The sequence below is a fragment of the Sesamum indicum genome, linkage group LG2 (assembly GCF_026168435.1).
Source record: "Sesamum indicum cultivar Baizhima isolate 11 linkage group LG2, ASM2616843v1, whole genome shotgun sequence".
NCBI classification, from domain to species: Eukaryota; Viridiplantae; Streptophyta; class Magnoliopsida; order Lamiales; family Pedaliaceae; genus Sesamum; species Sesamum indicum.
The window spans coordinates 811,731-948,005 of record NC_142658.1 but is presented as its reverse complement, the minus strand read 5'-3'; the positions used below and the strand labels follow the sequence as shown (position 1 = coordinate 948,005).

The window sequence follows — 136,275 nt, the reverse complement described above, 5'->3', positions numbered from 1 at the left end:
AAGTTGTAATTTTAGTCCACTAACTTAGGGGTGTTAGCTTTTTTATTGATTTACAAGATTAAAATTGAAATTTAATTGAGTCATGTACAAACCACATGCAATTTCAGTCAAATTGGCAAGATAATGAAAATTATCAAAATTTTAAAATTGTATGACTAAATTACGAAAATAAATTCGTATAGGGCAAAAAATGCCACCCTCCTTAAGATATAGGACTAAAATGTAATTTTTCTTTACGAAAAAATATATTGCATTTATTTTATAATTAGTTCAGGTATAATAAATTTAATTTAAATTAGAATTTTTCAGTATTAAGTGTTAATTTAGGTGTCAAATTGTAATTATTTTAATTAAGAAATCCAAGAAAAGTAGAAAACAATAAAAGCGCATCTGTGTTAAAAACTTGAAACAAGAGTTGAACAACTCTGTACGCCTACGGCATGCCAATTTGACTCCTATTTCACTCCCATTATTCCTCTCTCGCTCTCTCCTACCTACGGAGAGAGAAACACTGACACACGCTCAATTTTATAAATAATCTCGATTTCTAGGGTTTTTGATGTTTCACATTTACGCCAAAATTATTTCTTTCCTGATCTCTTTATGATATATATAATTGCGCCATAATCCCAACCCAATAATTGATGAAAAATTCCTCCGTTTTCGATCCCATTAACAGAAGTTCCTAATTCCCTCGCAATTTTACTTTTTTCTTTTTCCTTTTTGGCTGGTGTTTTCTTGGATTTTCTACGCCCATCGATTGCCCCACACCGCAATGCTTTTAATTTTTTAATAGCAGGATCAGCCAAGCGCGCGACAATCTTGTATCCCCCTTTTATTCTGGGTGTAATGAAGGTTGAGATCCTACGCTGCTGATAGCTTCCCAGCAATTTCTTGCAATCTTTGTCCACGTTAGCAGCATCGACATCGACGTCGCTTTTCATGGCGGCGCCCCGGATTCTGGTGGTGGAAACTGGTGGTGGCCGGCTCCTGGATAAGGATGAGGAGAAGAATGCCGAGTCTCCCACGGGAAAGAAATATAAGGCGGAGAAATTTCCGCTCTCACGCTGGGAATTCGTGGCGGCTTTTGGTGTATTTTTGGTGTTCTCAACCGGGTTATTCTGCATTTACCTTACCATGCCTGCGGCCGAATACCAGATGCTCAAGCTTCCTCGCAATCTCGCGGATCTTCGCTTGCTCAAGTAAGAGTTGCTTTCTCTCTTCTTCCTTTTTATTAGTTTTCAAGAATTTAATTTATTTTGTAGCTTTTTGTAAGTAATGCGAGACAAGGATATGTGCTGGCAGATTCAGTGGTTGATAGTATGATATTTGATTTTAGTCAAATTGCTATTATTGGGTTGTGAATTTGTATTTCAGAAGTGCGTTAGACTTAATTTCATAGTTGTAATAGTTTTAATATTTAGAAGGATATATTTCTGAGGTTAAAGTGGTTATGTGCGGTATATTATACGCTGAGAATGGCCGGGTTAGAAATTTGGGTTTTTCTTATTCTTATCATATGCTAAGCTTTTATTTTACTGAGGAGTAGCTGAAATATGTTAAGTGGTCAGCTTGAAACTTAGCAGAAAACTAGCAGAGCCCATGCATGTAGATGTATTTGGTTCTAAATGAGGGTGCAAGACATATCAACTGGATGAGTTCTTTCTTTTTCTTGATGCACTATAAGGATGAGTGGGACTTAACACAAAGTAAGAGAACAAAAAATAAAAAAGGTACACCTATGTTATATGAACTATGAACTGTAATATCCCTTGCCCAGATTTTTCAAAACTTTGGTGGTACCTTTCTTGTGGAAGAATGAAAATACAGATTCCCTAAAGATCCAACTCTCTAGCTTCTACTTCAGTTGTATGTACAGTTTCACCATTTGACCAAATAACTACACTTTGAATGAGCATGATTTTGATCTTTCTTTTTATGTCAAGATATGGCCTTGCCTTTTACACCTCAGCTGTGGATTCCCTTCCTCTGAGGCTCAGGAAATTTTTTTTTCCTGTGTCCATCAAATTGTCTGCTGTTAGAGTTTGACAAGGAATTTTAAGTTCTATAATATTTCCTCCCTTTCCTGAAATGTTCCAGAGATCATCTTGCAAGCTATGCTGAAGTGTACCCAGCAAAGTTCATTCTAGGGTATTGTTCAACATACATATTCATGCAGACATTTATGATACCTGGGACAATTTTCATGTCCTTACTAGCTGGAGCTCTTTTTGGAGTTGTCAGAGGCCTTCTTTTGGTTGTCTTTAATGCCACTGCTGGTGCATCATCCTGCTACTTTCTGTCTAAGCTGATTGGCAGACCCATTGTTAACTGGTTGTGGCCCGAAAAGTTGAGATTTTTTCAAGCAGAGGTATCTTGATTTTACTTTTTCCTTACTTTGAAGCTGCTGTATTCACATCTTAGCCATTCTCTGATTTTGCATCTTGTGAATGTTTCTGTTTTGATGTCAGATAGCAAAGCGGAGGGACAAGTTGCTCAACTACATGCTCTTTCTGAGAGTTACACCGACATTGCCAAACCTTTTTATCAATTTGGCTTCACCAATTGTGGATATCCCGTTTCATATTTTCTTTTTGGCAACTGTTATTGGGCTCATTCCAGCTGCTTACATCACTGTCAGAGTGAGCTTCTCCCCCTTTTGTTCTAGAGTTCGTTAATCATATATCTCCTTCTACTTCTTTATGGCTGTAAGCATTAAAGAATGCTATTCAAAAGATGTAGATTAGGTAGGTCATTGTGATCAGACTTGTTCCAGTAGTACAGTTTATTTATTTATTAACTTTTTTTTTTATAATTATTCCAGTTGAATGTGGGAAAACTACTATATCTCTTACATGGAACTTATCTATTTCAGGAATATGAAATTTTGACACATTATGGATATAATTTAACTTAGCAAATAATGGATTATCTAGCTTCTTCTCCATCTTTTTTCCAGTTTGTACTGTTGTCTATCCTTATGCACTTCACATAGTCTCTAACACTGCTGCTGCTTTTTATTGCTCAGGCTGGACTTGCTCTTGGTGATCTCAAGTCAGTCAAAGATCTGTATGATTTTAAGACGTTGGCATTGCTTTTCCTCATTGGGTCTGTTTTATTATTTCCGACCCTTTTGAAGAGGAAGCGAGTATATGAATAGAGCTGTTTATGCATTTCCGCCCATCTCTGTGGAGAAGGGAGTGGGCATACAATGATTTTCTAATTTGATGAAGTATAAGAAACAGGAGCCGATTCTGCGTTGTTTGGGGTACATGTGTAGTGGGAAAGCCTGCTGTTATTCCTTCAGGATATTGCAGTTCCCGACCTGGTTCATCTAGATTACATGGCAGAAACTGTGAATTTATAGTATTAAAAGTTAAGGAACAGGATACTATATAGACGTTTGTTCAAATATCAGCCGTATAGCTGAAATCCATTATGCCCGTAGAATTAGGATCTTGATGTAGGACACAGTGAGGGCTTACAGCAAACAGGTTCTGTGTCCATATGCTACCGCCGTCAGTATCAATTTATATGTACTTGTCCGGGCAGAAACTACACATTTTTCCCCCCAACTTAATGAAACTAGATTCTGAGTTGCATATTCATGTTTTCTGTCTGGGTGGAACAAAAAGGGAACACCCAGGATTTCCCACTCATCGGATTCATATCTTTTTTCTTGTTCTATTTGAGGCTTACCTTGTCTTGAATCTCATGTACCTGTCCAGCAGTGTTCTTAGTCACACCTATTATAGAATACTATACCATAACTGAATTTTAGAACCAGGATACTTGGAGACACATACAATTTACTGTTCATAGTTGGCGTTTGAAAGAGCTGAGTGTAGGGAATAAAAGAAAGATGAGGAATATCAGAAATACATACTACATTCACGAAACACATCGGACAGAAAATCAGAGATGGTCTGTGAAAACAAACGCAATTATTATGGTCAGCCGATGCTTGAAGCAACTGTATTATAGCCAAGAATATAATGTGACAACAGGATTTGAGAATCAAATGTTGACTACAAAGCCCTCCTTCTAACTGGCTTTTTACACAAAATTTAAATTGACCACAAGGCCTCACAGAGCCTACAACATAATCTTCTCAAAAAACTAGTGCGATGTTACAAAATCAGGCATAAACAAATTTTGAAAATGACAATGACGGCTGGGGTGGAATATAACAGTATAACTACTCAAGGGTGACAGCAGGTGAGTCTTGGTACCCTGTGATACTTGTTATTCTTATCCTTGTAATAGGCTGCATAAGTAAAAATACAATGGTAAGTACCCAAAAATTGCATGAAAAGTACTAAAACATGTCAGAATTCATTTTTTTTTCTTTGGCATTATGAATATGTGGATCAGAAACTTAACTTTAAATGACGTTAGTTTGCAACACAGTCTAATTGGGATTTTTAAGTAAGCTATAATCTATTATACCTGTCTGTGCCCAATATTTCTTCTGTAGTTCTTCTTTTTCTTGTACTTGAAGACAATGACCTTCTTATCCAATGTCTATAAGGAAAAATCACAGATAAGGTGATGGCAATAAATTGAAAATATATACAAGAGAATAGTCTGAAACAGAATCATACTTGCTCTTCGACAATGGCATGGACTGTGGCGTTTGGCACAATTGGTTTTCCAATGTATGTGCTTGTTTTTGTTCCCACCAGCAAAACTTTATTTAAGGTTATCTGCATGGAATCACATTTTCGTACAATTATCACTGATATTCTTAAAACATATAGTCAGGAAAAAAGATTAGACCAATTAACAGTAAGTATGAAGGTTGTAATCAAGTCTGCAGAGGGAAGGTAAAGGCAACAACCGAAAGTAAGCGCAGTTATTCATATACAGAAAACATTTCTGGAGCAATGCTACAAAGAGGAAAATTCCATGATTATAATTATCTAACATGATACACATGCTTAGTCTCATATTTACATTCTATACATGACCCATAGCACATCTGAACTGATCAGATTGACGGCATTCATAACCCAGTGCATAAATGCTTCTTACATTTTTTTAAGAAAAGGGGTAACACTTACCTTGTCGTTTACATTTGCACCCTTAAGCCTCTGCGTGTAGATGAAACGTCCAGGGAACACAATGTATTGCCTAGATCCAACCTAAGCAATTAAACACGAGAAGAAGTCTTAAGTCAACTTCTAGATTCAAAATATAATCATGTATGCAGTTAAATGACAATCAGGACAATTATATGAACAACTTGCAATATCAGTAGGAAAAAGGATACTTTTAGCAACGGAGACTAGCAACACAATATCCGGGCATCAGCAATAGTTCAGTCGTCCAGGGCTAAGAAACAGACCAACAAACTTCTTACACATCAACAACGATGTGAAAGCTGTTCAGGCATTTGATATTTCTTCATCAAACTTTCTCCAAAAAGAATAATCTAAAAAATTAAAGAAAAAGAAGCTAAACCGAAGAAAGAATTTCAAAGAATCTTAACCTAGGTAGTGTTTGGCATCAAAGAATTGAAGTCTTGGAAAGTGAACTTGCAAATCTTCAAAGTTGAATAGATTTTCATCAATTCCAATTGCAAGATGCCCAACTTTATGCATCCATAAACTTACAAGTCTTCATTTTGAAACCTACGATAGGCTGGGAAGACGACGTTGCCTAAACGAAGGATCACTAAATTACAAAAGTAACCATTTGAAAGATGTAAAAATACAAACTAAAAATGAAATGCACAACTAAACAACTATTAAAGGGAAGACATATGAATAAAACTCGACGTCTTTTGGCCCTTGACAGACGAAAATCCCATGAAAAGATAAAACTAAAAGCCAATACTCTTCTATGCCGATAACAAGAAAAAACTAATATTTACATCTTGACGCCTCTGAACCCTTCCGAATTGCACATATAAGGAGCAGAATTTCTGCATACACAGACAAATTCATGTGCATTCCAAAGAAAGATAAAGGGAAATATTTAAAAAAAAAAACACACACACACACACACAAACTACGCCATCATAAATAGCTATAGAATCCCCTCCAACGCAGAAATTCCAATAAATACCAAACGATAAGTAAAGACACTCGCACACGCACACACTACTCACCATCACAACAGCAAAAACTTCCTCACGCTTTGGCTCCGTTGTTTCAACAGCGGGCTCAGCTTCCGTGGCTGCATTATCAGCTTCTGGTTCGCTTAAAGAAACTTCAGCTACTGTATCAGTTGATTTTGGAGCAAAAGATAATGCGGGATGTGTGCGCGAGGTGAGCGTCAGAGACGAGAGAGGGTGGGAGAGAAAAGAAAGATTGATTCTTGAATGAGAAAAGGGTGTTGGAGTCTGATTGCGATGTTGAAGCTTTGGAGTGAGAGAAGAACAGAGTGAGAGGGCAGCTGCCATTGTTGAGTTTGAGAATTGAGCTTTCTGTGCTTTCTGGATGTCTCGTTATCCTATCCATTGCTCTACGACCTAAATGACATTTTTGCCCTCGTCGTGAGAATAGGCCGGATCCAAGAAGGCTAAAAATGATGCCCGGGTCCAGATCCAAATCCACTACACATATACTTGAATAAGGTGTGTTATTCGTTGTGTAACTTGTGTTTGATTGAGTTGGCGTTACCTCGTCTCAGTGACGTAAGGTCTTGAGTTCAAAATCAAGTTCCACACCCCAACCCCAACCCCAACCCCAACCCCGTTGTAATAAAAGAAAAAAACAGGTATGTTATATCTTATATATGCACTATTATTACATCAAAATTGTGGAATTTTGATCATTAGTTTTTTAGGTTTAGTTACACTTAGGCTTCCCCAAAAAGGTGAATTTATACTTTTTTTCAAAAAAAAATTAAAATTACATTTATACCCCATTCGAAAATTCACAGATTAAATATGATCCACTCTCATCATGGTATGAACCTTAGTCCATATATATATTACATTTATCTTCTTACAAGGACAATCATATACATTAGAATATTAAAAAGAGGGGCAAAATTAAAAATTATGTAACTATTTTTGTTGATGTCAGCATTTTTAGTCCAAATTTTAATGGAAGGGGATCATATGTAAATAAAGAATTTTTGGAAGGGGTGTAAGTATAATTTCACATTTTTGGAGGGGGTCTAAGCATAATTAACCATTTTTTTTTTATGTATGATAATTGTAAGAAAATGATAATACTCATAGCAAGAGTTTCTTGTTTGTATAATTACTATGGTTGTAATGAGTCATCCCAAAACAACAGGAATTGTCCTAATAAGTGTACATATAAACATATGTAAGTGACTTGAGATGATTCTTCTTCCTCCACTACTACAATTACATGGAACATTAGTAGTCAGTGGACTTTGTGTACTGAGGATAAACTGTACTAGGAAACATTTGCACAATGCCAAATTGGTTCAAGATCATTACAGGTCAGAAAAACATATACAGGAGATGTTTGTCTCCATTTTTACTCCCCCTCCTTGGGTTTACCTTGGAGCGCATCTGCTAAGTTGAAATTCAAATTGCCTCTCATGGTTCTGGAGCCAATCCCAGGATTACCCTTCCTCATCATTGCAGCAAATTCTCCGTAGTCTATACGCCCGTCCTGCGTAGAATTTGAGTCCAACTTTCAAGACTATTGTGATTTTTTTCAGTTGATGATACTTTGCAATGACCTACTGAAAACTTACGTTGTCTGTGTCGATTTCTCTAATGATTTCTTCTAGTTGGACGTCTCCAAGGCCGAACTCTTTGCATGCCTGTTGAAGCTCATCAATAGTGATGTAACCGCTGCCATCTTTGTCGAAGAAGGAGAAAGCAGCATGAAGATTTTCCTCCCTTTCCATCTTGTTCAAATGTAAGGTTGCAGCCAGGAACTCTCCGTAGTCTATAGTCCCGTTGTTGTCGATATCAGCCTGAAAGAGAATAAATGCAGCCATGCAAGTGAGATTGATCCTGTCATTTGATATAGATTGTAACTTCGGCTTTTCATTACTAAACAAGAAATATACCGCCTCCATTAAGGCCTTGATATCGGATTCCATTAGTTCAGAGCCCACTCTTCTCAAACCGTGTTTTAATTCATCAAAAGTTATTGTCCCGCTGTTGTCTGTATCAAGCATTTTGAACAACTGTCTCAGTCCACCGATCTCTTCTTCTGAAAGTCTTTCTGCTATAACCTGCATGCACATTGTTTACAAGAATGCTGCTTCATGTCTGTGTCACAAGATGCACAAATGATCTTTAAAATGGATATACAATGTAAGAACAACTTTCTTCTTGTTTGCATATTTACATAAAGAACAACAATGAATAGGAAATTTGATGATTATTTCATGAACCAATCTAACTAGTACAACCAAATCAGAAATATAGATCAGATGGAAACATACACGGAGAGCCATCTTCTTCAGTTTGTTCATCGCAGAAAATTGCTTTAGCCGCGTCAATACTGCAGATCCCAAAGGTTTGTCTGGTGCAACTGTGTCATCCACGATCCAAGGATGGCCTATTACAAACCCAATTTTCGGTATGATGAATAACAGGACTATGAAGTAATTAACAAGGATAGACAAGGCCCAAAAGTTGATACTGTCTTAATTCAAGATGATCCAAGTGTATGACTTACAGAGGACTTGATGGGCAGTAATTCGACTTCTGGGGTCTCTAGTAAGCATCTTTCTTACAAGGTCCTTTGCACTTTCTGAAATGTGAGGCCATGGTTCAGATTCAAAGTCTATCTTGCCTTTCAAGATTTGTCTGAAGATTCCGTTATCCGTTTCTGCAAGTTGAGAATTTGGGTGAAGGAAGTATTGACAACAGAGGAAAAAAGATGAAACTATTTGCAAGTCTGGAGCAAGGTAAGGCTTACCGGCCCAGAAAGGTGGAACGCCACATAATAATATGTAGAGAATAACACCGGCACTCCACACATCTGCTTCAGGTCCATAGTATTTGTGCAACACTTCAGGTGCAACATAATAAGGACTTCCAACGACATCAGAAAGATATTGCCCTGTAGACATCAACCGTCCAAGCACTTTCATGATTTTATCTTAATCAATATATGTAAATCAACAATCTACCGTTGATAGATCTCAAAGCTATCATTATAGCTTCACAATCAGGCTCCATTTTCTATCTTTCTTTCCCCCATTATGTACATTAATGTGAATACAAACTCTATTGGTAATTGACCACATTAGCCACTTTAGTTTCTGTGTCCCATTTGCGCTATACTAAATCATCACCCCCATTGCCCAGAAATTGATCAGAGATCAAGTCAGCAAATTCTTGGCCACATCATAGAAAGAAACAGATCCCATCTCTGACCTCTCTGAAGCCACACCGTTTCCAACAACTAATACCAAATCATATTGCAAAATCAGCCAAAAAGAGAAATAAAATGGATCAGACATACCAGGCTTATAGAAAACGGACAAGCCAAAATCTGTGGCCTTAAGCTTGGCATCCTCATCAGGAGTGTCAAAAAGGAAATTTTCTGGCTTGAGATCTCTGTGCATGACCCCTAGAGAATGGCAAGCCTCCACCACACCAACAATGGTTTTCATTAGCTGAGCAGCCTTTCTCTCACTGTAATGCCCTTTCTTGACAATCCTGTCGAAAAGTTCACCCCCACCACACAACTCCATCACCAAATGCACAAACATAGTGTCCTCATAAGTCCCTTTGATCCTGACCACACTCGAGTGCTCCGACAAGTGGTGCATTATCTGGATCTCCCTCCAAACATCGTCATAATCTTCCTTACATAAAAGCTTGCGCTTTGGGATGGATTTGCATGCGTATTCTTTTCCGGTACCCTTTTCTATACAATGGAAGGTTGTGCCAAACTGTCCTTGGCCTAGTTTCCTTCCCACACTGTAATGATCTCTGAGCCTTGGTGTTTGATATGGAAGGACTGTTGATGAAATCTTGGAGGATGATCCGGCAGATTGTTTCTTCATCTTTTTTGTCTGTTTTTCTTTCCTCTTTTGCTTCTTGAATTTGGATTGGAGAAATTAGGAAGAAAAATCTCAATATTGGTTGTGCTTCTCCATTTATGATGAGAGTTTCTTCTTCCCTTTTTCTTGTTCTTTTTTGGGGTGGAGGGTAGGAAAGTATAACTAACATTTGGTTTTGGGTCAACAGAAATTGGCGGGGTTTGTGGTGTCCCTGCACTTTGGGCTTTGAATGGAAAGTTGTGTGCTGTCGCCCAACTCTTTTTGCTTATTCGACAAAATATAGAAAATTTATGCACGCCATTCATCTAACTTTAATATTCTCTCATTAAAAAGACTTTAGATAATAATTGAAAGAAATAAAATTATTCTGGGACCGATGATTCATGCTCTACTAGGATTTTCAATTCATGGACCCTGTCAACATATCGTTCATCATGCATCCGTAGGAGCCTGCATGTTTTTTCTGTTTAAATGCCATTTTCTTCGCACCTCTCTTAGTTGCTAGACAGGATTGAAGTTTTACGTCTATAGTTGTCACCATCGAGCATTCATGTACTCTTTTCTTTCCTTTCTCATGTTTTGCGACACATTCTTGACATTGTATGCAATGATTGCATCTTAATGTCTGAACGAATCTCAAGATCAATCACTGTCCATTTATTACTTGGCTTTCATCCTGCACTAATTGACTCTAATTAATTGTCCAACTTCTCAGCGTTCTTTGTACGTACAAAGAATAATTAACATCCCTGAGTTGTATTAGTTCAACCAAGATCAATTTTCCAGTGCCTGCTGACAAAATGAAATGGACTGATTTATCATGGAAGTAGAATGCTGAAGGCTTCTGCCCTATCTTTCCACATTCAGCTCAATCATGCCAATTTTGGGAGTTTCAATTCAAGCAGAGTTGCCAACCCCACAAAATTTAATAGTTTAGCTTTCTGAAGAACCATCCTTAAAACACATCCAAAAGACTTTATCTGTATCACATCAAGCACTATATATCGTACAACAGTCATTCAATAATGTTGTGCATGTATATTATGTACTACAGCTCCCTTAAAAGCAACCCCGTTTTTAACTAAAAAACGAAAATCAAAATTTCTAACCATCCAAACCCAGTTCAGACCTATCCCTCGAACCAACTCCCATCCCAATTAATGATCTTCATCAATATTATCAGCAAAACCATCAAAATTCCGAATGAGTCCCATCAAGACCCACAGTTTCAAGAATCATCACATTTAGCCAATTCAGTCCTGAAAAGGTCTGGGCTACCAGATCATTAATCTTCTCTTCTACACAGAATTGCAGATGATTGGAACTTCTTTGATAGGTTCAGGGAGCAAATTTCCCACAGGTTGTACTTACAATATTGTCAGTCACAATAATGTCGACTTCAACATCTGTTGTAGCTATGCTGTCCACAAGCTGTGCATCTTATGCAACATACCAAAATCAGAGGACTTCAAAGACATCTTGTAAAGCTCAGATAGTTTTTTAGCATCAGCAAATTTACTAGGCGGAGTTTTCTGAGGGTTTATAGGGATTTTGTTTGTCTTTGTCGAACGTGTCGCCACCAACATAGTCTTAAGAAGCATTTGCAGCTGGCTCCAAAATTTAGCACAAACCTCAGGATTTTCATCAGTAAGTGATGTATGTTCAGATACATGGCATCCTTCAAGCAGGCGAGTTAAGGCTGATTCAAGCAACTGGCACACAAAACAGCCAATCAGTAGAGATACAGAATAAAAGATTCACTTCTTAAACTGAATTACATAGAGAATTGTGCAAAGATACACATTGCAAGACCACATCTTATCAATGAGATAACACAAACAACTTAAAAGTTCTGTTTTTTATGCCTACAGTAAAAGTATTAGGAGTCTCACTTTCTCGGCATCTTAAGTGAAAAAGACAAAATTTCATCAAAAGAATGCATCCAAAACATGTTATTTTTTTTAATGATGATAACTTATTACTGATGATCTTGTGTTTTGATAATATCTAATGCCAAAATAGTTCTTATGTTACTGCTTCCTGATTATAATAGTACTATGATGAACAGAGGTTCAGAACAAAAGACATGGGGAACCCAAAACATACCGAACTAGAGTGTAGGTAACTTGATAGGCTAAGTGACAAAGCTGATCTGTCAATAACAATAGTCAAGTACATTATGGGGTGTGTTTTTGGGCCGTAGAACTCCATGGATTTCTGCCAGTTCCTTTCTGCCAGGGATACATACTGCTTTACCTTTTGACTCAAATTGTTTTCACCTTTAACCACATTGTTTTTCTTTTGATCGGACTCCAAAAACCTTAAGCAGCAATCCCTTTGATAGCAAGCAAGTTGAAAATGAGCATATGCAGCCTCTTGCTTGCGCAATTCACCTAGTGACTCATATAGAGCCAAAGCCTCCCGTATAGCATCATTTGCTGATATTTCATGCTTTCTCTGATCAATCTGGGTTTCAGAGGGTCTAGAACTAGAGCAGTCTTCCAGGACACCTTTTTCATAAACCTCAGCAACAGTATTTTCTCTAGCTAATAGCATGCCGAGTTTCAGATATGTATGAGCAAGCTGCGTGTTCACTTCATTCCTCAGACTGCCGGATACAGAAGCAGCTTTTTCACCAAGTGCAGTTAGCTCTGTTTTTGCAGCTCCATAGTACCTGAGTGCTTCACTGTATTGACTCTTGGCAGTCTCAAGTGCATGCAAATATGCATTTTGGAATATGGCATGTTTCTTGAGACTTTCAATCTTCAATACCATATCTTCTGCTAATGCACGCCGTCCATGGCCCAAATTACAGTTGATCAGAATGACATTAGTATGGTCCTCTACTTGTCTAAATGCATCAATTGCCTTTGCAAAAGCAGCTTCAGCTTTGCCCAAATCCTTAAGTTCCAGCCTATTTCTTCCTAATTCATTGCACACCCATCCTTTCTTTTTAAGTACAGATTGTAGGTCTGCTGAACTGGCAGGAAGTCCACCCATAGCTTTTCGAGCTTCTTCATAACAGCTCAGAGCAACAGAGAGAGTATGATCTGCATCTCCAGGAACAGAGCTCCTCAAGTATTTAAATATACCACCCCCTTTGGAAGTAGTTACAGAAAGAGCATTTTCCTTCCCTGCATCATACGTCTCTTTACAATCAGATACCTCAGAACTTCCAGCTGCTAAATTCTTCTGCTGAATAGCTTCTGAAATCCCATAAGCTTCACCCCTAATGTCATTCTTGTGGTGCTTCATGCTTTCAGCTCCATAAGCACTTTGGAGATCAACCTTCTGAGAGACATCAGTATCATTGTCACCAGCCAGTGCATAGAGGTTGTTTCGGCCATATGATTTTTTACTCTGCTTTCTAATATAACCTGATGAGTGTGCATCCCTGGAGCTGCTGCTAGCACTACTGCCGCTGCTGGCCCTGTCGCTCCGGCAGCTGCAATTTATTAGAGAACAAGAACTGCAGTTCTGATTAAATTGCTCCATCTTCTTCTTCAGCCTTTCAACCTCCTTCAATACTTCAGATGACATTTTCAAGTCCTTGATGCATTCTTTCCCCTCTCTTTGCCTTGAGACCTCTCGACCCTTCATCAAGTAGAACTCGACAAATATGTCTCCTACCAGGGTCCAAGCTTTAGGCCAGAAGAGGTAATTAGAAGAAAGCCCGTCAAAAGTGAACATATCATCATCTATAGCAGACTTTGCCTTTTGACTTCTATCATTAATGTCCACCTGGGCTAATGAGCTAGAAACCATGGAGGAAATGAATCTTGTGTCTTGGGGCATTGATCCGTAGACCAAACATGCCAACTCTACAACCTTCAACGCTTGATACAGCTGCCCGTCTTCCTTATAAGCTTGGCCAAGGGCCAAATACGATTCTCCAAGCAATAGGACAAGTTTCCATAATTTGTCATCAAGTTTTGATGTTGGAAGCCACTGCCGAATATCACAAACTTCAATACAGTCAGTGTCTCCACAGGCACAGACAGAGAAATCCGCTGGCGAATGTTGATCATCCTCAACTTCACTTTCATGGTTGACCTCTGCTCTGGTGGTCTGTAGTTTCCGTGTCCATCTCAGAGACTTGATGGCTTGAGAGACATGATGTATTGCAGCCAGTTTAGAGGATAGTGGATCAGCAACAGTCTGAACCACATTATCTGAACTTTTCTGCAAATTACATACCAAAAAGTTATTATCACCAACTCTAGGCAGATTCTCAGTTTCCAATACCCTATCTGATACTTCCGGCATTCCAGGTGAAGATATGGTCCGGCTAAATGACATCTCAGCAGAATTTTCTTGTTCAAAATTTTCAAGAGGTGCTGCATTTTCAAGTTGTTTGATTGTGGTAACAGGGGGGTAAAGGATATCTTGAACACTTGGTGCAGACAACCCACTTATAAACTCAGAGGATTCTTCTTCAGCATCAGAAATAGTAACTTCCGACTCTACTGGAAGCACTGAAGATGTCAACTCTAACTCTTCATCATATGTCAACAGGAGCCTTGCGAATTGTTCATGAGCAAGTGCACGAACCACCTGTTCACCGGAAGCACATGGTCATGATTCTTTTCATGCCCAATCTGATGAATAACCAAATACAAGACAAACTTCACTTGGTTATAATTTCAAAAGGAAACATACTAGATGATCTGGCTCATCAAGAAGACTAAGACATTTCTGGAAAAACCTTGCGCACCTCGCCCTGTTATTAGGCGACTGCAACAGAAAGGAAAAAGAAAAATTAACAAACAGCACATGGCGGAACATAAGACCAGTAATCATACATTTGTAACATACCATTGAGAGTGAAAGCCTATGTGCAATACGGTACAACAGAGTTCCCAGGGAGAGTATGGACTCGCTTCTCCCTCTGTAAATCAAAGATGGCAAAGAGCCAGAACTGTCATGACAACTATCAGCAGTGTGGTTTTTAGGAATGACGGAAAGATCAAACAGTTGGATGACATCTTCTCCAGCACTTTTATATAGCTACAGTAGATAAAGCATCAAAATTAGACAAATCTACAACAAAGCAAGAAGTTCAGAGCTAACATTCAACCAAAAAACAGTACCCAGTAAGCACCAGGGTCTTGCTTGCAGTTCTCCTGAAGGAACCTCATAACAGAAAGACCATTTTGTTGGACAACATGGGGATGAAAAGCAGGAGTTCCATCATCAGATATGCCCTTTAACAGAAAAATATCATCAGTTTTCAGAAGCTCATAACCTTGTACAACACCATCCTGATGATAGCAGATGGCCAATTCTGGAACACTAGCCATGAAGTTATCCAACCAAGCTTCCAGCCACGTAAGTGGAGTGACCTGCAAATGACTTTGTATAAGTATACAGATGCCAGAAATAGTCCCAATAGAAATAGACAACGAAAAGAAAGAGTTTGTGAGTAAGAAGACATCAATAACTTTTAACAATAACCACCTTCCTTGAGACATCCCACAAATGCAAGCTCACAGCGACATACTTTTCGTTGCTAAATATGAGTAAATCACTACCGAGGAGCATACGAAAATTGTGAAACTGCCAAAACAGCACTCTTAGAAAACCATCATCACCAACTTTTCTGTATTTTTCAGATTCTTGCACCTGGCACCTTGGCTTTTCTTTAACTTCTGAGACCTTCTTGACAGTTTCACGGCCTTTATGTCTCTTATTCTTCTTGTTCCCCCAAACAAGATTTTCCTTTCCAGCCTGTGGGAACTCTTGTTGATGGGTGTACCCTTCCCCTTGAGCAATGCCTTCACGCCTGTAGGATGCATGCCCTTGCATCGGTTGGTCTGAGGACTCAAGTGACCCTTCTCTTGACATGCATACATCCGGATAAACAGATGATTTAAACTGCTCAGCTGACGAAGTATTGTGACTTGGCGGGCAATCACAAGCCTCCATTCTTACCGAATGCATAGCAAAATTCAAAAACAAGGACTGATCTACACATTTTGGCTGACGGTTTTGTCTACGAATAAGTTTTTCTCCCTCTTCAATATCAGGCCTGTCAAACAACATTTGAGAACTAAAACATTCAAAAGATAGAAAACTGCAATATGCCTAGATTCCTACCCACTATTCAGGATAAGCGTCTGTCCAACACGGTGAACTGCAACTGACACTCGCGCCTTGGAGTATGGTATCTTAAATATTTGTTTTAAAACGTCAGCTGGAGCAATTACATCTATCTCGTCTTCATAGTCTACTAAACCAGATACAGCAAGTGCTTCTCCTTTCCTTGCAAGGCTTGACATGAAATGGCCACCTTGCCATTGTGAATCTGCCAGCATTAGCAAAGATGTAACATTGAAGAAAACTGCTTGTTCGGGGTTGGCCAAATGCATACAGCAAATGTTAATCTTCTAGTGTAGCATAACCTAAAAATCTCTTAAGGTTGCACAAGTCCTTCAAACATCACCCCACCACAACCCTCCAAAAAGAAACGTGACATACTGAGCCAGTCTTTGGCAAGTCTTATAGAATTTTGAGCATTTCTAAATCATGTGAAATTGGAGAATGTCCAGAATGCAGGCAACAGATTTGCTGCATATCCCTTTCCATCAGCAATGGGATCTTTAGTTGACAGACCAGAAACTATTATATATGCAGTTATTTTGTCATACCAGTGAAAGAGACTGAAGCCATGACATCATAAAGCCAGGAGAATACGCAAATATCATAGATGATAACATAACTACTAGACAGGTCAGAGCTCATTAAAACACTAAAACATGGAGAAACTATGTTAAAATCATCCCCCAGGTGCACATCATGGGAAACATAAGAATTTTCTATTTCATCACGTACATGATATAAAATGTTTTCAAATAAAAGGTACAATGCACCAGAGCAAAAATGATATAGCGTCCCTATCGGCCTATCCAAATACAGAATTTACACACATCAACCATTTAAGACAATTTTTTCTTTAGCCCTTTACTCCAGCATCTTTTTTGAATTTCTATACAGCAAGCCCACTTGCATATGTCATGTACTTTGCATTTTCTGGAGGAAAGCAAGCTCTTAACGAAATTCTGGAAGTGGATACAGTCATTACCTCTGCTTGTGCTCGACTGGGTAGCTGCAATTGGTAGTACTTTTTCTGGTATACTTGAGGGTAGAGGAAGCGCATTCAGATCCGTTTCTGTCGGGATCATCCGATACCTTGGAGCTCCTTCCCTATATTATCCAAATTTTAGATAAATAATACAACAAACTAATAAATAACAGACATGTACAGCAGGATTCACAAATCGTGCAATATCAATACATTCTAAATTGTGCCAAACAAATAACAGACTTAAATCAGATATTCTACAACGGAAAGCCCAAGCATTTCAAATATTAGCCTGCACTTGATCATGAGTGAAATTTCTCAAGCAAACAGGTCATAAGCAAAAACATAAATACCAAATTACCAAACCCTATTTTTCAGCAAGTATCATCACTTGTCGCCCATGAAGCAGACATAAGAGATGACAAATGTACACCCTACCACAGCATTGTCAAAGCAATAACCAACGCCCATGAAATTATAAAGTACAGTCCTATACCCCCTCTACCACTACAATTACAAAATATATCAAGTCCTACAAGTAAAAAAAAAGAAAAGAAAAAAGGTCCTACAAAAAATTACCAAGTAGAGAATTAATCAGTTTGCTTACACATTCCTGCCTAATTAAAACGGAGAAACTTATCTTTTAGTCAAACGACGAGACGGTTCACTAATTGAATTTCGGTATCAGTTTCACAATAATACAACTCCCTTCCGATTATCACAAAGTAGGAAGTAACCAAATTGCTTATGCAACATTCCACACCACTACCCAAACATGCATGAATTTACATACGTATGGGAAGAAGGAACGAGAGCAGCGGAGGCAAAATCATGGAAAGCTTCATCCGCGGTTACGGGTATGGATCCGCAAAGAAAGCCCACGGGCTTGGGACTGGTGATTTCCAGTCTCCCTACGCACTGTAACTCCCGCGAGCCCGATCCTTGTTTCTCCATTTTTTACTGAAATACTCTGAATTACCCGATTGCTCAAGCTAGGGTTTTCTCCTGCGTCCTTTCCCGTTTTCTCCGGTGATGATGACGATTGAATTTCTTCCTCAAACGAAGTCGAATTTCTGCAGCGAGTGTTTTTCTTTTCTAGACAATTCTGGTGCGTAGATTATAAAGGAAACTACATCCGGTTTTTTATTCTCAGGTTCGTGCAGTGTGAACTGGTGTCTCAGATGGGCTAGCGACGCCCATTATTGGGCCCAAAAGAATTATATTTGGGACTAATTATGGGCTTCAATAAAAAGAAAAATTAAAATGGGCCTACAAATACTACAGCCCAGAAAATATATAAATGAAAAAAAAAAAAGAAAAGAGAAAATGAAAACGGAAAACCTCTCTCCCCCTCTCTGTCTCTATATAGCCAGCAATCGCTCCTTCAGTTTCTCAACTGACCTCTGTCTTTACAGTACTGCTAGTTATCATCAAAAGGTAAATTTTCAATTTTTTTTTTGGAAATTCATTGCAATGATTTTGACTATTACTGTTATTATCTACTTTTTCAGCTCTTTTCTAGGTCCAGCAAAATTTATTGTTATTTTCCAAAACGTTTTCTGCTGATTTTGCAGCTACTGTTTTATGTTTTCTCCAATTCCATGGCATACGGCATGCATGCAAATGTCTCTTGCAGTCTCCTCTTGTGCGGATGCATAATTGCGATATTGGCTGTTTGTTACTTTGTTTGTGTATCTCGTTCATATATTTGTTAATTGTTTGTTCTGGAATTGATAGTTTAACTGCTTTTTTGTATCCTTGATATTGTGAGACTGAATTTATTTTATTTATTTTTAACCCAGATGCTTTCTTGTTTGTCAATTAATTAAATAGCTGGAGGATAGCAGCGATTAGGGCTAAATGCAAGTTGCTGTTAGGTGGGAAATTGTATACTGATGGTAGGCTTGGTTGCAATTATGATGATCTTTAATCTTGAAGGACAATGAGTAGGCAATGGATTATTATTTCTATGCTTAGTATTTGGATGTTCAGATTTCTAAGTACCATTCTTTATTTTGTCTTTGCTTTGGTAAAAGAAGATTATAAAAGCAAGATCATGAAGTCCTTGGATTGTTCTGTTTCATAACTAATTTAGTTAGCACAAAAATGTATTTCTCAAATCAATACAAAGTTTGAATTATTCTGTTGGTTTAAGATAGAAAATTTGGATTATGTATTTGCAACAACCTTTATTCTAGAATTCCGCCTTCTGTAAGAGGCACTAGGCTTAAAGCATATGTTTCTTGATGGAGGCGGGGCTAATTGAGGCATCTGATAAGGACTTTTTGTCATCTTCATGTTTCTAGGTGATGTGATGTGTATGTGTAGTAGCCCTGGTTTCCACTAACATTACTTTGGATCTTTGGAGTGAGCATAGGTAAGACAACAAGTTGTTACAATTTTCACTTGGTCAAAATGCTAGAAATGGAACTTGAAAAGAAAAAAGCATGGGGCCATGTGGCGATCATGTGATGAAGATCTTATGTTGCTTGGGTTCTTCCTTAACACCAGTTTCCCTTAGTTGATGGTAACTGCTTTGTCAATTCGAATGTGCTTCTATTACGATTCTGGACATATCCTGGCCATGTTCATTTGCATTTGTGAGAAACTTAATGATACTTGAGCCGCTCTGAGAATTGCATTGGGTCGTGTAGCCAATTCGTGTGTGCTGATGACTTATTGTTTAATTGTATTCTGTTATGGTTGGAAATATTGCTTCCATTATTCTTGCTTATTCAGATGCTTTCAAAACTTGTTATGCTATTGTAGGTCTGTTCTTCATAGCTCATGGGAAGACAGTAGTTGCTTCCAATGTATTCGAAAAGATCAGTCGAAGGGGATGGGTCTGACTCAAGGCCAGTTCGTACAAGTGATAGGCTCAGGAGTAGGCCAAAGTTCTATAATCGCCCATACTTGTATTACACTCCTACTATCATACGGTCTAAGAGGAAAAAGACCAAAACAAGGACTGCAGCTGCGCAAATAGCAAAGATGTTGCGGGAAAAGAGATCATCAAAAGCTAATGTATGGAAAGTTGTCATTTCTTCTGTCGTGTAATTATGATTTTCATGGATTTTGTTGTTTGGTGTAAATGTTGATGTCAAGATCTAGTTTTCTTGCTGTAATTCATATGATACCATCATATGGGTTATTACTGGAATGAAGCCTTTCAAATTGAAGTAACAGATTCATTTTTCTAATTGACTATATATAGTTACTTAACTGCAGAAAATATGCATAATTTGTTACTATGGACTTGTTTGCAGTCAGTGGCAACCAATCTTAGGCGCTCTACTAGGAAGAGGAGGGTTCCTATTAATCTTGAAGAATACACCGACAGTTCCGGAACAGAGGATAACGACTTAATGGTGGGGCTTATTTACAATTAATAACGCACTGTTTGTATAAGTCCATCGGGTTTAGCTGGCTTGAGCTGCTTTTAATCTTCAATCTTTCAATATTGGATAGGCTGTTTTCATGGTTTCTTTAGTCTAAAGGATATGCAACTTTGTTTCAGATTCCTAGGTACAGAAGGTCTAGGAACAGAGTAAACAATAACAGTGCAAGCCAAGATGAGTTGACACCCCGTCGCGAAGGGCTAAGACCTCGCCGGGAAGGGCTTCGACCTCGACGTTCACGAGCAGGTTCTAGAGAAGGTTTAAGTATAGAATCTGACGAGGAACAAAGTACATCTGATGAGAAAGGGGCAAATGACGAGCCAGAAAATGGGAAAGACATGGAGGATAATGATGCTGATGATGGAGAGGGTGAAGATGAGGGTGCTGGTGAGGATGATGCTGGGGAGGATGATGGTGAAGAGGGAGAGGAAGATGGTGATGATGAAGAAGGTGAAGAGCAAGAGGGTAGACGGCGGTATGATCTTCGCAACCGTGCTGATGTCCGCAGGATCTCTATCGAGCAAAGTAAACAAATGCCAAGATCTCCCCGTAGAATACTTCATCAAGGAATGGGAACGAAAGTAGGCAGGGATGGGAGGAGGGGTGGGTCGCGAGTTCATAAACGTCACCGCATGACACGAGCTGAAGACTCTGATGATTCCCTTCTAGTAGATGAACTTGATCAAGGTCCGCCAATCCCTTGGGGGAGAGGTGGCAGCAGGACTGGGCCACCTTGGCTACTTGGGGGACTAGACATGCAAGGGACAACCTCATGGGGTTTAAATATTGCTGCCTCCGGTTGGGGTCATCAAAATGATGCTCTCTCTAATTTGACTTCTGGCATCCAAACTGCTGGTCCAAGTTCCAAAGGTGGGGCTGATATTCAGCCTGTTCAAATTGATGAGACTGTAAGTTTTGATGATATAGGTGGTCTGTCTGAGTACATTGATGCTTTGAAGGAAATGGTGTTCTTCCCACTGTTATATCCAGACTTTTTTGCTAGCTACAACATTACCCCACCTAGAGGAGTCTTATTATGTGGTCCTCCTGGCACAGGGAAAACATTGATTGCTAGAGCATTGGCATGTGCTGCTTCAAAGGCTGGGCAGAAAGTCAGCTTTTATATGCGAAAGGGTGCCGATGTGCTAAGCAAATGGGTAGGCGAAGCTGAAAGACAATTGAAATTGTTATTTGAAGAAGCTCAAAAGAACCAGCCTTCTATAATCTTCTTTGATGAAATAGATGGGCTTGCTCCTGTTAGGTCTAGCAAGCAAGAGCAAATTCATAATTCAATTGTATCAACTTTACTTGCCTTAATGGATGGTCTTGATTCTCGTGGACAAGTAGTCTTGATTGGAGCAACCAACAGAGTTGATGCCATTGATGGAGCCTTGAGGCGTCCTGGGAGATTTGATCGTGAGTTCAACTTTCCCTTGCCTGGCTGTGAAGCACGTGCTGAAATTCTAGATATACATACTCGTAAGTGGAAGCAACCTCCTTCAAAGGAGCTAAAGTTGGAGCTTGCAGCTAGTTGCGTGGGATATTGTGGAGCTGATTTAAAGGCTCTATGCACTGAAGCTGCTATACGTGCTTTTCGCGAAAGGTATCCTCAAGTTTACACTAGTGATGACAAATTTTTAATAGATGTTGATGCTGTGACGGTGGAAAAGTACCACTTTGTCGAGGCTATGTCCACAATCACTCCAGCTGCTCACAGAGGCTCCATTGTGAACTCTAGGCCATTGTCACCTGTTGTTTCACCATGCCTACAAAGACACCTGCAAACAGCAATGAATATTATTTCTGACATCTTCCCTGCTCAAACAGTTTCATCAGAGGTCACCAAGCTTTCGATGCTTTGCTATGGATCCGCTATTTCTCTTGTCTATCGGCCTAGGCTTTTGCTCCACGGTGATGATGGTGTCGGACTGGTAAAAATATCCTAACCTTTTTTTGCATTAACCACTATAAAGCTCTCACATGACTAAGTATACTTACTGCTTTAGTTTTTTAGGACCATATTGGGCCAGCTGTTTTACATGAACTGGAGAAATTTCCTGTTCACTCTCTCGCACTACCATCTTTACTTTCTGATCCTGGTGCCAAAACACCAGAGGAGGCATTGGTGCACGTCTTTAGTGAAGCCAGGAGAACAACACCGTCAGTCCTGTATTTGCCTCAATTCAACCTTTGGTGGGAGAGCGTGAGTGCATGTTTATTTATGTTTTAGAGATTATTTGGAGCACCTTCATTTCTTTTACCAGGTCATTATTGCTCAGTTTTCTGCTACAATAAATGATATGAAACATTTATGCACTTTCAGGCTCACGATCAACTTAGGGCTGTACTGCAGACACTGTTGGAAGAATTACCATCAGACTTGCCTATATTACTATTGGGAACATCCACCACTCCACTCGCTGAGATATGTGATAGTCCATTCTCAATATTCTCTGACCGCAATGTGTATGTGTCTTCAAAATCTCTTTTTTCTATTGCTAACACCTCGATATTTTGATGATTCTGCTTAACTTGCTGCTGCATCAAGTTAATTGCCAGTGCATATTCAATTGTTTTATTCTTTAAAGTTTTGCCTTTCGTTTCAGTATATATGTTAATTGCCGTGGTTTGAATCAGTTTTCACTTAACTCGACAAAGCTAGGAACCTTATTTAGTTGGGAGAATCGATATTGTTTCATAATGTTCATTCGGGGTTGGAGTTAGTTATGTATGATTCGCTTCTGATGATGAATATTTTTAACTTCTTTGATGTCTTGGGATCTCTTCTATATTTCTTGCTGATGCTACTAAAGTTACTTTTGCTATTTACACTAAAATGTTAGCTCACATCTTGAATCTTACTCTTCTCCCCATTTCCAATCTCCACTCTCCTATAAACTTAGGAATACGGATTGTTTTGCTTAGTAGCATAGTGTTTCCATGATTGCAAGAATGCCAATTAAAACTGACATGGATCAGAAAGTTTTATTTGCCTATTGCTGCAACAGTATAAATTAGAAAATGCAAAATCTGTTTGATAAATTACCATTAAATAACAGACTCCTATAAGATAGTAAAATATATTTCAGGCAACTATGTGCATTGAAGGTTCCTCCTTCACAGCTCTAGCCATATCTTAATGAAAGAGAGGCCTCTGGTGTAACTGAGAAAAGTATAGCTGATTGCCTCTGGTAATCTATTCTAGGGCTTGTGATCTTGATTCATTTCATCTGCTTCAACCAGCGGAAAATATAGTTGTCTTCTTGACTTTTTATTTCTAGAATTGGTTGCATTTTTATTATCTGTGGTGCTAGCATATGAAAATGGTGGTTTCCTTTTTTTGAGGCAATTTTCATGTCTATGTGTGCTGTCACTGGATTTGAATTTGTAATTGTGTTTCTCTTTCCTGTATTTTTTTTATTTCTTTTGTGACAACAATCACTTTTTCTGGCACTGCTGTTTTAATGAAGATACAGTATGCTATAATTGCTATTGTTTTTTTTGACAGTTTTCATTTGATCTCACCATCAACCGAAGATAGATCTTTGTTTTTTGATCGTTTGATAGAAGCAGCATTGTCTGTACAATCTGAACGTCTGGTCAAGGATTCAGCTTGTAAGGGCCTTCCTGAACTTCCAAAAGCACCAAAAGTGGCTACATCACCGAAGGCCTCTGAGTTAAGGGCCAAAGCTGAAGCTCAGGGTCATGCTCTTCGCCGACTGCGCATGTGCCTTCGGGATGTTTGTAACCGGTGATGTAGCTGATTATTTGCTGTTTTTTTCTTGTCAAATTCATATATACCACATTCTTCTTCCAATGCTGCCACCTGGTATTCTTGTGTAACAGTTGGCTGATGTAAACCTTTTGCTAGTTTGATCATAAATGTTACTATTCTATGGACTCCCATATAGATATCAAAACACCTTATTGATATTGATATATTTTATATTACCTATGTTTTACCTCTATAATGACTAAAATTTATAGTTCGGAGAAGTCGAGCACCCTAAGATCTCTTTCCAAATTTGAGTCGCGTATTGATTTTTGTACTTTATCTTTTAGTTTATTCACTCTGTCAGTGAATTATGATATCAGATTAGATATTGCCACCATCAAGTTATTATGTACCACATAAATGAGAAATTGAAAGATTGCCCTCATCTTGTTATTGACGAACCACAAAAGGAAGATGCAAGAATATCGAGTTTGTTTTATGTTCTTGTAAATACAAGGATGGTATCCTTGTCACTATTATTTTTGTATATTTGCCTTTATTAATGCTTTCTGCTCTTGTATGAGTTAATATATACAGGATGCCTTATGCCTAAGCCATTTTACTTGACACCTGATTGATGAGTGTTTTAGTTGAGTAATGTATTCAAACATTAGATGGACGAATCAGTACTTTCTTTTACATCCGATTCAGTTCCTGCATCAGATGAGAAGGGACATTGAAAAGAACCAAAAAGGAAAATATTAAAAAGACCTCTCTCTCCCTCTCCCTCTCCCTCTCTCTCATGTCTTCCTTAGTTTGTAGAATTATGCTGTCAAGTCCTGGGCTAAGATTGTTATTTTCACATGTTACAGTTGGTTGGATCAATATGCTTTAATAGGGGCCATTTCATATTATCTCATAAATTTCTGATTCATTTCTCTTTGATTCTTTACGGCAGGATGCTCTACGATAAACGTTTCAGTGCCTTTCATTATCCAGTCATGGATGAAGACGCACCAAACTATCATGCAATAATCCAGAATCCTATGGACATTGCTACTTTACTGCAGCGAGTTGACAGTGGAAAGTATATCACATGTAAATCATTCCTCGAGGATTTCGATCTCATTCTAACTAATGCCAAGGTTTGTGTTCAACTTAGGTTGGTGACTAAAGTTGCAAATATGATCAATCCCTTGCATGTTGAATTGGAATAGAAACATTGACAATGTACAGCAGGAGGTGGTTACTCTACTATTTTGAGATAATGGTTAATGCATCAAGATGTTCTATACAAGGGGTTTAAATGCCCTTACTCTGTCTACGAGTAAAAATCGTTGTACTAGCTTTAGTGATCTACTAACTGAAGTTCAACTTAGGCTTTCTGTAGCCATTGATACAAAAGATGAACTTAAAAAGTATGCCAGGGGTGCCACTGAGATTTGAAATCACATAAAAGTGGATCTTGTTTAGGGGCAAGGCCAGGCATCTCTGGTATGATGCTAATGGTCATGAACATTAACAGAAGGCTGATTGATTTGACTTCATCAGATGTTTACTATTGCACATTGTTTGTGAATTCTGTATGAGGAGCTCTTGTACTGTTTCTGCAGTAACTATAAGTGCTTATCTAAACATCATTTCACTGATTGCAATTTAGAAATATAACGGGGATGATTACAATGGAGCAAGAATCGTTAGTAGAGCTTATGAACTTCGAGATGCTGTAAGTTCATGCACCAGTTACGGCTTTACTTTTCTAACTGGAGGCTGCACTAGCTTCATTTGATGTAAGGAGGATTTCACTTTTTTCAGGTGCATGGTATGCTATCCCAGATGGATCCCTCCTTGATTGCGTTTTGTGACAAAATAGCAGATGAAGGAGGTCCTGTCTCCTTGTCTGTTGATATAGGTGGGTCTGCAGTGTCGCAAGCTCCTGTTATCCAGATGATGTCTATGACTAGGGCTAGTGCCCGACTCCGTAATGTCCAGCCTGAAGTTAATCTAGATCAAAGCTATGAAGCAATCAAAAGGCAGAAGAAACATGTCGATGCTTCTCAAACAGGTATCATTTTCTTTACAGTAGTTGTTATCTGCACTCCAAATAAGCCACTGAAACTCCACCATTCACTGTGTACTGCTGAGTAAGAACAGTGGATGTGGTGTGGTGTTTTCTGGGGTGCGAATATTGATTCCTATCTTTTTGTTTGGTTTGTGTAGTTATGGCTAGCTATAACCATTTAGATATCAAGATCTCTCTGTTTTCATCATTTAAAAATCACAATTCAGTGTCTGATAAGAATGGGCTTTGCAATTCATCATTTAAAATCACAATTCGGTGTCTGATAAGAATGGGCTTTGCAACGACTAGAAACTCTAGGTGCTGGAGGCCCCCTTGCCCTTCCCTTCTATTTGAACAATGGGTGGCTGCAGGTGGGACAGCCCACTAGTCCACCCCTACCTTGTTAAATAAAAAGGAAATGGAAACATGAGAAATACAAAAGTGGAGACGCTGCTTATTCATGTTTTGCATGCATGTTCTTGCAGTTTCACTCTGAAAACACTTTAGCTTGATAACTAGCCTTTTGGTTATTTAATTGAGTGCCGTAATTAATAAACTACATATACATCATAGGATCAATATTTGTTATGGGTCATGTAATCAACTACTAGTTATATTTTACGCATATGTGTCGAACTTTTTTTACCTGGAATAGTGTTTAATTGCATTTCTTGGGAATGGCATATTACTTGGGACCTTGTTTGCACATCAGTTTTGGTGGCAGAAGAGGGATCAGAGCATGATATAGTTCCGCCTAATCCATCTGAAGATGCTGAAGTGAATAGTACAGATGAGCAAATTCCAGAAACTCCAGCAACCAACAGCAACCAGACTGAAAATCCTGATTGTACGCAGGATGTTACCATGACTGATGGAGAGCTTTCCAGTCAAGTTGAGTTCATCAAGCAGCTTCTTTTGGAGCATTCAAAAGACTATGGCGTTCCACAGCTTGAAAGACTGTATGCACGTGTAATGAAGGGCGTTTTTGAAACAAAAAGCAAGGCTAAGATCGAAGATCTTAAAGCTTCAATTTTGAGTTTCTTGTTTGAATTTGCCAAGGATCGGTCCAAGTTCTGATTACATTCTTCTAGATTCAAAATACAATTTTCCAACATGATGGGGTTCGAGTATATCACTTATTAAAGTGTCAAAGATCAAGCTCTCTCTCTCTCTCTCTCTATCTATCTAATTTTGTAAGTTCATTTATTGGTAAGTCCAGCATACGGTTTAGGTTCTTGAGCATAAGGTTTGACGTCTTGACTAACAGTAAAAATTTAAGCCAGAAGAAATTCAAGCTGCTCGAGGCTAAGTTACAATCTACCTCAATTATGAAGAGAAGAAAACATAGATTTTGCAGTGTATTTACTTGATTAACATTAAAGGGCTATAGCTTCCCAGTTTAGCCCCATAACATTGAGAAGAGTCACTCTCGTACAATTCTCTATAGCTCCTGATCCAGACTAATACTTCTCCTAAATTCCTTCATACAGTTAGCTCGAAGCCCACAGGCAAACTCAGTGATATTAAACTTCACTCTCCAAAGCTCTTTCAGCAGACTCAGTGATTCCTCCTCCTTACCGTCATCTGATGTTACATTAGGATTCTTCTAACATAGGGAACCTTCTCTCAAGCTCTAATCCGCCTAAGGGCGATATAGGCCAGCAATCTGTATCCTGCAAACATGATCAACATTATGCCCACACTCATTGCTGGGTGGATTTGACCACGAATATCTTCATCAATGAATTTGCAGGTGGCCCTATCCCGTCCTCCACCCGAGCAACCAAGCAACGAAGAAATACCTTCCCCTTCTCCGTATTGGACATCAATGAGAAGCCTGTAGCTGTAAAATGTGGTAGAAACATACTTTATCCATGACATGAAAGACGGTACCTTGTGCACATAGTAGCCTCCTGTCAAAACAAACGCCAGCATTGTGACAGTTACCACAGTAGATGCCTGCTTGGCATCCATGATCAAAGCACCAAGGGCGAGGCCAAGCCCTTGAGAAACAAGGACGTAACCAAGCACGACAATCAGTGTGAGGACAAAAGCAGAGAGTTCTGGTTTAAGCCCTGTCATCCAATATGTTATCGACAAGAACAATGTCGGGAGGACAAGTTCCATCGGCAGGTCTCCCGTGATTCGTGCCATGAAGTAGGACGACAGCGTGTACATACCAGACGCCCTTTCCTTCATGAAAATGGCTCGTTCTTGAGGAAAGGTGAATACCGCATTAAAAGAGGGAAAGACTCCCCAGAAGATGGAGATAAAGAAAAGAAGGCCAAGGCGGTCCTGCACATCTCGATACTCTGAATGCCACCACATGAAACCGGCTAGTAATGAGGCTGCTATAACTTGAAAAACCCTCAAGGAGTTGAACGTCTCGTGCTTTTTCTCTTTGAGGTTTCTTTGGATCAGAATGCTGAATTGATTGAACCAAGTGGAAAAACAACTGGTGCAGGTGTAATCTTTTGTAATAGGATCTCCAGCAACCGTCCTATCTCTTGCCACCAGAGTTGGGGTCTCCATGCAAGCTGCTTTCACCTTTGGTGCCAATAAATTATTGTAAGACGATACAAGGGCTTGCCTCACATTCGGCCTCTCTCTCTCACTTGAACCGTCAAGCTGGCATACCCCTGCAATCACAAACACGGATTCAGCACACTACAAATCATATTTCCCAGTCTACATGATCTAACAGAGGTCCTAGAATAACATGTGTTTATGCATTGGCTCCGACAGTCCGGTTGTCATAAACTTTACATCAGTTAGAAACTTAAGTCTTTGTGTCAATTAAACTATTTCTACCACTAAGGTTCAGCCATGACAGGAGCAGATCATCAGTTTTAGCTGCTTCTTCCTATAATGTAAGTGCAGAAGTTAATGCAACAGATATTAATCTATACCACTGTGTTCTTACGTAATTAGCAAGATATTCAAGAATTATTAATGATACTCGATAGTAACAGAGGCTAGCTAATTAGAGCTGTTCCATGTTGGTGGTGAGGTGGGAGTCCACTCAACATAATGCTGCTGCTAATGGATTTGGGCCACCATCTCCACTTCCTTTAGTTTCAAAGTTTATTAATTTAACCACGAATAGATTATCTAGTGGGACGGAGACTTCATCTGAGGAGCACACTAACACGTGGTGTTCTTACCGGATTAAGGTACAAAGAGAGTTTCATTTGATTAAAGAAAGAGGTGGGGAGACACTTTCCAGATCAGAGGTTGTAATAAAATAACTCGAACAAAGAGATCAGCACATGGTTGTTTTTCTCGTAATAATTTTACCAGAGAAACTGCTGTGAGGATTCAGATATCTACGTTGTTCAGAAACTTTGTCTGAATCGGGCATATACCAGAGTTTTAGAAACAACCCCTCACAGCATATCGAAAACAGGAAAGACCTCTGATTATTAGGATCAAGTTATGAAAGTAAATATGTCAGATGTCTATGCAGAAACAAGATTCAACACATGTGTTTGTGTGTGTGTGTAGTGTTGAGGGGCTTGTGGAGCCATGCAGGACAAATCATATTGATATTCTTACAGAAAGGAATCATATTTCCACCACCTTGTTCGAGTTAGATGGTATCCGACGCAAGCAATGTTGTCATACTTTCCACATGATCATAATTGCTCCAACGAGAAATTAACAGAAGGGATCCTACTTAGTTTTTTGTTCTATGCTCTAAACAGAACAACCTTAAACAATTAACAAAATATTAACAAGTCAAAAAGCTCTGCCACAGTGCTTAATTTATCATTCTTTAAGCAATAAGCTTAGTGACATGTCCCACTAATCTATTCTTGACAACTAAAACTAGACAAAGGACAAAAAATTAAAGTCTAAGAAAATCCTCCTTGTCGAAGCCACATTATCCATCCTTATGCTCTTCTACACCAAGTTATGACCTAAATTTTCACTATCGATGGTTGGGAAGCATTTCAGGTGCTCGAATTTGAAGATTTTACCCGAATCATGCTATTAGCACAAACTCAATGCACAATTACGACTTTTCTACATACCACTTATGTTGTTAAACGGGTCACTACCTCGTTTTCCACTACATTCATGCTCCTAAGTAAATCTTACAATCTTGAAAGACGGGACCGATGTTTTGCTTATAGACATACCAAGTCATGATAAGTATAGGATTTCTTATCTCATTCTGAGGAGAAGAATGGGACATGGATTGGATTTGAAAATCTCTACACCATCCACTCATTCATTGTGAAGTGATGTTGTGTGTATATGTGCCAATCCAAAAATTTAAAAGATTATTGAGGTGGGACGGGGCAGCCACACCTAGTGCAGCCACTCCACTCCACTTCAAGACATCATGTATATACATGTATATATAGACAAGCTCATGTGTGTGTGTGTGTGTGCTAGCTAGTCAAGAATTATGAAATGGTGTTCTGAAGGAGAGCCATAACATGTCACTGTCTGAATCCTTTCACTATGATGATCAGTCAACAAAATCAACCCATATTGTCAACTTTATGTCCCCATAGATCATCTCATCAAATAATTGAATCCATCACATTAAAGTTGGCATTTCAATAATGCACATCTACTTTATTGAAATGGCAGATCGAGTACTGTATGGATTATGAAAAGATGGCGAATATTAGCCCAATAACAAGAATAAAATTATCATTTTAAACTTTTAAGCTAGGACAAATTTGGTGAGTATTTTAGCATAAGAATCCAAGAACGAGAAGATATAACGGGCCCGTTGGGAACGAACGTTGTTGGAGAATAGCGTAAGAACTTGTTAAGACGGTTTGTTGGCTATGTGTTATTATATTGATTCCAACAAGAATTAAGATCCAACATTTTAATGTCTTCTAGCTCACTACTTTTGCTTAAAAAACTCGGAACGAATCTAAGTACGACACCAAATCCCACCTCAACAAACTCAAAAACGAGAATAATACTACTTTTGTTTCTTGGAATTTTCCTGAGTGACGCTCTTACAAAACTAGGAGAAGGATATTACATGTTATATCCTATGCACATAAGAAATTTTAAGAATCTCAACCAATAATATAAATGGAACAATGATCTAAATATGGGATTAAATTCCTATTCCAACATGACTGTCTCAATCATCAAGTGTTAACCTCTCAAACCTCACCTAATTTCCGACAATTTGGTCGTAGCAGCAATATATATACATCAAGATCATCACACTATAGGAAAAAGTGGACACCATGAACATGGCTAATGAGGAAAAAAGTGAAAAGCAAAGCCAACTCCACCGAGGCTCAAAAGATAGGGGACACGTGGTGTCGAGCCCGAAAATAAAAATTCCCCCTTTTCGACGTACGACTCAACAGTTCGTATTATTTTATTTTTAATAAACAAAAAAAGTCTCTACCTTTCCATCTCACCAGAATTATAAAGAAATCAACCCTCTTCCAATCGACATCTATTTCCACATTGTGGTGCACTACAACATTGTGACCTCAAAAAACATAGAGATATATACAGATGGATTTCAGTACCATTCCTTGTTAGTCTTTACATTTTTGGTAGCGTAATTCATGCAATCACCTATAGTACAAATTAAATTTGAGGCTGCAATGATGTCCGGGATCGTTGTCACAACCACCTCTCACTATTGTCGTTGCACAAGTTGTTTTGCAACGACAGATTTGGTCTACCTTGAAATTTCTGGCTATGTCAACTAGTGTCGACTCTTGGACAGTATAAAAAGACCCATTTTAATGAAGGTGGCCCATTATAATGCCGACAATGACAGTATAAAAAGACCATGTTATGGTACAAAAGGTGAGACTAATTAATTCCTGTTGCTCTAAAGAGCCTGGTGTGACCTCTCTTACACCATGGTCCATACGTGCCTTGTCTACTCTTTAACTTATACTACAAACATCATCTAAACATCATTAAATGCATACTACTTCACTTCAAGCAGCTACCAAAATATCCCAGGAAAACATAAAATTTAAGATAAATTATAATGACCTCCCTTGAAATTTAGCATAATTACGAATACAACTCGTTGTTTGAAAAATTACCACTATCTCCTGATTATTTTAACGGCTCGTCTAACAATTATTGGTTAACTGACCAAAATGCCCTTGTGGATCAAAAACTATAATTTTTATTTATTTTTTAATTTTTTATAGACTGAGTGGATAATTTTTTATAATTTATAAAATTTTTCCATTCATTCTATTCGATTTTTTATAAATTTTAAATTTTTTTAAAAAAAATAAAAAGATACAATAAAAGCAGAGCTGACATTACATACATCTATTCAAGAATTACGTAATTTTATCAAACAATAAGAGAATATTCGTAATTAATTATTGCAAACCTTATAGAAAGTGGTTGTAATTTACCCTAAAATTTATGTTAAATAATTCATTAAATATATGTTTCGACGTGATGGGAAGACGAGGGCGTCGAATGCAAGGTCAAGAATCAGAAGAGCTGCAAATTTGAATTATTTTCTGCTTATCGCCGTGAATTAGTTAGGGGACCAGGAGTGAAATTGGGACGGATTTTGTGCCAAGATAGACACAAAAGATCGGTCTCATTCTGTCATTAATTTTGCATAATTTTTCCTAGTACCCAGACATATTTAAGCAAAATGCATATACGAATAGGTGTAGAAAGAGCAGACAAGATAACATACATGGTAAGATAAGGACAACATACCGTTAGCGAGATCAAGCAAGAAATCAGCAGGATTCATGGGAAAGCTGGGCGAGAACCCCACGCTCTCAAAGTACCCCATCGCCTCACACCCTTTGCCGAAGTATATGCATCTCCCTTCCGACAGCACCAGCAGTCCATCGAACATCTGGTAAACACGGCTCGATGGCTGGTGCACCGACGTCACCACCGTCTTCCCCTTCGCCGCCAGTCCCCCAAGCGTCGCCACCAGTCTGTACGCCGCCGTGGCGTCCAGCCCCGAAGTGGGCTCGTCCAAGATCAACAAACTCGGGTCTACTAACATCTCATGTGCTATGCTCACTCTTTTTCTCTCGCCGCCGGAGACCCCACGTATGAAACTGTTCCCGATGATTGTGTCTTTGCATTTGGACAAACCCAGTTCAGATATCACCGACTCTGCGACGGCGATCTTGTCGTTTTTGGCCATGGAACTTGGGAGCCTGAGCAGTGAACAGAAGACCAGGGTTTCTTGGACTGTCAGATGCGGGTACAAGACATCATCTTGTGCGACAAAACCGGTTCTTTTCAGGACATGTTTTGTTAGTTTCCGGTTGTTGAAGAGGACTGTTCCGGTCAGGCCATGCCCATGGTGAAGTCGACCAGCAAGCGCGTTAAGCAGAGTTGATTTGCCGCTGCCGGAAGGCCCCAAGATGGCTAGGATTTGCCCCGGCGCCGCCATGCCAGTGATGCCATTCAAAATCGTCCGTTCTTGATGGCGGTGAACAGCCGACGCCGGATTCTCAACGTCCGACGATGGCGTCGGGCTGCCGCCAAACATGTTTCTTATGGTGCTGGTTCTTGACTTGGCAGTAGTGTCATGCAACTTGACTCTGTAAGAAACATCCAAGAACTGCACAAAACACAAAGAAAAACAAGAATTCAGGCAAGTCAAACAGGTAGTCGACAAAACCAAGGAATATTAAAACCATTTGACCAGTTTTGAATCATGTGTTTGTAGTCTTTGATCAAGTTCTTGGATACTAGCTATAATTTTGAACTCAGCAACGTTAGCAGTAGTTGTACAATGTTAATGATAAGTAGTACCTTGAGGGTGATTGGAGAAGAAGAAGAAGAAGAGTGAAAGTTGAGATCCCTAGGTAAGTAGTGTTTGGAGCATTCATGTCCTCCATTGGGAGAGGCTTCTGCTGCTTCACCAGACACCAGCATTGTGTTCTTGTCTTTTTCTCACTTTTTCTTTTTTTCTTTTTCCCCCCTCTCTAATCCAAACAAAGGGTGAAGGATAGGATTGCAATTGGCAAATGAGCAAAAAGGTAAACAGTTGAAAAAGTATGTATTGGATGTCAATTTTGGGGAAAAGGAGAGAGAAATTTTAACAGTGCGAAAACTATAGAGAGAATTGTAATTGTAATTGCAAAGAAACAAAGTGAGAGAGGAAGCAGTTGCTCCCACCTCTATTTATTTGGTTTTCAGCCCCCAATGCGTGCCACGTCAAACTGAACCACACGTGCTACGTGGCACTAAACCCACAAAGCCACCTGTCTCTCCCCTTTTTCTTACAGGATTCTTTCTTCATCCGTCCACATTCAACAATGCATGATTGCCGCCGTTGCTATTATTAATTATACCTTTTAAACTAAATTTAGCTGTCTTCTCGTTCCTAGTTTGAAGTTAGAAATAAGGGTTTTGTTGGAAAAATTTTAATTCAGATTGAATTTGATTTAATTTAAATTAATTATATAATAAATATACTATATTTATTGTGTAATTAGTATATATAATTATTAAAATTTAATTCAGATAAAAAATATCCATTTTGCAAAAAGAAAATAGAGAAATTAAGGGTAGAGGCCAACAGCCACTAATTCTATGGGGAAAGATCAGAAACATTAATTGAATGACATGATCATCATACATATATTCACTGTACTCAACCTAGTAGTGGGTAGTGGGAATAGATACAGAACTCTCTCTCTCTCTCTCTCTCTATGCATATGGGTTTAATTGTGTACATGAATGTCCATATGTGAGTTATGTTGTACAGTGTTAGGTTGGTGAAATGGGGGATAACCCAAAAATGGTCACCAACAAATAAATTCACTCTTTATATTAGAAGGATTTTTTATTTTTTTTTTAAATTTCTATTACATGTTGGTATTACTTAGGTGCATACTAATATTATATTTATATATGTGTAATGTATGTGGGTTTATTTTTAAATTATATCTAATGCAATTGTATTCTAGACATGTCATTTGGTGAATATTTTTCGGGATTTCGAATATATAAATTTTATAGTACCACAAAATTCATAATCTATAATAATTTAAGAGTGAGAGATTTATAATTATTAGACCCTACTGATCATCATCGACTCTCCTAATTACAGTCAATTGTAGAAGAATGAAATTAAGGTCCGACTGGAAATTGGAGGAGGGTGGCGGTGGGTAGGTGGGTAGGGTTTCTGTTGTGGGCTTGACTGTGACGTAATCAGGGTCGGGGGGGGGGGGGGGGTTATGTATATGTATATATATTGATCATGAAGAAGTACTGATCATACTTGATTGGTTTAATTTGTTAATGAAGATTAATGATATTGTGGGGTGGGTGGTACGTACGTACATTGATTCTGAGTAACCATCCTCTTTAATTTTTTAGTATTGGTTAGTCGGTTTATTAATCACATCACTCCATCCCTTCCAAATCAAAAACAATTCAAACATCATATATATATATATATATATATATATCAAATTACTTAAACTCGATTTAGGTGAACCTAGTCGATACTGGCTCCTCTCTCTAAACTATATATGAATTTCATAACAAATTTATTAAACATGTCGTGTAATAAATTTAAATTTGATCAAATTCAATTTGATTTAGAATTTGCGGTGCGGATATATATATATGATGAGGATAATTACCAAAAGATCAAATTACCCTTCCATTTTAAAGAAATTTACAATAAAGGGTAGGATCCGCATGAAGACACAGGTCGGGCGGTCCGATTGACCCACCCACTCTAATAATCGTCGGATCACCTGACACTCGAACCACCAGATGATGCCACGTGGCAAGATCTTAAGCGGTACCGTACACTATAAAAACCAGCATTTATGAACATTTATAGGCAAGTGGATTTATCACATTTCTTGATCTCACTCACTCTCTGTTGATCGCTTTCGACCCCATTTTTCTAACTTAAGCATCGAAGGTTCTTAGCTGGGGGCTACCCAGCAAGCCTAACGTGTATTCTGTTCTTAGAATCCACTCGTAGAAAACTCAAAAAAAAAATTCAGACCCGATCTCAGGGTAACAGGTCCAGCAACCCGACCCCAAATTGTGCAACCTACATCAATATAGATGAATAGATATTATTATGAGAGTGAGGGAAATAGCAGGGAGGGTGAGGAGTGTTTGGCAGATTGTATAACGAATTCAATGTATGTGGATAGTAGAAGATGAATGGAGGAAGCGGCTTTTCCGTTGCTTTTTAAGGAGAGGGGTTCAGAAATTCATGACTTACTCACTGCCTATTACTATTTATAAACGTACGTGCCGTTTAAGCTATTTTTAGCTGCCCTTCAACTCTATATTTTATACACTAGTCATCGTGGTACGTTCTTTCCCTTTATATATAACTAGCACTTCATGCACGCATGTGATGTGTGAACAAATAAAAAATTTTATAATAAAAATATTATAGTAAATAATACTGACACCTTTTGAAATTACGTCCAAAAATATACAATACTCTATTCTTTTTTGCAAAAATTACAACTACAACCTTAGAGATTATAGTTGTAGTCGCAACTACACAACCTATTCAAATGCAAAACTTATACAAACACTCCCTAAAAGATATTACACTAACACCCTTCAAAGATCGTAGCTATCATTTTATAAAAGATAGGGGATGTTTGTGTAAATTAGCCTAACCTCAAAGGGTATTAATGTAATTCACCTAAAATGTTAATATGCATTAATTGTGTTTAAATTATATATGTGTTTTGGTGTGTGTGTATATATATATATATATATAACATCAAGTGAAACGACAAAAAGTGTGAGTTGAGAAAAAAGAAATAAGTTTGTAAGAAGAAAAAATAACGGTAAGGTGAGAGAATGGGTGAGAGAAATATGGAGTAGCGGGTTGAAAGAAAAACATGAATTAAGGGATAAATTACTATTCTAATCCAATTTTGTCATAAGACAAAAAATGAATTTAGGGGCAAATTTGGGTAGGTATTTAAAAATTGGTACGACAATATAAGGTTATCTTTTATAAAAGTATATATAGATAAATAATATTTCATATTTTAAAATATATTATGAATGAGAGACAATATTATAAAGTGGCACATCACATTTTTTTGAAAAAATAAACAAAAAAGAAAGCAAGCGACAAAAAAAAGAAAAGAAAATAAATTTAGGGGTATTATCGGCATAACAATAAAATTGGAGTCGCGGCGCCACAATCGCCGTTTGTAATAGAAAAAATGCATTTTTTTTATATATAGTATAGATTCTAGACAATTATAAAAAGAAAATTTTGTTGTCGTACCAACTTTTAAATATTCAAATCTACTATTTAACTCATTTCTTTCCTTCAATAAAATTTGGTCATAATAATAATATCAATATTTTTTGTATGAATTTACTAAAATACCTCTCGAACTTTCTCAAGCCACTATCCCATAATTGATAACCAACTTATCAATAAAAATATTAATTATTTATAAATTTAAATACTTTAATTTACGTACACATCGAGTATGCTGTGGATTGCTAGTATACATTACATGATATTATTTAACCTACTACCAAAATCAATTTTGTTCCATAAAAGAACAAATCACTAGTCGTATAATTAATTTATTTTTATATATGTGATTGCCAATTTTATTTTTATTTTTTTGGTCGTATTTTCAATAAAATGAAATTGATCTATATATAGGTATATTTATAAGTTTGAAAACGACCCTAATTAATATCATAAGTTTAGTAAGATGTCTATTTATTTAATTTTTTTTTATAAAAAAGGTAACAATCTAGAATAAGTAAACTACCCCCTTGATGAATATCTATTAATTCAATTACATGGTGTTTTGGTGAGTTTATATAATTTTTAAAATCTCTTAAAATATGTTTGAAAGCTTATAAAAAAAACTATAAAGTGTTTCAAAAGTTATTGAGGACAAAAAAGGCAAAAAGAAAATGTATATCTATATTAATATAAAAATATAAAATAAAATAAAAAAGCCTTCCACACTCGCAAATTGCGGTAAAAGGCACAGCCGCATAAATTTTGTGAAGCTAGAAATGCCCTTCAGGCTTCAACTAGTAAGATAACTAATTTATTCAACTATACAAAATTAATAATTTTTATTTTTTTTTGCTTTATATATTCTACTCTATTTAAGATATAAAAAATTATTTATTATATGTACACAAAAACAACGTGTCACAATGACTAGTACTCTAAAAATAAAGGGAAAAGTATTATTTTTGTCCGTTAAGTATGCCTAATTTTAATTTTAGTCCGATAACTATGTCCATTTTTATTTAGGTCCAGTAACTTACGAAATGGCTTACTTTTAGTCATTTGGTAGATTTTCGGACAATTTTATCCCTATGCAACATTTGAAAGACAGTTTTAGTTCATATGCACTCATAGGGGTAAAATTGTCCGAAAATATGCCAGGGGACTAAAAGTAAGCAATTTCGTAAGTTATTGGATCTAAATAAAAATAGACATAATTATTGGACTAAAATTAAAATTAAACATACTTAACGGACTAAAATAATACTTTTCCCAAAAATAAATTATTTGAAACTTACAAACTCTTCCAAAAAAAAAAAAAAGTAGGAAAAAATGCGTCGCCGTTGAGGGGTTTTTTTGATGTAATAAGTTAACCTCAATGTGTGTTTTGTCTATATTTTTTTCCCCACTGAAAAGGTGTCGATATAAATTAAGTCATCTTATTTATCATTATTCACATCTTATAAACTCAGCCATCTTATTTTATTCAAATATTTCTTAATAAATACTAAAAAAATCTTAAAATGTATATGAATTCATATAAGACTTTTTAAATAATTTGACTATTTTTGGAGTGAATTAATTTTAATAATCCTTAGAAATTGAAATTTGAATTACCAAATATTATATAAACCAATGACTGAAAAATCTATTAAAAAGGAAAAGGAAAGAGTAAATTTGAGACCCTCAACAGTACTGAAAAAAAAATGAAAAGGTGATGGAAAAAGTGACCCCAAAAAGAAATGCTTCCCACTTTATTAATCAAAAAAAGGTATATATAAATTAATTTATTATATATGGGTGTGAATAAATAAAGCAAATAATTGTGAAACATGAATCATGGACATGTCATTTCCACAGTGGGTGAGAGGCAAAAAGGTCAGGACGCGTGTCGCTTAAGCGAGGCCGATAGCGTCAGATGTTAACATGCTTCCCACCCGAAATATCGTGTTCCACTTGCTTTTGTTTTTCTTTCTTTAATTAGTTAAGGAGGTGCAGCCTTTCTCCGCGAAAACGGATCCACACTCGCACTTCTCAGCGCGTGCATTTTTCATTATGGGGCTGCTTCGTTTTCGATCTCCCATTGGACGGCCGTCCTTAATTTACTCCTTCCAGAAACGGAAATTCGTAGCCGCCCTCTGTTTTCTTTCTTTTTTTTTTTTAACAAAAAAAAAAACACAATAAAATTATATTAAAATTGACATAATTATGGATTTTTTTTATTATTTAAAAAATAATTAATATACTTAATTAAATTATGTAGTCTAACTGAGCCTTGAAATTTTACATTTTGTTTGAAAAATTACAATAGCCCCCTCATTTTAATAATCGTTTAACAATCAGTTTAATACATTATTTTTTATTAAATATTTATTTAATTTTATGGTAAACTGACTATAATGCGCTTGTAGATTATGAATCATAATTTTACTTACTTTTTGAAAATTTTTCATCCATCTCGTTCGATTAATTTTTAATTTTTTAAAAAAATAAGAAAAAGTTGATGGCTTCAGACCTTCATCCAAAAATCATATAATTTTATCAAAACATTAAAGGATGTTTGTAAGGGGGTATTCGTAATTATGTTAAATATTAGGAGAGCATATGAAACTTTCTTAAAAAAGCATTCTTGAATTATTTTATCCGAGAAGATAATTAAAATAAATATTTTTTAGTATATATTATTTTGTAATTATTGATACATTTTTATGAAGTCATGATTCTAAGAAGGTGATCTAATTTACAACTATTTTCCACGGACTAAGCTAAGTCAAATTCAAATATGCCTATAAATGGTAATATATAATTTAAAATATTTGATAAGTAATATTTAATCACATATTCCATCATCAAAACACATCTTAGCTAGCAATAATCTGAATCACCCATTTGTTTGGAGCAATAATTATCCCTAACCATAATTATTATACATTGATGTTTGACCCAATAAAAAATACTAATACTTGTCAAAATTGGTGGGCTCTTCACCATTTTCCTTTTTAGCACTTTTACATGGTGTGGAGTTTTGAACCGAAAATTTTAACTCGGTTCGGGATTGATTAAATTTAAATCAGTTATATGATAAATATTAAAGTATTCATAATAAGCGTAATATATTATAATGTAATTGATTTGGTTTGATTAAATTTGAGTGGGTAAGAATTTTTTATTTTGAAATTAATTAATAGGTTAGGTTGAATTACATCATATATTTTTTAGAAAGAAGGGGGGGGGGCGAAATACCCAAAATGCAATGATTAATTCCAATATATAAAGGGTGAAAAAATAAAAAAATAAAAATTGGTGGAATGTTTTTGCCCCCACTATAAAATATGGGTTGTGTACTATACAAAAAATTGTGACATGCGTTATGATTAATCTCACAATGAATGATAGAAATTCAATGTTGTCGGATTTTTGTCATTTTTTAACTCATTAGGCTTAATTTAGCTGCGGAACTGGAGGGTTGTGGGTTCAAAATGTATTAATACATAGTATTTTTTTTATTTTAATAATAATAATTAATTAATTTTTATTATAATTGTGGATTAATTATAAACATTTAATTAGGAATGCTACAGCCGGGCTTGGGTGTGTTAGGAAATGGATCGGGTTAAGATGGATAACAGGTGGAATATGAAGGCGATAAAAGACACACGAATTTGTTAACCCAGTTTGGATATAAATCCTACGTCTGGGGGCGATACCAAGCCAGGAGAAAACACTCAAAGAGGAGGAAAATTGAGGAGTACAACACACACACACTTGTATGCAAGTCTTCACCACACGTGAAAGACAACACTCACCCTCGTCTCAACTCTTTCTTTTCTCTCTACTCTATTCTACTTTGCTCTATAAAACAATGCTAATAAGAGTAGTATATATAGCCATGACTTATCCTTTTTCCAACTCAACTTGGGATTTCTAAGTTGAATCAGGTTATCCTTTTCTTCTTCAAATCAATCTTCACAACTTAACAATCTCCCACTTGAAGATTGATTAGCTTTTCTCCACTTCTTTCTTGGTACCGCCGGGTTTGTCCACTCTAGTCATCAAGGCCAGTCGAAGCCGTACACAGCTTCAACTTCTCCATCGCAACCGCCTTGGTCAACATGTCCGCAGGATTCTTTTCTCCTTGGATCTTCTCCAGCTGCAGTGCCTTCTTCTCCAGAAGTTGTCGGATGAAATGGTACTTGATCTCGATGTGTTTTGTCCGCGAATGGAACGCGGGATTCTTTGCCAGATGGATCGCACTCTGGCTATCGCTATGAAGAATCACATCTGCCTGAGGTTTCCCTAATTCACCCAAGAAGTGTTGCAGCCAAATGAGCTCCTTAGCCGCCTCAGTAACTGCCACGTACTCAGCTTCCGTCGTGGACAGTGTGACAACTTTCTGCAACTTTGAGACCCAGGATACGGCTGTACCGCCATATGTGAACACGTACCCTGTAGTGCTCCTCCTTTTATCATAGTCACTTCCTGCAAAATCAGCGTCAACAAACCCAAACAAGGTAAGCTTGCCCTTACCAAACACCAATGCTCGGTCCTTAGTACCCCTTAGGTACCTAAGAATCCATTTCACAGCTTCCCAGTGCATCACTCCTGGATTGCTCATAAAACGGCTAACTACTCCCACTGCATGTGCTATATCCGGTCGAGTACAAATCATAGCATACATCAGGCTCCCAATTGCTGAGGCATACGGTGTGACTCTCATCTTTGCACGTTCGGAGTCAGTCTGGGGCGAATCACTGTTGGATAGTTTGAACTGATTTCCCAATGGCGTTCCAACCGATTTTGCATTTTCCATCTTGAATATGCATAATACCTTCTCAATATAATCAGATTGAGATAACCATAATTTACCAATACCTTTGTCCCTTGTGATTTTCATGCCCAATATCTGTCTTGCTTCGCCAAGATCTTTCATGTCAAACTTCCTCGATAACTGATCCTTGAGCCTATTGATCTCCTTGACATTTGATCCTGCTATCAACATGTCATCAACATACAGGAGTAGAATGATAAAAAACTCATCGAACCTCTTCACGTAGCAGCAATGATCAGCATTGCATCTAGAGAAACCTATCTCTAGCATGAAGTTGTCAAACTTCCTGTACCACTGCCGCGGAGCCTGTTTCAATCCATACAGGCTTTTCTTCAGGCGACACACCTGCTGATCATCTCCATTATACCCCTCTGGTTGTACCATGTATATCTCCTCCTCAAGATCCCCGTGTAGGAAGGCTGTCTTCACATCCATCTGTTGTAACTCCAAGTTCTCTGCCGCTACCATGCTCAACACAAGACGAATAGTAGTTAACTTGACAACAGGTGTAAAAACATCAGTAAAGTCAATACCGTATCTTTGTTGGAATCCCTTTACTACGAGTCTTGCCTTGTACCGCTTCTTCCCGTCTGATTCTTCCTTAACCCGATAGACCCATCTGTTCTGTAGGGCCTTCTTTCCTTTTGGGAGCTGACACAATTCCCATGTGTTGTTTTTCTTCAACGAGTTCATCTCATCGTTCATCCCAAGCTCCCACTTGCTCTTGTGGACATCATTGACTGCCTCTGCGTAACATTCGGGTTCTCCACAATCAGACAAAAGCAAGTAATAAAGAGAGGGGGAGTACCTATCTGGGGCCCTTCTCAGCCTCGGTTCTCGACCTAGTGCCAAGGGTGTGCTGCTTTCAGTAATCGGTTCCTCCGATACTGGTTCTGGCTCTATCTCCGTTTGTTCGGTTTCGTCCGTCTGAACTCCCACTGAATCCGTATCTGCTGGTCTCATGATCCCGGAATTTGAAATATCGAGATCAACAAATTCCCTTTCCTTCTTGTCATCGTCCGGGCTTACCTTCCTGTCGTTGTACATTACATCCTCATTGAATATAACATTCCTGCTACGAATTATTTTCCGGTTTTGATCATCCCAGAATCTATACCCAAATTCGTCAGTCCCATACCCAATGAATGTACATTTAATCGACTTAGCATCCAGCTTAGTCCGATCATCGTTCAAAATATAGGCTGAACAGCCAAACGTACGTAAGAAAGAAAGATCCACTTTCTTACCACTCCATACCTCTTCTGGTATCCTGTTGTTCAACGGGACAGAAGGCCCTCGATTGATCAAGAAAGCAGCCGTGTTGACTGCATCTGCCCAAAACATCTTTGGTAGTCCGCTCTTCAATCGCATGCATCTCGCACGCTCATTCAGTGTTCTGTTCATCCTCTCAGCAACGCCATTTTGCTGAGGTGTCCCCGGGATTGTTTTCTGCATTCGGATTCCATGGTCGGCGCAGTAATTCTTGATACCTTCACTGCTGTACTCGCCACCGTTATCCGATCTGAGACATTTCACTTGTAGACCTGTCTCATTTTCCACTAGTGCCCTCCATCTCCTGAATGTATCAAAGGCATCAGATTTTCTTTTTAAGAAATACACCCATACCTTTCTAGTGGAGTCATCGACGAATGTCATGTAGTACGTTGATCCACCAAGAGATGACACTGGTGCTGGTCCCCACAAATCAGTGTGAACAAGCTCCAACTTTTCTTTCCTCGGAGTTCTTCCTGTGGTCAAGAAGCTCACCCGCTTCTGCTTTCCGAACACGCAGTGTTCACAATGACCCACCTCCACCGATTTTAACTCGGGCAACCGTCCTTTCGACTTCAGCACGTTCATTCCTTTCTCGCTCATGTGGCCCAAGCGATTGTGCCACAGGTTAGCCTGCGATACAGTTCCTGCAAAGGGGATGTTTGAACTGGATCCTCCCGCCATGTAGAGCGTTCCCGACTTTAGTCCTCGAGCCAAAGTCATTGCTCCCCGACTGATCTTCCACTTCGCGTCTCCAAACGTCGTGTGGAATCCATCACTATCCAGCTGTCCGACTGAGATCAAGTTCCTTTTCAGTCCTGGTATGTGTCTCACATCATGTAGGGTCCAGCATGACCCATTCGTTGATTTGATCCGCACATCTCCCTTTCCTACAATCTTGAGGGGTTTGTTATCTGCAAGATAAACTAAGCCAAAATCACCTGAGGTGTATGGCTCCATGATGTCTTTGTTGCTGCATGAGTGGAATGAGGCCCCTGAATCCACAACCCAATCATCGGAAGAACTGCTCACACTCAACAAGAGTGCATCCATGACCTCTTCCGTCGCGGCATTCGCTGTCCGGCCCTCCCTTTCCTTCTTTGGCGCCCGACATTCGCTTTTCATGTGTCCGGGCTTCTCGCAGTTCCAGCACACCATCTCCTTCTTGCCCTTGTTCTTCCCCCTGGACCTTGACCTTGACCTTCCACGGTATTTACCCCGTGTGTCAGGTCTCCCTCTGGACTCTGTATGTAGTGCAGAGCCAGATGATCCACCCGTTTGCTTTCTACGGGTTTCCTCGTTCAACATCATGTCCCTGATGTTGTCGAACTTCATCTTCTCCTTCCCAGACGAAGTGCTCACCGAAGTAACAACCACATCCCAACTGTCAGGTAAAGATGAAAGCAAAATTAACGCTTTTACCTCATCGTCAAACACGATATCCACAGACGCCAGCTGTGTCGTGAGTTGGTTGAAGTCATTGAGGTGATCGGCCACCGACTTCCTCTCCTCCATCTGCAACCTGAATAGTTTTTTCATCAGCATAACCTTGTTCATTGCTGAGGGTTTCTCGTACATATCGGCAAGAGTCTGTAGGACTTCCTTCGTGCTCTTTGCTCCCTTCACATGATAGGCAACATTCCGAGAGAGCGACAGGATTATTGCGCTCATCGCCTTTCGATCGAGCACCTTCCATTCTTCATCACTCGTCTTCTCGGACTTCTCTGCAAGTGGTTCGTACAGGTCCTTCCCGTACAGGTAGGCCTCCATCTGCATACGCCAAAACCCAAAGTCGGAACCATTAAACCGTTCGACTGGAAACTTTCCCTCCATCTTAACTCCTTGAACCAGGCTCTGATACCAGTTGTTAGGAAATGGATCGGGTTAAGATGGATAACAGGTGGAATATGAAGGCGATAAAAGACACACGAATTTGTTAACCCAGTTTGGATATAAATCCTACGTCTGGGGGCGATACCAAGCCAGGAGAAAACACTCAAAGAGGAGGAAAATTGAGGAGTACAACACACACACACTTGTATGCAAGTCTTCACCACACGTGAAAGACAACACTCACCCTCGTCTCAACTCTTTCTTTTCTCTCTACTCTATTCTACTTTGCTCTATAAAACAATGCTAATAAGAGTAGTATATATAGCCATGACTTATCCTTTTTCCAACTCAACTTGGGATTTCTAAGTTGAATCGGGTTATCCTTCTCCAACTCAACTTTGAATCGGGTTATCCTTCTCCAACTCAACTTGGGATTTCTAAGTTGAATCAGGTTATCCTTTTCTTCTTCAAATCAATCTTCACAATTTAACAGGGTGTGGGTCATGGTTCCGGACAAGATTGATTATGGGCGAATTGGGTCTCTTTTCTTTTGGAATTGGACCCATTGATCCAACATGGAACCAGGTAGTGTCCAAATTACAGAACCTATCTGATGACCCGACCCGACCGAATTGGCCACCCCCGAACACACGCAAAACACAGAAATCAACTTCCAACTCACGTACAGAACATGCAAGCCCACGTCGAAACGCCATTAATCCCATTACCATTTGCTCCTATAAGTAACCACCGCATCCCCATTCCCCTCATCAACGTCCAAAATATTATTGAATTAATATATATAGATTATTAATGGGAGAAGGTGGAAAAGTGAAGATCAAGGTGGAGTCAGCGACGTCGGAGCTTTACGTGGAGTTGAAAGAGACGGACGGAGTGCAGGATTTGATAGAAATAGTGAAGATGAACTGGGGAGATGAGTACCTGACGCTTCACCACCACTCCACCCAAATGCACCCACACCACCCCTTGTCTGCATACAACATCAAAGATGGGTCCGTCGTCAAAGTCAATTATTATGCTGATTCTCCTTAGTTCATATTGCATCTTTGTCCCAACACATCCATCCATCATTATCATCATCAACCCCTCTATATATCTCCTCTTCCTTATTTCTTGTTCAACTACATGTATGTTAATTAATGATAATCATATATAATTGTCTTTAACTGCTTTCGTTTGCAATTTGAACCTCTTGGCAGTGTTAATCTACTCCGACCCATTATACATCTTGAGTATTGTTCCAGTTCGAGCTTTCAATCGGGTCGACTTGTGCGTTATAATTATTGTGACCCTTCTAGCTAGCTAATGTTAAGGTTCTATGTTAATGCCATAACTTACATGTCCTAATTGATTTATTTAAATTTATGCCAAATATTTGATAATCTCTAATACTTTAAAATATATTAACATATGACTTACAGAATTTTGAATCTTAAATCTTATATATTCTTAAAATATTCATTAAAAGACAAAAATCATATCCAACTACAAAATTGACCACCGCTTCAGTGTAGTACCATTTCCTTGTCACGTCCATGTAATTAATGCACCCCAACCACTCTCAATACTACTTACTCTACAATTCACATATATACTAAAATGTAGGTATACCTCTTATTACCAATTTCAATACCCTAATATAACAAATTATTATTATTATTATTATTATTAAATTCAATGAATTTTTACTAATATATCTATTTGTTAGATGAAAGCAAATTTTAGGATACATACTAAATATAGTTTTTCAAACCACATGAAGTTCCACTTGTAATTACGTCAAGTTTTGGGAGGGAAAAGTATAATTATCCCTTTAATTTTATTCATATTTATCAAATTAATTCATAATAATATATATATAGTGCATTTTTCATTTTCTTTGAAAAAAATATCTATTAAATAAAAAATTATTCCTCATCTATACTCAATTGAGGTTTGAGGGTATTTTATGGTAATGGGCCACCAAGCTTCTAATGCCCAATTTCCTTGGGCCTAATGTAGAACCACTGACATTAAGGGATGAAGGATGTTTTTAATTTTATATAAATTCTCGTGTGAAAATGATAATATAAAAATAAAAACAAAACCAAACGGGTAATCAAACCGGGTTGACCCGATTCAGCCCCACCCCAAACCCACACAAAATTGAACTTCCAACCATCAACCCTTATCATTCAACTCACAAAACATGCATGCCAAGATTGATCAAATGCCATCAGCTGCGTTTCTCCTTCCTATAAATTATAGCAAGAACTTAACCTCATTTCTCGAACAGATCGAGTGGAGCTGAATACATCTATCATTCTCTTACTACATTAACTAACTTAGCTCCCACTTTTATCTAATTTCCAGGTAGCTGCAGGCAGCTAGCTAGGCGCGCAGGGGCATGACAGCACAAGGCAAGATCAAGATAAAGGTGGAGTACTTTCCGACAGCAGAGCTTCATGTGGAGTTGAAAGAGACAGACAAAAGTGCAAGATTTGATAAACATATTTAGTGCACAACAATCGGGATTGGGGTCCTGACTTCATAACTTTCCACCACGGCGCCCTCCATATGCGCCCTGATCGCCCCTTGTCTGCCTACCATATCCAAGACGGCTCCGTCGTTAGAGCCACCATTATATGTACCCTTTACGTCGTATATAATTGGAAAACTACGACCATAATAATTATCCTGAGTCCCGTTCTCACAGCCCAATGGTTCGAATACAAAATTTTCTTATGAAAAGTCTCATGTTCGAATCTTAGACTTGCGGGTGAGCGTGAGGAAGAAAAAAATATTAATTATGATCCGCAGTTATTATTATTAACAACTTGATTATCTAAACCCCTGGTCGTTTGTTGTTCCACAATGTAATAATTAATGCTTCAAGTTATATTAAGTATTTGTCTTGTTAATCCCTGTTCGTGGCATTCACATGTCGGGAATTTTGTATTTTTAGTCTCATAAATATATTGGGTAGTAATTTTAGTCTTCTACGAATCAACTTTGATAATTTTGTGTTGCAATTTTAAAAATTCTACATATTAAGAATAAAAATGATCAAAATCTGCTAACATGGTCGGAAAGTTAAGTGAACCCATTTGAGCTAGTCACGTGTATTTTTTCGCGTATTTTTGTCCTCAATCTATGAAATTTTCAAAACTACAGGATAAATTTATCAAAATGAGTTTGTGTAGGACTAAAATGATCACTTATCCATACTTACAGAGTCAAATATACAATTTACATGACTAGAAGAACTATAACATTTAATCATGACTAATTACCATAGTTAAAATTAAATAGCAGCAGTAAATATTCATTGACCATGGCGACACAACGATTGTTGACCGTGGTCTTTACGAGTGTAATTAAAATATTTATCATGATTAAAAGTCATGACAAAAATATTTTTCATAGTAGATAAATTAAAATTTTCATATATTTTTTCCAAGTGCCTTTACATGTCTATTGCTATATTCACTGCCATACAGTTCTTCAAAATATTTTATAATCTCATGAGTCATGTGTTGTCTCAATAACCATTTTTAAAAAAATTAAATATTAAAAATTCAGTAACACAAGCTCTGGAAATATTTATAAAAATAAAAATCGTAATGTGAAAACCTAGTTCTGAAAGAAGCATCTACACATAAGATTTGGTATGGGTATTTTTACTTTAAAGGAAAGGTGGGGTTTTAATTTTTAGATAAAAAATTGCTGTAGTAAGTAAGATTTCGATACGATGCCGGACAATATAAATATCCAGACTTAGTGTTTAATCAATTAATTAAAATATGTCCGAATTGAATTTCGAAAATTAAATTCATTTAAGAGCAAAGGTGACCTCCGTCCCCCAATTTATGTATATATATATGTATTTATTTATAGTACCATTTCCTTGTCATGTCCATGTAATATTGCAACCTCAACCACTCTCAGTATTACACTATAATTCATGTACCACTCACTCATAATATGGGCATGACATGAAAATATCCACATCACACCCACTTCTATTATTGATGTTTCCCATTGTGTCCCCTCTTCATTCCTCCCTTTTCATTTATGGGTTGGGGTCCTTTTTGTCATTTCACCATCCTAATATAATTTTCATCACTTTCACCAAAGTTTCCATTCTTTAAATAAAACTAGACAATATATCAATAGTCATTCATCATACTTAGACAACACACACTACACACACTAAACACAACACCACTTGTTCCTTTCTCTCAAGAACTATGGCTTCTACTCATCTAACATACACCGGTGAAGAAGGAAGCAGCCTCCACTCCACACCGATATTCCGGCCATCGTCGGCCCGTCGGACGCCCTCGTTCTCATCAGTCTCGCCGTCGGATTCTTGTGACTCTTCCTTTGGATCATTGACATTCTCCTTGGCTGAGGAATTCCCTCCATTTAGTCCAATTAGCACACCTCTCAAGTTCAAAGGAATCCCATTCTCTTGGGAGAAGCTCCCCGGAATCCCCAAGAACCAATTAGGCCCAAAGAAGAAGGCATGTTCCGAGCATCTCCTCCCACCACCGCCGGCCGGAACCACCAACTCCGCCGCCAAGAAACTGCTCCACCAAGAAGAGATCTCCCCCAAGAAGAGCAATAGGTTTGTTCAAAGGGATCCATTCTTTGCAGCACTGGTGGAATGTTCCAAGGATGATCATGATGAGGAGGAGGAGCATGATCATCATCATCATGGCAGCTCATCCAAGATCACAAGGACTTTGAGTGATAGGTTTGGATTCATAAGCATGTATGCTTCTTGCAAGAGGACATGTGCGGTGTCGGAATCTCTTGTCTACCTCCCAAGACCAAGCCCTCATTACCTTCTTAATCGTCGTTCGAGCTAAGTGAACCGTTCCTATGCCTGAATTATGATCAAATCCAGCTGCATTATCTATAGATGTAAGAATTTTACTACTCGAATATCAATCATGTCTTCATGTTGTTACCAAAGTTTTTATTAAATTTCGACCTGGGCTTTTTTTTTTTTTTTTTCTTTTGGTTGTTGTATGTTGATAGTTTGTTTGAATGTTGAATGTTGTATGTGTAATGTAGGACAAAGCAAGCTGTTCCCAAGTGATGTAGTAGTGAGTTTGAGTAATTTAATAACTGTTTGAGTACTACTAGGAACAAGTGTACATGATCCCTTTTTTGGTTTAAAAAAAAAATTGAGTACTGCACAAGGAACTGTACAAAGCTGTCTTATACGTAGACCGTATGCAATTGCAATCTACTGGACATCATAGTATCCTTTCTGGACAGCATGTGACGTTATTTGGAAGTATGAGTAAAAGTTACAAAAACCCATGTGAGAGTAAGTATAGGACTGAGAAACTGGACCACGAATAAAATAATATCAGTTCGGACCAAGTTAATTATATGATAAGTGTTATACATTTATTGTGTAATTGGTGTAGAGTCAAGGAAAATATTAAATCACATGACGAGTATATTATACTTATTATATAACTGATTTAGTTCGATTAAACTTGATTTAAGTTAGAATTTTTTATTAGAAAGCTTTTTTGTAAAGCTAATTATGTAATTAGGATTAATAATTAGGTTGTCCACACAATCGTGATGTTGGAAATTGGACTTCTCTTGTCAAAGTCAAAGGTTTCTATACCCGGGCTTCTAGGTCTTGACTTTTCTTGTGATGATCGATCATGGTAATAAAAGAAAAAAAAAAAAAAGATGGAATTAATTTGTTCAGGAATTGTAATAATATTAATGGATTCTCGTTTCATCACCCTTTCAAATAAACATGGTGTTGTCGAGTTATCAAAACTCTTTTTAAGTAACAAAATTCTGTATTTTAATTGTTGTGAGCCAATAATAAGTAGTCAATAATGATTATTAACTATGATTAAGTAAAATTAATGTAAAAATTTATTTTATTTATTATGATAAAAGTATTTTTTATGGTTTTTAGTCACGACAAAAATATTTGCCACATATTTTAGCAATAGTGAATATTTTAGTCACCTTCACAAAAAAATCAAAATTAATAAACATTCAGTAACTATTTAATGTATATGACTATTTTTTTTTAATTATGGTAATTAATTAAACAGGATTAAATATTATATTGTAAGAAATTAAATTATCCTCCATATTTTTTATTAATATAAAAAATTTCAAAAAGGTATAAACTACGCTCATCATTTAATATCAACAAATTTCACCTTTGAGAGAAAAAAAACCCAAAGAAAAGGGAAAAAGGAGCATATAATATGGTAAAAAATGAGGCACAATGCCAATATAATTGAGTGTCACAAATGCTCTCCTATTTATTTTTATCTTCTTTCAAATTATTGTGCATTTTTGTAGTAAGGGATGGATGGGCAATATGGCTGCCGGCTGCTTCCTATTGAAGTCATGAGGGTCCCAAATTCACAAGTATTTAACTCTCAATCAATAATATTACTAATTTTTATTTGTAGGGCCATTAATTATATATATATGAGGGTACAAAAATGAAATAAAAGCATGGAATCTTGGTACCCACATACCTAATTAAATATATATATACATATAAATAATCAAATTTAGTTCAATCTCAAAGCTCCACTACAAAAAAAAATTATTTAATAATAATAGTTTTTGTAACGAAGAGTCGAAGATCCTTACCGCGGTTTTTTTGGGTGTTGCAAAATATTTGTAATGGCCTTTTTAGCAGCCCTTCAAAATCGTTACAATTGTAGTCCATAAATTTATAAATATTACATTACGCTATTTAGAAATATATAACATATAAGATAAAATTTTTTTATAAAACTAAAATAAGTAAACTATAATTAATTTAATTAAACATAAAATTATTAAATTAATCGTTGTTACTTGGTCAATCAACTTAAGAGATGACCAGCAGTTGATGGTCAAAAAATTAAGTAATAATCCACCTGATCAAGTGTACATGCACGAAAATCAGAATATTAAGAGTGTGTGTGGTTAATAAGAATTTTACATGAAACAAAATGAAAATAACTTGCAACACAATTATATATAATATATTTTATAACGGCCTTTCTAACAACTTTTGAAATGATTAATATAATCATTAAAAGCTAGCCATTAAAAAATATAGTCGTTATCATGTCCGCCTTTGGAATGGCTTTTGGAATACCATCTATAAAAAAAAGTCGTCCCTAGTGACGCAGTTTTTGTAACACCTTCTTACTGTACATTTTCTTGCGGTTTTTTTCATGGTAATTGTAACGACTTTTAATTTTTCTTAAGACCATTATAAATATTACACACCGTTACAAAAACAATAGAAAATAGTAATGGCCAAATATATGTAATGTGTTTTATAACCGTTGGCATAATGCGAAAAGTTGGCCGTCCCTAATTATTTCAAAAATCATTACAAATTATAACGGCTGTAATTTTGTAATAGCTTTACGGATACAAATTGTAACGGACTCTTCAATTACAAAAAAAAATAAATTTTTATCAGCCTTTCTATAGTATCATCACATCCAATCCATTACAAATACGTAATTATAACCGGACATTTTGAAACGATTACATAGCTATTCTAAAAGAACAGTTACAAAATCCTCGATTCTTTTGTAGTGGTAAATACTCATGAAATAGAAGATATTTTAAACTTTGGGGCCGTCCATAATGATGAAAGTTTTAGTGGGCATTTCTCATTTATTTGGCTATATATATAATTTTGTAGCGCCCCTCGACTGCCGAAAGAAGCCATCGATGGATCGAAATCATTGATGTGCAATAATATTTAAAATGCCCACTTACATATATACATCGAACATATATAATTCAACATTATTTTCGAAATTTAATTATTATTCTTTTTTTTAGTTTATCAAAGTAATTAAAAACAAAAAAAAAAGATATTAAATCGTACTTTATTTAATTATAATGATGGTACGTAGTACATATGTATTAAAATTTGTTTACCGACAGAGAGGATAATTGTAGGTAAGAAGAGAAAGCGTGGATTTTTGTGTTGAGTCATGAGTGTTAGGTGTAGGGTGCATGATACATGCATTGACCTTTTTCTTGTGGTACCCTTTTTTTCACATTAGTGGCAATTGGATATTTAGGGTTCTTCATTTCTACTGCATCCGACATGCATTTACAACCTACCCACCAACCACATACTCATGAATTATACTACACCTATATATATCAATCTCTCAATATAAATATAATATATATGTATATACAATTGTTTCATAATTAAAGTTTTGGTAGTTTTATTTTTTTGAATCTTGTTCGACATAATTTAAATTCTATTAGTACTTTAAAACATTGTGTTTGATGTGTAAGTGTTTGAAGTACTGTTTTCGATTCATATTAAATAATATTAATATTTTTTTGTTAATATTTTGAATATTGTTTGGAATATCAGACAGTAGACGTTTGAATATTATGGGCGTTACTTAGTAAAAGGGCTACAAAGGATGACTTTGTCCCTAGGAAATGTGAAATTCACTAAAAATAGACGGGATCCAAGTGGTTTTTTAACGCGACCCGTCTGACCCGAATACAAAAAACCATAGCCGTTGATACATTGCCCATCCAAGAAACAAGGAGCCAACACATAGCTCAGTACAAGTCCATACAAATGACTCCTATAAAAAGGGGATTGTCCCCATTTGTAAGGTATGCATTATTATTTTGAAAATCGAGTTCTTGCGACCACCAACTATTTAACTACCCCTTTTGACTTAAGTTTCGAAATGTTTAGTTGGGATCATTCAAGCAACTCTAACTGTATTGCAGATCAGCCACTTATTAGATCTGATTGAGGGAGTTGAAGGAATATTTCACGTCACTGACAATTGACATCCAGATCAATCACCACCTCGACTCAAATCAAAATAATATCTCAAAATGATATATTTTGTATATACAAATAGCTTATATATATATATAGAGGTAAACATCGTTTTAGAAGTATTTGGAAATCATAAATTTTCATGTCCTAGTTAGTACAAGATTATTCTTACAAGTTGATCGATGTTCCAAAGTCTTGCACTAATTAATGAGAAACAGACCTGGTGACTGGTTAGGGACAAGGATCCGCAACCTTTGCTCCACATACCAAAAATCATCTCTTCATTCGCAATAATTCTCGTATACTCACTTAAATAGCCACCCTCGATATTTCAAAAGATATTGTGTCGGTGTACATATTTTAATAAAAAAAGTGCAAACAACTCTATGTGATATTACAAATGATCAAATTACTCTCTATGAAAAAGAAAAGTACGTAATTTACCTTTTTGTGATTTTTTTTTAAAATGCAACAATTTATTTTTTTATATTTTTAAAATGCAGCAATGTACCTCCCTAGATAGGAAGGTAAATTGCTTCATTTTAAAAAGTATGGGAAGATACATTGCTATGTTTTTTATCATAGAGGGGTAATTTACTCATTTGCTATATCATAGTGGGATAATCTAACACCCGATCATAACGTTTGTTTCCATCTAAATAGATCTTTTTGTTAATTAAAATTCACTGAATTTGTCAATATTAACAAAAAAAATTTTGAATAAAAATTCATAATTATTCCCGATTGGCTTGTTGAAGGTCAAATAAATTTATTATGATCAACTGCCCTTATAAGGGTGAAATATGTCTCCACTATGCATTAGCGTGTGAAGATATATAGATAGTTGGTCCAAAAAAAGATTTGTTTTAATACAAATTTTTATTTTTGACTAATATCAATACATTCGATGAATACTAACATAAGATCTAACTGATAGACGGATCAAACGTTAGGATATTAAAATGTAATTTTTCAAATCACATAAACTTTACACGTAATTATACCAAATTTAAAAAAAAAAAAAAAAAAAAACCCAATTATCCTATATATTAATTAATAGCACAATAATAGGGGGGCCGGGAGACAAGAAGAAGTTTGAATTGGAGAATAATAGATTTAAATAATCTTACAATGTCCGAAATTATCATATCAAAAATATAAATGCTACACCTAACCCTTAAGATTCTGGTTGACTTATTTTGCAATTGTTTCTAATTATGATGTGTATATATATATATATATATATATATATATATATGATATGGTCAAAAAATGAGATCAAATTTTTTTATTAGGAATAATTTCATTTATATTTGCTGATATATAATTTGTTTACACAAATTATTCATGATAGTAAAAAACTAGAGATAGTTTGTGTAATAATGTTGACGCTTTTTAGATGATGTATATGTAATTTTTAAAAAAGTAAGGTAATTTGTGTAAATGATGTTGTCGTTTTTTATGAGTGTATGTATAAGGAGTAATTTGTATGAGTAGATTATAGATCGTGGGCGTAAATATATTAACTATTATTTAAATTGGGATGCAACTCGTCACATTTACACAAGATTTTGATGCAAAGTCTTTTAATTTTTTGTCCGCTCCCTTTCAAGGAGTAGTGGTATTCATACTACTTGAGCAAAGTAAGTAGGAATAGAATACTACATCCCTCACCTATCTTGATACACGGTTAAAATTTATTGAATTTGTTCGATTCAAGTGGATTTGGCTGGTTATCGTCTAATCTTCTTATTTTGGGAAGGTCAGCCTGCTTCTTTTACTTGATTTCTTTCCTTGTTAATATATAATCATATTTTATTTTTTTATTGAAAAATAAATTATTATGTAAGTAAACAAACTCAGAATCTCTGATCAAAGTGAAGAGTTATATGGGTTCAGACTTGGGACTAAAAGGACTCATTGGAGAGCTTTAAATCCATAGGCCATTGCTCCAACTTTGGGCTTCCCCTCATAACTCAGTTTGCTATTGTACTATATAATAAGTTTTAGACCCAATATCATACAAACACATTTTTCAGATTAAGCCCAAAAATAAAAACACAGCCCAATATGCTAATTTTTCTAATGATCGTTTTCACAACAGAGAGACGCAGACACACACTCAAAATTTGAATTCAAAACCTCTCAAAATTCTCACATTGCTCCTCTTTGTACATTAAAAATATGGCTCATGAAATTCTTGTCCTTTATGACCAAGAGGATCATAGACAAAAATCCCAAATCAGTCTCTTTAAAAGAAAAAGGGGGGGCTGAAAAGTGACAAATTTTGAGTATTACATTTTACCTATTGATCTCCAAACTTGATTTAGAGTTTGGATAGTAAAGACAGAAACAAACAGGAAAGGGTTTTCCTCTTTATGGGCCCACATCTGTGGAATTTGGGCATGTGACCCCACATTCATCACTATTAATAAAACTTATCAATTATTAAAAATCCAATCTTGCAGTTACACCTAATTAATACATTAATCTAGTACCCTCTTGGTGGTGGTGGATAATCTTCTATTATTATTTTAATAATAATAATAATTAAGCTTCAAGATAACAACATTATCACAATCTTTTTCTTCAACAAATATCACCCATCATGCTTCCATTTTATTCATCCATTTATTCCCTTTAATTTTATTTTTATCATATCTTTTAGTAAATAAAATACTGAGCATCTGTTGTATAAATCTCTCGATTCCACGGTTGAACGACCTATATGATAGAATATCATTATTTATTATTTCTACGTAGTATTTTTATGCTTTTGATATAAAAGATAAAGAAGTGTCTGATTGCTTAATTTTATAATTTTTGTTGGTACATTGAAAATGAAATATAATAATTAAGAGATTGTGACAATTATGTTGTATGGTGTTTATAGTCAATTAGAGTCAGATCAAGAGATTTGGGATTAGTTAATTTTTGGAGGAGCAAGTTGCAAATTTGTGTCTATTTTAGTGTGTTCTTATTTTCTGGACAGATTTTCATGTAAGATTATTACTATTATTATCAATAAAAAACACCACAGCCCACACAAAAAGACACATCTCCCCTAGACAGCAAATTGATTTTGATTGCAATCAAACTCTCTCTCTCTCTCTCTCTGAGAACACATCCAAATATAACTCGAATTCATCAAAAAGCCCTAAAAGAACCGTCACATAATAATACTGTGCACTATGGAAGCTGATGTTTCAATTTTCTCATAGTTGAAATCGAAGAAGAAGGTTCCTTGTTTCCGGGAAAAGAGGGGGTTTCTATTGAAAAAGTTGGGATTTTTAGGGTTGATAAGGATGTTGAAATTCTGGGTATTCTTCTGCTGCTGCTTTTTCTGTTTAATGGGCGCTTTCACAGCTTATGCCAATGTGCTTTTGAAAGGCAACAACGTTACTTTGTCTTTTGAAGACATTGAAGCTAATTTTTGTGAGTTTTCTATTCCCTTCGTCTGGATGTGTGAGAGTGTGAGCACCAATAATTTGATTTCTCTCGGAATCTTGAATCAGGGTTGTGCAGCTTCTTGTTTTATTAGGTTTCTACTATCTGGTTTCTGATACCCGAGTTGTTTGCTCGTTGAATTTTGTATTGCTGAAGCGATTTTATATCTGCTCGACTTTAGACTTTTAGTTTTCCTTTCCGTTTTGTTAATTATGTCTGGTTTTCCGGAATAGGCTTGTTGAAACTGACTTTTATGTTTGTTTTATTCTTTTGTTGAATTGCTTGAATAATTTAGCTCCAATAATATTTAGAGTTTGCTCTAAGTATCTCTGCCGGAAAGATTGAATCTTTATCTCATATTGAAATCTATGAAGGAACGATATATTTTTTTTATGCATATCAAGCTTAAATTTATCTCGGAATTACGAAATTGGTATTAGAGTTGATTGAGTAATATGGCTCAGTTTAGCATTTGAAACAAACTTTATTTAAAGCATGAAGAAATTATTGGTTGTTAGCATGTATCGTAAAGCTGTGCTTGGAAATAGAAATATGGTTGCTCTATTGTGCTGTTGATTACTGGAAGAATTTTGTACCTCTTTTGTAGTTATCCCAGTTACTTCAAATATTATAGGTTGATAGCAGGTATGATATGCCTTTATCTGATAACAGGCTATCATCTGATGTAACTTTCTCATGATTTCAGCTCCATCAATTAAAGGGTCAGGACTTTGTGGGACGCTATATCTGGCAGAACCTTTGGATGCATGCTCACCACTTACTAACAGAGTTGTTCCAGGAACGAACAAGACCAGGTCTCCATTTGTGTTGATAACCAGAGGAGGATGTAGCTTTGATGACAAAGTCAGAAGTGCGCAAGCTGCAGGATTCCAAGTAGCCATTGTCTATGACAATGAAAATGGTCCCCTGGTTGCAAGTACGTCTTTATCATGCAGGCAGCTTTCTTTAAAACTTCTGAGATACAGTGCTTGTGCAATATAATTTTTATGCGTCGTGCTTTTGGGAGGAAATAGTATAACGGATGATTCAGAAGTTCAGAAATGAAGTTGAATATTGCTTAAGTCCATCTTTCTTATCCCTCAGAAGTGTTTAGTATTGGTCTATGCCCGCTTGGATCATGGTATTTTGTATCCCTTCACAATGCTTGCTGTTGATGAATGGTTATTGTTGCTTTAGAATCCTTACTTCGGATTTTCATATTTGAATGCAATGAATCTAGAAATTGTGCTATGAGCATTGATGAGTGCTAGTACACTTTTGGATTTGCATGACCTGGCATAAACTCAGAGTGTCACATGTCCGAATCTCCTATTTTTCTTATTCTTTACTGGTGTGGAACACATGGAAGATGGGGGATAATGAAATAGTGCTTATTTAGTGGATTGTGTGCATGTGCATTAGAAGATAAGGACTAATGCCTGTTAAGTTACTTGAATGAAGTATGTGGGTTCTAGTAAATTTCTTTGCTGCTGTAAATTAGTTTTCTAATTATAACCTTGTCTTAGATGTTTAAGTACGTGTTCTTAGAGCTGTCCCTTAGCGTTAAGGACTATAGTAGCATGAAATCAGGCTCGAACTATTTTAAGCTAAATCCGTCATGATAAAATATTTGTCACGCCGCATTTTTGTGGAATACCGAGGGCCTCGGATCGTCCAGGGTTTCATGATTGTTAAGCAACCTTCTCTCTAAAAGCTCATCATTTAATATTTAATGTCTTAACATGGGTGGCAATGAGATGCGAACCCATGAGCTCTTGTTTGGTTTGGTTTTGTTTTGATACCATGTTAAACAACCACCTCATCTAAAAGTTTAACATGCTAGAGAGGAGAATCATTTAATATTTAATATCTTAAGAATGACATTATGCTCATAGGCTGGAGGCCTCTAGTTCTAGTCTGCAAAAAAGGAAATTCTCTTTGTCATCAGTATATCGTCATAAACCTATATTTTCTAAAGAAGTCGATCTACTATGAGCATTAATGGTTGACTTTTGAAAATGCAGTGGCTGGAAATGCTGCTGGTATAAAGATACATGCAGTGTTTGTTTCTAAAGATTCTGGTGAAACACTGGGAAAATATGCCGGTGCTACTGATATGGAACTGTGGATAGTCCCAAGCTTTGAAAACTCAGCATGGTCTATCATGGCCATCTCTTTCATTTCATTGCTTGCTATGTCTGCTGTTTTAGCTACATGTTTCTTTGTCCGAAGGCATCGGATTAGAAGAGAACGGCCTCAAGCTCCACGTGTTCGCGAATTCCATGGGATGAGCAGTCGTTTGGTGAAAGCCATGCCAAGTCTAATTTTTACAGCTGTTCTGGAGGACAATTGTACTTCAGCAACATGTGCCATATGTCTTGAAGACTATAATATGGGAGAGAAGCTAAGGATTCTACCATGTCGCCACAGTAAGTGTCGCTAATTCCTCTGCAATTAAAAAATAATTTTTCTTATCCTTTTCTTTCGGGTTGGATGTGTACATGTGATTTGCTGTCTCTATCACTCTCTGACACACACACATGCACACACACTGATTGATTCAGTGATGGCCACAGCATCATGTTGTGTGCTTGAGTTGAATAAAGTCTTGTTTCATGTCCACAGAATTTCATGCTATCTGTGTCGATGCCTGGCTAACATCATGGAGAACTTTCTGTCCTGTGTGCAAGCGTGATGCAAGAACAAGTACTGGTGAACCACCAGCATCAGAATCTACACCATTGCTGTCACCCAGCACATCTGTCTTATCATCTGTTAGATCATCGTTAGTGTCATCATCAGCCATGCAAATGGGCCCCTCATATTCTCGATCTCCCTCAGTTTCACGCCCTCAGTCCATCTCTACCACTCCTCATAATCTTCATTCTCAGTCCCATCATCAATCCTCTTATTTAAGTACAAGTCAGAGCTCTGTCGCACGTGGTGCTTATTTAGTTTCACCTCATTCGTTGGGCTACCCATCGTTATCATCCCTCAATTCTAGATACATGTCTCCATATATTCCAAGTCCAGTGAATGCCTCATCGAGTTATGTTGGATCTTCAAGCCGTCAGGCTAATGCACTGCATTATAGTGAGTCAGCTGCAAGCTTGTCACCATTTGCTTCGGCTCAATCACTTCCAGATTGTTAGGCGTTAGCGAAGCTATAGCTAATTGGTACTTAGTTGATTTTGGCCAAAGCGAATGTTCATGAAATGGCTCTGAAACTCAGATCTTCTGTTAGCGAGAACATACCTAAGATGATAACATGCTTGGAGTTGAGGCCATTGCGTAAGTGCAGATTGTCTCAAGGCGGTTACTGAAGCAGCAAAATCTGTACATTGTAGCATAAGTTTTATAGTATGTTGAGATGATTTGGGAATTTTTGCTACATAAATTTGAAGAATTTTACTTGTGGGAGATTTTTGGTGATTCATACTGTATAATCCTCTTTCTTCCTTTCTAATTTTCCCCCCTCGGTGGGAGGGTGTTTATTGTGTGTATATATTTACTTGTCTGTTAGTCTAATTTCATGTTTGATGTAGCCAGTTTGGTTTTGTTGAAGTGGTTCACTAAAATTGTCATAAATGCTTCTTGTAGGGAATTCACTGGTACAGTTGACCTTGCTCTTTTTGTATTTTCTAACTGCCAGTTATCTTTTCAGCATTCAGAATTGGTTACGTATTGTATACAAACTATTGTGTACATGTTTAGAATAAGATCATCTGTATCTTTGTGGTATTGTAATCAAATCGTAAGAACTGTATACAATCAAAGATTCATTCACATTTCCTATTCCTTCACATGAAATCTTCTCAAGATAAAATTCTACATATCATAGCCGGGGTTCCTACAGTCTCTAGAAAGCAGAAAGAGAAATGGGAAAGGAAAAATGTGTTGGCTGTATAAAAGGATCCGTGATAGCCTCAAAATAAGTAACTGTACAGGTATGCAATCTATAGGGAATTCTAGCTATTAAGTTAAATCAATTAACTTCATCCTATACACTAACAATTTTGTGCAGTATATGTTTTCAAAAAGTACCATTTCTGGATGAGATAGAGGGCAACGAAAGAGGCTTGCAGTCGACCATGCTGGATCAACAATACACTAGTTTCTACTTAATCCCAATTATTACAGCACGCAAAAGAATATCTGCAAGAATTTTGTCATTGTAGAAATTCAGCTGGTAACGTATAAATTTGCCCATTAAGTGTTGGAACGATATTGTTAACAGCAAAATACAACAAAAAAGAAAGAAAAAAAATGTCATTCTGTATCTTCTTTAATTGCAGAAAAATAGATTCCGCTCTATAGGAAGCTCTCGATGTTGACTTCCACAAAGGAGCATGGGTCTGGAATGTCAAAGTTATCCAACACCTGAGAATCAAATATGAATAACCTCCGAGTAAGATTAACTAAGCACAGATTTAATAACCAGCTCCATCAGAAAGAATTAATAGTTGGGTTGTGTTTTTTTACTGCAGGTGCACACAGAGTAAAAACTCTAACATACATACAACCAGTTCTTTCAAGGGACATACACAACATATGGTATACCTGTGGGTGCACGATTCCAAAAGTGCCAATCTGCTTTCCTTTGTAGATGATGCTTGCTTGTCTACCTGGAAGAAACTCGGGCTCCTGCAACAAGGATTTAGCAGTGAGCACATTAAAGCCCATGTTACCATCAGCAGAGTTAATACAAGTAACATGAGACATACATCTGAACTTTGTATATAGTAGCCACTTCCATCCCCAGCCGATACAAAAGGAGTTCCTGTCACTTCCATGATTCTGTCCACAAGACCATGTATTAACTGCACATAAGAAATGTGGCAAGAATTAGTTGGCACTACACTCAAGCAAAGTACTACATAACTTTTTCTCAATCTCAATATGGCAAAAGGTCAAGGTAAACTAAATTTTTACCTCAAATCCAGAGGTAGCTCCACAATATAAAGCCGCCAGATGACAATGATTTGAGGCACCAACATCTTTTGACTCATCTAGTAGCACCACATCACCAACTTCAAAAATCTAACCAAAACAGTACAGAGTTAGATACAGACCACAAAACATTGGAAACACAATTTTCTACGAGAAGAGGAAATTGGAACATGTGTCGAGCATGTGAAGATATAACACCACATGGGAACAAACAGTTGTTGCATCTCATGCATGCAGAGATTTCAACAGATTGGAGGCAGATATCAGAAGTGCAAGGCAGTCACCAGTTTTTGGCTCATGAGAAACTTACTCAATGCAGAGAAAAGTCATAGCGATTACTCAAACTTCTGATTGTAAAAGATTGCAGAAGGCACATGACAACATGTGGCCTCTTTAAAGATTACTAAAATTAAAGAACTTTGATATAAAACAAGTAAATGAATCTGCATGACAGGAAAATTCGTGCATAGGAACTACACAGTTGATAATTGCAAACAGCTGCTAGTTTTTCAATTTTCGAAACTTCCGTACCCCCACAGCTCTTCCAGTTCCATATTTACCACATTAGCTAGATAATGAAAAAACTTCTTTTGCTACCGGGAAGACAGAATGAGAGAACCTGTAATTCTACAATTTCGAGACAAACATGTCTGCAAATTATACACCTAACAAGCACAGTAAATTATCCCATTACCTTTATAGGTTTTGGATGATCTTTATTGTGACCAACAGTTTTTAATATGCCAGGCATAAGGCTGGTCCGAACAACCTGCAAAAAGTGGAGGTACGTGTTAAATTAGTGGAGAGGCATGAAAAAATATTTTAGAGAGAGATATAGATGAAATGGTTGTATCTTTCACAAATTCAATGAGATTTAACACAGAAAATGAAGTCTGAGCTCCATTATACTCCCTCAAGAAACAAGACAGCAAATAAAATGGCACCAGTTAGACATATCATTTAGTGTAATCTCATCACTCCAGATACCATATCAACACACCCATACTCATTCGCAAGCTTGACTGCAATGTTTTCTCATGAAAGGATACTGGAAAATGCATGGAGAATAGAACTCTGTATCTATGCTGCCAAAGTAAAAACAATCTTTTATATCAGCTACAACAAACATAAAACAGAAATGAAGAGCGTAATGAGTTCTTATTCATGTAACGAATTTAAAACCATCACATATTATAGGGATCTTTCTGGTCCAAGCTAATGACAACTTATAAGAGTGAAATAGACTGAGGTTTTAGACCTCAAATATTTTTAATAACTGAAACTTAACATTATAAAAAGAACAGATTGGATCAAGAATTAGAAAAAGTAAATTAGTTCGACATCCAACGACAAGTAATAGTGGAGCAAACAATTGTAAATCAGATCAAGAAAATTACGGAATATTTTTCAGTGCTCCCAAGTAACAAACCTCAAAATCAGCAGAACGAGGATTTCCATTAATTGCTGCTAACTTGTCGTCTTTTCGGTTGAGCATGGTGAAATTTTCTTTATACGAGCATAATATCCATGTTAACACTTCTGTATAACCAATCATCGCGATCTAAGAAGGAATAATGCAAGTTTATGTTAAAACCAAGAAAATCCAAGTGAAGCATCAAGGCTAAACAGTTTTAACAGTAATCTTCTATTGACCATATAGTTACAAACTTTTACAAGCAAAGCACGGAAAAATCTGTGGCATTAGATCTAGTTTTAACAGTTGAAATAGACTCAAATATATATATATATATATACACACATTATATAGTGATCATAAATGGCTAAAGAGAGAACATTTCATCAATGTAAATGGAAAAAAGCTAAAGGATTGATCCCTGGATATAACTTGCTTACAACCTACCTCCGTTCGAATAAGATCACTGAACTGATTCAACGACTGTGGCCTCAACGATGGATGTTTTATCTTTGGTATTTCATTATAACCATAAGCAATTGCAACATCCTAGTATATAAGGGTAAAGAAGAATATTATTATACATCAAAACAGGCAAGGAAAGATGATACTTGGGAGAGAAGCCACAGCCTATACCTCAGCCACATCACAAGGATGAATAATGTCACTTCTTGTGGGAGGAACAGATATGGTGAAGCTGGTTTCATTCTTTGCTGATACGGAGTGTTCTGCGTGTAATTGCATTTTGTTCAGCAGGCTAGCCACCTGCAAAAGCAATGATTCTAATTTTGTTCAGAATTTCCTGGACTTGTAAGGGACAACCGCTGGTTGCAATTTTCTTTTATTTATGCATTAATGACAAAACTGAAACTGGCCAATGAATCAAACTAAACAAGCAAAATATATGAAAATTACAAACATAGATAAATTTTGATATTCATCCATTTACAATTTGACATAAGTATCCAGCCTGCGCGCAATTACATGCCATATAATTATCCTAAGGAAGAGCAAAAAGTACCAGTAGATCATCCAGGCAGGTTTTCCTTCTTTAGGCCTCATAATAATATATGATCATACTTTTGGTTTATGTAACACTGCATCAAAGTACATAACAAGAAAGTACAAGGGGAAATATACGTCATCTGCTATTCATTTCTATCTCTTGGTTCTTTCTTACCATCTACATTAAAGCTCAAAGTTTTACCAACTTCACCTTTCAGTAAAAGTGAGAAACTTAGCAAGCAACCAACATGAAATACATATATTTGCTACTAATAAACAAGGTGATTGCATTCAGTACTGATGGAAAACAATCATTCAAGACAGAATATGATACCTCATTGGCAGGCAGCGAGACTCCAACTGCACTGGTGATGTATGATAAGGGCACAACCATCTGGTAAAGTGACAAATCAGGGCAAATGTATGATTTTCCATCAGGGTATATTACTTCAACTGGCTCAACCTCAAACTTCCTTTCACAATAGACTGAAAACATGGTCACCTGCATAAAAAATTGGTAATCATACTATGATGCGGAAAAAAGAAAGAAAGCGGCAAACCACTGCAAATCGAATCATTAGTTACCATTGTGTTCAGAACAATATTGGCTTTTGTCAAATCTGTGGCCGTACATTCAATGAACACATTCTTTGTCTTCAGTGTAATAGCAGAATGTGCACCATTGATGATTGGAGGCAGAGATAAAACAGTTCTGCAGAAAGATATATATGTAAAGGTTTAATCAGAACAAAGAAATACCAACTGTAGCACTATCTGTAATTGTAAGAAACCACAAGTAATAATTTCTTGACAAGGGATGAGGCAACATATAAAAAGGTATAAGCGATTACAAGGATAGGACACATGAGAAACAAGTGTACAATTGACCTCAAACTACATAAGCTTTCAGAAAAACAAAATCACCTGTTACGATCGTATATGACTGGGAACACTGGTGAATTCTCAATGATATGCAAGAATTTCTTCAGTTTCAAATCTGACTGCAAAATGATGTCAAACCCACAGTTAAGCGAACATTAGTCATACCCTCTCAATGGAGGATGATCATAAAAGATTCTGATACATGCAAAGAAACTGACAAGTAATAAGCACCAAATATTAATGATATGAGGGGTTGTCATCACGAGAGGATCATAGGAAGTACATTCAGAAGTACAGCTCACCTTATAAAATTCCATTAGCTCATCAGCTCTGAAGTTCTTTGTCTGAGTAAAATTCCAGATTTAATAAGTTCAGCATAAGATATGGGAAAGCAAGTATATAAAATTAAGCAACAGAGTTAAAGAAGAAGAAACAAGAAAGTATAAAGCAATAAAGTGAGCAGGAAAAAAAGTTTTAAGGGAAATGATCGGATGTTTTGAGGAACACGAAAATGGTTGGTGAATATAATTGGATAGTGATACTCTGTTCCCAAGTGTCTTGATGCATTGACATATATAAGATATCCTGAACCAATATTTAGCTACACTTTTTTAACAGTTCAAATAACAAACTGCTTCTTCACCAGAATAGATGGGAAAAGTTGGGAGCTGTGCTATTCTAGTAAAGTAGCTAATTTAATGTTGACTCCGTTATCAACGCTAAATATCATTGTAGTAAATGCTGGATTGAGTAAACGCTAAAGTAAAATGATTACCTGTTTCAGCGGAATGAAACTTATTTCCGGGGGCGGCAAAGCCTGAAATTTACACAGTTGGATTTATTGAATGAAAGGAAAAAGCACATGTTCAGGTTTTAGAACAGAGTAGAAAGAGGCAGAATATGGCAAAGCTTACTCTGCTTGGAAGCAAAATTTATTGAACTAAAAATGCATGCCTAGAAACTGGAGATAAACACCATTCTATACATCTCAAGTTTTTGAAACTATGATCCAGACAAAAAGCATATAAGTTCTTTATCTAGTCATGCACCACAATCTCATGTTTGAATTTCCAACACAAACAAAAAGGGCATAGGTTACAAATTAAGTACCTCTCACAAGCTACCACAGTTTAAAACATAAGCAAGTCCCAACCAGATCACAGTACCTTCTACAATCAAACTCCTAATAAACCCATGCGGACAAACAGAAATGGGCAGGCATAACAGCATACCTCATATGTTAAAGGGCCTTCTATTGTATCCAAATCATGAGTGCCAATAGCAACCAGGGTTCTTCGCCTACAGCAATCCAAGCATAGAGAAAAATCAGAAGGCAAAGAACAGCAACTTCAGAACCATAGAAAGTAAAGCAAATAAAATGTTTCAAACAGCAGTCCTTTCTGGATTCTGATATAGAATTCACATAATTCACTTCACAATAGCAATAAGTGAACTAAGCAAGGTCAGCACCTGCTCAAATTACAGAATAATTGAGTGAATTCACCAAGAAGACGGAAATTGATTGTGTCACATGCTAAATATCAAGAATACACCTCAAATTCCAAAAGGACAATGAAATCTTCAACTACATGGAATACTGAAGTCTCAGTCGAAAACCTGTTAGTATGAGTTAGACAGTTTGTAATTTATTTCAGTCTTTTACATGGATAGGTGGAATATTTAAATTGGAATAGCAAATGCAATGAAGATGGAGTGATGATCTCCACTCTCGATGAAAACCAGAAGTAACACATTGCTCCATTTTCTCCTAAAAGTATCTATGAAAAGATAGAACGATAATCAGCAAATGTGAAGTAACCTAATGCAAATTGACATGGTTAGTCCGCATAGGGCACTCCTTAGTGGAAACTCATTACAAAAAATTCAAATAATGGAATCATTTATCAAAGCCAAATCAGTCAAGATGCAGGCATTTCAGAGAATTGGAGGTGTGATCTGCCTTCTTGTAGCTGAATCAGAGATCGGAAAGCATTACCGACAAATATTCTGATGAAGCCGGTCTTGGAGATCAATAAAGCTATTGTATCGAGCTTCATCAAATGTAACACCTCTTAAAACAGCGCATACAACATATGGACGAATCTTTGACGTCTGCAGTGAAGGAAAATCATGCTCAGAATATGACAAAGTCAGCATACCAATTGAAAAACCAGTTAATTACTTCTCTTTGCATACCTCTGAATTTACATGCATTTTGAGCATTGATCCTTTACTGATGCGCCCCACATTATATGTAGGTATTGGATCAAGCCCATTAAATATGCGAAGGGCTTGAGCCAACCCCTCAAGACAAAGCAAATCATATCTGCAATAAAATTCAAAACCCAAGAAAAGAAGGAATTATTCACCCATTTTTAGAAAGATACAAAATATCCAGGTTTCACAAAACCAATTCGATCAAACTCCAGCAACATGCCCTAGTGTTACAAGCAGTGATCCTCCCTTCCAAACACTGGAGTAGTAAATTACTCCATGCATCTAACTAAATCAGATGAGCGCACAATTATTCTCAGATTGATCAATTGAAATAATAAGTTTTTGGAAATACCTATTGGCAGGAACTTCAATCTTGTATATTACTTCCTCATCCTCAGATGGTTCTTCTTCTTCCAAATGCTTCTCTTTCCTTATAATTGCCTTTTCCGTCGTCTGTCTCATATCCATTCAAACCAAGATTTCTTAAAACAAAGTTCAAGTATATATCTCAAGGAACCCGCAATATCAAATAACATGGATATCAGAATTGTAGGTTGCTCAAGAAAAAATCAATTATTTTCTTAAGATTACCAAAATGCAACTTAATCCAAATAAAAAACAAAATAACCAAATTCAGCAAAGTTTTGCCAATCCACTAGCAAGACTTAAAATTCAAACGAGAAACCAGGACATCATTGGAATATCATAGGAAACAAAAATGTATAGCTCCGAAACTAGCCAAGTGTTGACTAAAAGGGGTCAATGCTAAAATACTAAAAGGCATCGTTTTGTACTGCATCTTATCCAATAGTTTTCACATACCACATCATCAAGCTCAATGCCGAACTTGAAGCACAAATCCTCAAATTCTTCTTCAGCTGCAATCAATCAAAAAGAAAAACAAACAAAAGGTCAGACATACGTATATTCTTGTATGAATATACAAACACGCATGTAATATCTTACTGTAGGTGCGGCCTAGGGCTTGGAAGAGGCGATCTCTGCCTACGCTTACGGTAGGCATGGTGGTACGCGGCGGCGATGTCAGACGATTTCCATGCGAATGAGTTTTCTACAATTTATTGGGCTTTCGTTGAAATGGACTGAAATGTTTGGGCTTGCTTAAAAGAATGGGCTTCTAATTAGTTAGAAGACTTTCACAACTATTGGACTAGGCTGAACTGACCCAGATTATTTATGTGAAACAGGCTATCTGATCCATTTAGTTACCCGAGCTCGGCCCATTACATATATCTGTACAGATTGACAGGCCGAAGTGAGGCCCGATGAATCAGGATTCAGGCCCTTTAGCTACTGAAAGGCAGGTGATCAGGCCCGGTCCACGGATGATTGTTGAAGTGAGTGCTCATGGTGAAAATGAATGGACAAAAAGTGCATGAGTAAATTACATTTTGTCATTTAAATTATATTTACTTTTATATTTTGAGATCTTTTTTTTTTATTTATCATTTCAACTTTGTGAAATTGTATATTACTATATATAATCGTTTTCTTATTAATTTTTCCACTGAAAAATTATCACATACAATGCACAAATAAAAAGTATCACATCTCATAGTCCTTAAACAATACATGTATACTGCATGTGATATTTTTTTGATAGAAAAATAGATCAAAAAATGATCATATATTACAAAATACAATTTTCATAAAGTTACCACCAAAAAAAAAAAAATTAAACGGCAAAATATAAAAAGACGCATATTTCAAACTACAAATCATGATTTACCCAAAATGCAGCAACAGGTTCCTCGTATACTATGCTGTTACTATATACCGAATCGAAAATGAAATTCGTCCAACTTTTCATTAGCAATAAATAGTCTATCTAAATTTCTCCAATTACAAAACAAAGATGAAATAAATATGCCACAGAAGTGCAAAGTTGAAACTGAAACTACATCATGATCACCATTCGCCGTGGTACTGTGCGATCACTCTAGGAATCCCCATGATTCGCCTGTCCAAGAACTGGGTTCCACAGTTGTTCTCGATGCAACTAGCCGTGTGGTGTTTCAGCCAACCACGAAATCAATCCTCCTTCAGAGCAGAACGAAGCAATTCTGCGGATTCTGGCTGAGAGGTGGAGCTCCGTTCATCAACTTGCTCCCTAGTGCCAACGGTAAGAGGTTCCTCTTTAGTCATTGAAAAGATCATCAACATTACCAGTGCCACAAAAATAAAAATGAGAACAATTTTGACTCCAATCTGTGAGTTTAGGAAACCCATCAAGGTTGGACCAGCTACGCTTTTTTTTACAACATTTCCTTCTCTATAACCTTCAAGAAATCTCGAGACTTGGGTGCCGATATCTGTTTCATTCATGCTTTCTGAGCCAATAACCTGTTCAACCAAAAAATGCAACATTGATGTGCAAGTTAGAGCCTTGGAAGCCTAACTGCATTCGCATATAATAACAGTACAAACAAAATAGATGCTTCTATTATTTCAATGTACAAGACATGACCGATAATCTGCGAATAGTTATCCACGAAGCCATGGGCTGTTAATACCAAAAATATTTAGTAACAACTTATCATGCTACAATATAAGAAAACTTGAAAATCAAGACCAACAGTTCATCCAACTTTAGACAACAAGTGTTACCACAAAATATACGAACATAAAGATAAATAAGGAGCTGGCTGTGATTCTTCTTGTTGGTTACAAAAACCAAATGTGAACCCAGAAGCAACAAAATGAAAGGAATTAAACAAGCCAAAAAAAATTGTGCAGTCTGAAAAGCATAATAGAAGCCAAACACTTAAGAAAGTAGGTTAGAAGCAACATAATCTTTAGAGAATAATCTTTCGGAAATTGTCCATGGGAACCCCTGGAACCATCCAACATTGGAACTGAATATTTTAATAAATCCTCAAACAAATACAGCTCAAGAGAGTTGTGTGAACTTTCAGGAAAGCATTTGTTTTGACATCAGTTTATATCTTAACTCATGTCAGTTTCATATTACAATCTTTTATCACATGGATGTTGACAAATTGACAGACCATACAAAGTAGTGATAAAGACTAGTGCAAAATGAATTGTACTATGCCACATATCATTATTCACATAAAAAGGAACAGTCAACACTACAGAAGTCAGCGTCTGAGAAAGTAGAAAGCATACTTACCACGTAATACTCCTCATCACCGTGCCATACAACCATCCTCGGAAGCGGAGTTTTCTTGTAGACTTCGAATGATTCAACAAAATCTTCCCACTGCTTGAACCCAACATAACCAAATACTAAGTCACGATTAGCAGATGCGGCAGCCTTTAAAACTTTAACTAATTCGTTGGATTGCTCATCTGCTTCATCCTCCAAGATAGTAAGAACAACTTTTCTTTTGTCATCTTTAAGCAACTTCAATGACTCTTGATTTATTGGCAGTACTAGAGGGAGCAAACTCTGTTTTATGTAATCTTCAAGAAATTTTTCTGCAATCCAAAGCAACAACAGGACTAAATGTACGGCAAAATGTTAACTGAGAAAAGGTGAAATCCTTACTTGATATCCAAGTATGTCTACAATTTCAGTAAGTTCAGAGTTAAAAAGAAGAATGAAAATGTGTAACCCGGGTCCTAGGTCCTCAGACACCTCAATATTTTCATCATGCTACTAACCAGAATGGACCAATCTCCACTTTATCAAGAACATTTTACTTTCTTGATCAAAACAAGTTAAAGTATCAGCTCCAATTGATATTAATCTTTACACAACACAATTTTTAATTGTGGTTAAATTATAACACTTGAAATTGCTAGATAATGATATTTATATAAGATAACCAAAACCAAACATAACTATGTGTATATGTCTACGCATGTGTTTGCAAGTAATAATGAAAAGATCACTGTATGAACAAGGTTAGAAAGTCATATGCTTCAACAAGATCAAAATTGAAATACCTTCTGGTTTGAAAGATAAAACCAGACAATGCAAACAAGCTAACCTTCATATGGCCCATAAAAAATGCTCTGTTCATTGTAAGCTGGATGAATTGCAACCAAAGCAGGCACTTTATCAAAATCATACAACGACATTATGTCATCCGAAAAATCCTTGGCCACAGAAAACCACGCTTTCTTCTTATACTTGACAGCTAAATCTGATATCACGGACTCATTTAAGCCAAAACCTATAAATATAGGAAAATTTGTGCCTGCTGCTTCAATAAAGTCTCTAATAGCAGAGTCCGAATTGAGAATAGAGACGTCAGGAGCAACGAATTTTGTCAAAAATCTAACAAGTAAATCAGCTTTTCGTGGTCCATAATATTCTGTAGCAACTCCATGCATAAAAATCTTCAGAGTAGGATATCCGCTGCATCAAAGATAATAAACATCTATTAAAGTGCCCTTTCCATATTCTTAGTACGCATATGATATATTGGTGCCAAGCAGTAATCAAGTTTCTTTTACATCGCATCTAAAAGGAAGCAATAAAACCAAAGTTCAAAGATCACAGAACTATTATGCCAGGAGGCTGAAGCAACATACTCTATGTCATGCTTAGAACCAAGCTTTCTGTACTTGTCAGCATCTACCTTTGCAACAACTATGGGCTGCTTCAATCCAGCTAGAATAGGAGCCGCTTTATCTAACTGCAATCGGACAATCACAATTGTCGGTTTTCTTTGCAAATAAATATAAGAACTTGGTCTGAAATAGATGGATTAACTGAAGTGGACCAATTTTATAGGACTACTAATCTCATGGAAAACAGAAAAACAAGGAGGAAAAAAGGGGCAGTTACTTTTGTTGAGCATATAGACCTTAAAGGCCCCAGTGAAGAAACTTATTGCATGTGCTCCAGAAGTTCTCTTTCAGAAGAAAAATCACAAAACAATTCCTACTTCACCAGCTAAAGGAATAACCCAGAGTACCCTTTAATATCACATGATTCCAAATTTTTATTCATCTGGCTAAGAGGTAAAAATATATTCTTTGATTCAAATCAGAAAACCAGAATTACAATGTAAAACAAGAAAGTAAGGTCACGCTAGAAGATATTAAAAGTTATTTACAAAACAAAATCATGAAAATTTATGATGCATAATCATCTTTCCTTCTAATTTAAGAATTTGCCAAGATTTGGCAAATCAAAGATACAACATTCACAGTACAGACTACACCACCCGACAAAGTTTTGGCTGCTGCATCATATCCAGCATGACATAAAAATTGCAATACAGCTCAAAGCACAATCTAAGTATGCAGCAGGATTCAGTTAATAAGAAATCCAATAAAAAAAAAATGCCCAAAAAATTTTAGAGAAAACAAATCAAACCTCAGGCGCGAGACGCTTGCAGTGACCACACCACGGAGCATAAAAATCCACGAGAATATAATCAAAATTCGAAATTGCGGCGTCGAAATTAGAGTCGTCGAGCTCCAACACTTTGCCATCCAACTTGAACTGATTTTCCGCAGCGCTGATCGGTCGAGAAAGTAAAATTAACGCGAAAAATAATAGCAACTGGAGCCGAAAGCTTGAGAAAAAGGAGTAGATCCTCAGAAGCGAAGAAGCCATTAACGATTGATTTATTTAGTAAAAGAATTTTTTGTTTGTAGGGCTTTTATTACTATTTTGGTTAGTCGAGTTTCAGTGAAGATGAAAAAGCCTTCTCTCTTATTAAAGGCGTGTTTGGGCAATTAGAGTCCTGTTTGGAAAGTACTTCTAAAAATACAAGTGATTGTAGAAAGTATATGCACACTATTTTCTAATTTAAAATAAAACAATTAATATCCTTTAAGAAATTTTATTTGTCAATTAATTATCTCCCTATAAGAAAAGAAAGGGTGATCTATTATTCTAATATTTTTTATTTATTTTTCTCACTATTGGTTCTTTTTTCACTCTATAATAATTACTTTTCTTTTTCTATTTTTCAAAACTAAATTATGTAAATATATTAATGTGCTAAATTTTTATAACAATTTAATTTTTGTACCCTCTTATGTTCTTTTGCACTCATTTATATTAAATGGGTAAATTTTACTTTTTGTTCTTATATTAGGATCAATGGGAAGTCCATATCAGCATTAGAACTCATGGGGCTTGGTAGACTAATGAAGGAGAAAGCAAGAATGCTCTCCATGGGTCAATGCAAAAGGTTACAACTTGCTAGGTTATTGGCTATTGATAGGCCAATTTGGTTGCTTGATGCGCCTTCAGTGGCATTGGATGACGAAGGGGTGAGATTACTTGAGTACATCATTAAGGAGCACAGAAAGAAAGGGGGCATTGTCATTGTGGCAACCCATCTGCCCATTGATATTGAAGATGTGATGATTTTTTAAGGTTGCCACCAAAGTTTCCAAGAAGGATGACTTTGGTTGACATGTTTGATGGTGGTGGATTGGATTAACATTGTAGATGACATGGCACACAACCAACTGATAATCCCATTATTCAAGAATATATGTGGATTCATATATCTCAATGTATTGTAGCGAGGTCAACAGATGAAGCTGTTAGATTGTAAATGTTGTAGTGTTCAACTGCCATCCAAATTGATTATTTTGGTTGCAAACACTTGTAGTTAAAGGCATGTTTTCATCTTTCTGGCTCTGAGTCTTTAATATGTTATACTAAGAATATGTCTGAACTTTAATTTTGGGGGGAAAAGGCAGAAGGGACTGCAAAATATCTAAAATATGAAGAAGCACAAGTTATATCATTTGAAATGAGAATAGTATTTTCTTCCGTCTTTCCTTACTAATATCCAAGGATTCAAATAATAAGAGAACGGTGAAAAGGCTTGGTGAAAAGGCTTCACCTATCAGAGAATAATAAGAGATTCAAAAATTATCTAACGAGAGGATTGATCAGCCCATAGGCTACAACATCATATAAGAGATTCTAGTAGCCAACTAGCAGTGCTGCTTCTGCCTCTTAGAACAATCTGCCCCACCACACTGGTCCAGACTCCAGAGTCCACATACACTTCATAAAGTTACTAAGAGACCGTCCTGTAATGAACAACAATAATAATCAATCTTATAAATCCTAAAATCAAATCAATCACAACACAAGTCTGTCTTCTAATAAAGTAATTTAACAAAAGTATCATACATCATTTACTATAAATTTGTCTGAGAACTTCAGTGGTGGCAATAGCCATTCTGTCATAAAAGAAGGATGAGTCTGATGCTTGCTCTCACCATCTGCAATACAGGATACAGGATAAGCAACAAGCATATGGATATGATGTAAACAACCAACAAGAAACCTTTTATGTAAAGGTTCCCGGATCCAAACCTGAAGCACGCAGAAGTATTCTGTGTGAAACAAAGGACTGCAGTAACACAAAGATTCTCAAGTTTGTTGTCAGTAAATTTGAAAGGGAGAAACTATTTCTTGAATGAAACCAAATACATTTAGAGTAACAACATGAACAATAAATCAGGGCTACTAGCAATGAAGACGACCGCACACAGTTCAGATTAGATAGAGTATTTAAACACAATAATAATAATTCATTTTTGCTTCACCCACTTGGGAAAAAATTGAGTGGGGAGAAGTTACTCATAAATATATAGTTTAATCATGAATGTATAAAAAATTGGACCTGCCATATTGACGGCATGTAGTCACGATATGATGGCTTCTGAGGACCTCCTGAGTCCAATACCTTGTCATCAAACCTTTTTCCCGAATTTCTGAAAGCAAAAAATGCTCCATGTTCAGATATACAAACAGGACAACAAACACATTCAGTAAGAGACGATCTATAATTTTAATAAGCCTATTAACACATAGTAGGAACTCATTCACATTAAAAGTTTCACAAAGAGGAAGACGGCACTCAACATCATACACTTCAACAACAGTTGCGCACCATTTTCACTTCTTTTCATCTTTCTTACACCTATAAAACTAAACTAAAACAAAGGGCTCACTGCCAGTTGTGTATGAAATATAAGAGACATAACATCCAATAGCATAGTTATTAAGCACATTGATTTGTTGGCTAGAGCACCGAAGCAGATCAAGTTTGTTCATATATCTTGAACATCACACCACCAACAAGATAGTTATTATCTCTCACCAACCTTATCACATGAGTTGTTGATTGCTTGTCGCCAAATGCAGCTGATTTAGCAGCTAAAACAAGCATAGGATGCACCAGCAAAAGCCTCTGGATCTCTTGAACTATGGATTCTGCCACAGTCTGAAGAGAGAGGCTCTTCCTGTCCATAAGATAAATAAGCTACACTTAGAAGATTCATTCTTGAAAGTCATTAAATAGGAAAAATAGGTGAGGACAGTTTGACTACAAAACATGCAAAACTGAGCATCACATACAAGAAATGAAAAACTAAAACAAAATGGCGCATATGTCTAGTGTGAAACAAAATGGACACATAAGGTTTGTATAGATGGATTAGATGAAATCAGATGAGGACGAGGAAAATGTATGCAAATGGACGCATAAAAGTGGAACTATCTAGAAACAGAAAGTTAAAAAAAGAACAATCAATGCATGAGAAACCTCATTATTCTATGCCCAAGACCAAAAACAGATACGAATGTCAAAATAACAAAGCAATAAGGAGACAAGAAATCTTCGTGACCTATCACCTGTTGTTGCTCCCTGTTGATGAAGATGGTAAAGCACGATCCATCCAGTAAAAAGCTCCTATGCTGGCGTAAGAGAATTGTACATAAGGTGCTTGTGATTCAAATTAGTTATCAGTTTCTATAATCTTTTTAACAGAAAATGGTGAAACCAGTATAAGAACAAACTATAAACATTTTTTTAGTATTATCAAAGTATTTGGTTTGACCCTGTGTCCCTGTTATTTCCTTGATTGATCGTCAAGCTTTAACAACATCATTATTCTATTAAGATGTAATGCCAACCTTCAAATGCAGCATAGAGTGAAGGTTACTCTACCTAACAAACTCCAGTAGCCATTACCTTTATCACCTTCTAACCTCCCACTTCTATATTAGTTATAAATTGTTTTACCACACATGTCCTATTTGACAATATTGAGTTGTCACGTGGGTGCATTATTCATAATTTGGTTACTCTGAATATATTAATAATTTTGCAGAGCTAAAGCTAATCTTTAAAATTGAGATGTAGGCATGAAAGAAAACATCTTACTAATTCTAGATATAGCATATAGGCTCTTGTTTAAATGTCAACAATTACGGTCCCTGTGCCAGATTCTATTCCACTATAATTGCACTTCATTTTGCAACTTAAATACTAGTTTAAGTGCAGATTCTAAGCAACGTAACATGTCGAGACCAGCATACAACACCAATTGGGGGTTCATGAACAAATCATGTTCTTGTAAGTTGAGAACAACCAGAATTTCGACGTGCTACTAAAATCATCATACAAACCTGTCAATCATAAGCATATAAACAGCACTACCTTGCTTTTCTTTCTCTTTCTGAAGCCGATAAGGCAATGTCTGCAATAACAGGTGAAAGCTCACAGAAGAAATACATAAAAGAAGTGTATCAAACAATCACTGCGGTTTTGCCCCTTCTACTTAAACCCACTTTGATGCTAAAAATATTTGAATATTTACCAAACCGTGGTTGTTAGAAAGCCAACTCTATTTCTTGAACTGTTCATGATCTTTAACACACAAATTCTAGTTATTAGATAGAAATGCATTTCATTAAGGATATCTTAACATTTTATGGTCTCATTTTTATTACCAACTGGGCAGAGAAACTCAATCCAACAGTTTCTGAAGATTTAACAGAAATATGTCAATCCTTCATAGAAGAATTAACCACAGTTCCAATAGAATAACAATCTGTACATTATGTGCAGATCCTACATTAATTCTCAGTCAACTATCCTATGTACCTGGTAAACACCAATAAGAGAAGAAAAACCGAAAAAGAGTATATCTTGAAAACCCAAAGTTGCACTCGAAGTGACAATAACCAATTAAAGAAATGAATAAAGAGTTTCTCACCCTAAGAGTAGCAAGAAACTCGAAAGTATTGTAACATCGTGTATACAAGAAGCGACTCATGCATGCTACAAAGAGCTCTTTATCATACTCATTCTCATTCCCTTTGACGCCACTTCTTACTCCTGAATTATCATTAGAAACAGAAAATCACTAGTTGCAAATTCATAAATGATCGTACTTCTGATAAAAAGAAGGTTTCTTCTCGTATATAGCAACAAAGATTACGGTAAGCCCCAGTAATACGCCGCTCCAAGGCGTGAGAAAGGCTCAAAACATCAAAGCGACAGTCCAAATCAACAAAAAGCACCGGCCGCTCCAGCCCTCCATATTGCACGCCCTTCCACTCTTTAGGCAAAATACAATTTATCGAAGTCTGAACACCCAACCAAAAGAGATAAACTTTTTATACTTTTCAATTTTCTAACCGAGGTGTACCATACAATAGAAATTGGCAGGTGGAAACCATTGTTGTTTTCACCTGGATGAGGATTAGGGTTTTAGCTGAAGGAGAGGGGCCCACAATTTCGACAACGTTGCCGACGCGGAGGGCCAGCCTGTGGAGCGGCGGCGGCAATACTACAGATGGCCGTTCCGTAAGGATTCTTGCGAGTGCTGCTTTAGCTGTTTCATCTACTTTGATCCATGAGATTGCTGACGTCATTTTTTCATACAATTGCCTTTGGGCGGGAAGAAGAAACTACTACTCTTATATATATGTAGTAATAATAAATTTAATATAAAATCTAACTCAATTATCTATCAAAACATGATTTGTATTATTGAATTTTAATTTATGATAAGACGTGGCCAATGGGGTTTAGTTTAGTTGGTGAAGTTAAGATTTTATGACTAATCCCATTAAGATATAAGTATTAACTTACTTTAATTGTAGTTGTTAGCCAGCTGCAATAATAATTATTTGTTAGTTATACATATTTGATATTGATAATTAAGGTATACTAATTGTCGATAATTGAAATTCATTTCACTCACAAAAAAAACAAAAAAAATGAAGTGAATGATTTGTTCAGAAAAGCTTTAATTTTTCTTCAGTTTCAGCATGGCTCAAAGAATCCATGGCTCTCCATCACCATCTGCAGGTTCAACTCTTCAAGTACTCCATGAAGTTCTTCCATCTCGGATGTCAAAGCTTTTCCAGCTGAGAAACAGTGGAACTTCTTCTTCACCTCTATCCAACTTTGTCCTGGGATTTTCCTCAGGCCTCTCGTCTTAGCGGAGAGCCTCACCTTTGCAGAATCGTCCCACCTTCCGCTTGCTGCATATAAATTTGAGAGCAACATATAGCTGCCGGTTACCTCAGAGTTGAGATTAAAGATCTGAGAAGCAGTCTCTTCTGCAATGTCTGTATTCTTGTGCATTCTGCAAGAATTCAACAGGGCTCCCCAGACCTGTGCGTTGGGTTCTATAGGCATGCGTTTCAAGACGTCGCTTGCTTCTTGTAGAAGTCCAGCACGGCCAAACAGATCGACCATGCAAGCATAGTGTTCTACTTGGGGTTCAATTTGAAAATCTTGGGTCATCTGGTGAAAAAGCTGATGACCTTCGGTAATGAGACCTGAGTGACTACAAGTGGAAAGAACAGCAACAAAAGTGACTTCATCAGGCTTAACCCCGGCATTCACCATCTGATGGAAGATTTTCAGAGCCCTATCCCCAAGTCCATGTATTCCATACCCAGTGATTATTATGTTCCATGAGGTTATGTCCCGGTAAACCATTCTTTCAAATACCGAATGTCCTGTCCTCAGGCTACCACATTTCATGTACATGTTAATCAGACCATTGGTTACCAGCATATCACTATCCATCAAAACTCTGATTGCATGGGCATGTAGTTCTCTACCAAGACGCAGAGCAGACAGCTCGGCAGAAACTGAGAGCACACCTGCAACTGTTACAGCATTGGCTTGCACTTGAGCAAACTGCATACGCCGGAATAGGTCCAGAGTCTCCTTATGCCGTCCGCTAGCCGCAAATCCATTAATAACAGCAGTCCAACTAACCACATTCGGGCCTACTGTCAAATTGTTGTTTAAACTCTCCAACCTCATAAATACAGAAAACGCCTCATCACACAGACCTGACTGAGCATAGGCCGATATTAATGAGTTCCAGCTCACTATACTCTGGGATTCCAGTCCAGAGAACAGATATTCTGCCTTTTCTACAGCACCGTTTCTCCCGTACATGCTTATAAGTGCATTCCTCACAAATATATACTTCTCAAAACCAGCTGTTATTACATGTCCATGCACAATCTCACCTTTACTGGGCATCTCACCGCACACCGATATGACAACAGCTATTGATTCAGCAGTAGCATCAAACCCTCTATCTTTCATCAAAACAAAACACTCCCATGTCTTCTCGGTAATCCCACACCTAGCAAAACTGGAAATTAATGAAGTCCAAGTCACAGAATTCGGTTCCCACCCCTCATTCTCCATTCTGCAAAGCACAGCAAATGCAGCATCACAGTCATAATTCTTGGCATAAACCGACACCATAACATTCCAAGAAACACGACTTCTCAGAGGCATCCTATCAAATACCTGTAATGCAACATCCGTCCGTCCAATCTCCCCATACATTCTCATCAACTCATTACTAACATGCATATTATTCGCAAAACCCATTTGTATGACATGGCGATGAACAATTTTGCATAATCTTACATCACCGCTCATCGCACACGCCCTTATAATCAGCGGAAAACCAAATCCGTCAGGCTGAACATTAAGTTCACGCATTTGACGATATAATTCCTCTGCATTTCCGTATCTAAAAGCCGAAACATTAGCACGCAACATCGAATTCCAGAAAAGACAGCTAAAAAAGCAATCTTCAGGAGAAGTATCAAACACCTTTTGCGCATCATTCAACAGGGAGAGTTTGGCGTATACAGAAATAAGTCTGGCTGACAAGAACGCCGAAGACAACGAGCATGTGAGTATAATTTGCGTGTGAATCTGTTTAACGGGTCGGTCAAGATTAAAGCTTTCGTTAATGCCGCTGATGCAGTGTTGGAGAAGGCGGTCGAAGAAATCAATAAGGCCATCGTTTGGGTGTGCCTGTATTGATAGAAATTGATTGGATTTCGAGCAATGGAAGTAACAACGGGCGTTACTATGTAAGTAGGGCGCGGAGAATTTGGGTAGGGTGGGAAAGAAACACTTGTGTAGAAAAGGAAGAAGGACCATCAAGCATCCGACGATTTGAATATCAGCAGCAACTATAGTTTATGGTTTGAACACCGTCCCAAATGTGTGAATGCTGGATTGGCAAACTGAGAGCGAATCAAAGAGACTCGTATATACAAACAAGAGCAGACAAAGAAATGAAAACAAATATGATCATAGCACGTCTGTTTGAATATCAGATGCAGATAATATTCAAGTTTCAGAAACAATATAGAGGATAGAACCTATCTATTTCTTTCTTGGTACAGTTAAGTAGGCTTAAAGCTACACTTAAACATCCAAACAATGATCAGCAAAATGTTAAACCTATCATGCTCTTTTACGAACTCTAAAAAGATCACCCATGTGCTCATGTATCATGCTTGTTCTCGTGATTGTTTCATTTTCTTTGAGAAACTAAATGGGTTTGCAGTTGGTCAATTCCAACTATTCTTGTTTTGCACGATCTACCGATGACTGCTTCATGCTAGCCTTTGCATCTGTGAGGAATTTAGGATCCGGCTCATGCTTGCCTGAAGGCTCTTTTATTGCCATATAAATGTAGAATCCTATAACCACATTGACAGAGATGACGGCGACAATTCCACTCCACAGAGTCATGGCCTCAGGAGACATGCCAGAAGAACCTGTTCAGACGCATGATAGACAATTGCAGTAGCATTTACAGTTGGAAATATAAAATTTCAAATTAAAAGATAGGCTCATAATATAACAGCCATTAAATATAACATTTTTCTTAATTTCCTTAAGAAGAAGTGTATAGGCATGTTTGGATGAGTATCAAGGTTGATGTTCAATGGGAAATACGAGGAGAGGAGAGCCGGCGGAATTTATGGAGTTAGATTTATACTTGGTGTTCCTTACACGAGACAGGATTAGAATTAAGATGAATATTTCCTCCCATAATGATGCTCGGAGATGGCTATGACATATGCACAGATTGAAATAGCCTAAAGATCATTCAGAAGCTCAACTTTGACGGGGAAGATCAGGACACTTGGACTGGCTCAATTATTAGATGATGAAGACAATAAATACCATTCAATTACATGTTGAATCTAAAGAAGTTTGCCCAACAAGTTGGTTCTCCTCAGTAAATAGAGATAACTTTGTCAATCTGAACCACTTTCTCGGAGTAATCACAGAGAAAGTATTAAGGTAAGTGATGAATTCCTTCTCTTACTGGGGGGTAACAATTATTTTCCTATGAATCAAGAAAGTGCTTCCCCGAGCTTAACACAGTTTATATAATCCAAAACAGTTTATCTACAGAAGTGCATGGCTAACGCAAAGCTACCATTTATACAACTCGAATAGCTAGCAATACCAATGGAAGCTTACCAGGGAATAAGTTATTCTGAAAACCATACAGAACAGCAATTGGAGTAGCCAACATACACAAGGATGCAATGAAGAACTTGTTCAGAACCCCTGTCATAGCTCCTCCCATCTAAAAAATTATGAGTACACGGCGTTACACCACATTAAATGAACTGAAAGTCTGAAAGAAACCTACAAAAGTTTAGCAATGACTCAATGTAATAGGTAAGTATTACAAGGAATTCAGAGCAAGTTATCAGCTTATTATAAAGAAGCAGTAGGGAGTCCATATTTAACTGAATCTTCAAAAGTTTCACGAATTGCGACAGTCATAATTAGATACTTAGGTTGCTATATATATTCAGCAGTTTGTAATTCGAAGGAAGTTTTTTCTGATCCATGCTCTATTGTAAGCCCTTGCTCTATTCTGAGCAACAATTCTTTCTTCTTCCAGACTTGGATTGTATACTGAGTTGGAATATCTATGAAGACGGAGCTGGAATCAAATTCATTCATCAAATTCCAGGTCAATAATCAAAAGGAGATTCATATATCAATGCAAGGCATACGACAACCGGCAATGCTTATCAACCATTACCTTCCACGTACAAATGGCACTGCGCAACCTAATTATCTCCAGTAGAAAGCCAAATTTATCCAAGATGACACCTTTTGTTATGACTCATCTTCAATAAATACCAAAATTGTTATTCTAACAACACTCTTGCCGTCCTGGATAACAAGAAACTTACTTTCAGAACGATCAACTCGGAATTCTCTCCCTTCTTCTTGAAATCTACTTGTTTTCGCCAATCTCCTAAGAAAATGAACTGAAATTCAAGAATTTAGAAGAGTACACTACCATCAGATTCCAAATGAACTGGATATGATTAGTAGATCGAATCCGGCCAGAATTAGAGTAATGGAATGAAATCCAAGAGAATTTGGAGCAATTATAGGAAGAGGTGCTCACGGCTTTTCTGTTTCCCCCTATTTTTTTTTGCTTTGGGGGGGGGTGGGGGGGGGGGTGTGGGGGTTGATTTTGCGTGTATTTACGTTTTGCGGACTGTTGGGGGAGACTTTCCCCTTATATATTTTCCAAGGCCATGAAACTGCTTAATTCCCGGTTTTTCACTTCTTCTTCCAGACCCCCCAACTCCCTCTTCCCAAACCCATTCAAATTCTCGCCGCTCTCTCCTCAGCCAACTCTTTGCAGCCGCAGTCTGAAGCATCGGCCTCTGCGTTTCGGTTATTATCGTTATAGCTTCTGCTTCTTCAGAAGTGCTTCTGTGAAAGCGACAATGCCTACATCCTCTCCGTCCGTTCACGTGAAGGACCATATTGACTTGACGGCCAAGGAGAAACAAATTTTCGACCGTCTTCTCCAAGTTCTCCGCCATTTCAATCTCCAAACGCAGCTTCGCGTCGCTGGCGGCTGGGTTCGCGACAAGGTTTTCACTCAATACATTCTTTTTGATTCGCTTTCTTTTTCCCTTTGTTTCTTTTTGAGCCGTCTTTCCAGATATATTAATAATCAATCCTGGTTGCTATTTAGCTGATGGTTTGGACCATAACTATGGTTTTGCAATTGTAGAAAATGTGTAAGAATCTTATCTTTATGTTGGTTAATCGTCGGTTAATCTATAAACGAATTGATCATGCATGAAAAAGAAATTGTGTTGTAGATTTCAAGGTGCAATTATGAAAAGCTCGGGACTTTAGTTGAAAAAATAAAGAATTTTGATGGGTTTCCTCTTCCTAAATGTGCATGTTTTACTGTCATTCGTATAATTTTTCACGGATTGCAATCTTAATCTTCATTGTTTCTAACTGCAGCTCTTGGGGAAAGAATGTTATGATATTGATATTGCACTCGACAATATGTTGGGAAGGGAATTTTGTGAAAAAGTGAATGAGTATTTGTCATCGACAGGTGAAGAGACTCAAGGAATTGGTGTGATACAATGGTACTTACCTACACATTATCTGCCCGAACAGGCTGAGTTTAGTTAAAAACATTTAATGTTCAATATATGTATACATAACTATTGGTTACATGAGTGTTGTTACTTATTGCTAGTGGATCATTTTTCCTTTTACTCCAAACATTCCTGTTCTTTTGTTAAAAAGTTCAGTGCATTTGCTTCCTTATCTAGACCAGTAAGTGCACCTGTGGTTTTCTTATGATTGGCAGCAATCCTGATCAGTCAAAACATTTGGAAACAGCAAGGATGCGCCTTTTTGATGTATGGATTGACTTTGTCAACTTAAGATCTGAAGACTACAGTGAGAATAGCCGTATCCCAACTATGGTAAATGCTGTAAATGTTCTTATACATTTTTCTACAAAGCCAATTGGAAGTTGAGGCAAATGAGGGTTTTTTTGCTCAAAGCTCTTCTTGGTCTGAGACTCTGAGATCTTTAACCATGCTTTAGCACATGGTATACTCTATATTTATATGCTTCTTCAAATTTTATTGGCATGTATTTCAACTAGTTGTTTACCTCTGGAGTCCCGCCATTGTGTTAATCTTGCCTTGTATTCAGACTTTGGAAAGTTTGTTAGACTTGGAATTGTTTGACTCTAGCAGTTGGGGGAAGGAAAGGCTTATCAAGGATCTTTTGACCAGACATAGGAGACTTGAAGTCTTGTAGGCATGTTTAGTCACAATATTGTTGTACCAAAAGATAATATTTTTTTTTTTAAAAAAAAAAGTGGATGCTTAGGAATCATCAAAAGCTAAGCTGGTCTTATTATTATGTCAAAAAACAAACTTGTAAGTATATTCTGGATGATCTTTCTTTGCAGAGATTTGGTACTGCTGAAGAGGATGCATATAGAAGGGATTTAACTATCAACAGGTACATGTCTTAACAGATGTAGTTTTACATTTTGTGAGCGTGTGTATATAGATGCTGGAATAGGTGAATGTATTTTGTTTCAGTATCATGACTTCAATTTTTCGAGATCAGCTGATTTTCAATGTTTGCTGTATAACAGCTTGTTCTACAACATTAATACAAGTTCAGTTGAAGATTTTACACGAAGAGGTAATAGAAGTTTATGTTTTTCTGTTCAGTTCTGTCTCTTTTGTTACCCTGACCATGACTACTACCTTTTTATTCCTTGTTAATTTACTTTTCGTTTTTATGAACCATCTATAGGCATTGCAGACTTGAAATCTGGGACAATAGTGACCCCATTACCACCAAAGCAGACATTTTTAGATGATCCCCTTCGAGTTCTTCGAGCTATACGGTTTGGTAGTCACAGACGACTTCTGTTTGCCTGTTCTGCTTGGAAAAGGAAATGACATGCTATGTTTTATAAGTCGACCCTGATTTTGGTAAATATTTAGGTGCAAGGTTTGGGTTCAAGCTCGATGAAGAATTGAAGATAGCCGCTGCAGACAATGATGTCAAAGCTGCAATTGCTGACAAAATTAGCCGAGAGCGTATTGGTCATGAGGTATGCTTTATTATGCATCTAAGCTATGGGGACTAAATCTTCAGTTCTTATTATCTTATGATATGCAACCTTCATCTTAATTTTCTTGTATCCAACAATTGTGCAGATTGATCTCATGATATCTGGCAATCAACCTGTGAGGGCAATGACCTACATTTCTGAGTTGCAGCTCTTTTGTGCTGTATTTACTCTTCCACCTGATATGGAGCCTTCAATTTCCGAAGGATGTGAAAGGTATCTTTCTTATCATAGCTTCAAGTATGTTTGCCTGTTTGAATTTTATTTTTATGACGGGATATTTTTTTTTCTTTAGTGCATGGGTATTTCAATTGTTCCTTGTGGATCTTCCCATTTGCTCTTATTTGTTCTGTTTGAACCTCACCTTTCTATTTATCATTTGAGTAGGCTTTGTGTTGCTTTAATGGATTCAACATGGAGATTTCTGCAGTTAATAGGATCCTCCTCCTTCACTGTGAGTATTTTGTTACTATCTTCAGATGACTGTAAAAAGTTCAGAAATGTGTATAATGCTTGAAAACAATTGTGAAAGGTCATGTTACATGCATGTCCACACACTTGATCCAGCATGCAAATTATTCTAAGTTCAGTATTTTTAGGTAATCTACTGTTCTGCTTGTCCAGTACCATCATTATGAGAACATATCTTGTGAAAGTAAGTGTTGTTTTTCACATAAAGATTAATAATTTCCCTTGGTATTGGTAATTTCTGGGGTCAACTCTTCTCCAGTGAAATGAGGAAGGCTTTTACCCCTTCCAAACTTTTTACCTGTGAACAAATTGATTCTACAGAAAGATTATTTGTGTAGCTGCTGGCCATTGCATATTGAAAAAGCATTCACCACTTTAAGTGTTGATTTGGCAGTCTAGCTTTCAGAGTGGGGGCCGTTACTAATACAAAAATCGCTCATTTTTCTCAATGCATTTCATATCTCATAGAGATAAACTTGTAAGGTTCTGTTATATTTTTCCGTTGCTTCATTTTTAGGATGACCAACGGAGGCTTTGTCTGTATGCCGCTTTGTTTCTGCCTTTCAGAAATGCTGTTTATCCAGAAAAGAAAGGGAAAAAGGTAAAACAAGTCTGCATGCTTTATCTATGACTCAGTTTGCATATGTATTTATAGTTGTTCTAAGACCACATAATTTATATAGAGTTAATGACTATATTTTATGTATTTTCTTGATATCATGTTTGCCACATGGTTCACAGGGCTTCTTTCTCCTAATATTATGAATGTCTGTTGTGCTGTGTAATTTCCTCCTTGTTCGCCACAAGCTAGATTGTCTCTTTCCCTTTTACATTGATATCAACTAAAATGTATGTGAAGAGTCTTGTTGGTTTGTCGCCCATCTCACTTACTATGATTTTGCATTTTTAACAGATTCCAGTTGCAAGCTATGTCTTTCGCTCTTCTCTCAAGTTGAAGTCTAGTGATGCAGAAACAGTAAGATGTGTAGTTTAAAGTTTGCCGCTGTCTATATGTAAATAATTAAATATATATTTCATGCTGAATTATCATCTTATTGCAGGTTATGAGCATGCATCTTGCAGCAGGAAAATTTTTATCCTTGATTCCTTCAATCCTCTCTAATGAAAATTTACAATTTCTTGAAGTTGATTGGAAAAAGGAAACTATTGATGTCCCTGTTGCTTCGAAACTCAGAGTATTGGCTGGTAAAACGATCATTCTCCCCCTAACATGTTCATTGTACCGATTTCTCTGTAAATTTGCAACTCTCTACTATGATAACCTGTTGAATATTATACAGTTGTATTGAATTGGGTCTTTTCAGTTATTTGTTTTATATATATCTTTTAACCACTTATTTTCATGCATAGGGTTGCTTCTTCGAGAAATCAAAGAATTTTGGCGTGCATCACTGTTGCTTTCTTTGCTCTTGTACCCTGATGATATAGGTTCCAGTACAAATCTATCAAACGAGGACACGGATCTGAAGGAGAGAAGAGAATTATTTCACAGGGTTGAGAACACAATTATGGAAATGGGTACTTGTGTTATCCTGTGATATGCTCATCATCATGCTCAACTTACTGTCATCACATCTGAAATAGATGGATGATCTGCCTTCACCCAAATTTTTGGAGTTTTTTAGTATTATTTGTAACCGTACAGAATGAAATTTGCATTTAGCTTCGATAAGCAGTCCCTCAAACTCATTGCATACTTCCATTTTGCTGATGCAGCTCCCGAGGATTGACTGGCAAATGATATTGATGGTTCTTCTCTTAACTTGTGATGCAGGGTTGGAGAAAGTCTGGGAGTTGAAGCCACTAGTGAACGGCAAAGATATCATGAGCATGTTGCAGCTAAAGTCAGGAGGGCCCATCGTCAAAGAATGGGTATGCCTATCTGCTCCACCACTTGAAACTAGCACAAACTATCCTTAACATGCAAATTGCAAAGTGATGGATTTTCATCTTTCTTTTCTCTACAGCAACAAAAACTGCTCGAATGGCAGCTTGCACATCCCTCTGGATCAGCAGACGGATGCATCGAGTGGATGAGGCAAACTCAATCCAAGCGCGCCAGGACAGAGTAACTCAACTGCGAGCTTTGTTTTAGTGTTAAATAACATACATTGAATGAATTGGACTTAAGCTATTGCTGCCATTAGCTTATGATCATGTAACAGAGCAAACCACTTGGAGGCAGTACAGTGGTTTTGAGTATGGAGATTTCGGACTTTAATGTACAGAAGTTGCCTAGATTACAGGATCTTAAGAGGTTAGAGCTAAGACAGATGAGGAATCATGCATCGACTAGACGGGAAGAACGTGTCACTATCTTCAGTATCTTTATGTTGTGAATTCTATATCCATGGATTAAAGTTGATGATATAGTTCAATTTGAATGTGTTTCAGATTTTTATATACGTCGATGTTTTGATTTAACAAAATGTACTTATAAAACAAAAACGAAAGGCCTGAAATAGCAAAAGAATAAGATTTAGGGACTTATTAATTTATAGGGTGAATAGTAATTTATGCCCATGTGATATTAAAAATAAGCACATTATCCCCTATGAAAAAAATATAGCAATTTATCTCCCTATACTTTTTAAAATGAAGCAATCTACCTCCTTATAAATAGTTGTATTTTAAAAAATATAGGGAGGTAAATCGTTATTTATTTTTTCACAATGGGGTAATTTGCTCATTTACGATATCACAAGGAGGTTGCTTGCATTTTTTCCTTGATTTATATGATATTTCGTGATCTTCAATACTTCACAGCAAAATATGTAAGAAACTCTTTAAAATAGAGTTGAGGCTTTCTTGAAAAGTGAAAAACAAACAATTATATATATATACATGAATATTTTGTTTCTAACACATATTTATTAATTAAAATTTAATTTATAAATCGCACTTGACCAAGATAAAGGTGCCACACAAAACCCAAGAAGCGTGGGAAGAATAAGTACGAGAGCAAAATGAATGTAATAATTAAATAAAATGGGCAGTGAGGTGTGCTGCCACTCTTCTCTTCTCTTCTCTCGTAAGGAAAGGCAAAAGCTCCCCTGTTGGAATTCTCTCCCTATGAATTCCCATACAACTCAGTTGTTTTCCATGTCTTCTTCGATCTCGTAACCCACGTCCCCACACCCATCAAGATTTTCTGAGCCACCAAGATTGGCCGATTTTCAGTGTTTTGCTTGTGGATTCTTGTTTAATAACCCCAATTCGGAATTCTTGATCGAATTGCCCAATCTCGCCTTTTGAACTTCTAAGTGAAAAAACCCAGATCAGATATGGAGTCAAAGAGCAAGAAGTTAAAGAGGAATCAAGAAAGAAAAGAAGAAAGATGCGATCTTGACAAGCTCAGTTGCTTACCAGACAGCATTCTGACTCATGTACTGTCTTTTCTTGACACCAAATCGGCCATTAGAACGTCAGTCCTGTCCAAGCGCTACAGACTTCTATGGACTTTTTCACCATGTCTTGATTTCAAGCTGTCTGAATTTTGCACCCGAAGTCTTGACTCATATGACGGCTATGTCTTCTCCCAAGTCAAGAACTCTAGTGTTGCTTCTTTCGAGTCATATGTTAACCATGTCTTGCGACGCAGGGAGCACAGTAATCTGACCATGTTTCGGCTTTCGTTGCACAAGGATGTGGGCTTGGAATTCACCGAGAATTGCGTAAATTACGCAGCACAACACAAGGTTCAGCATCTCAGAATTCGAGGTTTTGTCAAACGGAAGCCACTTACATTGCCCAAGTTGTTGCTTACTTCCTCCTCATTGATAACCTTGCATCTGCATAATGCTACTAGTTACTGTATCGAGTTGCCAAAGTCAGTTGCTTTGCCCAACTTAAAAGTTTTGCGTCTCAAGAATTTTCAGTTCTCGAATAAGAATTTCAATGGGCAAGTGTTTTCAGGGTGCTCGAGTCTTGAAATTTTGGTTTTGAGCAAATGCTGTATTAAGCCGGGGAATAGCCTCAAGATTTTGGATGTGAATTGCTTGAACCTTAAGAATTTGGAGATAAAGTATTGGAGGAGTCCTTGGAAATGCTATGATGAGCATATGATCAATGTGAGTGCTCCTAGACTTGCTTCTTTTAAGTTCCAAGGTCATCTTGCTAGAGTGAATTTCAAGGAGGCCTTGCCGTGTTTGGATGAAGCTTGTATTGACTTGTGCTATCCCACATCATGCTTTGGGGTAGACGCAAGTGAAAGAAAGCTAAGAACTTCGGAGCGTTTTTTGAGTGTGCTTCGAGATATCTGCAATGTGAAATTCCTCTCCCTATCATTGAAGACAATTGAGGTATTTTAGAAACTTGATCTTGAAAGCTCATCACGCGAATAAGGAGATTGAAAAATTAGAAATGCTTTATTCTTGTTGTTTCCATCTTTTTATCTGGTTGAACTACTGAACTTCACAGACAAAGTATAGTGATGCAGAGTGCTGACTCATCTGTATTTCTGATGTCTTAGATTTTGTCTGTCCTTCCTGATTTGCAAGTTTGCGCACTGACTATTTTTGAGAATTTGAGGTTTCTAAAGTTCACCACTGAGGATAAATATAGGGAGAAGACTATGCGGATCGAGACTGTTATGCGCTTACTGGAGAGGATTGGCACTGATGTTCTGGTATTGGATGGTTCCAAGGTATTATGCGATTCTTTTCATTTTTTTTATTTACTTCTGAATGACAAAATCTGCGCGACAACTCTCCGACAAGTTTTTATAGTTTTATTTGTCTTGGTCATGCATGCAAGAATTTCATTTTGATTATATATTGTTGGAATCTTTTAAATAAGAAAATAATTTCATGCAATCCTCATAGTCTGCGATTCCACAATTTCCCCAATATTGTACTGAAGTTTATTATGAATTTCTCAGCCCCAAGCTTGTTCATCACTAAGATTTCTGATGTTGGAATGTTTGGTTGCTAATGCTCTTTTGAAAAGTAAATTGCTCCAAACTTCAAGTCAAAGGATATAGGTGCGATTACTATCAGGAGCTAAATTCGTCTCATCCACTCCAATTCTGATGAAAAAGCACGCATAACTGATAGACAAAGCAGTAGGATAATTACAGAGGTCTTTTAAATGGTTTTAACACCTGTTTATTTACAGGAACAGAAACAGAAACTCTTACCTGAGTCTGCAAACTGCAAATCTAAGCACAAGGATGCGACGCATATTGCAATACCAGCAAATGTCATCCACTTTTTCTTAGAAAGCTCTCCTGCTGCAGAATTTCTAAGTGTTGAAATACCAAAGGTATATTTCATTCGAGGGGATTGAGGAAAAGTCAGCAGTGGATTTTAGTTACTAACATAAATATTCATTCTTTTCCTTCAGGCATCATCTGACCAAGAATGAGGAGTCAAGGTGTCATGAGATGAGCAAGGTTTTAGTGTACAAGGTTGTATGCGGATTTGTCTTTGATGAATGCATAGGAAGAATCGCATGGCTTGGGAGAGATTATCCAGTAGCAGTGCCAAATGCTGGCTACTGATATGTCGTCCATTTGTAATCCACATCCCAGTTTGAGACTGATGCAAACTTAATGATTATCTTGTAAATATTTTCTTCTTTGCAGTTGGACTGATTTTGAGATCCTGACTTATTAGAGCAGATTTTCTGAAATGCACATACATGTTTTATTCTAAAATGTATTTGATGACAATGATATACGGGTAGAGTACTGATTCTAGTAGTTAGAAACATGGGGGCAGGTTGGCCTGCGGATGAAAAAAAAACAAAAGAAATAGCAAACTGGACGAAGAGCTAAGATAGGGATGATTCAGATCAATCAGAACATGATGCTTCACAAATGCCATCGATGTATCATTGTATGTTTGATCGTTTGACCATAAGAACCCGTCTCCTTCGTCCAATCCAGGTAGTTGTCCACGGATGATCGCCTGAAACGACTCTGTATCCAGCGCTTGAATACAGTTTTCGAGCACCATAATCATCTTCATAAGCTCTAAGAACAAGATATTCAAAACCCCATATGGCTGAGAGTATATCACAGGCCTTTAGCAGTGTGGTGGCCACCTTCTGCCTCCTGCAAATCATATTACAAAGACATCCTTCAAATTACAGATTTTTAAGCGAACAATTGTAAAACAATCCTGGTGGGGTAGAACCTGAATTTGTTCAAAACGGCTATTCCGGACACGTAGAGATACTCTTCTGCCCCTGGGAGATGCTGAAGAACAGAATCTTCCCTCAGAATTGTAACATCAACTACTCCTACAACCTCTTTCTGTGATTCCTGAGGATCAGTTCCGGGCTCTGCTACCAAACAGGCATACCTGTTTATACACTAATTACTGATCAGCTAACTATTCTTTCAGACGATGATACTGTAACTTATATTGATCTTTATCAAGATTTCTGGTTTTCTTTACCTGTCTGGAGGTGAGTTCCTTAGTCTGTAAAGAAGTCCTGAAAGCACTTCAGCCTGTATGATCCATGAAATCACCAATCATTAAGAACAACCCTGATATGGATTTTATGTTATTACACAGACATCTGATATAACTGAAATAAAGAAAGAATGAAGTAACAAAATGACAAGAAAAATTAATCGATAACCTTAAAGAACTCGAAGAATAAATCATTGAACAGAAACACAGGCTCATGGAATGCCTCAGCTTGAACATCGGCTACTTTCCTCATCTCATCCTCCATCTCAACCATCCTCCTTACTTGCCAGTTCATATCTCTAACAAGATAACCCAACTGCAGTTTCTTATCTTCGTATGTTCCACTCTGCTCGATCTTCATGGCAACATGCTCATCAGCAGATGTTGATGTCGAAGAAGAACTGCAGCAGTGGACAAGCCTTCTACCCCTCTTCAACCTTGTTGTTTGACTGAAGAAACTCACATTACAACATGGGATTTTCCAACTGGTGGAAGTAGAATTAACATAATAGTCCTTTACACCTTTACATCTCCAATACGATTCTTTTTCTGACCTTTCAACAACAATGGAATGGTTGCAATGCAAACCAGCCATTACTCCAGTCAGGACTTATCAAGAAACAGTGTTTGATGAAGCATGTGAAGGACTATGCTACTCTAATTTTCACTCTTTCTCTTACAGAAAGAAGTTTGTACAGTTGGAGCATGATATGTTGTAGCAAACACGACGATCGCGATTTTTAGTGTTTATTTTGGAGTTACATAGGTTAAGTTCACATGCCACTCATTATTTCATGGAGTTTACCTCTATTTTTGACAATGTAAATCATATCAAAATTGAGAGCCATTCATTTCACTTATACTTGTGAAGAGGAGAAGTAGCAATATTGCATCATAAGTGGAATGAGGTCCAAAATCAGTGCAAGACTTCTTTTCTCCACAGAAACAAATTAAACAGTTTGAGAAGGATAAGATTGTAATAGGAGTGGCTGAGCCCACCTCATAACATTTTTCCAGCCATAGAATTTGTGTAGTCTTACGTGGCACCACAAATCATTAACACGAGTCATTCTTGAGAACTGTTCTTGATGGTGGTCCCAGCTTGTTGTAGGAATTGGGCAGCTCTGTTTGGGTTAGCAGCGCATATTGAGTTGGGCCTTTGGCCTGCTATGATCTTTATTAACAATTGTATAATTCTTGAGATGGGATGATGCTTTTTTTTTTCTTTGTTTCTTTTGTTATATAAACTGCGCAATTCTTGTGATAATTGAATATCATCATCAAATAAAGGATATGCTTAGGAGAAATGCTACTCGATCTTTAATAGAAGTCAATCCCTGATATAATCTTCTTTAGTGTAACAATACACAATTTATATTCTCAGCAGTCACTTCTATAATTTTACTATGTAATTTCAGCCAACTCTAATTATTTTTTTCTCAATTGGTGAAACTTTTAAAGTTATTAAAATAAATTGATACGTTATTATTGCCATCCCATTGATAGGGGAAATAAAGTAATAGGCTTCAAAGGATGGATTTGCCTTAAAATAATATCGAAATTTTAGAACACTTTAAGGGGTTTGTATCTTTTTGAACATGTTGAATCGCACTTAATTCGTCTAACCCAATGATCGAAATTATCAATTATTAATCTCCAACCCATTGGATAGCTATTTAAATAACTTGTGGCCTTGGGGTCTGACATATAAGCTTATGTAAATATATTGGAGTCCCTAATATGCATTGTAACTATCAAATTGTGTGATTCTTATAACCTCTAGCTCAAACTAACTTAAATATCAAAAGTTTTAGTTAAGGGCTATCTTAACAAGCCTAATATTATGTATGATGTCCAACATCATATTGTAAAAAACAAGCTAATTAAGTCGATCCATACTTTAAAAGGCCATTAAATCATCGCTAGGTTATTGAGTACTTCGATTCGAATCACTCATAATTATATCATTAAAATTACAAATTTTTCTTAATATAAATTTAGAGTCAATGGTTAACATATAATTCAAACCATTGAATTTTTAACATTGAGTTTAGTATAGTACAGCATGAGCAATCCAAAATCTAAAATATTGGTGATAGTAAAGTTGTAAAATGGGGGGCCAAAATATAATAACATAGAAATAGTAGTGGATTTTGCTTTCTTGTACCAGAACCTCCTCGACCTTCCTTAAAACGGCCGAAAATCTCTTCCCCACATCATACAGTTCTTTCCACTGTCAACTCCAGACTTCTCTAGAATTCAACACGTCTCTGTCCGCTTCACCTAAACCTTTTGCTCTTATAAACCCTTTCTCCCACTCTTCTCCCCCAGCAAAGCCTTCTCGAAGAAACGATCATAGTATACGATCATCATCATCATGGCTACTGCAGCGCAGCTCCACTGTCCATTTCCCCAAACGGGAAACAAAACCCCGTTTCTGGGCCTGAAAACGATCAAGAAAACGCCGTTCATTTCACTTTACAGAAGAAAAAGCAATGATCATGGGAGTTTGAGGCATAAGCAACACAAGCCGTTTAGAGTGGTAAGTGAAAAGGTGGTGGGAATTGACTTGGGCACCACCAACTCCGCCGTGGCGGCGATGGAAGGTGGCCAGCCGACTATCATAACTAATGCTGAGGGGCAACGTACGACGCCGTCTGTGGTGGCGTATACAAAGACAGGTGACAGGCTTGTTGGGCAGATTGCCAAGAGACAGGCGGTGGTGAATCCTGAAAACACGTTTTTCTCGGTGAAGAGGTTTATTGGGAGGAAGATGAATGAGGTTGATGATGAGTCTAAGCAGGTTTCGTATAAGGTGGTGAAGGATGAGAATGGGAATGTGAAACTGGAGTGTCCCGCTACTGGAAAATTGTTTGCACCCGAGGAGATTTCTGCTCAGGTGTGTATTTTTCTTGATCTTTGAATTATCGAGTTCTAGTTTTTTTCTTTTATGTATTTTTCTGTAGCTTGAGATGATTGAGTTTTAGTGCGTCTTTGGTGATTCCGGGCACGATTTCTTGATGGGCTCTTGTAGATAGTAATGGTTGGATGTCATCGTGATGGACTGTTGTCTTTGACTTTTTGGTATGTGATGCTACGGTTCTATGTGAGACTGTTGTCCATATGTATATGGATTTAATTATAATTTTACAGCAGACTTAGAGCGAAAGATGCAATCTTGGTGGTATTTGCTTCTAAGTTCATATTTTGGTTTCCTCTGATTCATGAGAATAATAGTAAGACAGTTTTGTGTTTTTCTATTTTGTGCAACAGAACCAAAAATGTGACAACTTTGTGCAACAAAAACTGCTTCTTGATTTTAATGACAATCTGATGCAGAACACTCTTTTTTCTTTGTTTCAGGTCTTAAGAAAGCTTGTGGATGATGCCTCAAAGTTTTTGAATGATAAGGTCGCTAAAGCAGTTATTACTGTACCAGCCTATTTTAATGACTCCCAAAGAACTGCAACAAAAGATGCCGGTCGTATAGCTGGATTGGACGTCCTCCGTATTATTAATGAACCTACTGCTGCTTCTTTGGCTTATGGGTTCGAGAAGAAAAATAATGAAACCATTCTAGTTTTTGACCTCGGAGGTGGTACATTTGACGTTTCAGGTATATATGATTTACGAATTGTTTTGTTATGTTGTGTCACAAAGCTTTTAACGGCTATTTCTGGGTGATGCTTGTCCAGTTTTGTCGATTAAATGTGAGTGCAAGACATGTATGAGTCTGTTTTTCTGTTATTCTTTCGTTGTGCATAGATATACTGGTGCAATTCATGTTAGGAGGTTTTAAGCTCTGGTCTTGTTTCGTCCTGTTTTCTACAAGGTTAATACTTGTGCAATTCGTAAGGATGTTTCCTCTGCCTTTTCACTAATCAATATCCTGTTGTCACCTAATGGATGCAGTTCTTGAGGTTGGAGATGGAGTTTTTGAGGTGCTTTCTACCTCAGGGGACACACATCTGGGAGGTGATGATTTTGACAAGGTATGAAATTTAACACGACCGATTATTACGTGGTGCCTATGACCGTAGTGATGATCGTATTTACATTCATGCAACAGAGGATTGTCGATTGGCTTGCTGACACCTTCAGGAAAGAAGAGGGTATTGATCTTCTCAAGGACAAGCAGGCTCTCCAACGGCTTACTGAAACTGCTGAGAAGGCAAAGATAGAATTGTCATCTTTAACTCAAACTAATATAAGGTATGTTTATCCTTGCCCATTTCAACTATGGGAGGATCTTATGTTTTTGCTAATTATTGACTGATATTTTTGTTTCGCAGTTTACCTTTTATCACTGCTACTGCAGATGGTCCAAAACATATTGACACTACATTAACAAGGGCTAAATTTGAAGATTTATGCTCTGACTTACTAGACAGGTACATTTGTAATTCCGAACCCAACCCTGAGGTTCTTTATTTATCATTTTTGAATAACTAATAAGATAGGATTAAGAAAAAGTTACCATATTCTTGCATGATATTTTTTTCCTGATCTGTAAGTCATCTTAAGCACTGAGGCATCTTTGCTGGCGTTCGTCTTTGCAGGCTCAAAACTCCTGTTGAAAATGCCTTGAGAGATGCAAATCTTTCCATCAAGGACATAGATGAAGTAATTCTGGTTGGTGGGTCAACTAGAATCCCTGCTGTCCAAGAACTTGTCAGGAAGATGACTGGGAAAGATCCTAATGTTACAGTAAATCCAGATGAAGTTGTGGCACTGGGGGCTGCAGTTCAGGTATGACTTCTTAGGTTGTTTAAACTTAATCGCTGATGTCCTCATTGCTTACTATGGAGGAATATTGTGTATGCTTTATTCTGTGTTCACATTATTTTTCTCTGTTTGTTTAATTAGCCTGATTGTAGGTGATGAATTATTATCTTTGTTTCAGGCTGGTGTTTTATCTGGTGATGTGAGTGATATTGTGCTCTTGGACGTTACGCCATTATCGCTTGGCTTGGAAACTTTGGGTGGCGTAATGACAAAAATCATTCCAAGGAATACAACTCTGCCAACTTCTAAGTCGGAGGTGTTCTCCACTGCAGCAGATGGACAAACAAGCGTCGAGATCAATGTGTTGCAAGGGGAGCGCGAATTTGTGAAAGACAACAAATCTTTAGGAAGTTTCCGTTTGGATGGGATCCCTCCTGCTCCGCGTGGTGTACCCCAGATAGAAGTCAAATTCGACATAGATGCAAATGGTATCCTTTCTGTCACAGCTATTGACAAGGGAACTGGAAAGAAGCAGGATATCACTATAACTGGTGCCAGCACGTTGCCCAAAGATGAGGTATGTTGTCAATGAGTGTGTTTGGATCTAATGGGACCCCAATAACCTATTATCACATTTACTTTTACAGTTTAAAGTTGTTCAATTGATTATTTACCTGTTCTACAAATTTACTGATCCACTTTGCTCAATCAGGTCGATAGAATGGTTAAAGATGCTGAAAGATATGCTAAGGAGGACAAGGAAAAGAGAGAAGCCATTGACACCAAGGATCAAGCAGAGTCTGTCATGTATCAGACTGAAAAGCAATTGAAAGAGCTGGGAGACAAAATCCCTGCTGCTGTAAAAGACAAAGTGGAAAGTAAATTAAAGGAACTGAAAGATTCTATTTCCGGTGGATCGACTCAGGCCATCAAGGACGCAATGACAGAACTTAATCAAGAAGTCATGCAAATGGGGCAATCTTTGTACAGCCAGCCAGGAGCTGCTGGTGCTGAGCATGCGGGTGGTGCTACCAGCGATTCTGGTTCAACTGGTAAATCATCCGATGGAGATGGAGAAGTTATCGATGCCGACTTCAGCGAAAGCAACTGAATGTGTAATTACGTCAGTGGAATTGTATTATATGATGGCTTTTTTATGATTGATCAATCAGTTATATTACCACTATGATGCTTATGTTTATTCTTCCATGATAATCGAGTGGGGCGGCTGTACCCTGATAGATCACTAATTGGAGCCGAGAGTTTTTTTGGAACATCTTGTTATCCTGCCTGAAAAATGAAGTTGTAACTAGGAAGGTTAGTTGGAGATGATTCTCTTGCTGAGATCATATAGGCAACTCGGATGATGTATCTAGTTCTGTTAATAGAATCTTTTATTTGGCTGTGTCCATGTGATCTTTCTTAAGCAATTGTCAGCAGGAGTCTTTACATTGTGCATTGCACTGATCTCATTTGTAATGATACTGCAGCGAAACTATATCGTAGGAGAGTTTCTTTATTCTCTTCAGCAGCACTCCAAAGCTCTAGTTATTGTTCTTTTCCCCGTTAATTATTGTCCATGTCTTGCATTGATTGGATTGAGCACTATATTCAAGCTGGAATTTAAGGAAAACAGAAGCCGAAAGATGTACTTAGGAAGACATATAAGAATTTCATACAGCACAAGCAGATCTTTAATTCATTCTAGTACAAGTAAGCTGTAACACCAGCATGAATGCCGATTGCTGGGATAAATTTACAGACGAAATAAGCGCCTACAAGCCTTAAGGAACTTGCCTTTCTTCTTCACGTGTCTGTTCTGAGAAGTAGACACTGTCCCAGGCTGATCATCATCTTTTGCAGTTAAATCCGACTGGTGATGAATTCTTGAATATCCTTCAGAGACTGAAGCCGATCTTCTGATTGAGAATGACCTCTTCACAACAGTCTGAAAAGATGACGAGCTTTCTTGCTCCGCCACCACCTTTTGATCAGAAGTGGCAGAAGAAACGGAATGTTTGCGACCAAGGATGACTCCTAAAACCTCCCCAGCATCCTCCTCTTGTTCGTTCTCTGGGATTGGATTATGTATCTTTAACGCTTTGCCGAGGTATGGCTCTGGTTCCCTGGATTTAAACTTGGAGTTGGTGCAGAAGCTTAGTGTATGATGTGAGAAAGAAAGATCAGAAAAATCCACAGATTTGGATCTCGTCGTGCTAGCTTTTTTAATTCTTGAATATCCATTCATTCTGGTTGTGGAAAATGGTGAGCAGATCTTCTCTAGCGGAGGTAGAAGAGATGGAAATTCTTGGAAAACTAGAGAGGAACCTGAGTCAATAATGAAAGAACTGGTGATGCCCAGATTTGGGGGGAAAGACATGGTGCCCTCCTCCAAAGGGAAAGAGAATTTTGTAAGGTGATGCACCAAACTTACTTGTGCATCAGGGCACACTGACAGCACGGTTTTTAGTGTGAGTGATTCATGCTTCAAAACGAGACGCTTAATATAAAGTCCAAGGGATCACTAATTACTACTGTCATGTGAAATAAGTTCGAAGGACCATGTAATTCTACCAAGTATGTGAGAATATACCACATATAATGCACATTTACATGCAAACAACAGACGGTCAAGTGACGATGATGACTTGTGGGGTTATAAAAGTCGAATTAAGGTAGAAGGGTAGTTGGGATAACAAAGAAATTTTACTAAAACCATAGCATCATATAATGTTTGACAGATTAGATTTCTTAGGGTGGAAAGGGAAGGGCATTACTTAGAATGATCTGCATTGCTGGTAAATTAGTGAGCCATGGGACATAGTATCTGGCATGTGGGGTGTTTTCTTGGAAGGTTGGAGAAAACGTGGATGGGTTCCATCCTGCAGATGTTTGTTTGGTTTCGGTAACATAGATGTGACATAAGCTTAAATAAAGCTATCTCTTTTCAATTTGACTCTTTAACCATCTGCACTCCACATGTTCATCACTATCATCCACCACTGTTCTTGGCTGTAGGATTCAGCTATAGGCAGGGAATCTTTAATCTCCTTCACTAGTAAAATATTACATAGTAACTTTTTTTTTTTACAAGATTTCCCTATTTCACCTAAACATAATGGTGTCTATGATCATACTCTTAATATATTTAAGGTTGATAAGAGTTACCTAGAACTCATATTGACAAATGATCCACCAGTTCCATACATACGATATTAATTAACTATTGCAGAAAAGAATCTCAACCGGTGTCAATTACTAAGTCGGCATATGCCCTTTTCCTCGAATGATCAGTCGACCTCAATGAGACTTTATTTTAACCACTTGCATTGTAAGTTAAGATAGATTAATCCAACAGCGAAAGCATTTTAAGCCCAAACACTAACCCCAAGCAATGTTGTTATTGTCATAGGCATATGCACAGGTTTGTTGCAAATTTATTAGTGGTCTTAGTTGAAAAAGACTATGGACGCCCAATGTCGAATGATACACAGCCCAGTCTCCCTAGGAAGAATGGTTAAATTTTGCTAGAGGTTAACAACAATTAGATTCACCGGAGCCGAAAGGCACCCCCTGCTTGATGTATTTCTTTAAGAAAGATCTATCAGACGGCTGCCCAGTGCTCAAGACGAAACTGAATCACAAGATCTTGAAACAGAGGTCCAAAATCAGGTCACACTTCCACATGATTTGCTCTTTAAGATTTTTGGTTTACTCCCCGCTGAATCCCTTTTCAGGTTGCAGTGTGTATGCAAGAAATGGTGCAGTTTGATCAACACTCTACTTTCATCAGACATCACTCTCAGCAATCTGAAACAGTTCTAATTTGTAAAACTTTGACCCTGTTGGAACCTGGATCTAGCGAGGACAGGATTAAGTCTTACTTCCATTTCTTGGACTTAGATCATGGAGATGATTTTTTTATCGAGTCAAGTGTAATCCACTTGTTTTTCAGTGTTCGTGCAAGCTGTGACAGCCCGCTTCTTGCCACTTAGGGAAAAAACAAGAACTTGATACTCAAACCCCAGTCACCAGAAAGCATTCAGCGTTTCCATTAGGCTTTTTTGCCGATTCTTCTGATGAATCCTATGGCGTTACACTCTGTAATAAGACAAACACATACAAAGTGGTACACTTGTTCCGCAAAAAATCAGGCTGCACTGGCTGTGAGATTCTGAGCATTTCAGCCAGAAAGTGGACCAGAGTGGAAGGACCTAATTCTTCTGAACTCCTACCGAACGTAAGAAAGAGCCCAGTATCTATCCATGGATCGTTGCACTGAATGCATACGGAACACAGTTGTGATCATTTCATCACCATGAATGTGAAGGATGAAAAGTTTGTTGCCAAGCAACTGCCTGTCAGGTGGCTGTGAAGGATCGTTTAATCGAGATAGGAGGGAACCTTGGATTAGTAACTCATGCAGAGGCTAATGCAATGCAAGTATGGATATTAAGGCATGGTGGTGGATCAAGTGAGAAGTGGATGAAGCACTATAGCATCAAGCTGGAGTTTGAGTTTGGGTGTCCCAATCCCATCTGTGGTTCAAGAAATGGTGTTTGAGTGTAGAGGGTACTATTTATGCATTTACAGGTTTGATAAGGGAGAAATGGAGGTGGTCCATTCAAGACATGATGAAAAACATCAAAAGTGTAAAAAAAAGTAATATTTTAAGCATTAATACTATAATTTCGAATTATTTAAAAATCTAAATCGAATAAAATACAAAATTAGTGATAATTATAAATACTAATAATCACTGTGAGTCTCATAAAAGCGTTGGTATCAAGATCTTTTTCTTTCTTATTCTATTGGCTCATTTATTTTTTAAACTGTGATTAATCACTATATTTTAAAAATAAATTAGTGTGAATAAATAAAAATATTATGATAAATATGTGAGGATAAATAACACCACACTCCCTGAAATTATATCAAAATACACAAATACTCTTTTTTTTTTCTCAAAATTATAGCTACACCCCCAGAGGGTATGGTTGTAATTATAATTACACTCCCCATTTAAATGCAAAACTTACACAAACATGATCCCCTAAAAAAATATTGAGTGTTTGGTATATTCAGGGAATACCCAATGCGTATCTTCAAGTGGTATATACCAATAAGTGAACCCCCATCAAAGAATTTAAGTGAATACCCAATGCAAAACTTACAAAAACATTCCCTGAAAAAAAGTTTTATTACATAAGAAATATTATTTTAAACTATGAAATTAAATATAAATTTACAATATATATCTATATATATATGAATGTTTCCATGTATCAAATATCCAATAAATATAATAATAATAATAATAATATTAATCATATAACCCCTCCCCCCTTTTATTCGCAGGCCCTTAGCAGTCTTCATGTGTTAAAGTAGAGGCACTTGTAATTTCTTTCTCTTTCTTTAGTTATATAAAAGTTTGATTTGACATAAGAAGGGATACAAGCTACCTGTGAGTTCTCTTATTTATCTTTCTGCATTTGTTACCTTCATTTTTGCTTCTGTTATGTTTAGCCTAATGCAAGGGTAAATTACTACTGCTGAATTATTCAACTATAACGGAGATAGCATGGCTATATAGATATGTATATTACAAAAAAAAAAGAGTATTTTTCATTACTGATGAAGATAAGGAGAAATTGAAAGAACATAAAGATAAGATACTCTGAGTCATCAATTTAAATTATGGGTATGAACAAGGTCGGCCTTGCCATCACTACTCGATTTTGTCGTTCTTTGGCGTTGTTTATGGGCTTTAGTGTGGTATCTTCTGATCAAAATTCATACCTATTAGTTTAAATTGATGTAAAAGGTTCCCAATTTAGTCTTTTCTTATGTTATTCGATTCTCTTTATATTTGTCATAATAAAAAATATTCTTTTACTACAATCCGCCTGCATGGTCGATTTTCTCTACCGCCTACATGGTCGAATTTATTTTATTTACTTTTATGCATTCCGCCTACATGGTCGGTTGTTTATACCGTCTTATAGTCGGATTTAAATTTTCTTTTGAGTTTTTCGATCCTCCATGATCTTCGGTCATGGTTATATGGTATCAGAGCCATGTTGTTAAAATTGTATTGAATAATTCAGCAGTACTTTATTTCTCTGCTTAATATATAGTATTTATTTGATAATAATAGTAGCCAAGTAAAGAATGGTAAGAAAGAGGAGTATGAACTCCCAAAAAATTTAGATCAACTAAATAAATGGACAATTTCTAAAGTAAATCCTAGATTAATTTACAATAAGATTTGATTTTTGGAAAACTAAACAGGTGGTATGTGACGCCCCAAATATTATAATACATAATTGTAGGATTAATTGGTAAATTTTCGTGAAAATTTAGTTAATTAGCCACTAAATTATGGGTCATAATTGGAGCATAATAACACTTGAATGAATTAAATTGGAGTTCGTTATAATATTTTGGGATAATTTCTATTAATTAAGAAAATTAGGAAGGACGTAAATGGTATTTTGAGAAAAGTCTAATTAATTAGATAAAATAATAATAATATTATATATATATATAAATAGTATATATATAAGTAAGTAATATAATGTAAATACATATATGTAAGTTATATATATATATTAGTAAGTGATATATATATATGAGAGAAAGAAAAGAAAATTGAGGGTGGGCCCACCAGCCCACCGCCTCACTCTCCTCTCTTTTCCTTAAATACACACACAAGCATATTACATACACACATGCATAACACACACACATAAAAAGTGAGGCTTGCTCTTGCGCAGGAAAGAAAGAAACAGAGGTACGATTTTATCATTTTAAAATTTTATTAATTTATATAATTATATCATTTAATTAGTTTATTTACTAAATGTTGTTTATACTAAGTGATGCACTATTTAACCGGAGTATTTTATGAGTTTGGCTATTTAAAATAGTGTCGAATTAAATATTAAATTGGATATAAAAATGATATCGTTGGTCGATTAGATTGTTAAATTTATTAGATTTGAGTGTTGCTATAGCTACTTTATATAATTCCATCGGAATTGTTAACTAAATACGCAATTCTACATATTGTTATTCAATTAAATTATATAATAGCGAGAAAGTGATAAGAAATCCATAGAAATATTTCGAAAATTATATTTAATAAATGGTATGTTAATAAAGAGGAAAAATGAAGATTTGTACGTCAATAGAAGTGGAATATTAAAGAGTTATAAGAAATTATACGAATAATATTTAGTATTATATTTAACAGAAATCACGATATTCTCGATATATTAATTGTATGTGATATAACTCATTATAGGATACGGGGTGAGGTGAAAGGACCGACAATTAGCGATTGAGTAAAAAGAAACGTTGTGAGGTTGAGGTAAGTAAATAATTAGTATTATCTATATATGTTCTCTTTATTTGGCTATTACTGTTATATAAATTTGTGGTTCATGCTGATGTTGGTTTATCTGAAAATATATGAGTGGTGAATGATTTAATTTGATTGACGATATTGTGTACGTGGAATGCGAAGATACGTTGAAATATCATGTTTGTCGTATGTTATGTTGTGGGTGTCTGAAAATGAGAATGTAATGATATATTGTTTTACGTTACTAGTTGCTTACAAGAATGGTGATATGTGGAAATGAGGGAGTGGTGGAAATTGAATATAATTGTGGCGTGAATACCCCTTGACGTGTTGAAAAGAGCTTTGATGCGATATGAGAAAGAAATGAAATGAAAAGAGCTTTGATGCGATATGAGAAAGAAATGAAATGAAAAGAGCTTTGATGCGATATGAAAAAAAAGATGTGATGTGAAAAGAGCTATGATGCGAAATAAAAGAGCTATGATGCGAATTGAAAGAGCTATGATGCGAAATGAGATTGATGAGCCGGCTGTCAAGGGGATTCACTTAAATTTATATGACGGTGAGATTGAGTTGACGGGAAAAACACGATATCACCTTCTGGTAAGCAAACTAGGAAAAAAAAAAAGAAGTTTAATTGATTATTTTATTGTGAGATAGCTATGTGGTGTACTACAATTGATTATGTTGGAGTTAAATTGACTGTAATCCATGCATGTTGCCTACTTGTCATGTTTGGGCTGTGTCTGATGTACATATATAGATAGGGCTGATTATTTACTTACTGAGTGGCAGGCTCATCCCTCTGTTGACATTTTCTTTCAGGAGTAGACTTTGAGGTATCTGACTGTTGAAGAATAGGTCTACGCACTATACTCAGTCAGGTCGGGCCAGTATGCTGTTTCTCCTTTTTGTCAGCTAGAGTACGAATCTTATTTTGTTTGTATAAAGAGAACGTAGGAATGGAGATTAACTGTGGTGGATCACCTGTGGTGTTTGATTTGTATGTATATGATGTTGTGGGTTGATTATGTTGTTATGACGTTGGGGTTACGTATTCATATGGATTAAATTATTATGTGCATTTATATTTATAAACACAGGGATTGCTATAAGTATGACGTTTAGGGTAGATATAGCCCTTGTAGCGAAGGGGGTGCTACATGGTAAAAACTACTGAAAAATCTATTGATCTTGATAATGAAGAAAAAGTAATAAAACTTTTGGATGCCATAGATATAAGGTATTATCAAGAAGAATATAAATTTCTACATATTAGTCTTGTTCAAATAGCCTTTAAGCCTCTAACATTAGAAGGTTTACCAGAAAGCTTTTTAGCTGCCCTAAGAGATGCCAGGAATTTAGACTGGAAGACATCTCTAATAGGAATAATACAATCTAGTCTGGCTCATGGGCCGGTATTTTTTAATATTTATCCAAATCTACAATTATCAATGTCTGATGTGAATATACTCGATGTATTAACATTGAATGTGAAAACCCATGGATATAATTATGCACCTGGGTCAGAATTAATATGTATATGTTATAGAATATACTATAAACTTTTCCAGATACTTAATCCTAATTGTAAGACACATGATAATAAAACTCTTGAACAAATAGTATTCTTTGAAACAAATTTACAGAATTCAAGGATTAGTACTAGGAGTTTCCAAAATATTGGATAATTGAAAAGGAGGTCCCATTAGAAGTAATACTGAGAGTATGTATACAAATATTCTACAAAATCCGAAAGAAAATGTCATAATAGATTTTGTTAACCAGTCAAAAAATTTAAGAAGCAGCTCTTCAAGATATTCTAATATGTATTATATATCACCAGTAGAGGTAATAACCCCATCCAGAGCATCCACATCCCAAATCAGAGAAGAAATTAATTTAAATAACTCAAATTATGATAAGGTTGAAAAAATAAGAATACAACCAAATAATATTGTTAAAAGTTCTTCAAGTTTTTTCCAAAGTTCTTTAGCAGTTTTTTCTTTTCCAACTTTTCTAATTACAGAATCAAACAAATTAAAAATAATAGAGGAGTAGTCATATTCATCATTTTCAAACTTTTTTATCATCATAAATGTTATCAGCGTATTTTTCATCCATAACTTTAAAAAACTTTTGCTGTATTAAAATTCATTTCGTTTTTTGTTGCCATATTGAACAATTAGTCTTACCATCAAGAGGTTGTAAATTATAGACAACCATATTAACAGAAAAAAATAATCACAGAGCACAAGGTAATAAGCAGAAAAAATTTATAGAATATAACATTATAGAGTGCAGAATAATAACAGAAAGGTCAAGAATTTAATAACAGAGAATTGAGGGAACCTCAGCTACCCCTCAAACCAGATATCTATCGGCTTCAGGGAGCCCGACCAAGCTAGGGAAATAGCAAGGATTGTTCTTGATTAGAGGATAATAAGAAGTATTAACAGATTAAGAAATAGATATCACAGTTAATATAGAGTTATGGATTAGTAACGATTTTACCGTTTGAGTGCGATAGAGCCAGAGACTTAACCTAGGCTCTAATACCACTGTTGGGTATATGATGAATACCAGGCTCCAGCAAAATATTATGGACACTTGAACTAAATTACAGATATCACTGGGTTTACCGATCTATGAATTATAAGAATAAAGAATCAGAATAATATAGATCTAAATCTAAAATTAGAAATCTGAAACAATATCACAATATAGACAAGGAACAGAATTAGTATTTAAAGTGAGCGCGAGAGAGAGAGAGAGAGAGCGAGAGAGAACAACAGTTAGGGATTAGGGTTTAGGTTATGAGAGAAAGTGAGAAAGATTTAGTATTTAAAGTAGTCGGACCGGGTCAAACCCAGTGGGGTAAACCGAGTGGGTCACCCAAAGTGGAGTGGGCCTAGTAGTTGAAGCCATCTAGTGAGATGGGCCTAGACCATTTGGGTTTGGGCCATACTTTTATTTACAATTTTCACTTTAGACCAACTCCAAGATGACGAATCTTAAAAAAGGCTTTCATCACATCCTGAATACTCCGGAGCCCTGAGAGATATGTGCAAAAAGGACAAGAGTATGTCAAGACAATTTTTTAATCATGCTTATGCTAGGACTGACACTCAACATGTCATCCACATAAAGTACAAGAAATAGAGGAACGTGATTATCGTACTTAAAGTATAGACAAGGATCATAGGCGCTATTTTGGAATTTTGAAAAATGAATGAAATGATCGAATTTCTTATTCCATTGTCTAGGAGATTGTTTTAATCCATAAAGTGATTTTTTCAGTAAGCACACATAATCTGAATTTTTTGTCATTAACAACACCACAAGGTTGACTCATGTATATTTGTTCATCCAAATTTCGATGCAAGAAAGTAGTTTTAACACCCATTTGTTTGAGGCCAAGATGTGACGTATATCTACTGTACCAAGTTTGGAGGAAGATGGTTAAAATATATACTTTCTTCTGTTTTGGTATAGAAACCGAAAAGAAGATCACAAACGTTAGAATATATGTTCTGATCAGAATCAAGCTCATATGCTCTAAAAAGAGGGAAAGCACAGAATTCTTTAGGTATTTCTCACTTATTCTACAGCATGTGGACTTTGTTACACAAACTCATTACTTGTAATTCTCAGTATTTCATATATTTTTGGAGATGAGGAGTTTATGTATATGTGTGGTTTCAAAGGAGAGGACGTTGCCAGTGTGGTGCAGTGACAAAAAAAAGGTGGAAAGAATAGAGAAAATTAAGAGGAAATAGATAAGAACGTTTCTCTTGTGTGAGTCCTTTAAAAAATTTGACAAGTTTAATGGAGCAGGCTGGCCTGATTTTCTTGTCTGTTTTTGGATCAATAGCATTTTATGTGGAAATTTGAAATTGATGCAGGGAATTAGTGTGCCTTCCGCATGGAATGGTTGACTTACACAGGAAATTAGTGCCTTTGCAATTTCATGGAATTTAAAGACCTCTTGGAAACCAGGCAAAAAAGATTGGATGGGAAATTAAAATTTCATCTCAACCAGCAACGTGGGATTACATTTTCTTGGAGAAACATTCCTTTTACATCTTTTTGACTATGACTTCAAAATTCTAAGGCGCCTAACTTTTAATATCAAAAAAGCTAAAATACTAACAAACTATTCTAATTGACAGTAGACAAAACTCCTCATTTGTCCTCGAGAGCCTCGTATTCAGAATCACTTGAACTCATCAGGTGGATACTGGTGCGTACAATTAGGAAAAGCTCTTGTGTTGAGAACTTGAGTTCGTCTTCAATAGCGTTAGGTGTTATACGGAAAACCATTACCCTCAAGTATGTTGACTTCCAATTGCAATCTTTCGATCTGATGTTAGCCTGTAAAAATAAAAAAGAAAAGAATGAGAAAAACATGCAATCTCTCTACATACTCGTCCATGAAGGCGCTGAGGTGTTTAGAGTCTTCATTTGGTTTGCAATATGTGCTTACTTGAATAACCTCATGTTCCTAAGAGGTGTGTGGGTGTTCAAAAGATTGCTGTAAGAAACTTAAATATTAAACTAAACATACATTGGCTGGCACAAAGGATGCACCTTGACAACATTTAAAACCAAATGATAACCTATGTAACTACACATTTCTCTCTCACTTTTCTTACTGAATAACAAGTCCATGTTCCTATTTGTTTCCTCTATGTCAATTTTTTTCTCATATCTGAAAATCAAGTAAAGTTTAATGCCATTGCATGTTCCCTTTGTAAACTTTAAAAACCAAAAGTCCCCCGATTTCTATTATTAAAGCTCTACGTTCTCACCATTATAATCTAGAAAGAGTGGGAATACAATCTTTTGAGGCCTTAGAGAATACTGCGGACGCAAGTTGGAGAGTTGAAGCCTAAATTGGAGAACAATTCTCCACTGATGTTGCAAATTTATTCTCAATTATTCTTGTGTTAAGTTTTGTTCCAAGATTTGCTTTTTTAGAAATTTTTCGTTGTCATTAATTTAAAATTTTGTACAAATTTTACGGAACACCATATTTATTCATGTTATTGACAGATGAAGTTTGCAAGTGCCCCACAACAAAGTTTGCTAGAAAATCGTCATTGTGCAAACCACAACTTATTTTACTTGTAAACATCAATAATAAAGCATCATATACTAAAATATTGAACGGTTGTCTACATGCCAATTTAATTAATCTATTTTTCAATTTGGTGTATATTTATACTGACAAATGTTAATATAGTTAATAATGTCTCTTGTTAATTAGCGTCTTCAAAAACTTATAAAATATTTAATACAAATGCGACATTTCATCCGTTTAATCAAATGAATGATTTTGAAGTACTTTTTATGATTATAAAAGCTATTCATATTTAGTTTCATTACAACAAAAATAAAATATGATTTTTCTTGGAGGTCTAAGTATGCGACCATATCATGCACTTACAGAAAAAGAATTATTACATAGATTTTATACTTCATTACTTATATATTTATAGATACAGATATATAGTGATTTTTTTTTAAAAAAAGTAAATTAATTGTGCAATCTAATCTCATGCTGATTTGAAAACAAAAGAGTTGATTTGAAAACAAAAGAGTTGATGGTGGAAGAACATTTTTTCATACTAGCAATTGGACAAAATTCATGCATATGCAAGAAAAAAGCTTGTAGTAAATTCACTATTTTAGAAAACAAAAGCATTTGATAAGACAAAACAAATTTGTGAAATATAGACTATAGTTAAATCCTCAAATGCAAATCATATGATTTCTCATGTATGAGACTATTATAGTTACCAAAACTCCATGTTCTTTAAAATCGTTTCACAATTTTGCAAATTATATATATTGACAAAGACGTACCAACTACCAAATCTCGGTGGAAAAATGGCATGTAGACAACCATCCTATATTTTGATATAGTATTCCATTATCAAAGTTCACAAATAAAACAGTACATGATTGAACAATAAAGATTTTCCAACAAAATTTTATGTGATACACGTGCAAAGTCGAAGATGTCAACAACATGAATAAACATGATGTTTGTGTATAATTATACAAAATGATAAATAAATGACATCAAAAAACTCCAACGCAAGCCCATGAACAAAACCCAACACAACGAATAAACCAAGATAAATTTACAAAAACAAATGGAGGTTCGTTCTTCAATTTAACACTCAACTCTACACTTGCATCCTCATATTCTAATATGGCCCCAAAAATTGCAATTCCTATCTCTTCCAAATTACAACGATGATAACGTTGAACTTTTCACAGAAACCAGACAGAGCTTTAGGTTTTTAAGTTTACAAAGTATAAAAGCAATGGTTTCACCTTTATCTTGACATTCAAATATGGCAAAAAAAATTGACAGAGAAGAATGAACATAAAACATGACTTACTTTTCAGTTAGAAAAATAGAAAGAGAAAAATATAGCCACACCGGCCACCATTAAGCTCAAAATATTGTAAAAATACATACTTTTTGTAGCCCATGTGTGTTTCAGTTTATTATTTAAATTTCCTACTCAATCCTTTTGATTCCCCACACAATTCTTAAGAATATGAGATTACTTTAGTTCGCACAAAATTGACAAACCAAATTTAGACTCCAACCCTCAGCCTTCTAATAATGAGTGTAGATCACCTATACTCACTCACATGCTTCACTTATACAGTCGAATAAATGCATGTTACACATAGTACCGAAAAATGATTTCTCATGTAAGTTGATAGCATTCTGTAATTGCATGCAATATGTGTTATGACTCGCAGGGAAAAGAACAAGAAAAAAAAGAAAAGAACAGATATTGCCTTCATATCACATAGTATGCATTAAAACAGAATTGTAAAGAAACTGAGATATGAAAATCATAATAGTAGGAAATAAAAACTTACTTATGGCTTAGAATGTGACGCATATGTTGATTGAAGTCAAGCTGTCACTACATGACTTCCCATTACCTTCGAGTAGTTGTAACACATAATGTTGGGTGTTTTGCTACCCTTTTCTGCAAACTGACTGAAGAGGGTTATCAGATATTTTAAGGATGAACCTCAGGAGACTAAGAGCAGGCATGCTGCTCCTAACCTACTGGCATGCATGAATTGGGGCACATTTTGAAGGTCTAGGACAACAAAATAGAAAAGTATCCAGCTTGAGTGCAGCAAGCAAAAGAATCTGCAAAATGTTTCACCGTACCTCCCCTCGATGAAGGCATTCCTTTAGAGCATTTTTTTGAGGAGACCACGACATTCATGTGTATAATTTTGCAAACAATAATGAGTAATATTCATTTCATATTGATGACACAATTATATAGGTCTAATCAAGGTTCAGAAATGCAGTCAACACCAGGGCATCAAATTTATACACACTCAGTCATACAGATAAATAGTTAATTGGCAAGCTTCCAGTAACATAAATAAATCTATGTGAGTAGGCAAAAGGATCTACATGCATATATACATACCTTATATAATATATATCTATATACCTATACATATATATATGTTGAGAGAAAACAATTCAACAAAATTCTGAAATACCTTGACAGCCAGAGTTCGAAACGAAAATATTGCAGGTGCGTCTACACCATTCAGGTGAGCCTTAACCTCTGGTATACCTGAACCAGCAGCAGCCTTTGGTGCTACCAAACCAGTGACCAAACTTGATAAAAATGTCAAGCCAAGATTTGAAGAAGCAAACACAATGAAAGCAACAACAAACCTGTCCACACATTTAAACCTGATAAATATACATGAGTACACACATATACCATCACGACAAAATTGGGCAAGGAGACAAGGGAGTAGGGAAGAAAAATGTAGCAATCCCCAGGTTGGGGCATCAGTCTAGATCTGAGCTAAATAACAGAATCAAAGATCTCAACCAAATATGAAGAAGACCTTTTCCTTTCAGTTCAGTCTACAGACATACAAAAATGGAGCAATTAGTAATGCTAAAAGATATGCATATGAAAAGGCATGATGAAGAAATCAATAACCATAGAAAGGTTTAACTGAAGCTCAACAAGATAAACATATTTCAGAAGCATGTGAACTTAAAAAACAAGAGTTTTTCTTACTTTCTAGCCAACATCATATTGGAGGTTATAACAAACTTCACACCAGCTATATTTTCAATGGCAAGGTTGTTGAGGAACCCAAGGAGACTCACAATAACTCCAATAAGAAAACAAAGTGTCCACTTGATGAATATATACTGAAATATATCAACTGTTCCCATAGTCCTCTAGTCTTGCTTGAAAAAATCATTCTCAATAATCCTGCTAATAAAAACTTCACTTCAGTTAGATGGCAAAAGCTGTCTGATGACTAAAAGCCAAAGGACAAGCAAAAGGGACAAGAGGTAGATGATTCTCAAATCAATTTCCCTATTAAGGTAGGATCAGTCTAAAATTGAACACGATTTATGTCCACTGGATTAATGGATAACTCAGACAAAAGGCTAAGACATGTCTATATAATCAAGTACATAGAAAACAAGACCTCGTTGACCATGAAAAATCACAGGTGGAGGACTGAAATTCGTCAACCATAAAATCATTTCGAGAGCTATATACAATCTAACAAATTTGCCAAGAGCCAACTTCATCCACAATCAATGGCAGTCGGCCCATAGAACATGGTTTTAGTGCTAGCCTAACCATTGATTAGCATTAAGAATAAGTGAAATTGGCAAAACGTCATATACATGACTGGAAGAACAAGTGCAAAATGTACAATTCAATTGTATTCACACATTATAAATCAAATACATATGATAAGCTTTAAGAATGATTGAAAAATATAAACTAAGGTAATTAGAAACCTGGGGATACAATGAAAGTGCCATCTTCTTCATTTTTCCCAGAAGCTGTAGATGCACTGGAGCCTGACAATAAAAAACACTAGAATATTTCCGTCATTTTTTAATAGAACCACAAGGCAGCAGCAATATCATATTTAATTCACTGCAACCAAAAAGAGAAAAAAGAACCATATCTAATTCACAACAATTTGACGACCGACTTTTCTTTAACCAAAGATGAAAGTAATAGAAAAACACATCCATGAAAACAGGGAAATGAAAAGCAGAAACGACAGTGAACATCCTTTCAAAGGAAAATTAGAGATAATGGCGTAAAGTCTTGTAAACAACACCCATTCGTTTGTGGATATTTCCAAGATTTAACGTCACCACAAGAAAACATGGGGGGCAAAAAAAAACTAAACAAGAAAAGGGAACCGGTTGTTTCATCAGACTAAGAAACCATGAGGCACAATGTACTCGCAATTGCAAACCCTGCATAACAGAACTAAAAACAAGAAAGTGGGTTCATATTCAAGACCTCCCTAAAAAGCAAGACGCGAGTAATATAAGGAATTAAAAGCCAAAGAATGGTGGAATCTCCACTCAAAACTTGAAGAAAAAAATTCAAAACCACGGAAAATTTTCAAGAAACCCCAAAAAAACACCAGCCACATATGTACCTGAATCTTGATCTTTCGATTTCCAGTTGAATTCGTCCTCTGGGACTAATTGAATTCTTGCATTCAACAATTCTTGGTAAAAGAAAAAGTGTCGAGAAGAAGAAGAACAGAAAAGAAGTTGTAACTTGATGATTCAAGAAATCGATTTCCTGGAATTCTTCCTCTAGGACTAATTGAATTCTTGGTAGAAGAAGAAGAAGAGAAAAGAAGTTGTAACTTGATGATTCAAGAAATCGATTTCCTGGAATTCGTGCTCCGGGACTAATTGAATTCTTGGTAGAAGAAGAAGAAATGAAAAGAAGTTGTAACTTGATGATTCAAGAAATCGCCCTGTGGCTGTATCTCACCAAAGTCTGAGACATTATATAGGGAAGACGGAAGCAGCAGTTTCACAACGGCTAGTAGACTAACAAAGTAAAAGTTGCTATTTCATTAACTAACGCGTACAAATTCTAATAACAACTCTTAAAGACTGAAAAATACAACAATGTTGAAAAAGCGCTCTTTCACTTAAAAAGTTGTTATCCCAGCTTCAGCAACTTCTACCATCCTTAGTCTCCAGGTTGCTGTTCATCATCGTTCAAGCTGCTTCTGTGCATTATTACAGTAGTGAAAGAAGACAATATTTCTTTGCACCAACGCAATAATATATAACACGTTACATATTTCTTTATTAAAAAAAAACTTGCTATAATAATTATTATCTAGGCAAAAATTATGAAAAGATGGAAACTTAAGTTTATTTGAATCTTATTAAAAAGTCGATATTATATCTTAAATTATAGATATAATATGTATAATCTTGCGCAATGTATTATCTTGTATATAAATAATTAATTATATATATTGAAAATATAAATATTAATATATAATGTTATATTTAATATGACATACATAAATATTATGTTATATTTTAATATATATATATATATATATATTTGTATTACGTTATGCTTTTTTTAAATTGACAAGTCATTCACTTATGATTTGTTTTATCTATTTTTGAGTTTTATATTTATATCAGGATACATACTATGCATTATGGAATCTATTTATTATTTATAAATTTATGTCAAAATTTAGTGATTTTTATGAATTAATCTAATAATAATGATAATGATAATAATAGTGATGGTTGAACAATTTTAATTATTTTAATTATTATTTTATTATATATTTAATGAGATAAAAAAATTTAATCAACAATCACGATATATAAAAATATAGACACCCGATTCACACCAAATTTAAATATATATAAGACCGTGTTCGTTGGAATGGGATCAAACAACGATCACCGAACATGTTTGCCGTTGATTCGTCTCCGTCCGATCGAATCTCGATCTTAGAAAACTTCCATCAGACTAGTCTCTTCAAAACGATTCTAACGAAGCCGGCCTCACTCAATTTGGTAAAGAATTTATAGAGATATGAGGATTTTAACAAAATCTTATTGCCGGCGACAAGATGGTTGGGGGGTGGGGGGCGCAAGGGGGTGGATGGGGTAGTTAGTTTTTTTTTAATATATAACAATAATATATTTTTAAAATATTAAATTATTTATATATAATATAACTTAAATAATTTGTTGAATCTAGACTTTTTATTTTTTTAAAATCTAACGGTTGAGATTAATTGATTAGATTTAACGATCAATATTTGATAAAAAACGATCCAATGGTCATTAAAATAAGAAATAATATATATTAAGTAAGGGTATAACGATCATTTTTTAAAAAATTAACACAGTTAGTTGGATTTAACAGAGAAGGGCGATTGACCTGAGTTTTACAAAACTAATAGGAGCTTTAGCCTATTCTAAAAACAGGGATTTTTTTTTTTTTTTTTTTGCAGACTTTTTAAAATATAGAGGGGTTTTATGCATTTTATCCTAAAAAAAAGTCCCCTGTAAATAGGGGTGGGGTTGGTGCATAAAAAAAGGGCACAAGGTAATAAGTAGACAAAATTGATAGAATATCACATTATAAAGTGTAGAATAATAATAGAAAGGTCAAGAATTTAATAACAGAGAAATGAGGGAGCTCGACCAAGTAGGGGAAAATAGCAAGGATTGTTCTTGATAAGAGGATAATAAGAAGTATTAATAGATTAAGAAATAAATATCACAATTGATATAGAGTTATGGATTAGTAACGATTTTACGTTTGAGTGTGATACAGCCAGAGACTTAACCTAATCTCTGAAACTTACGTTCATTTGAATCTTATAAAAAAGTCGATATTACATCTCAAATTATAGATATAATATGTATAATCTTGTATATAAATAATGATATTTATTGAAAATATAAATATTAATATATAATATTTAAAAAAAAAAAGGAGAGCAGGATTTGAGAGGAGAGGGTCGGAATGGGATGGGATTTGGAGCAAATTATAATTACATATATCACTGGATTTACAGATCTATGAATTACAAGAATAAAAATTCAGAATAACATAGATCTAAATCTAAAATTAGAGATCTAAAACAATATCACAATTAGACAAGGAACACAGTTAGTATTTAAAGCAAGTGCACACTCACGAGAGAGAGAACCACAGTCAGTGATTAGGGTTTGGGTTATAAGAAAAAGTGAGAAAGAATTAGTATTTAAAGTAGTCGGACCGGGTCAAATCTAGTGGGGTAAACCGAATGGGTCACATTATCTAGGCAAAAATTATGAAAAGATGGAAACTTATGTTCATTTGAAACTTAAAATAAAGTCGATATTACATGAAATAATACAATAAGAACATAGTTCATTAGACAAAATTTTTATTTCAAGAAAACCCATTTCAATTTGATTTTATTTATTTGATTTTGTGGCAATGAAGAACTAGTTCCATAAAAGAGCACCAAAATAAAAATAAATAAATTTAAGAATGGACCCACGAAGGTAGAAAATCCAGAAAAATAGATGGAGGAAAAGAAAGGAAAACCATAAGACAGTCAAGCCAAACGACTGCCGATTGATCCAAGGGAACAAGGTTTTGGCTCAACAGCACAAGAATCAAACAGACTTGTATACTGCATCTGCGTGGCCTTGTGCACAAGCCTCGAGAAGTGCGACGCATGGGAGATCACGATCATCCCCTTTACTCGCATAGTATTTAGAAGCAGGTAGTATGTGTAGAGATCACTCCTGTGACCTCAAAATTCACACGAGAAAGGTAGCATGTGTAGAGACCACTTCTTGTTTCTGAAGTTTCAGTTTGTGGGTTATGACTAGTGTTTCAGTTATTTCAAGATTTCATGGGAATGATGAATTTATGACATATGCTGTATTTTTACTCGTCTCTGAGCATTCCTTGGAAGTTCAATCATTTTCGGTGATTTTTTGGGAGATTATGATGTGTTTTTCCCGTTCTGTATGGGGAAAGCGAATAGATTATCGATAGATGAATTAAAAATGAAGCCTTTCTTTATTTTTGGTGAAGAGATGAGAGGATTAGGATCGGATGCTTGGATATCTGTTTACACGTGAAATATATACATATATCATGAAATGGTTATGTCAGTTCAAGGTAAGATGGTCGTGGTCGTGTGATAGCTTTGTTGGAATTTCCTTCTTTTTCTTGTTTGATGGAATATTAGAGTATGAAGCAGTGAAAATGTATAGCTGAAAACAGAGACACACTCCAGATGTAGTTAGCTTTTGAAGACTTTGGTCAAAGTTGAGCTGTGTATACTTGTTCTTGAAAAGTATTTGTAACAGTCACCAATATCATAGCTAGCAAGGAGAGAAAATATAGTCTATTGATTCCATTCCATTTATGCGTAATTTAGGTAGTGTTATCTATGAGTTGACAGTACATTAATGGTTGATCAAAGCCGTTGTTGATGCAGTAGCTGGTGCTAGTTTAAAGAGACTGGTGTTAATGTAGATTCTCACTCTAAACACTGTTTTTAGAAAGTTTTCAGCACGTCTGTCTTCAGATTTTAATTTTCCCTTCACCTGAATTCAGGATTGTGTAGTACTTTACCTCTGCTTTGTTGCTTTTTAACAATATTTCACAAAGTATATGCTGAGGTTCTTTTGCAATTTACAGGCATGAATACAAAACCATTGGTCAGCAAAACTACTAGCTTGCTAAGGCTGGTAGAAGAAAGAATAAAGTTGAAAAGGGAGCTTGAAGAAAACCAAAAGAAGCAGCACTGGAACAAGGAACCACAAGATATTCTTGTTTCTGTACCTTATCTCCCAAAAGACTGCATTTTCGACATCATTGTCAGGCTTCCACTTGAATCCCTACAGACTTCGAGGTTTGTTTGTAAGTCGTGGTATGAGATTGTTAATAGTCCTACTTTCATTCATGCCCATCTACGACGATCAGATATTGGATTAATATTTTTGAGTCCAGTTACAAAGGGCCTCCCATCTTCCATTGTTGGAAACACTTCAGTGTCATCAGCCATGAAAATCAATTTTTCTGTTGAAGCCAAGGTCTCCGAACTGCAGTCTATGCCTGTACATCATTGGCCCCTTATTGACCCACCTCCGTTGTTTTGCATAAAGTTTCTGGAAATTAAAGATGGCAAGGGCACGATGAAAGAGTACAATATAACTTGTATGGGCCAAATTAGAGCAACATTCAATGGTTTGATTGTTCTTGATAACTGTATGAGGAGAAGAGGACTAATTGTCTTGAACCCTGTCATTAGGGAGCTGAAACCAATTCCATTGGGGACTAGGTCTTCCCCTGATCATGAATCATATGGATTAGGATTTTGCCATGAGTCAAAGAGGTATAAGTTGGTGCACTTGTTTCAGGATGACTTACGGTACATTGGCTGTGAGATTATGAACATTGAGAGTCGATCATGGAGAGTAGTGGATGGACCTCCCTCTGGATTGTTTGGTTGGTTGGGTTACCAACCAATTTTTGCTATAGCAGCTCTACATTGGGTTCCAAATGTTGATCATAACGAGTATATTGTATCAATGCCAGTGGATATCGAAAAGTTTGTGAAGATACCACTCCCAAACACTGGCGGAATTCATGATCGGATATTTGAAATGGGGGGATTTCTTGGTTTTGTGTCTCGTCAACACATGAACCAAATTGATGTGTGGATCTTGAGGTGTTTAGGTGGTGAAGGTTGGGAAAAGCAATATAGTATCAGTACAGTGGATTGCATGAGAGATTTGGTTCCAGTTTATTGTGTGGGAATTTATGCTGAATTAGTTTTCAGGTCCAAAGTCAATGACCTATATGCCTATGATCATCATTTGCAACTTTTGAGAAAGGTTGATGTGAACAAGGAAAATCATCCTTCTGTTTATAGTTATTTTCCTCATGTGAACAGTCTCATCTTATGGTGAATTTAGCTTAAGAGCGAGATCTCCTGTAACCATAGTCCTTAGGAATTATTTGATGCTGACAGAATGCCTGTCTTTGTTATATTCCATCATGGAGGGAAGAAGAAAATGAAGAAAAGAGGCGAGGTTTGTGCAAAATATCAACCCATGCATCATCTGCTCCTGCACCCTGCTTGCCAAGTTAACACTTAAGTTGTCTGTAACCGAATCACCTGTAAAATATATATTATATATTTTTTCTTGTTTGTTGTTTCTTTCATTTACGGTAATCTTGCCAATCATTGAATCTTTATTACCGTTTAATTACAGCATCAATACATAGATAGATGAACTGTTTGCAAATCGGGAAACAATCTTGTCACAAAGTGTATGAGATAACGAGCAACTGTCTTAACACTCTACAACTTTTATGCAAATGCTGCATTAGCAGGCTTGGGCGGATTGCACAGGAAAATGTTGAGTAGCTCGTCAACGCTAGTCACTTTCAGGTCTGGATATAATGCAGAAGCCTCAACATCGTTCTCCCCAAGCTGAAAGTTCGCTGTTACGCCCTTTACAAAGACACTGTGAAGGATGGAGATTGGTATATTCTGAGGATCTGGCAGAGCTGCAATAATAAATCAAGTAATCAGTATTTCATACTGTCAAATTTTTTTAAAAATATTCTCTCACACTACCTGTGTCTCGCTTTCTCTATCACACACACACACACATATCATGAATTAAGATACACACGGTGTCTGAATCTGGCATGTGGATGAAGTATCAGAATATCTCAGAGTTATACTTACTTTTTGAAAGGGTCACCATTTCTTCCTCTGGTAGATGAACCTTGTTAAATCTTCTCCCTGTTTTCTTCTCCCACAAAGAAATCAATCCAAGTTGTGATATCAAGTTGGCTGCTGGCCGGTATATCACCACACGGTTGCATGCTCTCGGATCAGCTGCCACTTTGATAGTGAAAACCCCAATGTCTTCTTCATAAACCAGCACAGCTAAAAACGAGCGAAAATGTCGTGCTTGTTATTAACTCAAGAAATGCGCAAAAGAGATATATGGTTAAAGTTTTCACCTTTGGTTTCGCCACTGCCATACACAGTGATGATCTCTTCTGTTTGCTCATAAGGGCGGAGCAAGAAGTTCACAAAGTAAGCCCCGAAGCAGTTTGCAGAAACAAAAGTGTAAGGGATGTTTGCTGCTTCTACGGCTCGTCTGATTTTCCTCTTCTTCTCAAGGAATGCTTCGAAAGGAGGCAACACACTCACCCTATCCTCTTCAACACCAAAGTCCGATGGCAGAAATCTCTAAGAAATGTAGCACTTAATTAGTGTCCGGATAGATCAGCATCAGTAATCTTTTCTTCTCGTACAAAAGAGTAGCATTATTCCTTACCTTAATATTACCAGCAACCTTGATAGCCTCAATGATTTTGAGCTGATCAAGAACTTGAGGATAAGCCAATGCAGATATGACCACATCAACCTCCCTAAGCAGCGAAACAAGCTTGTCGTGCTCGTCCATCGTTCCCTGCAAGCATATCAAGGCAAATTAACACGTAAGAAAAGAATCACATATGACCGTCCTCACACAGACATTAGCATTCGATCATTACATAATAATAATAATAAGAGGGATGGAGTGTACTTTGACTATGATAGCACCCATGGACTGAAGCTGATTGAGCATTTCAGTTTTGTGGGAATTAGGCCTTGAGAAAACATAAGTGGGATGTCCCAAGTTGATGCTTGCTTTCACTATGTAACTCCCAATGTATCCAGTCCCTCCAAATACAAGGATTTTGCTCTCGTTATTCTGCACTGCCATTGTTTTTTTTCCTGTCTTGGTTTCTCCTCAAGTCTTGTATGGCCTTTATAGTCACTGCAGTCTACATCTTTTTCTGTTTGGACACTGTTTTTAGGAAGTTATAAGGTACACACATAATCGGCACATTTTTTGCATTCGTCATGTTCCTTTCTCCAGATAGATTTAAATCCCAACAAGAGGTGTTAAATGAATTTCATTGAAACTGTGGCGCCCTCCACATTATAACAGTGGGGACATTTCCTAGCAGTACTGGAACTTATAGAAATGGGTGTCAATATTGTGTCCATGACATGACATTGGTATCAATTATTGTCAAAATTGTAGCTAATTTCAGGACAACTTGTGTGGCAGCAAAAGGAGATATATTCATAATGACCATGGGTCCGAAACTTCCTAGGGTTAATAATTCCAATATCGTTACATGTGTTTACCTTTTTCAAACTCTATTATTTATATTATTGGTCGTGAAATGTTGGGATGTATTTGACGTCTAAATTTAAAATAGAGTTTGAAATTTTCTAAATGTGCGATCCCTTTTGAAATAGGATTGAGTATACCTATAAATATAAATATGGTACTCTCAAACACCACAAGTAAAACTACAAGTGAATTGATCACATCACAATCTTCCAAAATACTTTTTATGCATACTTCTCTCCGTCTCTTTCTTTAGAGCATTAGCAAAGACTTCACATATTTGAAGCGTATAAACAAGTGGGTCACTCTAGTATCCAACAATTAAGCCAAAAAGACATATTTGTTAGAATTGGTGATCGTTAAGCCAACCAATTATTGGCTCATTGTCATTAATTTTAAATGATCTTTTTTCAAATAAAAATGTTAATATTAAGAATTGTTCTTTGGCCAACTTCATCTTATGTTTTATGCAATACTTGTACGCATTTGGTTGAAACCCTTAGATCATGATACTACAGGGTTGAGTTGCGCACAGATGGTGACCATGAAATGAACCTCTATGATTTGATCTAAAATGTTTCAAGTCGATGAATAGGTCGAAATAGGGCATTGGCCATAATTCCTTGGAAACTTACACTAAGTAATGCGTTCATATGACGATTGTCGCATTTAATAGAGAATGATGTGTGACGTTTGCATAATTTAGTGGATGCTTGATAAGGATTTATCAAGTTCATTGAGCCGGCTCGCAAAAGTTGTCATATGGAAGCCAATAAGGCATGATCGGTATGACTAGAGCTCCTTGGCTGCGATAGTACAGGAATTTGTCCTTTGACTTGAGGAGCCACAATAGCCTTGTGTACGGGGCGCCTGTATCTTGGTCATGACTGATATGGTTATGTAAATACGTGGTTACAAAAAAGCCCCGTATCAGTACATCAAATGGAGTGCACTAAAGGTTGGTGTCCTAAACAATACAATTGATTCCTTTCTGCGTGAGATTCGTGTTGGAGTAGCAAGGAGACGAGCGATTTGATCGCTAATTATAATATTATAGTGTAATTTAAACTTTACTTTTCCCTGCGTTTAACTTCTTGAGGCCTACACCAAATCGCTTGTTTATTTCTCCCAAAGTGGTTGGGAGAAAATAAAAAATTATTCCGACATCATTTAACAATATTATTTTTCTCTAGCAGAAGTTACAACTCCAAGCCTCCTCTATTTCGTCATTTGACCGAAAAATTTGTGCTCAATTATTTCAAACGTCAACTTTCAAGACATCTATAGAAACTATTCAAATGATTCATCCAATTCAAGATGTAAAAAAGAAGCAAATAAGAAGGATATTGCGAAAGGGGAATATGTGAGTCGATTTGCAGCTTTGGGGAATTTTGGGAAGATAAGCACCTCACATTTGTTAAGTCTAATGTTGACGATAAGGACTAAAAATGTTGAAAGAAGATGGTACTTTCGAGTAACCCAAAATATAACTCGTGAATAAAGTGGGACTAAAGTTCTTGTGATATTTTGGACCGACAAAAAATGTAATTTTTCCTCGTGATCTATTGTCAAGAGGAGCGCTGGATCCAGATACTAATGCTGCTACAGATTCACTCCATTCACATTTATGCGTTAAATATTTATTTTTGTGCACATACATTTATTTAATTATGTTGGATTTATTTCTTTATCCATTAATTATTGGGTTAAATATACTTAAACTTACTCTGAAAATATAAAGTTTCACTTTTGCCCAAAGAAGTTTTGAAATACACTTACACCCCCTCCAAAAATTTAATTTTACTCTTCATTAGGATGAAAAATGATGATATTATTAAAAAAAAGGTAACATTTTTAACCCTCAATTTAATATTTTCAAGTAATCATTTTGTAGTTATAAAGAAAAAGAAATGTAGTGATGTTAACATCACTCTCTTTATATAGATATATATTATACTTATCCCTTTATAAATACAAAAATATACTTCAGAATGTTAAATGGGGGGCTAAATTTAAAACTTTATGTAACTTTTTTTTAGCGTCAGCATTTTTCGTACAAACCTTAATAGAAAGGGGTAAAGTGTAGACAGAGAATTTTCAGATTAAGTGTAAGTATAATTTAAATTTTTTTTGGAAAAAAAAGTGTAATTTTAGATTTTAAGAGGGGTCTAATTGTAATTATCCCCTAATTATTTCCAGACTAGTTCCATTTATGCCTGTACGTCATTGGCCCCTATTGACCCACCTTCGTTGTTTTACATAAAGTTTCTGGAAATTAAAGATGACAAAGGCACGACGAAAGAGTACAATACAACTTGTATGGGCCAAACTAGAGCAACATTCAATGGTTTGATTGTTCTTGATAACTGTATGAGGAGAAGAGGACTAATTGTCTTGAACCCTGTCACTAGGGAGATGAAACCAATTCTGTTGGCAACTAGGTCTTCCCCTGATCATGAATCATATGGATTAGGATTTTGCCATGAGTCAAAGAGGTATAAGTTGGTGCACTTGTTTCAGGATGACTTAAGGTACATTGCTGCGAGATTATGAACATAGAGAGTCGATCATGGAGAGTAGTGGATGGACCTCCCTCTGGATTGTTTGGTTGGTTGGGTTACCAACCAATTTTTGCTATAGCAGCTCTACATTGGGTTCCAAATGTTGATCATAACGAGTATATTGTATCAATGCCAGTGGATGTTGAAAAGTTTGAGAAGATACCACTCCCAAACACTGGCGGAATTCATGATCGGATATTTGAAATGGGGGGCATTTCTTGGTCGTCAATGTAAAAGAAGGGAGTTGCAGCTACAGATTGAAGTAGCTTCAGCAGAGCAGAACTGAGATGGATGAAGATAATTCTCAATCGTGTTGTGAAGAATGCGCTTTTATTACTTGTTGTTGTTGCATTTTAATTTTCCTTTGATTAAACACTTTCACGCCTTTAGCAATACTAGTGCGATTTAGTTGAAGACAGTTGTTCTAGTGCAGTTTAGTTGAAGACAGTTGTAGCCCACTTATAAAGAAGAAAGTCTTCTTCTTCGTTGTAATCTTGACAGATAGAAATAGAGTGAAATACTTTCAGATTTTCTAACATTCCTTCAAGAACTTTTATTGTTCTCTTCTACAATTTCATGCTTCCGCTACGATACCAATTTCTACATGGTATCAGAGCCATCTTTTGATGGTCTCTGATCCGTTTCACAAAGAAATTCCACAACCAAATTTTCTTGAAATCAAGAAACGCATACAGAACAACAATGGCTGAGATTCCAGAAATTTTTAAATTGCAACCAGGAGATAATCCAGGTTTAAGCCTGGTGACTACGTTACTGGATAGATCGAGCTTTCTTTCTTGGAGCCGTTCAATAAAATTGGGATTGAAAGCGAAGATGAAACTGGGTTTCATCAATGGAGACATAAAGAAACCAGAAAGCAATGAAAGGGACTTTGAACAATGGATAAGAACTGATTCCATGGTTGCATCATGGATTTTAAACTCCATGACAAGAGAAGTAGCAGAGAGCTTCATGTACACAACCAGTTCCAGAGAATTGTGGACAGAACTAGAAAACAGATTCGGCCAAAACAATGGCCCTATGGAATTTCGCCTCAAGAAAGAACTTATTTCAACTTCACAAGGTTCCATGAGTGTATTAGCCTATTTCTCAAAATTAAAGAAGCTCTGGGACGATTTGGAGTGTGTTACACGAACGGAAAAATGCACATGTGGATGTACGTGTGGGGCAATAAAGCACAATGCAGAAATCAAAGGAAATGATCAACTTATTCAATTCCTTATGGGATTGAATGAGAAGTATGAGCATGTCAGAAATCAAATTTTGGCGATGGAGCCTCTACCGGACAACAATAAGGCCTACTCTATGGTTCTTAATGTTGAAGAACAAAAGGAGACGAATTCTATACAGACATACACCACATCAAACATGGCCATGCAAGCTTACAATAAATCGGATTTTTCAAGAAACTTTCAGAAGAGAAAGGTTGCTGCTGATAAGAAATCCTTGATATGTAAACACTGTGGGAAGTCTGGACATCTAAAGGAGGTGTGCTTCGAAATTATTGGATATCTAGAATGGTACAAACCATTCTTAGATCAAAAGAAAGCCAACATAGCTGCTGGAAACAGAATTGCAACAGCTCTCAAAACTCGAGATGAAAAGGTCAATAGCACCATGGATGATAAGTCTGTCACAGAACTCATAAGATCATAATTCCACAGACTGATTGAAGATATGAGGTCATAGAATTCTGCAGGTACACATGCTGAAAACTATGACTTCTCTGGTAAGTGTTCTGAATATGATTTCTCTAAAACTGAAAATTCTAACCTATGGATTATTGATAGTGGAGCCACTGCCCATTTGTGCAATGATAACTCTATGTTTGATCATGCTAAAACTTATACACAGAATTCTCATATAAGGTTAGCAGATGGTACTGAACACAAGGTCAAATTCACAGGAAATATTAAATTGAATGCCAAACTAACACTTGAAAATGTATTGCATGTTCCAGGCTTAGAATTCAATTTATTGTCTGTAAGCAGATTATGTAGTTGTACCTCAATAACCTTTGAATTCTCAAAATTTCATTGTATCATGTAGAACCACAAAACTAAGGAGGTCATTGGCATAGCATGCTTAATAGGGAAACTTTATGTCCTCAAAACTAAGTCATTTCACAAGAGGTTTATAGATGACATACTGTGTAAATACAGAAATGCAAGCCTTACTGTATCTATTGTTCAACCAGAAATATGGCATAGAAGATTAGGCCATTTATCCCATGATGTATTGATTCATACAGGTTTAATTGACAAGAATAGAGCTTACAAAACCTTCTGTGATGTATGCCCACAGGCAAAACAACAGAGACTTCCCTTCTCTTCTAGCAATACTAAAAGTGATGCATGTTTTGATCTTATACATGTTGATATATGGGGGCCCTATAATGAATACTCTATCTCTAATTGTAGTTACATGTTAACTATTGTAGATGACCATAGTAGATGCACTTGGATATACCTTATGCAACAGAAATCCCAAACTTTTAACTTGCTAAAGGAATTCCATAAAATGACTTGGACTCAATTTGATAAGAGGATTAAAAGGATTAGAACTGACAATGGATCAGAATTTTTAAGTGAACAATGTCAAAGTTTTTTTAAGGAAGAAGGTATAATACACCACACCACTTGCACTTACACACCACAACAAAATGACATTGTTGAAAGAAAACATAAACATTTATTACAAGTTGCAAGATCTTTAATGTTCCAAGCCAATATGCCTAAGATGTTTTGGATTGAAGCTTTGTTAACTTCTACTTATATCATCAATAGAATACCAACACCTGTATTAAATTGGAAAACCCCTTATGAGTTGTTAATGCACAAATCTGTCAATTACACTAACCTTAGAACATTGGGGTGTTTATGCTTTGTCACTAATATTTTACCTCATAAACTAAAGTTTGACACAAGAGCTATAAAAGGGATTTTCTTGGGATATGCCCCAAATCAAAAGGGTTATAAGATATATGATGCAAACAGAAAAATTATTATTGTCTCTAGGGATGTGGTTTTTAAAGAGGACATTTTTCCTTTTGTTGATAAACAAAGTGATCCTATATCCTGTCATGAATCTTTAATGAATTCTAAATTTGATACTAGTTATTTTGAAGAAGAAAATGAAACCTTAGTACCAATAATAGGTGACATAGAAAGTAATACTTCTGATAATATAGAACCTGAACAAAACTCAGAAAACCTTGGCATAAGAAGATCAAATAGGCAGATCACTAAACCTACTAGATTACAGGATTATGTATGTTCCTTTAGCAAAGATCAGAATGACATCCTCTCTGTTAAGCTTATTAATGACATGAACACATGCATGTATGCCACTAATAACTTGCCACAGGAACCTAAGACTTATGATGATGCCATTAAGTAAAGACAATGGATAGAAGCTATGCAGACAGAAATAGAGGCCTTAGAAAATAACAACACTTGGGACATTACTGAATTACCCAAAGGAAAAAAGGCTATAGGAAGCAAATGGGTGTACAAACTGAAACTTAAGCCTGATGGTAGTATAGACAGATACAAAACTAGATTAGTAGCAAAAGGGTATAACCAAATTGAGGGCATAGACTACATTGATAGCTTCTCTCCTGTAGCCAAAGCTGGCACCATTAGAATCCTATTAGCTGTTATATGTAAAAGACATTGGTTTCTGCATCAACTTGACATTAACAATGCTTTTTTGCATGGATTCATAGAAGAAGAAATATACATGCATCCTCCTGAGGGATATGAAGTTCCAAAGGGACATGTTTGTAAACTGAAAAGATCCCTTTATGGCCTAAAAGCAAGCATATAGACAATGGAATTTGGAATTTACAAAGCAATTAGAAAAGATTGATTTTGTTCAATCTAAAATTGATCATTGCTTATTCACCATTGTCACAAATACTGGTTTCTTTTGTCTTTTGGTATATGTTGATGATGTGCTGCTTGCAGGACCATGTGAGAAAACCATTACTGATTTTTAGGTAAAATTACATGAGCTCTTTACTATAAAGAATCTAGGAAAGGCCATATTCTTCCTTGGTTTGGAAATTGGCAGGAATGATGCTGGAATGATCATTACTCAATGCAAATACATAAAAGAAATTGTTGCTGATACTGGGCTTACAAAATGTAAAGCTACAAACACACCATTACCAGCAGGATTAAAGCTAAAGGCAGGTGCAGGAAAACAGCTTGTCAGGCCAGACTCCTATAGAAGACTATTGGGTGGATTGTTGTATCTAGGCTTTACCAGGCCTGATATTTGCCATGCTACCCAACAACTAAGTCGGTTTATGCAGCAACCATGTGAGGATCATTGGAATGCAGCATTACACCTAGTCAAATACTTGAAGGGAACAAAGCATAGAGGACTGTTTTTTAACTCTGAAGACAACTTCAATTTAGAAGCATTTTGTGATGCGGATTGGGCCACCTGCAAGGAAACTAGGAGATCTCTAACTGGATATTGTATATTTCTAGGAGGGAGCCTAATTTCATGGAAGACAAAGAAGCAAACTACTGTTGCAAGATCTACGGCCGAGGCTGAATATAGAAGTATGGGATCTACCACTTGTGAACTTATATGGATTCATAGCCTACTTAAGGATTTAAGGATTGAGGTTCCTTTACCTATTCCCTTCCATTGTGATAATCAAGCCGCATTGTATATAACAACAAATCCTGTATTCCATGAAAGGACTAAACACATCGAAATAGAATGTCATATAGTGCGTGACAGATACAAGGAAGGATTTATAGCACCTGCACATATTGCCTCCAAGGATCAACCAGCTGACATCTTCACCAAGATTTTACCTAGCTCAAAATTCATGTCATTAATCTCCCAGCTGAACTTAGTGAATATTTTGATAAGTTCAGCTTGAGAGGGGAGTGTAAAAGAAGGGAGTTGCAGCTGCAGATTGAAGTAGCTTCAGCAGAGCAGAACTGAGATGGATGAAGATGATTCTCAATCGTGTTGTGAAGAATGCGCTTTTATTAGTTGTTGTTGTCGCATTTTAATTTTCCTTTGATTAAACACTTTCACGCCTTTAGCAACACTAGTGCGATTTAGTTAAAGACAGTTGTACTAGTGCAGTTTAGTTGAAGACAGTTGTAGCCCACTTATAAAGAAGAAAGTCTTCTTCTTCGTTGTAATCTTGACAGATAGAAATAGAGTGAAATACTTTCAGATTTTCTAACATTCCTTCAAGAACTTTTATTGTTCTCTTCTATAATTTCATGCTTCCGCTACGATACCAATTTCTACAGTCAACACATGAACCAAATTGATGTGTGGATCTTGAGGAGTTTAGGTGGTGAAGGTTGGGAAAAGCAATATAGTATCAGTACAGTGGATTGCATGAGAGATTTGTTCCAGTTTATTGTGTGGGAATTTATGCTGAATTAGTTTTCAGGTCCAAAGTCAATGACCTATATGCCTATGATCATCATTTGCAACTTATGAGAAAGGTTGATGTGAACAAGGAAAATCTTCCTTTTGTTTACAGTTATTTTCCTCATGTGAACAGTCTCATCTCATGGCAAATTTAGCTTAAGAGCGAGATCTCCTGTGACCATAGTAATTATTTGATGCTGACAGAATGCCCGTCTTTGTTATATTCCATCATGGAGGGAAGAAGAAAATGAAGAAAAGAGGCGAGGTTTGTGCAAAATATCAACCCATGCATCATCTGCTCCTGCACCCTGCTTGCCAAGTTAACACTTAAGTTGTGTATAACCGTATCACCTATAAAATATATATATATATTTTTTCTTGTTTGTTGCTTCTTTCCTTTAAGGTAATCTTGCCAATCATTGAATCTTTATTACCGTTTGATTAAAGCATAAATACATAGATACATGAACTCTTTGTAAATCGGGAAACAATCTTGTCACAAGTGTATGAGAAAATGAGCAACTGTCTTAACTCTCTACAACTTTTATGCAAATGATGCATTAGCAGGCTTAGGCGGATTGCACAGGAAAATGTCGAGGAGCTCGTCAACGCTAGTCACTTTCAGGTCTGGATATAATGCAGAAGCCTCAACATCATTCTCCCCAAGCTCAAAGTTCGTTGTTACGCCCTTTACAAAGACACTGTGAAGGATGGAGATTGGTATATTCTGAGGATGTGGCAAAGCTGGAAGAATAAATCAAGTAATCAGTATTTCACACTGTCAAAATTTTTTAAAAGTATTCTCTCACTCTACCTGTGTCTCGCTTTCTCTGTCTCACAAACTCACATATCATGAATTAAGATACACACGGTGTCTGAATCTGGCATGTGGATGAAGTATCAGAATATCTCAGAGTTATACTTACTTTCTGAAAGGGTCACCATTTCTTCCTCTGGGAGATGAACCTTGTTAAATCTTCTCCCTGTTTTCTTCTCCCACAAAGAAATCAATTCAAGCTGTGATATCAAGTCGACTGCTGGCCGGTATATCACCACGCGGTTGCATGCTCTCGGATCAGCTGCCACTTTAATAGTGAAAACCCCAATATCTTCTTCATAAACCAGCACAGCTAAAACGAGCGAAAACGTGGTGCCTATTATTAACTGAAAAAATGTGCATTGAGATATATGGTTGAAGTTTTCACCTTTGGCTTCGCCACTGCCATAGACCGTGATGATCTCTTCTTTTTGCTCATAAGGATGGAGCAAGAAGTTGACAAAGTAAGCACCACAGCAGTTTGCAGATACAAAAGTGTAAGGGATGTTTGCTGCTTCTACGGCTCGTCTGATTTTCCTCTTCTTCTCAAGGAATGCTTCGAATGGAGGCAACACACTCACCCTATCCTCATCAACACCATACTCGGATGGCAGAAATCTCTAAGAATTGTAGCATTGGATCAGTGTTGGGATATATCAGCATCAGTAATCTTTCCTTCTCCTACAGCAGAGTAGCATTATTCCTTACCTTAATATTACCAGCAACCCTGATAGCCTCAATGATTTTTAGCTGATCAAGAACTTGAGGATAAGCCAATGCAGATATCACCACATCAACCTCCCTAAGCAGTGAAACAAGCTTGTCGTGCTCGTCCTTGTTCCCTGCAAGAATATCAAGGCAACTTAAACACGTAAGAAAAGAATCATATATGACCGTCCTCACACAGACATTAGCGTTCGATCATTACATAATAATAATAATAATAATAAGAGGGAGTGTACTTTGACTACGATAGCACCCATGGATTGAAGCTGATTGAGCATTTCAGTTTTGTTGGAGTTAGGCCTTGAGAAAACATAAGTGGGATGTCCCAATTTGATGCTTGCTTTTACTATGTAATTCCCAATGTATCCAGTCCCTCCAAATACAAGGATTTTGCTCTCGTTCTTCTGCACTGCCATTTTTTTTTTCCTGTCTTGATTTCTCCTCAAGTCTTGTATGGCCTTTATAGTCACTGCAGTCTACATCTTTTTCTGTTTGGACACTGTTTTTAGGAAGTTATATGGTACACACATAATCGGCAGGTGTTCCTTCCAGATCGATTTAAATGCCAAGAAGAGGTGTTAAATGAATACCATTGAAACTGTGGCGCCGTCCACATTATAACATTGGGGACATTTAACCGAACTTATAGAAATGGGTGTACAATATTGTGTCCACGACATAACATTGGTATCAATTATAGTCAAAATTGTAGATAATTTCAGGACTATTAGTCTGGCCACAAAAGAAAATAAATTCATAATGACAATGGGCCCGAAACTTGCTAGGGTTAATAATTATAATATGGTTACATGTGTTTATGTATTCCAAACTCTATTATTTATATTATTTATCGTGGGATGTCGCGATAAATTTGACCTCTATATTTAAAATAGAGTTTGAATTTTCTAAATGCACGATCCTTTTTGAAATAGGATTGAGTATACTTATAAATATAAATATGGTGCTCTCAAACAATACAAGTGAAAGTACAAGTGAATTGATAACTACACATTCTCTCAAAATACTTTTTATATATACTTTTCTCTGTCTCTTTCTTTAGAGTATTAGCAAAGACTTCACATATTTGAAGTGTATAAATAAGTGGGTCACTCTAGTATCCAACAAATAAGCAAAAAGGCATATATGTGTTAGAATTGGTGATAGTCAAACCAATTGTTGGCTCATTGTCATTAATTTTAAATGATTTTTTTCAATAAAAATGTTAATATTAGAATTGTTTTTTGGCCAACTTCATCTTATGCTTTATGCAATACTTGTACGCATTTGGTTGAAGCACTTAGATCATTATACTACAGGGTAGGGTTGTGCATAGGATGGTGACCACGAAATCAACCTCTATAGTTTGATTTAAAATGTTCCAAGTTGATGAATCGATCGAGATAGGGCATTGACCATGATTCCTTAGTGTTAGTTATAAACACTTCAGCGGAAGCTCGTAAATTCCTAACTCAACAAGCCAAGATTTACAACAGTAATGATAAATATACAGAAATAGATAAACAACAGTAAAAGAACACAGTAATACATCGGCTCAGAGAGCCACAGATCCGAGGTAGTCACACACGGCCATGAGAAAGGTCGGCAACCACAATAACCACCACGGTTGCTCCTTCTTTTCTCACCAAGAGAGACTCCCTATTTCGTTCACTCAGAACTGAAAACACGAAGAGGATTAGACAACCACTAAGGTTTCAAGATCACAAAGATTTTAGAGAGTATTTTTCGGGGTTATATGAAACGAGAATGAGAGAAGAAATTTATAGAGATGAGAGAGGAATGAAAATGGCGGTGGTGTGCCTTCCCAATGCCATTCGAAAGCCATTTTTGAAGAACCAGAGAGAAGGAGAAGTTAAGGAGCCGGTTTGAGAAAGAGGAGAAGAGATGCAGCCGTTGTGAATTGAGAGAAGAGAGGGGAGAGTGAAAAATGATTTTAAGGTTAGGGTTGAGTGTATTATAAACTAACTGGGTTGGGTACAAGAATGGACTGGGTCGGTTTATGGGTTTGAGTGAAATACTTGGGCCTTGGTGATAGAAGGGCCTTTCGGTGGGGATTGGGTTTGGGCCTTCCAAAATAATTAGTCATGGGTCACATTCTTTCACACTTAGAAACTTTCAGTTCATATGACAATTGTCACATTTTATAGACAATGACACAAGACGTCAGCACACTTTAGTGGATGCTTGATAAGGATTTATCAAGTTCACTGAACTAACTCACGGAAGTTGTCATATGTAAGGTAATGAGGCATGATCGGTATGACTAGAACTCCTTGGCGGCAATAGTACAAGAATTTGTCCTTTGACTTGAGGAGCCACAATAGCCTTATGTACGGGACGGTTGTATCTTGGTCATGGCTGACATGGTTACCAAAGACTTTGTATCAGTGCAGTCGGAACATGCATGAAGGTTGGTATGTTCCAAGAAAGGATACATTGTCTATCATGAAATGATAGTGATCTCTTATGTTTTCTATGTTGTATACTCTTCAGAAGTCCGTGGCCGCGGCTGCCAATTAAATAGGAAAATCAGTTTTCTATGTTGTTTGAGGAGACATACAAATAGAATAGATACATAGATATCAAAGTCAAAGATGTGAACCAATTACGAATTTCATGCCCTAGACTTTAATTGGAAGATTATTTGATGGAGGGAATGTATCTATATGGCATTCGCACCCTTATATGTTCATTAAGTTCACCTATTTTCTAGTGCCATGGATTATTGCTAGGTGGTCACTCATGGTAACGGGTGCCCTCCAATTAATGAGTTAAATTGAGAGTGATTAATTAAATATAATTTAATTATTGAGCAAATTAGTCACCAATTATATTGTATGTAATACAAGCTTAAGTCTCGCTGAGTAGTGAAACTAAAGGGCCACACTATCCATGATAAAATTTTTGAAAATAATTAATTTGATTAATTATTGTGAAAAAGAAGCAAAGTCGAACTTGTCTTCTTATGAAGGAGCACAGTCGAACTTGTCCACTTTAGAAGAGGAAACAAAATCAAATTTGCCTTCTTGAAAAAAAGCAAAGTTGTACTTATCCTCAAGAGAAGAGGAAGCAAAATTGAGCTTCTCTTCATAATATGATAAAATGGTTTTATCCAGAGAATCCAACTTGTCTTCTTCATTTGAAGAAGAGAAAGACAATTTGAACTTTGCTTCATGTTGAAATTTATAAATAAGAGGGTTCATTGCTGAAAATAAAACATCCAAGTTGATGCTCTCTTGATCTCTTTCTCTCTTTGCTCTTGTTCTCTCAAAAGAGAAACGACTTCTCTTGTCTTTTCCGTCAATCAATTATTGATCTACTATAATCTTTTAACGCCTATTAGCATAGGGTTACAGGAGATTCTGACATAGGTGATGTGGACTATCTTCAGAACAAAGACGTGTGTGTCCCTACCGTGAACAATAGCAGAACATCATCTAACTTGCGAGCAACTAGTAGCCGTTTCAGCTGCTTGTTTGGAATGAGGTTCGTTCTTGAGAACGTTCAATCACGTACATCAGATGGAGTGCACCAAAGGTTGATATCCTAGACAATTTAATTGATTCCTTTTTGTATGAGATCTGTGACGTAGTAGCAACGAGACAGATGATTTGATCGCTAATTACAATATTGTATTGTAATTTAAACTCTAATTTTCTGCATTTAACGTCTTAAGGCCTACACGAAACCGCTTGTTTATTTCTCCCCAAAGTTGTTGGGAGAAATAAAAATTTATTTTGACATCATTTAACAATATTATTTTTCTCAATCAGAAGTTACAACTCCAAACCTCCTCTATTTCGTCATTTGACCGAAAAATATGTGCAAAATTACTTCAAACATCAATTTTCAAGACATCTGTAGAAACTATTCAAATGATTCATCCAATTCAAGATGTAAAAGAGAAGCAAATAAGAAGGGTATTGGAAAAGGGGAATATGTGAGTCGATTTGCAGCTTTGGGGAATTTTGAGAAGATAAGCACCTCCCATTTGTTAAGTCCTAACCTTGACGACAAGGACAAAAACTGTTCAAAGATGGTACTCTTGAGTGGCCCAAAATATAACTCGTGAATGAAGTGGGACCAAAATGTTTTTGGTATTTTGGACGAATAAAAATGTACTTTTTCCTCGTGATCCATTATCAAGAGGGGCTTATAAACGAGCTAGATCGAGATACTAATGCTACTAAGGTTCCCTCGATTCACATTTATGTGTTAAATATTTATTTTTGTGCACATAAATTTATTTATTTATTTATGTTGGATTTATTTCTTTATCCATTAATTATTGGGTTAAATATACATAAACTTCCTCTGAAAATACAAAATTTTACTTTCGCCTAAAAAAGTTTTGAAATACACTTACACCCCCTCCAAATATTTAATTTTACACTTATCCTCTTCATTAGGATGAACAATGATGATATTATTAAAAAAATGACATAAAATTTAAATTTTAATCCTCATTTAATATTTTCATGTAACAATTTTGTATATATAAAGGAAAAGAAATGTAA

The 136,275-nt window shown here is 36.5% G+C and overlaps 21 protein-coding genes, 1 long non-coding RNA gene and 2 pseudogenes across 45 annotated transcripts; 11 read left to right on the top strand and 13 right to left on the bottom strand.

Annotated features, from left to right (window-relative positions):
• The first annotated feature begins 418 nt into the window (after positions 1 to 418).
• Positions 419 to 3,602, top strand: LOC105176034 (putative membrane protein At4g09580). The gene is made up of 4 exons (XM_011098714.3): positions 419 to 1,202; positions 2,101 to 2,371; positions 2,472 to 2,642; positions 3,029 to 3,602. The coding sequence occupies exons 1-4, from the start codon at positions 943 to 945 to the stop codon at positions 3,158 to 3,160; spliced, it is 834 nt and encodes a 277-aa protein (XP_011097016.1). The 5' UTR covers positions 419 to 942; the 3' UTR covers positions 3,161 to 3,602.
• Positions 3,603 to 3,944: 342 nt separating this feature from the next.
• RPL21C (Ribosomal protein L21) lies at positions 3,945 to 6,472 on the bottom strand. Its single transcript, XM_011098702.3, has 5 exons — positions 6,113 to 6,472; positions 5,064 to 5,144; positions 4,605 to 4,706; positions 4,450 to 4,524; positions 3,945 to 4,267 (listed from the first exon to the last, which is right to left on the bottom strand). Exons 1-5 carry the CDS (start codon positions 6,404 to 6,406, stop codon positions 4,199 to 4,201), a joined length of 621 nt encoding a protein of 206 aa, XP_011097004.1. The 5' UTR covers positions 6,407 to 6,472; the 3' UTR covers positions 3,945 to 4,198.
• Positions 6,473 to 7,253: 781 nt separating this feature from the next.
• CDPK2 (calcium-dependent protein kinase 2) lies at positions 7,254 to 10,776 on the bottom strand. 3 transcript variants are annotated; one of them, XM_011098690.3, is made up of 7 exons: positions 9,414 to 10,319; positions 8,865 to 9,008; positions 8,622 to 8,774; positions 8,386 to 8,501; positions 8,005 to 8,172; positions 7,684 to 7,908; positions 7,254 to 7,598 (listed from the first exon to the last, which is right to left on the bottom strand). In XM_011098690.3, exons 1-7 carry the CDS (start codon positions 9,958 to 9,960, stop codon positions 7,461 to 7,463), a joined length of 1,491 nt encoding a protein of 496 aa, XP_011096992.1. In that variant the 5' UTR covers positions 9,961 to 10,319; the 3' UTR covers positions 7,254 to 7,460. The 3 variants fall into 3 exon arrangements, with proteins under 3 accessions (XP_011096992.1, XP_088733574.1, XP_020547702.1); XM_088877448.1 differs by having other exon boundaries at positions 8,622 to 9,008; positions 9,414 to 10,776; XM_020692043.2 differs by having other exon boundaries at positions 7,684 to 8,172; positions 9,414 to 10,776.
• Positions 10,777 to 10,912: 136 nt separating this feature from the next.
• Positions 10,913 to 18,152, bottom strand: LOC105176008 (erythroid differentiation factor-like protein). The gene is made up of 9 exons (XM_011098679.3): positions 17,832 to 18,152; positions 17,039 to 17,160; positions 16,054 to 16,261; positions 15,415 to 15,985; positions 15,048 to 15,299; positions 14,773 to 14,964; positions 14,617 to 14,691; positions 12,064 to 14,511; positions 10,913 to 11,669 (listed from the first exon to the last, which is right to left on the bottom strand). The coding sequence occupies exons 1-9, from the start codon at positions 17,990 to 17,992 to the stop codon at positions 11,373 to 11,375; spliced, it is 4,326 nt and encodes a 1,441-aa protein (XP_011096981.1). The 5' UTR covers positions 17,993 to 18,152; the 3' UTR covers positions 10,913 to 11,372.
• A 184-nt stretch (positions 18,153 to 18,336) lies between these two features.
• Positions 18,337 to 27,371, top strand: LOC105175976 (cell division cycle protein 48-related / CDC48-like protein). Of its 3 annotated transcripts, XM_011098654.3 has the most exons (12): positions 18,337 to 18,475; positions 19,808 to 20,062; positions 20,305 to 20,406; positions 20,556 to 22,039; positions 22,175 to 22,367; positions 22,451 to 22,639; positions 22,760 to 22,902; positions 23,945 to 24,187; positions 25,110 to 25,296; positions 25,812 to 25,877; positions 25,967 to 26,216; positions 26,926 to 27,371. In XM_011098654.3, exons 2-12 carry the CDS (start codon positions 19,850 to 19,852, stop codon positions 27,288 to 27,290), a joined length of 3,435 nt encoding a protein of 1,144 aa, XP_011096956.1. In that variant the 5' UTR covers positions 18,337 to 18,475; positions 19,808 to 19,849; the 3' UTR covers positions 27,291 to 27,371. The 3 variants fall into 3 exon arrangements, with proteins under 3 accessions (XP_011096956.1, XP_011096930.1, XP_088733573.1); XM_011098628.3 differs by having other exon boundaries at positions 20,556 to 22,367; XM_088877447.1 differs by lacking the exon at positions 18,337 to 18,475 and adding an exon at positions 19,452 to 19,565 and having other exon boundaries at positions 20,556 to 22,367.
• Positions 27,372 to 27,519: 148 nt separating this feature from the next.
• LOC105176001 (ABC transporter G family member 25) lies at positions 27,520 to 34,327 on the bottom strand. The gene is made up of 3 exons (XM_011098665.3): positions 33,975 to 34,327; positions 32,913 to 33,780; positions 27,520 to 28,852 (listed from the first exon to the last, which is right to left on the bottom strand). The coding sequence occupies exons 1-3, from the start codon at positions 34,095 to 34,097 to the stop codon at positions 27,840 to 27,842; spliced, it is 2,004 nt and encodes a 667-aa protein (XP_011096967.3). The 5' UTR covers positions 34,098 to 34,327; the 3' UTR covers positions 27,520 to 27,839.
• Positions 34,328 to 49,540: 15,213 nt separating this feature from the next.
• On the top strand, positions 49,541 to 50,472 carry LOC105175966 (uncharacterized). Its single transcript, XM_011098617.3, has one exon. It carries the CDS (start codon positions 49,618 to 49,620, stop codon positions 50,239 to 50,241), a length of 624 nt encoding a protein of 207 aa, XP_011096919.1. The 5' UTR covers positions 49,541 to 49,617; the 3' UTR covers positions 50,242 to 50,472.
• A 6,767-nt stretch (positions 50,473 to 57,239) lies between these two features.
• Positions 57,240 to 61,156, top strand: LOC105175959 (receptor homology region, transmembrane domain- and RING domain-containing protein 2). Its single transcript, XM_011098605.3, has 4 exons — positions 57,240 to 57,641; positions 58,360 to 58,590; positions 59,678 to 60,082; positions 60,279 to 61,156. Exons 1-4 carry the CDS (start codon positions 57,512 to 57,514, stop codon positions 60,803 to 60,805), a joined length of 1,293 nt encoding a protein of 430 aa, XP_011096907.1. The 5' UTR covers positions 57,240 to 57,511; the 3' UTR covers positions 60,806 to 61,156.
• A 649-nt stretch (positions 61,157 to 61,805) lies between these two features.
• Positions 61,806 to 69,242, bottom strand: LOC105175948 (phenylalanine--tRNA ligase beta subunit, cytoplasmic). The gene is made up of 19 exons (XM_088876441.1): positions 69,088 to 69,242; positions 68,944 to 68,999; positions 68,474 to 68,574; positions 68,101 to 68,230; positions 67,901 to 68,016; positions 67,137 to 67,203; positions 66,680 to 66,721; positions 66,207 to 66,248; positions 65,947 to 66,023; positions 65,608 to 65,734; positions 65,357 to 65,524; positions 64,654 to 64,782; positions 64,465 to 64,566; positions 64,033 to 64,164; positions 63,298 to 63,372; positions 62,586 to 62,693; positions 62,378 to 62,473; positions 62,214 to 62,297; positions 61,806 to 62,033 (listed from the first exon to the last, which is right to left on the bottom strand). The coding sequence occupies exons 1-19, from the start codon at positions 69,143 to 69,145 to the stop codon at positions 61,965 to 61,967; spliced, it is 1,779 nt and encodes a 592-aa protein (XP_088732567.1). The 5' UTR covers positions 69,146 to 69,242; the 3' UTR covers positions 61,806 to 61,964.
• Positions 69,243 to 69,846: 604 nt separating this feature from the next.
• Positions 69,847 to 73,788, bottom strand: PDIL5-2 (PDI-like 5-2). The gene is made up of 5 exons (XM_011098586.3): positions 73,436 to 73,788; positions 72,646 to 72,749; positions 72,099 to 72,469; positions 71,276 to 71,583; positions 69,847 to 70,485 (listed from the first exon to the last, which is right to left on the bottom strand). The coding sequence occupies exons 1-5, from the start codon at positions 73,676 to 73,678 to the stop codon at positions 70,174 to 70,176; spliced, it is 1,338 nt and encodes a 445-aa protein (XP_011096888.1). The 5' UTR covers positions 73,679 to 73,788; the 3' UTR covers positions 69,847 to 70,173.
• Positions 73,789 to 74,806: 1,018 nt separating this feature from the next.
• XRCC2 (homolog of X-ray repair cross complementing 2 (XRCC2)) lies at positions 74,807 to 78,825 on the bottom strand. Of its 4 annotated transcripts, XM_011098578.3 has the most exons (10): positions 78,578 to 78,824; positions 78,325 to 78,472; positions 78,100 to 78,221; positions 77,510 to 77,580; positions 76,733 to 76,795; positions 76,204 to 76,341; positions 75,720 to 75,810; positions 75,410 to 75,446; positions 75,224 to 75,315; positions 74,807 to 75,120 (listed from the first exon to the last, which is right to left on the bottom strand). In XM_011098578.3, exons 1-10 carry the CDS (start codon positions 78,758 to 78,760, stop codon positions 75,097 to 75,099), a joined length of 969 nt encoding a protein of 322 aa, XP_011096880.1. In that variant the 5' UTR covers positions 78,761 to 78,824; the 3' UTR covers positions 74,807 to 75,096. The 4 variants fall into 4 exon arrangements, with proteins under 4 accessions (XP_011096880.1, XP_088734112.1, XP_088734110.1 ...); XM_088877986.1 differs by lacking the exons at positions 77,510 to 77,580; positions 78,325 to 78,472; positions 78,578 to 78,824 and having other exon boundaries at positions 78,100 to 78,231; XM_088877984.1 differs by lacking the exons at positions 74,807 to 75,120; positions 75,224 to 75,315; positions 75,410 to 75,446; positions 77,510 to 77,580 and having other exon boundaries at positions 75,676 to 75,810; positions 78,578 to 78,825.
• Positions 78,826 to 78,976: 151 nt separating this feature from the next.
• Positions 78,977 to 80,840, bottom strand: LOC148788914 (Pentatricopeptide repeat (PPR-like) superfamily protein). The gene is made up of 2 exons (XM_011100822.3): positions 80,673 to 80,840; positions 78,977 to 80,568 (listed from the first exon to the last, which is right to left on the bottom strand). The coding sequence occupies exons 1-2, from the start codon at positions 80,705 to 80,707 to the stop codon at positions 79,155 to 79,157; spliced, it is 1,449 nt and encodes a 482-aa protein (XP_011099124.1). The 5' UTR covers positions 80,708 to 80,840; the 3' UTR covers positions 78,977 to 79,154.
• A 614-nt stretch (positions 80,841 to 81,454) lies between these two features.
• LOC105177606 (vacuolar ATPase assembly integral membrane protein vma21) lies at positions 81,455 to 83,634 on the bottom strand. 3 transcript variants are annotated; one of them, XM_020699200.2, is made up of 3 exons: positions 83,503 to 83,634; positions 82,662 to 82,770; positions 81,455 to 81,946 (listed from the first exon to the last, which is right to left on the bottom strand). In XM_020699200.2, the coding sequence occupies exons 1-3, from the start codon at positions 83,503 to 83,505 to the stop codon at positions 81,747 to 81,749; spliced, it is 312 nt and encodes a 103-aa protein (XP_020554859.2). In that variant the 5' UTR covers positions 83,506 to 83,634; the 3' UTR covers positions 81,455 to 81,746. The 3 variants fall into 3 exon arrangements, with proteins under 3 accessions (XP_020554859.2, XP_020554853.2, XP_088734113.1); XM_020699194.2 differs by having other exon boundaries at positions 83,393 to 83,534; XM_088877987.1 differs by lacking the exon at positions 83,503 to 83,634 and adding an exon at positions 83,239 to 83,372.
• Positions 83,464 to 89,022, top strand: LOC105175916 (Polynucleotide adenylyltransferase family protein). Of its 2 annotated transcripts, XM_020699206.2 has the most exons (16): positions 83,464 to 83,605; positions 83,788 to 84,091; positions 84,477 to 84,607; positions 84,835 to 84,952; positions 85,450 to 85,502; positions 85,642 to 85,691; positions 85,806 to 85,904; positions 86,000 to 86,109; positions 86,216 to 86,343; positions 86,515 to 86,581; positions 87,116 to 87,199; positions 87,512 to 87,574; positions 87,660 to 87,804; positions 87,970 to 88,137; positions 88,394 to 88,491; positions 88,587 to 89,022. In XM_020699206.2, the coding sequence occupies exons 1-16, from the start codon at positions 83,568 to 83,570 to the stop codon at positions 88,689 to 88,691; spliced, it is 1,761 nt and encodes a 586-aa protein (XP_020554865.2). In that variant the 5' UTR covers positions 83,464 to 83,567; the 3' UTR covers positions 88,692 to 89,022. The 2 variants fall into 2 exon arrangements, with proteins under 2 accessions (XP_020554865.2, XP_011096868.2); XM_011098566.3 differs by lacking the exon at positions 83,464 to 83,605 and having other exon boundaries at positions 83,672 to 84,091.
• Positions 89,023 to 89,593: 571 nt separating this feature from the next.
• On the top strand, positions 89,594 to 92,275 carry LOC105175893 (F-box/LRR-repeat protein 25). Of its 2 annotated transcripts, none has more exons than XM_011098544.3 (4): positions 89,594 to 90,920; positions 91,160 to 91,264; positions 91,735 to 91,881; positions 91,963 to 92,275. In XM_011098544.3, the coding sequence occupies exons 1-4, from the start codon at positions 89,904 to 89,906 to the stop codon at positions 91,981 to 91,983; spliced, it is 1,290 nt and encodes a 429-aa protein (XP_011096846.1). In that variant the 5' UTR covers positions 89,594 to 89,903; the 3' UTR covers positions 91,984 to 92,275. The 2 variants fall into 2 exon arrangements, with proteins under 2 accessions (XP_011096846.1, XP_011096837.1); XM_011098535.3 differs by having other exon boundaries at positions 89,596 to 90,920; positions 91,091 to 91,264.
• Positions 92,241 to 93,900, bottom strand: LOC105175885 (Acyl-CoA N-acyltransferases (NAT) superfamily protein). Its single transcript, XM_011098523.3, has 4 exons — positions 93,208 to 93,900; positions 93,021 to 93,073; positions 92,757 to 92,924; positions 92,241 to 92,674 (listed from the first exon to the last, which is right to left on the bottom strand). Exons 1-4 carry the CDS (start codon positions 93,631 to 93,633, stop codon positions 92,452 to 92,454), a joined length of 870 nt encoding a protein of 289 aa, XP_011096825.1. The 5' UTR covers positions 93,634 to 93,900; the 3' UTR covers positions 92,241 to 92,451.
• A 1,336-nt stretch (positions 93,901 to 95,236) lies between these two features.
• LOC105175877 (stromal 70 kDa heat shock-related protein, chloroplastic) lies at positions 95,237 to 99,172 on the top strand. Its single transcript, XM_011098512.3, has 8 exons — positions 95,237 to 95,937; positions 96,402 to 96,654; positions 96,951 to 97,030; positions 97,108 to 97,250; positions 97,331 to 97,429; positions 97,598 to 97,787; positions 97,942 to 98,340; positions 98,476 to 99,172. The coding sequence occupies exons 1-8, from the start codon at positions 95,416 to 95,418 to the stop codon at positions 98,872 to 98,874; spliced, it is 2,085 nt and encodes a 694-aa protein (XP_011096814.2). The 5' UTR covers positions 95,237 to 95,415; the 3' UTR covers positions 98,875 to 99,172.
• Positions 99,173 to 101,179: 2,007 nt separating this feature from the next.
• Positions 101,180 to 102,470, top strand: LOC148788913 (putative F-box protein At1g32420; annotated as a pseudogene).
• Positions 102,471 to 104,434: 1,964 nt separating this feature from the next.
• On the top strand, positions 104,435 to 106,227 carry LOC148788912 (uncharacterized). Its single transcript, XR_016063960.1, has 3 exons — positions 104,435 to 104,556; positions 105,070 to 105,135; positions 105,955 to 106,227. It is a non-coding gene; the product is annotated as an uncharacterized LOC148788912 (long non-coding RNA).
• Positions 106,228 to 109,138: 2,911 nt separating this feature from the next.
• LOC105175856 (putative chloride channel-like protein CLC-g) lies at positions 109,139 to 114,994 on the bottom strand. Of its 12 annotated transcripts, XM_088875779.1 has the most exons (6): positions 114,637 to 114,994; positions 113,975 to 114,037; positions 113,229 to 113,429; positions 112,690 to 112,870; positions 112,039 to 112,162; positions 109,139 to 109,503 (listed from the first exon to the last, which is right to left on the bottom strand). In XM_088875779.1, exons 3-5 carry the CDS (start codon positions 113,387 to 113,389, stop codon positions 112,142 to 112,144), a joined length of 363 nt encoding a protein of 120 aa, XP_088731905.1. In that variant the 5' UTR covers positions 113,390 to 113,429; positions 113,975 to 114,037; positions 114,637 to 114,994; the 3' UTR covers positions 109,139 to 109,503; positions 112,039 to 112,141. The 12 variants fall into 12 exon arrangements, 1 of the variants encoding a protein (XP_088731905.1); XR_016062900.1 differs by having other exon boundaries at positions 112,039 to 112,158; positions 112,690 to 113,429; XR_016062901.1 differs by having other exon boundaries at positions 112,039 to 112,870; positions 113,321 to 113,429.
• A 2,544-nt stretch (positions 114,995 to 117,538) lies between these two features.
• Positions 117,539 to 120,218, top strand: LOC105175846 (F-box protein At5g49610). Of its 2 annotated transcripts, none has more exons than XM_011098470.3 (2): positions 117,539 to 117,759; positions 118,689 to 120,218. In XM_011098470.3, exon 2 carries the CDS (start codon positions 118,691 to 118,693, stop codon positions 119,960 to 119,962), a length of 1,272 nt encoding a protein of 423 aa, XP_011096772.1. In that variant the 5' UTR covers positions 117,539 to 117,759; positions 118,689 to 118,690; the 3' UTR covers positions 119,963 to 120,218. The 2 variants fall into 2 exon arrangements, with proteins under 2 accessions (XP_011096772.1, XP_011096763.1); XM_011098461.3 differs by having other exon boundaries at positions 117,539 to 117,809.
• A 12-nt stretch (positions 120,219 to 120,230) lies between these two features.
• On the bottom strand, positions 120,231 to 121,870 carry LOC105175838 (eugenol synthase 1-like). The gene is made up of 5 exons (XM_011098448.3): positions 121,604 to 121,870; positions 121,352 to 121,486; positions 121,032 to 121,263; positions 120,751 to 120,954; positions 120,231 to 120,566 (listed from the first exon to the last, which is right to left on the bottom strand). Exons 1-5 carry the CDS (start codon positions 121,781 to 121,783, stop codon positions 120,367 to 120,369), a joined length of 951 nt encoding a protein of 316 aa, XP_011096750.1. The 5' UTR covers positions 121,784 to 121,870; the 3' UTR covers positions 120,231 to 120,366.
• Positions 121,871 to 124,015: 2,145 nt separating this feature from the next.
• LOC148788911 (uncharacterized) lies at positions 124,016 to 130,499 on the top strand (annotated as a pseudogene).
• A 108-nt stretch (positions 130,500 to 130,607) lies between these two features.
• LOC105177589 (eugenol synthase 1-like) lies at positions 130,608 to 132,356 on the bottom strand. The gene is made up of 6 exons (XM_088877503.1): positions 132,331 to 132,356; positions 131,977 to 131,981; positions 131,723 to 131,856; positions 131,403 to 131,634; positions 131,124 to 131,327; positions 130,608 to 130,941 (listed from the first exon to the last, which is right to left on the bottom strand). The coding sequence occupies exons 1-6, from the start codon at positions 132,354 to 132,356 to the stop codon at positions 130,742 to 130,744; spliced, it is 801 nt and encodes a 266-aa protein (XP_088733629.1). The 3' UTR covers positions 130,608 to 130,741.
• Positions 132,357 to 136,275: the final 3,919 nt, after the last annotated feature.

Coding starts and splice junctions, on each gene's coding strand:
- LOC105176001 (XM_011098665.3), bottom strand. CDS start 34,097: ATGCTGGTGTCTGGTGAAGCAGCAGAAGCCTCTCCCAATGGAGGACAT. Junction 33,781..33,974: donor CTTCTCCAATCACCCTCAAG/GTACTACTTATC, acceptor TGTTTTGTGCAG/TTCTTGGATGTTTCTTACAG. Junction 28,853..32,912: donor CTTGCTTGATCTCGCTAACG/GTATGTTGTCCT, acceptor TTGTGATTGCAG/GGGTATGCCAGCTTGACGGT.
- LOC105175948 (XM_088876441.1), bottom strand. CDS start 69,145: ATGCCTACCGTAAGCGTAGGCAGAGATCGCCTCTTCCAAGCCCTAGGC. Junction 68,231..68,473: donor ATTGAAGTTCCTGCCAATAG/GTATTTCCAAAA, acceptor ATTTTATTGCAG/ATATGATTTGCTTTGTCTTG. Junction 64,783..65,356: donor TCTCGCTGCCTGCCAATGAG/GTATCATATTCT, acceptor TTGCTTTTGCAG/GTGGCTAGCCTGCTGAACAA.
- LOC105175838 (XM_011098448.3), bottom strand. CDS start 121,783: ATGGCAGTGCAGAATAACGAGAGCAAAATCCTTGTATTTGGAGGGACT. Junction 120,955..121,031: donor TGGCAGTGGCGAAACCAAAG/GTGAAAACTTTA, acceptor GCTCGTTTTTAG/CTGTGCTGGTTTATGAAGAA. Junction 120,567..120,750: donor AATGGTGACCCTTTCAAAAA/GTAAGTATAACT, acceptor TTATTATTGCAG/CTCTGCCAGATCCTCAGAAT.
- LOC105175846 (XM_011098470.3), top strand. CDS start 118,691: ATGAATACAAAACCATTGGTCAGCAAAACTACTAGCTTGCTAAGGCTG.
- PDIL5-2 (XM_011098586.3), bottom strand. CDS start 73,678: ATGGCTTCTTCGCTTCTGAGGATCTACTCCTTTTTCTCAAGCTTTCGG. Junction 72,470..72,645: donor GGTTCTAAGCATGACATAGA/GTATGTTGCTTC, acceptor TCTTTGATGCAG/CGGATATCCTACTCTGAAGA. Junction 70,486..71,275: donor GTGATGAGGAGTATTACGTG/GTAAGTATGCTT, acceptor TTGGTTGAACAG/GTTATTGGCTCAGAAAGCAT.
- LOC105175877 (XM_011098512.3), top strand. CDS start 95,416: ATGGCTACTGCAGCGCAGCTCCACTGTCCATTTCCCCAAACGGGAAAC. Junction 97,430..97,597: donor TGCTCTGACTTACTAGACAG/GTACATTTGTAA, acceptor TCGTCTTTGCAG/GCTCAAAACTCCTGTTGAAA. Junction 98,341..98,475: donor GCACGTTGCCCAAAGATGAG/GTATGTTGTCAA, acceptor TTGCTCAATCAG/GTCGATAGAATGGTTAAAGA.
- LOC105175966 (XM_011098617.3), top strand. CDS start 49,618: ATGGCTTCTACTCATCTAACATACACCGGTGAAGAAGGAAGCAGCCTC.
- LOC105176034 (XM_011098714.3), top strand. CDS start 943: ATGGCGGCGCCCCGGATTCTGGTGGTGGAAACTGGTGGTGGCCGGCTC. Junction 1,203..2,100: donor GCGGATCTTCGCTTGCTCAA/GTAAGAGTTGCT, acceptor GAAATGTTCCAG/AGATCATCTTGCAAGCTATG. Junction 2,643..3,028: donor CTGCTTACATCACTGTCAGA/GTGAGCTTCTCC, acceptor TTTATTGCTCAG/GCTGGACTTGCTCTTGGTGA.
- XRCC2 (XM_011098578.3), bottom strand. CDS start 78,760: ATGACGTCAGCAATCTCATGGATCAAAGTAGATGAAACAGCTAAAGCA. Junction 76,796..77,509: donor TATATGCTTATGATTGACAG/GTTTGTATGATG, acceptor CTCTTACGCCAG/CATAGGAGCTTTTTACTGGA. Junction 75,316..75,409: donor AATACTTCTGCGTGCTTCAG/GTTTGGATCCGG, acceptor CCTGTATTGCAG/ATGGTGAGAGCAAGCATCAG.
- LOC105175885 (XM_011098523.3), bottom strand. CDS start 93,633: ATGGCTGGTTTGCATTGCAACCATTCCATTGTTGTTGAAAGGTCAGAA. Junction 92,925..93,020: donor AGGAACTCACCTCCAGACAG/GTAAAGAAAACC, acceptor GTGTATAAACAG/GTATGCCTGTTTGGTAGCAG. Junction 92,675..92,756: donor GCCGTTTTGAACAAATTCAG/GTTCTACCCCAC, acceptor TATGATTTGCAG/GAGGCAGAAGGTGGCCACCA.
- LOC105176008 (XM_011098679.3), bottom strand. CDS start 17,992: ATGGAGAAACAAGGATCGGGCTCGCGGGAGTTACAGTGCGTAGGGAGA. Junction 16,262..17,038: donor CCAGTCGAGCACAAGCAGAG/GTAATGACTGTA, acceptor TAATGCTGGCAG/ATTCACAATGGCAAGGTGGC. Junction 14,692..14,772: donor ATAGGCTTTCACTCTCAATG/GTATGTTACAAA, acceptor TTTCTGTTGCAG/TCGCCTAATAACAGGGCGAG.
- LOC105177589 (XM_088877503.1), bottom strand. CDS start 132,356: ATGTGGACGGCGCCACAGTTTCAATG. Junction 131,635..131,722: donor GGGTTGCTGGTAATATTAAG/GTAAGGAATAAT, acceptor TACAATTCTTAG/AGATTTCTGCCATCCGAGTA. Junction 130,942..131,123: donor AATGGTGACCCTTTCAGAAA/GTAAGTATAACT, acceptor TTATTCTTCCAG/CTTTGCCACATCCTCAGAAT.
- LOC148788914 (XM_011100822.3), bottom strand. CDS start 80,707: ATGGGGAGATTGGACGGACGGATGTTGCATTACAG. Junction 80,569..80,672: donor GGACGGATGTTGCATTACAG/GTATTTGATAGG, acceptor TGTGCTTTGCAG/AATGGAGAATGAGGGGTGGG.
- LOC105175856 (XM_088875779.1), bottom strand. CDS start 113,389: ATGGGAACAGTTGATATATTTCAGTATATATTCATCAAGTGGACACTT. Junction 112,871..113,228: donor AATATGATGTTGGCTAGAAA/GTAAGAAAAACT, acceptor ATGTGTGGACAG/GTTTGTTGTTGCTTTCATTG. Junction 112,163..112,689: donor TTCGAACTCTGGCTGTCAAG/GTATTTCAGAAT, acceptor AACCCTCTTCAG/TCAGTTTGCAGAAAAGGGTA.
- RPL21C (XM_011098702.3), bottom strand. CDS start 6,406: ATGGCAGCTGCCCTCTCACTCTGTTCTTCTCTCACTCCAAAGCTTCAA. Junction 4,707..5,063: donor GTGCAAATGTAAACGACAAG/GTAAGTGTTACC, acceptor GATTCCATGCAG/ATAACCTTAAATAAAGTTTT. Junction 4,525..4,604: donor ATGCCATTGTCGAAGAGCAA/GTATGATTCTGT, acceptor TTTTCCTTATAG/ACATTGGATAAGAAGGTCAT.
- LOC105175976 (XM_011098628.3), top strand. CDS start 19,850: ATGTATTCGAAAAGATCAGTCGAAGGGGATGGGTCTGACTCAAGGCCA. Junction 24,188..25,109: donor CTTCGGGATGTTTGTAACCG/GTGATGTAGCTG, acceptor TCTTTACGGCAG/GATGCTCTACGATAAACGTT. Junction 25,297..25,811: donor TCATTCTAACTAATGCCAAG/GTTTGTGTTCAA, acceptor ATTGCAATTTAG/AAATATAACGGGGATGATTA.
- LOC105175916 (XM_011098566.3), top strand. CDS start 83,747: ATGAAACTGCTTAATTCCCGGTTTTTCACTTCTTCTTCCAGACCCCCC. Junction 85,692..85,805: donor TGAAGATTTTACACGAAGAG/GTAATAGAAGTT, acceptor AACCATCTATAG/GCATTGCAGACTTGAAATCT. Junction 87,575..87,659: donor AGTCTAGTGATGCAGAAACA/GTAAGATGTGTA, acceptor ATCTTATTGCAG/GTTATGAGCATGCATCTTGC.
- CDPK2 (XM_020692043.2), bottom strand. CDS start 9,960: ATGAAGAAACAATCTGCCGGATCATCCTCCAAGATTTCATCAACAGTC. Junction 8,502..8,621: donor TACTGCCCATCAAGTCCTCT/GTAAGTCATACA, acceptor GGTTTGTAATAG/GCCATCCTTGGATCGTGGAT. Junction 8,173..8,385: donor TGAAGAAGATGGCTCTCCGT/GTATGTTTCCAT, acceptor ATGTGCATGCAG/GTTATAGCAGAAAGACTTTC.
- LOC105175959 (XM_011098605.3), top strand. CDS start 57,512: ATGTTGAAATTCTGGGTATTCTTCTGCTGCTGCTTTTTCTGTTTAATG. Junction 58,591..59,677: donor AAATGGTCCCCTGGTTGCAA/GTACGTCTTTAT, acceptor TTGAAAATGCAG/TGGCTGGAAATGCTGCTGGT. Junction 60,083..60,278: donor GATTCTACCATGTCGCCACA/GTAAGTGTCGCT, acceptor TCATGTCCACAG/AATTTCATGCTATCTGTGTC.
- LOC105177606 (XM_020699200.2), bottom strand. Junction 81,947..82,661: donor TCAGAATAACTTATTCCCTG/GTAAGCTTCCAT, acceptor GCGTCTGAACAG/GTTCTTCTGGCATGTCTCCT.
- LOC105175893 (XM_011098535.3), top strand. CDS start 89,904: ATGGAGTCAAAGAGCAAGAAGTTAAAGAGGAATCAAGAAAGAAAAGAA. Junction 90,921..91,090: donor TATCATTGAAGACAATTGAG/GTATTTTAGAAA, acceptor CTGATGTCTTAG/ATTTTGTCTGTCCTTCCTGA. Junction 91,882..91,962: donor TAAGTGTTGAAATACCAAAG/GTATATTTCATT, acceptor CTTTTCCTTCAG/GCATCATCTGACCAAGAATG.